Source organism: Leptinotarsa decemlineata, unplaced genomic scaffold (genome assembly GCF_025532065.1).
Source record: "Leptinotarsa decemlineata unplaced genomic scaffold, Ldec_3_MD MMD2_P_RNA_scaffold_4, whole genome shotgun sequence".
Lineage (NCBI taxonomy): Eukaryota > Metazoa > Arthropoda > Insecta > Coleoptera > Chrysomelidae > Leptinotarsa > Leptinotarsa decemlineata.
This window is the reverse complement of record NW_027412531.1, coordinates 804,780-935,416: the sequence shown is the minus strand read 5'-3', so window position 1 is coordinate 935,416 and position 130,637 is coordinate 804,780. Positions and strand designations below refer to the sequence as shown.

General features: G+C 34.1%; 3 protein-coding genes and 1 long non-coding RNA gene across 4 annotated transcripts; 1 reads left to right on the top strand and 3 right to left on the bottom strand.

The window, feature by feature from the left end:
• Positions 1-9,890: 9,890 nt before the first annotated feature.
• Positions 9,891-70,422, top strand: LOC141487538 (partitioning defective 3 homolog). The gene is given in 22 exon segments (XM_074186630.1): positions 9,891-10,044; positions 16,525-17,857; positions 20,421-20,516; positions 20,573-21,489; positions 21,561-21,753; positions 27,753-28,136; positions 30,180-30,383; positions 43,607-43,932; positions 47,646-47,990; positions 53,748-53,908; positions 54,151-54,371; positions 56,106-56,294; positions 56,838-56,999; positions 57,369-57,489; positions 57,492-57,913; positions 60,806-60,951; positions 62,333-62,649; positions 62,924-62,992; positions 63,078-63,163; positions 63,533-63,668; positions 68,164-68,338; positions 69,487-70,422. Coding segments are annotated over 17 exon segments (3,558 nt in total). The 5' UTR covers positions 9,891-10,044; positions 16,525-17,857; positions 20,421-20,516; positions 20,573-21,489; positions 21,561-21,753; positions 27,753-28,121; the 3' UTR covers positions 69,950-70,422.
• Positions 70,423-72,047: 1,625 nt separating this feature from the next.
• LOC141487540 (uncharacterized) lies at positions 72,048-74,882 on the bottom strand. The gene is made up of 6 exons (XM_074186633.1): positions 74,022-74,882; positions 73,570-73,833; positions 73,348-73,419; positions 73,148-73,216; positions 72,402-72,497; positions 72,048-72,337 (listed from the first exon to the last, which is right to left on the bottom strand). The coding sequence occupies exons 1-6, from the start codon at positions 74,160-74,162 to the stop codon at positions 72,050-72,052; spliced, it is 930 nt and encodes a 309-aa protein (XP_074042734.1). The 5' UTR covers positions 74,163-74,882; the 3' UTR covers positions 72,048-72,049.
• Positions 74,883-79,571: 4,689 nt separating this feature from the next.
• LOC141487539 (uncharacterized) lies at positions 79,572-90,878 on the bottom strand. The gene is made up of 2 exons (XM_074186632.1): positions 79,780-90,878; positions 79,572-79,722 (listed from the first exon to the last, which is right to left on the bottom strand). Exon 1 carries the CDS (start codon positions 85,376-85,378, stop codon positions 83,684-83,686), a length of 1,695 nt encoding a protein of 564 aa, XP_074042733.1. The 5' UTR covers positions 85,379-90,878; the 3' UTR covers positions 79,572-79,722; positions 79,780-83,683.
• Positions 90,879-92,105: 1,227 nt separating this feature from the next.
• On the bottom strand, positions 92,106-100,364 carry LOC141487541 (uncharacterized). The gene is made up of 3 exons (XR_012468429.1): positions 100,078-100,364; positions 98,118-98,367; positions 92,106-94,520 (listed from the first exon to the last, which is right to left on the bottom strand). It is a non-coding gene; the product is annotated as an uncharacterized lncRNA (long non-coding RNA).
• Positions 100,365-130,637: the final 30,273 nt, after the last annotated feature.

Sequence of the window (130,637 nt, the reverse complement as noted above, 5' to 3'; positions counted from 1 at the left end):
ATACATACAAAAATCAGATAATCATTCCACTTAGTAAAATCGCCCAAGCGAAATCAAAGTATTACTGATTTGGAAATAATGTATATTTTTATCAATATCTAATAGGACGACATTGATTTCACTGAGGTGATCAATGTCTGATCTTCTATTTAGGCAACTATTTGATTGTAATATGAATGACATTTCTAAAAACAATATTTTAGATGTATTTCTTTCAATTGATAAAATTTCAGTTTAACTATAGTCCATTTTATTACCCTCTTTGGAGATATACTACTAAGAGCACATCTCTCAGGATGTAATCTACGCTCATTTTTATGTGAACTGATTCTGTCTTTGAGTAGTCTTGACGTTTGACCAATATATTCACTACTACAATTTGAACATGAAATGAAATAGATTGATTGAGATTGGAAGTTAATAGGAGTTTTAGGAGTTAATAGGAGGTTTCAAAAATAATTTATTAATGGTTAATATGGTTCTGAAACCTATTTTTACATTCGAATTTTTGAAAATTCTGCATAACTTAGGTAAAGAAGAGAAGAGTATAGGAGCTGGAGGTGGATCAGCCCCAATTGTGACGTTGTCAAAGTGTAAAGGATTTCTATCCAACTGGTTGTTATTGTTGATTTGAACGTCAATGGTTGACGTACTAAATAAGATCTTCTTAAGTAGTGGATCTGAGTAAGAGTTATTGGTAAATAATTGGAAAAGTTCATTTAAATTTTTTTGATGAAAAGAATGATTGGAAATCTGCAGAATGCGGTTCTTCATTTGCTTGACCAAGAACTTACCAAAACTGATAGGCTATTTTACGATACCAATCCATGAGTGGTGTACTATCTGGTGTTCTGATTACCTTAGTGTCAAGGAAAGAGAAGAAAATCAGTTCTAGTAGGTTCCTGAACTATTGGTCATGCCATAAGCAGTCGATGAAAATTAATTTGGTCAAGTAAATGAAGAAAAGCATTCTGCAGATTTTTGATCCCTCTTTTCATATAAAAAATTTAAATATACTTTTCCAATTATTTACCAATAACTCTTACCCAGATCCTCTACTTAAGAAGATCTTTTTTAGTACGTCAACCATTGATGTTCAAATCAACAATAACAACCAGTTGGATAGAAATCCTTTACAGTCTGACAACGTCACAATTAGGGCTGATCCACCTCCAGTTCCTTCAGTACTAGTTATGTTTTCTTCTTCCGTATCTACATTCACACTCTCACTATCTACATTTTCAGTAACTGAACGATTATTATCTAACAAAGTTCCTACTTCTACACGTTTTTTATCATCTACCAAATTTTCACTCAAAACCGATCGTGGAATAAATGAAAGGTCGTCATTTGGTGACACCGATTGTTGTGGCAAACAATTTCTAGGAGCCATATCACTTGTCATTTGGTCGATATGCCTTTTCCGTATTGATCCATCTTCGGTTTTGATCAAGAAAGTTTTCCTGCCCAAATCTTTCGATAATTTTTCCTGGACACCATTTTTCAACATTTGCACGGTAGTCCCTGGCATATACCCTATTGTTTTCGCAAAATTTTGGATTTTTTTGTTTTTCTTAATATTTTCATTGATAACTTTGTTTTCATTCCACCACCATTTCCGTGGAAGCCAACAAAAAATCAAATTTGGTTCTCAAATTTCGTCCTAAAATTAATTTACATGGTTTTTCAGCAGTAGTTGAATGTGGTGTCTTTCTGCATTGAAATAAAAATCTATGAATTATGAGATGTGTATCTGAAGATGGATTTTATAATGGTATTTTTCGGTAATTTAACTGCATTTTCAGCCTGCCTGTTTGTACATGGATAATACGGTGCTCCCGTGAGATGTTTAATGCCGCTTTGCTCAAAAAAATTCTTAAATTCGCCACCTGTAATTGTTTTCGCATTATCCGTACATATCTCTAAAGGTAAACAAAATCTCGAAAATGACTCTCTGAAAATTTTTATTGTGGCTAAAGCTGTAAGGTTGGACATTTCGAAACATTCGATCCATTTGGATGAGGCATCTTCAATGACCAAAAAACATTTATTATAGCAGGTTCCGAATAAATCAACATGCAATCGAGTCCTTGGAGAGTTAGGCCATTTCCAGACTAACAAAGATGACCTTGTTGAGTTCGTAGAAATGGCACAGCAAACTCTTCAAGAGCTTGCTATACTTTCAATTTGACTATTGATTGGAGGCCACCATACATAAATTCATGCAAACTGTTTCGTTTTTACCATACCTATGTATGCGATATGCAATTCATCCAAGATAGAATTCCAATTTTTTTTTGTATTATTATTCTATAACCCCACATGAGACAATCTTGTTCAATTGTGATTTCATTTTTTCGTGTGAAAAATGTTCTGAAAACATGGGATGGACATTGCTTAGGCCATCCATATTGCACATAAAAAAATATTTTACTGAGAATGGGGTCTACTGCGACTTATTTTCTAACCCGTTCAACATCTATCGGTAAATTAGATTCTTCTACATAATTTATATACGAAAATGCCGTTTTCAATTTGAAATCTATTGTTTGATTCTGAATCTGATATTTGTAAGCGTGATGAAAAATCGGAATAATTTTTATCCGAATTAACAAATATGATATCGAAATCAATTGCTGACAAAATGTAGGCCCACCGTTGGAGCCGATTTGCAACAAACATTGGTAAATGTTTAGTAAAAATGCCGTTTTCAATTTGAAATATATTGTTTGATTCTGAATCTGATATTTGTAAGCGCGATGAAAAATCGGAATAATTTTTATCCGAATTGACAAATATGATATCGAAATCAATTGCTGACAAAATGTAGGCCCGCCGTTGGAGCCGATTTGCAACAAACATTGGTAAACCCCATTTATTTCCAACAATGACTTATGATCAGTTACTAATATGAATCTGTGGCAAAATGAATATTGATACATTTTTTTAAGTCCATAGATGATAGCTGTCGCTTCCTTTTGGATTTGAGTGTATTTAATTTCAGACGAATTTAGGAGTCTGGAAGCAAAAGCTATTGGTCTTTCAGTATTTTTTTGCATTTTCAAAACTAACCTTGCATTCATCAAACCCATTTCTATCAATGACGTGTCCTAAATAGGAGACAGATTTTTTTTTAATGAATATATTTCCTTTTTTTCTTAATGACCGGAATTTTGTAAAATTTTTATTACACATGACAAACGCTCTAAATGCTATTGGTCATTTTTGCCAGTGATTAAAATGTAATCAAGAAAGCATACTATGCCAGGCTTATTGAACATCTGTTCCATTATATTTTGGAAAGTAGCAGAAGCACCTTTATGAGTTGTAATGGTAACTAACTTTTGTGATTCAGGCGTTAAAACAATCTGTTGATACGCTTCTGATAAGTCAATTTTCGAAAATATTTCCCCACCCTGTATTTGGCTGAAAATATATTCAAGCCAAGTTTTTTACTCTAGCTTCCAATTCGGAAACACTTTCGAAGAAATTCCGGTGTGCTAAATGAAATTTTAGACGTTCTGCGAAATAGGACTTGATCGTGGAAAAATGATTTTTGAGTAATTTAAGTAGCTCACTATAATGTTTTTCCGGCAGGTCAGGAACACACAAATGTCTCAATAAAATGCAATACGATTCTCTTAAAGTGTTGAGAAGAATAGCTTTTATACGTCCTTCATCGTCTACTGTATTTGCTATGAAAAACTGTGCCAACCTTTCCCTGAACACTGAGAAATCCGATGATTTTGGATCGAAGATGTTTAGTGTTCCCAGCAATCCTGAACTGTTTGTTAAATATCACACTCTATCTATCAACTGACCCTGTTTTCTGCTTATCGCAGGTCGACAGAAAGGTAAAAAAAGGAAACTGTTATTATATGCGAAGGTTAAAAAACAAACAAATATGTGACAGCTTTCTACCAATTGATTCATATTTTTCGTTAATTGAAAAATAAACATAAAGGTGAATCAAAGACTTTATACTAGCAATGATTATATAAACAAAATGAAGCATTGCCGACAAAAAAACCATTGACTGTAACAGAAATGAAGGAAGAAGACTTATTTTTCTGTACACTTGTTAGCAGAAAAGAAGACCAAAACAAACAAAAAGTTAGTTGGCTCAAAACCAGAGTTATAAAAATAATAAAAGGAGAGCATTTCAGTATCTTTTTTAATTAAAACGCTTTCATTAGCTTCACCTGTATGTATGTTTGTTTGTTTGTAACTCTCCGTTGGAATGCTCCGGATCTGTATTTGACATAATTATCGACATTATTGCTTGATCTACTCGCGGGCAGATGGCGCTGTATATAACTTCCTTGATATAATTGGAAGAAGTTTACATTTATTTCTTCATTTGAAAAAAGTATATTTTTTTATTAACACGCGCGCCTGCTGCCTTATTTGTAACCCTCCTTTGCGCGCCTGCTGCCTTCTTTGGGCTTGGTAGCTGATTTCAATTGGAAATATTTTTGCATTAAACCCAATTTTTGTTCAGTTAATAGTTTTGTTTTAGTTAAAATAAGTGTTTTATAACAATTAACTTTTCATTTTCATTTTTAACAACATCTTTCTTAGTGTAAAATGGATTTGAGCTTATTTATTACGAAGGAACTAATCGAAAAAAAGTTTCAAAATTATTTGAAACGTTGTACTTTAAGACCCCTTTTTTCAGAAATTGAATTATTCACCTCAATCATAAATAAATGTTGTCATTTGAAGGTAATTAAGTGTCTGCAACTTTAGAAGGCGTTTTCTCGTAACCACGCAGATGTCGCTTGGTCCCTCTGATGAGCATGACCCATTTAGCGATTCATAACAGAAATGCGAATATTTGGATAAACAAGACAGCTGTCATATCTGACCGTTTGAGTTTGGTCTAACATTTTCGATAGTTGTCCTACTGGATGGTGAACTTTTCTATATAAGAAGAATAGGAATCTATCCTTTGCCACAGAATTTTATTAATCTCAGAGTAACAAAAGACAATAGAGAGGCCTTTTCCATCCTTACATTGAAGGCAGCGTAACTTTGTTTGTTTGGATCATAAAACAGTGGCGGTCGGTTTAATTGATAACCGGAGGGATATTATATCCCACATAGCAATAGATATTCCAGGTATATTTCATGAATATACATTTAAGGATATTGTATTATGCTATGAATATGCCATGGATATATATATCTTCTGGAGAATATTCCCTGGAAGTGCTCCTGGCAAACCTTTGATATATTTCAAGAATATTCCTTGGGAAATTGGGAATATCATAATATTGTTAGAATATGTAAGGTATATTCTATTAAGAATATTCCAGGAATAGAACCCGAGGAACATTCATAAAATATTCAGGATATTCTTAGTTTATTGTAGGAATATACAATAGAGAAACACCAAGAATATTCTTTAAATATATTTTATGAATATTCTAGGAATATTTGGAATATTCCAAGAATGTGACGCTATTAGGCATGTATATATTGCATTTTGATGCAAGATTCACACAAGTAATAAAACACATAATATTCATAAACAAATATATTTTAAAAACAATATACACTGAATTATTTGACGTTTTAACCAATATTAAAAATAAAAAATCTAATTCAAAATATTTATTCACTGAATAGAATATTCCTGAATACTGTCATATTACAAATATTAGAAATGTATTCAAATTAGGATGTTCCTACTCTCAAACAAATGTGTACTAAAAAATATACTAAAATGACAACTCTGTGAATTCATCAGCACTAATTAAAAAATAATAAATATATCATTTCATTGAAAAGGAAAAAATGTATTACATCAATAAATAGGTTAGGTTAGGTTTCTCAATTACAAAAATAAACCCACAAATGAAGTATTTAAAATGAGTAGTATGATGGGTTCTTCAATGAATTTCACTTACTCAAAGTTATCCAAACTTTGCTCACCAGAATAGTTTTTCTTATATTTGTCCAACAATGCATCAGCCAGTGTTTCAATAGTAATACCTGGGACAAAATGTACATTAACGTTCATTATCACTATTTGAAAGTGGCACAATAAAACTGGAATAAAAATCAAATAGATATTTTTCGCATAGGTTACTCATGAACATTTACAACATTTTATGACTTGGAGAGCAACTTGCATTGTCTTGTTGAAAAGTACTCATTACGTTTTCAGTTCCTTGGCGCACCTGCCTGTACCAGGTACCACTCTGTTTCCTTTTGGGCAGATTGAAACTATCTTGAAAACGAGTGATAAAAATTATGAAAACAAATGATACAAAAGAATGTGTCATTCACTTACTTTTCTCTATTGAAGATACACAACTGAAATCACTCTAGTTCAAACATGTTCTTAGTCAAACCAACAAATCCCACACACCAACTCACCTCGAACCTAAAATGAGGTATAGTAGGTTAATCACCATGACTTTACTATCGATACTATTGCATTTTACTTACTTTTCTTAAAGACTGAATATATGCAACTCTCCATTTTGAAGATCCAAAATCAAACTATTCGCTGTCCTGCAAATTGGACAACCCCAAATTATAAATGGTACACTGAACGTGACAGAATTATACTTTGATAATAACACCAACACACCATGCATTACACACGCGAACCTGCCACGTCAACCGCCATGTTGAATCAAATGTCGAATTTAACGCAAATGTACCATGCATTAAGGGACAGCTGCTTTCACAGAGCTTATTCGACTGTCGCGCGCTACACTTCAATTGACCAATGAGAAACGTTTACTCCAATTCTTCACTTCCCCATTTCTCTGTTTCCAGGATTTTTCGCTTTGTAATTAAATAATTTCAAATACAAAAAGACAAATAGGATGAGAATTAACCAATTTATTGATGCAATTGGTTCATTTATTGGCCCATTCAAATTTTTTTGTCGTTTCCAACAGTTGTTGTTGGAGCAATTCATCCAGAATCTTCGCGTTGAGTTCAAAAACTGGTTAACACTATCAGGGTTATATACATTAGGTTATGCATTCGATTAAGATCTTCAAATATTTTTGTGTTTAATAATATTGAATTATTTGAATACGTTATTATAAGATAATTCAAAATTCCATTGTATAGAATATTCCAAAATATACCGTGGGGATATATTCTAAGAATATACCATATGATATATTCGATCGACAATATTCTTAGAATATTCAATGGAGAATAATCCATTTATAGACATTCTATGCACATTCTTTCGGGAATAATCCTGCCATATTCATTCAAACAAATTCTATGAATATTCTAAAGGCATGTATATATTCCAAGAATATTGTATGAATATTTGGAGTATATACGTTCGTTTTATGATATACAGGGAATATTCCATGAATATCTGGTGCTGTGTGGGATATTTATAAAGTAAATCATTTCAGGTGAAAATGTATTCTGTTCAAATAGTTCCTACAAGAAATCTGATTTATTATTGATTATGGAAAGGGGGCCAGTTTTTCTACCACCTATAAGATTTTTATTCATCTATGGCTTTATAATAAATAATAATCTAGTAGGTGGTAGAAAAACTGGCTTCATTTCCATAATCATTAATAAATGATAAATCAAATTTCCTGTAGGAACTATTTGAACAGAAAACGTTTTCACCTGAAATGATTTATTTTATAAATATATAATATCCCTCCGATTATCAAGTAAACCAACCGCCACTGTCTTATGGTTCACCTCACTTCAAATGTGAACAAAGTCTGAAGACTTTGTTATGAATAACCTCTTATTACCCGTCTCCCCCCCCCCGCGCCAATAAGTTGTACAGAAAAGGATAGTACGATACCCGTTTTGAAACACATGTATTGTATTGGTATACGCACCGTCACAGCATAACAATCAGCATGGACACTTGGCCATGCCGCCTTTGATGTGGAATAGTATCTAGACGCCATTTTGGGAAGTGACAATAAGAGGGCAGGACTCGCGAAATGATTTTGGACACTCAAACTTTTTTATATCCAAAATGCCCATATAATTTTGATATACTTTACGGAATGAACCCAAATTCAATTGACATAATAATTCTTCTGCAGACATTCTATCTGGTTACATGATTCTTTTTAAATGTCAAAACAGCCGAATTATTTCTAAAATCACCAGTAGGAATACAATGGTTCAATCAACTGGAATATGGAAGAGAAATTGTCCGGCAATCAACTTTTTGGTATAAACTTTATGATCTATCTATCTTAAAATAAATGTGATTTTGTATGTTACCAATTAACCTTTCAGTTGAATTGCTTGTTCTTTATTATAAGAATTGACGTTCTGCTTGCATTTTAGAATGAACTTTTTTCAACATAAATCTTTTTTTTATAAATATACATAAGTAAGTTCTATTCAAACATCAACTTACTTTTGTTACTCCAATCTTTTTATTCTTTTTCAGTAATACGTTCACAGAACGTTTTTTACCCTCCTGAAATGTCAATATCATATAGGTGACCCACTTAGGATCCTTCTAGGTTTCCAGGGTAGCTGGTGATTATTATATAATAAAAATACTATAATACAAATTGTTCATTTTAAAACATTAATTGGTGTCTCCAAATTATTATTTCATTCTTTCTTTTTTTGGCAATATTTTTCTGAGATTTGAAATTCTTATTTATATATTTTAATGTATGAAATAATCTTACTCTACTATATAACTTCAAAAGGTGGGATATTGGGAAATTTTCACATGGATGGTTACAATTAAATTGTTCAAACAATGATACAAATACTGCAATGACATTTGTTCCTACAATAAGATTCTCAAAACTGCTTTGGAAATTTACTTCTAAGGAGGAAATAAAATAAACAAATTCATTTTTGGGTATCCTTAAGTTACCGAATGTGTCAAGAGTTCCGTTTTGAAATGCTCTGAAATAACAGTACAGAGATTCATTATTAATTCACAATTGGTTCTAGCAAGAGCAAAGCCAAAAGCAGAATGAGAAAGTCTGTCACTTCCCAAAATGGCGGACTTATCAACGCGACGGATATGCGTACCTATTTCCACGATATAGTGGGACAGTAGTGTGATAAAATGTATCGTCACAGAAAAAGAGTCGCAGCAGCAGCTGTTATTATTACAATGTTGCGTTCAAAAAAACAAAGAGAAAAGTCTAGAAAAAGATTATGGGTTGAAAATTGGATAGCCCGGAGAACAACTGTTGGTACTGATATATTGTTATTATCTGAATTGAGAAGTGAAGATTCAAATCAATTAAAAAAATTTCTGCGTATGTCAGAAGCCGATTTTAATTTTTTGCTAGAGTTAGTGTCTAGTAAAATATCAAAAATTGATTTCGTCTGTACCTTGACCACTTTTTCTTTTTTCAATTTTTTATATTCTTGGTTAGTTTGGGTGCGAAGATTGTGAAGTTTCCGCTGAATTTCCGTCTCGTTTGAGTTGAATTTTTCGGCTATGATTTTTAGCGCTCTTTGTTTTTTTACTCTATCCCTATAAATTTTTGATTTCATTTGCCATAATTCTGGAAATTCTTCAAACATTTCTATTAACGCATATGTCTCTTCCTTTGTCCATCCACGCTTATTATCTTCCATATTTCTTTTTTCACTTGCAGTTAAACTTTCAAAAAATTCGAAATAAATGGGTGATTCCTAGAGCACTCTCCTAACTTGTTTACACTGGTACAAGATTCTTACCGCAACCGCTTGCCGTAAATATTTTGGCTTGCTGGGAGACTACTCTCAGAGAGTACTCTCGGACAGTGACTTGTGATAGTTTTACTTGCTCGTGTACACCGCGCATGAGGTACCTATTAATGGTATTCTGTCACAGCATTCTGTGCTCAGAGTAATCTGAGATTCTGTGCTCAGAGTAATCTGAGATTCTGTGCTTTTGCCTAACCCCTAACCCCTTATTTTCAGTTTGTTGATTGAAGCATGTTGTGTTGATGGATAGGTTTTGTTGTAAACCACGTGTTGATATTTTATTTAAAATTTGTTCAGTTATTTACATTTAAAGTAGATTATAATTTTGCTCAAAGTGCTTCATTACAATTATTGGTGAGTATTTCTGTCAGAGAGACTGTGGTGGAAATTATTATTACAATAATTCATTCACCACCTATTGAAAAAATCTTATAGGTCATTTTAATTTCGACTCCATTCAAAAACCAGTCCCTTTTCTTATATTTTTTAATGTATGTTTTTAACCAAATTGCACAAAACTCATATTAGAGATTGTAAATGGAATTTGTATATGTGAAGAACAGAACTCCATTGCCAATATTCTTGAAATAAAATACATGAATCACTATTTTCAGACACTGTAATTTTCTGTATATCACCGGATCTGATCATCTTTGATCTTCTTGAAATATCAAGACAGGTATACCTACTTTCAATTCCGTTTTCAACCAGATCAAAGCTGTCAAGATGAAGGTAGCGATTCACGAGTTATTACAATTTTTTTTAAAATCATTAGATGAAGATTTTTGTTTATTTCAAGTTATATATCTGCGCAGTCTAAAAGATATGTATGCACACATATTCAAACCAAAGGTTTCCTAGCCCACTAAAACGCCCACATATCTTCACAATGTTTATTACTCATTGTTTTTCTTATCATTTCTTTTCTTTCTTCTCATTTCAATGTTTTATGCTCCATTCTCACTTGTCCAAAAATAAAAGATAATTTTAACCTACTCATTATTCCCAAGCGCTTTTTTATTTCACCTGGTTCTTGGATCTGGTTGATATTTTGCACTACATGAAAATGTAATGAATTTAGTTTTCGTGATATTAAGTGTGAACAAGTCATAACTCAAGGTATGTTACCAAATTGACATGCCAACTTTAGTCTTCAATATGGTCTCATCCCAGTTATCCCCATCCACTACATATACAGTGTCATCTGCATAGAATATAGATCACCATCAAGATTTGTATTTAGTAAATCATTAATGTAAATAAAAAAAAAGGACAGGTCCCAAAACCGTGCCTTGAGGAACATCACACTTTGTTATTTGTTGGTTACTCGTATATTCATTTATTTTCATGAATTGTTTTCTGTTTCTTAAGTAACTCCGGAAAAGTTCAAGGCAAACACCTCTTATTCCGTATTGTGTTTTCTCCATTAGTTAAGCATTAGTATTCAGACCATTATATATATTTCGAAATACACTGAAAATTGCATCTTCTGTTGATATTCCTTCCCTAAAACCATATTGTTCAGTTGACAAATTTTTTTCATTTGTGAGAAAGGTAACTACTCTTTTTTTATACATTTTTGAAACACTTTGCTAATATTACTTGTCAATGATAGTGGTCTATAATTATCAATAGATTTTTTTATCTCCATTCTGGTATGACATTACAAATTTTGAGAATTGTTGGAAAAATACCAGATGTTAAACAATAATTGAAAATATGAGTCAAAGGTATCCCTATGAAGTAGGTACTTAACAGATTTGAGAAAAGTGCTATTTAATTCATCAGGGCCTAGAGCAGATTCATTTTTTAAATCATTTATCATTTTAATCACTTCAATGTCTGTGATAGGCAACCAATATAAACTTTTGTTATTTGATTTCAAATCTAGATTTAAATATCCATCAACTTTTTCAATGTTATTAGATAATTCAAATTCAATATCACAAAAATAATTATTGAAAGTGTTAGCTATCTCTTCAGAATCTTTTGTGAGAGCGTGGCAATTATCATATATTTCATTTACATTTTCCTCATTTTCAACTTTTTCAGTTGCTTCATTGACTATTTTTCTTCTTTTTTTTATATCTCGCTCAATCTCTTTCAGTTTATTCTTATAATACTGTTCTTTTGCCTTTTTTATTAGTCTATTCAAGTAATTACCATAAAGTCTGAAGTTATTTATCAGCTTTTCATCATTTCCATGTTTTCTTAAATCTTTTTTCAATTTTCTCTTTGAATAATCGAAATAATCAAACCATTGGTAATCCAAGGCTTCATTTTCCTAGGTTTTTTTTACTAACAAATTTTGGCAGGACTGTTCCAAATATTTTTCAAAAATATTAGAAAATTGATTGTAAGGTACTTCAGGATCATTTTCATTGACGACCTCGTCCCAGTACTCATTTTATTCAAGCAATTCAGTTTTTCAAGATAAATTTTTTTACTTTTTATTTGTGATAGTCGTCCGATTTTTTAACTGTATCTAAATGTAAGTAACAAGTTACAGGAAAGTGGTCAATGATGTAGGATTTATATACATGAAATTCCAATAACTTATCGGTATACTTTTCAATAAGTTTGATAAAAATATGATGTAAGCAACTTTCTGAATCATTTTCCATTATTGTCGGTGTATTAATATGATTTGTGACTGCAACAGGACTTCAAAATATCAAGATAATTATGAAACTGAAAATGAATCTTCAATATTTAATATTGAATTATATTGATATCTACTGCAAAAATTTCAACTGTTTGTTCAAATTATTAAGAACATGATCAAGAGAAATCAAAAAGGACTTCAAGTCACTTGATGGTGGTCTATAAATGGCAGTTATTCCAAAATAGACATCATATTTTTCAAAAAAATATTCTAATAAATTATTTCAACTGATCTGATATATGAATTCAGATTGTGTTTAGTGTATACAATTACACCATCATTCCTACAAGTGTTTGAATCGTTATAGAAAATATCATAATCTGGATTCATGAAGGGGTCCAAATCATAAATTTCCAAATATTCAAAAAGTATAATTACATCATATTCAACCCTCAGTTCACAATGTTTTTCTAAAAATATTAAAAACTCATCAAATTTTTTTTCATACTACGAATATTGAAATGCAACATGTTCAAATAATACAGATTATGAATATATGAATCCCAGTATCAATGAAAAATAGTTTTATTATTTCCATTTTCTTAATCTTCCATTAATTGTCTTCGTAATTGGTATTTCCTGGAGATTTCAATTTTCTTAGCATATATTGGACAAATCTTGCCATCACTTGGGTGATTGATATTTTGCACTTCATTTTATTCTTTGGAATGGAAACAGCTGATAAATTTTGGAACTGCCCTCTCACATTTGAATTCATTGTGATTACCAGCATGGTAGGCACATATCTCTTCAGGATTTTTGCAATCCTTTGTTTTGTGCCCGATGGAACAGCATCGAAAAAATCTCGCCTTGGGGCAAGGCGAAACATCGGTGTATACCAGTGAGGGTGACAGTGTTCCATGTAAGTGCAATTTGTTACCATTCATTTAAAGTAGAACTCATGTGAATGATATCTGATTTTTATTCCACAACGAATGTTTGAAATACAAACTGAGTAGAGAAAACTATCTTCTGTATAATTCAGTGTTCATACAGAAGTATTTGTTTCGAAAGAATTTTTTTTCTTCCGTGTAATTCAATGTTTATATGAAAGTAGCTGTTTCAGGAGGACTTTCTTTCAGTTTGTGTCTGAAAGTTACTTCTTTGCATGATCTACACATCCATGTATAGAGTTACTTCCTTCCTTTCTTTGAAAGACTCCCTCATCCTTCTATTTTTTTGTATCACGATGGAGTAGTAGAAAGCCAAAAACTTTCTTCCCCAAAAAAGTCTTCCACTATTTTACACTGTCCCCAACCAATCTTTAGATATTTATTGGTCAATTTTTCATAAGTTTTTCCAGTAGTCTCAGCACATACTATCCATTTTTTCGAAAATTTCGACTGACGTCTATACTTGATACTGGGGTAATCTATTTCATCGATATTATGGTTAAGATCTCAAAGCTCTTCAAGTAATCTTCATCACTTCATATCTTTTTGCTAATCCTATAATAGCCACACGTTAATTTCTTCGTTTAGTCATCTGAACATCGTATTCGTCCCCCATATTAACTCTCGCAACTTCAAATAAATCTTTGGTGTTCTTTCGGATTTCACTGTCAATGATGATATATCCATTCTTCGTGGTTTTCCAGTTTTTAATAGTGGCTTTTACATACCTTGAAGTGATTTTGGATTTTATTATCATATTAGTTACCTCTGTAGGCCGATTGAATTTGGGCTTGATTATGATGCTGGGAATATTGGTATTCATTGTACTTTTTCTTTTGTTTGAAGGTGGTTGACAATATTTCGTGGTGTATTTCATCAGTTCGGACTTCCATTGTCTAATATAATATAAATTGATTTGAAATTCCTGAAAAAATATTAGGAAGATTAACCGTAAATAACAATTTTATTTGAACAAAAAAACTGAAATTACAAAGAAATAACATAAAACCCAACAACAACCGAAAAATAAAAAATTAAAAGGTTTCAAACCAAATTATGTCACGACGTTTCGATTTTTAGTATCCACAATCGTCTTTGGGTGATAACTGGACTGTACTATAATAATGATAATAATAATATTTATTTTGAGTCGCTAAGAAAATTTACATTTCATAGACCAGTCAGTTAATAAAATACAAACTACATACAATAATACAAACTACAATTAAATATAACAATTTCAAGTTACAAGAAAATACAATTATCAGTTGCTATTTTAGTAAAATCGTCAATACTATGAAGACAATGCTCAGTCAGTATGTTTTTCAATTGGTACTTGAATATTTTAAACGATAAGTTGCGAAAATGGATGGGTAGGGCATTGAAAAGGTAAGTGTCCACTTTTTGCGTCTTTTGCAACCTCAATTGTGGTTTTATCAGATTGTTCTTTGACCTGGTGTCATGGGCGTGAACATCAGAATGAGCTGAATACTCATTAATATGTTTCCTGACATATAGTAATTTTTCATATACAATGACAGCATATAAAGTCATGATCTTCAGAGCTGGGAATATTACTTTACAGCTCGAGGCCCAATTTGCTTTGACAATTTTTTGTACAGCAAATTTTTGTGAGATAAATACTTTCATTAAATGTGATTGAGCTGAGTTTCCCCAGGCTAATATATACCATAGCGAAGAAGAGAATGAAACAGAGAAAAGTAGGTGGAAAGAGCAGCATCTTGATTGACTACTTCTCGAATTTTTTTATTGCAAATACACATTTAGCAAGTTTGTTACAGAGGGTACTTATGTGTTCAGACCAGTTTAAGTGACTATCAATTAGAATACCAAGAAATTTGGTGGAAGTATAAGTACAGCTGTTGTTTAAGGCTCTCGAATCAAAATTAAGAGTTACAGTTTTTGTTTCATTCAGTAAGAGATCATTTGCAGAGAACCATGTTTTGGCTTGATTCATAATTGCCTCGAGGCAATTTCGAGATCCTCCCGTCTATTGGTAATAGCCAATTTGGTTTTCAAGAATCAAGGAGCACCAATGATGCTATATTCTCAGTTCTAGAAAAAATATATCGACTGCGTAAATCACAAAATTCTCTTGAATAAATTGGAAATGTATGGTTTCAGAGATGTAGCGTTGAAATGGTTTCATTCTTATTTTTCAGATCGCACCCAGTCTGTATTAGTTAATAATAAGAGATCTGAACCTCTGTTGGTATCTTGTGGGGTCCCGCAAGGTTCAGTACTCGGTCCACTACTGTTCCTGCTCTTCATAAATGACCTATCTCTTATCAATACGAAAGGAAAAATAACTCTATTTGCTGATGACACTACTATTGTTTGGCACTCAAAAGACAATACTGAACTATATAATAATATATCGGTTGATCTAGACATCGTTAAAAAGTGGTGTGATGCTAACAGACTGGCATTCAATACCACAAAAACCTGCATACTAACCTTTAAATGTATATTAAATAAAATTTTTCTAGGGAATACTTTAATTAGCTCCGTCTCATCAAGTAAATTCTTGGGTTTGCATGTAGATAATAATCTATCCTTTGATATCCACATCTCTAATCTATGTAATAGGATGGCTTCGGGATGCTATGTTTTAAGGGTTATTACCAGAGAACTCAACTTGCAAGTTTCGGTAATAGAATCCCGCCTGAGATATGGAATTTGCTTCTGGGGTAATGCTTCTCAGTTCTTGTTACAGTCTGTGTTTATCTTACAAAAGAGAGCGGTTAGATATATTTGTAAGGCAAAACCGAGAGATTGCTGTAAACCCCTGTTTATTGATCAAAAAATCTTGACTCCGACATGCATTTTTATCCTTGAAATATACTAGAAATACTAGTATTGATATTTTCCATGTATGTATCCTTTTTTAAATATTCCAGCAACCATCTCGTGTTTGATAACACAACACAACAAAGTTTTTGTTTCGGGGTTGAAATTAGATGATTTTAATGTATTTCCACGTGTTAAAACCGAAAGTGACCATAAAAATTATATATTAGCTCTTGTTTTCAAGATATAGATCATTATATTATATATATGTATATTGAGTTTTCAACAAATGAAATATTTCATCACCAACAGTTGGTAAACATGTTTGTTTACATAACACCCCTCTATTAAAGTGTACTATTTTTACATAATAATTAATTTTTCAATTCAGCTAAATTCAAGTAGTACTTTTTTGTTTTTGAGATGGATGAATTCACTGATATCTTTATAATTCATTTCTTTCAGACATTACTGATAAACTTATCAGTCTCTCTGGCAATGTAGTGTCCTGCCGACGGATATTCTGGTCAGCTTCGATGTGGTGTCTTTGTTTACCAATGTCCCACTGAAAGACTCTCTGAGGGGGTTAGCCCACGTGTTCCCGAATGACGTCGTCGAACTCTTTAGAGCATGTTTCACAGGAAGTTACTTTCAATGGGGGGGAAACTTCTATGAGCAACTAGATGGCGTTGCGATGGGGAGTCCACTTAGCCTAGTGATAGCAAATTATTTCATGGAACAGTTTGAAGGGAAGGCGATAGACACTTTTGAATTGAAGCCGACCTTGTGGCTACGTTACGTGGATGACACCTTCGTCATCTGGAAACATGGAAGAGACGCCCTGAACCGTTTCCTAAACCACTTGAACGCCCGATACCCGAGCATAGAATTCACCATGGAGATTGAGCAAGACCAACGGATAACTTTCCTAGATGTACTAGTAGAACGATGTGGTACCAGACTAACCCACAAAGTGTATCGAAAACCCACACACACAAAAATTGATACTTGCACGCACTATCGAACCACCATCCTAGCCAAAAGAGACGAGTCACCTCAACTCTAACGGAACGGGCTCGGAGAATATGTGAACCAGAACATCTGGGGAGGGAACTGAAATACCTTGAAGTGACCTTGAGATCGAATGGATACAGTGCCTCCGAGACCAGAAAAGCCATGAAACCGAAGGGCACCACGGTTCAGAAAGCGAAAAAGGATCAGATGGTTGCACGCGCATATCTACCGTTTATTTCTAGGGTCACGGACAGAATTGGAAAACTATTGGGCAAACACGACATCAAAACAGTCTTCATACCCACGAGGAAGATACAACAAAGCCTCAGGTCGGCTAAATACAAAAGAGACCTATTATCAGCAGCAGGGGTCTATCGCATACCGTTCACTGGTGGAAAGGTATATATCGGAACCACCAAACGATCCATGGGAATAAGACTAAAAGAGCATAAAAGGAACTGCAGGCTAGGCCAAGCGGACAAGTCAGCTGTGGCAGAACACGCACTGAGTGAAGGAGACCACAGAATTTTGTTTGAAAACACAGAACTAATTGCCCCCAACTAAGGATACCATAGCCGACTGGTAGGAGGCAATAGAGATCCACAAAACACACGGATAATTTTAACAGAAAAGAAGAAGCGGTGAACCTTAATCAAATATGGAACCCCATTTTAAGGAATTCGAGAATAACGAACAGGACAACAGGCAGCAAGCTTGTTAATTGACAATTATAGGCAGATTTCGTTGATTTCATCATTTTCAAAACTCTTTGAGAAAATTATAGGTAATAGAATTTTGATGTATATTGAACAAAATGACCTAATCTGCAATAATCAACATGATTTTAGGAAGAGTAAATCAATTGAATCTGCATCTTATCAACTATTGAACTATATTTATGCACAAGTGGATAATAATAACTTGGTTTTTTCACTTTTTTTAGATCTATCAAAAGCATTCGATACTGTTTCTTCCAAATTTCTATTGAAAAAATCACTAGTAATGGGCTTTCCCAATAATGTGTTGTGTTGGATAGAATCATACATGGAAAACCGTAGTTTGGTGGTTAAATGTAATGAAATTACATCAGTTCCTTATGATGTGAAACTAGGTGTTCCACAAGGGTCTGTTCTGGGTCCATTGTTATTCTTTACTTTTATCAATGACTGTTTCTGGAAAAAATGAGAATGAATTATCGATGAAAATTAATTTAGTTATTGAGGAATTCAGTAGTTGGTGTCAACGTAACAAACTGATTTTAAATAAATGTAAGTCAGTGCTGATGAAAACATTTGTTAGGAGGGATTTCTGTTGTAATTTAGTCACTTTGAATGACATAAAAATATCAAAAGAAGTTGATTTTCTTGGAAGTATTTTAGATGAGAATCTCACCTGGAGAAGTCACATACAAAAAGTGTGCAGTAAACTCAATTCCGCTTATTATTCGATCAAACAGTTGAAACATTGTTTAGATAGGTTTGGTTTACTAAATGTTTACTTTGCGAATGCATACTCCCACATTAGTTTCAACATAATGGCTTGAGGATGTGCAAGGAATTTTCTAGAGTTTTCATCTCTCAAAAACGACTGATAAGATTGATATTCAACCTGGGGTACCAAGAAAGTTGTAGACCCGTTTTCAAAAGAGAACGCTTGTTGACTGCACCCGCAATTTATATAATGAAATGTGTCATTTTTGTGCACTGGAACTTCGACTTGTATATAACGAACTTGAGCATTCACGGTCGTGATACTCGATATGCTACTGCTCTGCTACTGCTTCACATAAGAGTGATCATTTCAAAAAATCTCCATTATTTAATGTCATAAATTTTTATAACAGACTGCCACTTTCTATAAAGAGATTGAATTCTTCAACTTTGTTCAGTAAGAAAGTTAAAAAGTTATTACTGGACAAATGTTACTACAGTCATAAGGAATATTTAGAGGATTCTTTCACAGAAGGATAATAAGATATATAATCGTTCTAAATTTTCACTTGCTGTTTTGCTTTAGTTTCAGTGTTCTGACTGGCGATTTTATCTTTTTTTTTTTTTTAATATGTGTGTACATGTTTGTAAATATATGTATATATGTAAATATATACATATGTATATTTATTTGACTACGGCAAGCAAAAGTGCCACATTTTTAATTAGCATTTTATATATCTATATGTACCTATACCTTTGTATATGCAAATATTAATTTTTATTCAAGCTTTGATTCCATAATTTTATTCATAAGTGACGTACTGTTTTTTGTAAATAATCAGTGACCTACCATATATACGCTATGTATCACAAATGGTGAATAAATATTATTATTATTATTATAATGTTCCAGGTTCAAGTGCAGGTACGAATACAGGTACAAATTACTGATTACCTGACAAGGCATAAATATGCTTTACGAAGCCTAAAAGGTAGTCATCGGATAGCAAGCCAAACTCGAAAAGCAATGACACTGACTATGTATACACTTAAAATACTAGAATGAGTTTGTACATTTCCACTAAGAACCAAATATTCTCAGGAAGCTATGAGACATTAACTTGAACTTTGGGGTAATTTCTCGAATTTTCATGATGTTTGTCTCACATGTATGTCGTATACATCCCCCTTGGGGTTTCATTCGATACAAGGCCTGAGCTCGAGCTCAACGTGCCCACTGTGCAAGATGAGACTGTCTAAAGGTATATTATTAGACATATAACGTGTAACAAACAAGATAGGAAATTAACTTTTTATCTTACTATTGACTATAGTTTTGGAGATGTGAACAAGGTTTTTGTACCTGTGACTGAATAAAAATGCTCCTTCTATATGCTACCTGAAGGTCGTTTTTCAGGATTAAATTAGGTTTTAGAAATAACATCAGCAGGCTTCAATTTATTCATCAGATAGGTTAGGTTAGGTTAGGTTTAAATTCTGGAGTAAATTCATTTCTAGTTCTAAGAAAATTGTTTATTTAAGACAATCGCAAAAATCAAGGTCAATTTGAAATTCCAAAATAAAGCTAGTTCAGCCAAATATCTTTAAAAGTTTTCATAATTTGAATATCAAATGAATTAATCCAATCTCTGAGTTCAAATTGTGCAATCTCTCAGTGCAAGTACAGTGTACAGTAGAATGTAGTTTTCAAATAATTTGTAGTATTTTTAAAAAGTTGTAATAACTGTTCTAAGTGTTAAATACTTATTATGCCAATAGAAATAGACTTGAAGAGATTCCAAAAACTACTCTGTAGAAACCAGATGAATTTTGGAAATAAGTCGTTACGACATTATTACATTTCTTGAAATAGTGTTTTCAGGTCTGCCTTATAGATCTCAGTTTGTTTTTCAGGGGTTTTGATAAGATGTGATCGAGGGATGAGAATTTGATTTCTAAATATATATGTTGATGATTCGAACAATTTTCTCCATCAGATATATTCTATATGTTAGTTTTTCATTCACGACAATTTTTTTAAATATTCATAATGACGATATTTCCAGGCAAAAGAAAAATAAGAAGAATCAACAGCCTTAACCAACTTGAGCAACATTTTGTCCTGATAGAGTGTTATTCATTTGTGGAAAATGACTAAACAGAATTCAATTTTGAGATTGTACAGAATACCAGGATGTACTAATGCAAAACAAAATGAAATTTTGAAAAAGTTGAAAGAGAAATGTTCAACAATAATAAATATTGATACAGAAATATGTTTTAATATTGAAGTATCCAATTCACTAGATGAAAGAGAAAAACAGAAACTCAAATGGGTGCTGCAAGACTCGCTTCATCCTGAAAATGTATTCAGTAGTAGTCAACTGGAAGCCAAAGAGTTTGACATTCTCATAGAAGTAGGACCAAGATTTAATTTTTCAACGCCAAATTCTACTAACGCTGTGTCCATATGTCATGGTCTTGGACTGAAACAAATTAAACGATTAGAAGTATCTAGAAGGTATCTTCTGAAATCAACTGAAGGAGTATCTCATGAAACCGAGAATAATATCGCAACCGTGCTTTTTGATCGAATGACTGAATGCCGTTACACTGCTGAAAATATTCCCAAGTTGAGTTTCAATGAAAATCTAATAAAAAAGGAAGATATTAGAGAAATTGATGTACTAAATAAGGGTGTAGAGGCCCTTAAAGAAATCGACAGAGAATTGGGATTGGCTTTTGATGAAGCTGACTTACAATATTATGTGAATCTATTTAAAAATGTCATGAAGAGAAATCCTACGAATGTCGAATGTTTTGATTTGGCTCAGTTCAACAGTGAACATAGCAGACACTGGTTTTTCAAAGGCAAAATGGTTATTGATGGTGTAGAATTTAAAGAATCTCTCATTGACATGATTGTAAATACACAAAAAACATCTAATCCTAATAATGTTATCAAGTTTGCTGATAACAGTAGGTGAGTAAAAACTTAACTTGCTTAATTTTCAATTCATTTTCTTTATATTCTTTAAACTCCCCATATTTTAGTGCCATAAAAGGATATAATCACACAAGCTTAAGACCAGTTTCTTTTGGATCTGTGAGTGTAGGAGTGTAGCTCCTTTCAGTGGTGCTACAACTGGAACTGGTGGGCGTATTAGAGATGTACAGTCGGTTGGCAGGGGTGGCTATTGCATTGCTGGTACCGCTGGATATTCAGTTGGGAATCTTCAAATTCCAGGTAATATATGCTGCATTTTTCAAATACATACCAAACTTCCAATTGCTTCTTGTATTCGGGTAAACTTCTTGTTTCATAATTGTGCAAATAACACAACACAACAAAAAAATATTTTTTGAATGTTTCCTACACTAAATTAGTCAATTTCTACTAATTTTGGGGTGATAAAAACGAAAATAACAATGAAAAATTTTTATTAGCTCTGGTTTTTTAGATACACAGTACTTAATCTTAAAGAGTAGTTATACTATACGTGAAAAGTGAAAGTACATAAAACAATATTGTTATGTTTCTTTTAGAATATTTTAAGTACAAAATTAATTAAAAAAAACATTCTTAGTGTTTTGACAAATAAAAGAAGTTTATACCACCAAATTTCAATTAAGTCCATCCGATTCATTGTAAGATCGCTGTCGTTTAGCTTGTCTTTTATAAAACACTTCTGGAGCATCCCTACACACAGACCAGCAGTAGTCTGCAAGCATTGCTTCATTCCAACGGCCCTGATATCTCTGTTCCATTAAGGCAATGTCTTGATGGAATCTTTCTCCATGTTCGTCACTCACAGCTCCACAGTTATGTGGGAAGAAATTAAGATGAGAGTGAAGAAAATGAATTTTTAAGGACATGTTGCATCCAAGTTGGTGGTAAGCTTGAAGAAGCTCTTTAACCAATGCTGTGAAGTTATCATCTCTTTTGTTACCTAAAAACCCATGTACAACCCCCTTAAAGGCTTCCCAGGCTCTTTTTTCATTTCCTGTTAAAATCATGTCAAAAGCAGGATCATTTACGATTTCACGGATTTGAGGCCCAATAAAGATGCCTTCCTTGACTTTAGCATCACTCAACCTGGGAAACTTTGCTCTCAAGTACTTTAAAGCTTGTCCTTCCTGGTCCATGGCCTTCACAAAGTTTTTCATTAGTCCCAACTTAATATGTAATGTAGGATCTACAAGAGGCTCGTAAACTACATTTTTCTCATTAGGGTTTAGGTCTCGTGTAGGCCAGTTCATTTTTTTATAGTGAGATTTTCTATCCCGACTGTCCCACAGACACATAAAACAACAGTACTTGGTGAACCCTAATTGCATTCCTAGGAGTATAGCAATGACTTTCAGATCACTACAGATGTGCCACTTGTGTTGTTCATATTTGATTGATTGGAGAAGTGTTTTCATATTTATATACGTTTCCTTCATGTGAACTGCATGACCTATAGGAATAGAGGGTAGCTGATTTCCTTTATGCAGAAGTACAGCTTTTAAGCTTAGTTTTGAAGAGTCTATAAACAGTCTCCATTCAGATGGAGTGTGATCCAAATTCAAGCAGTCCATCAAACCATTAACATCAGAACAAACTACGAGGTTTTCTTTTTTCTCAAAAAAAGGAAGCAAATCTTTTTGACGTTGTCTGTACTGAGATATTTTCACATCATGTTTTAGAAGATTCCACTGTTGTAGTCTTGACCCTAACAGCTCAGCCTTTTCCTTAGACAAGCGAAGATCTCTTATAAGGTCACTCAACTCTGCTTGACTAATTCTGTGCGGATCACTAGACCTATCCCTTACCTCAAAATCAGGGTCATACTATGTAGAAGGATGGGTTGCTCCTTCTAAACAGTCTTCATCACCTTCCTCTAAAATTTCATAGTTTTAGGGTGGAGAAGGGACTGGCAAATTGTCTGAGTGTGGTACAGGCCGAAGAGCAGATGGGAGATTAGGGTATTTAACCGTTCCTCTTTTCTTCATAGATAAACCTTGCTTAATGGGAGGAGTTAAGCAGAAATAACAGTCGTCTGTATGATTGGTAGGCTCACGCCAAACCATAGGTACTGCAAAAGCCATTGCCCGGTTTTTATTTTTCAGCCACTCTCGCAATATGACGGAACAAGAATTACAACATATATGAGGAGCCCATGATTTATCTTCGTCCCCAACTTTCATACCAAAATAATGTTCATAGGCTGTCTTAACGATAGGTGTCATTTTACGTTTCTGAGCCTTAAATGTTATTTCACCACATATATAGCAAAAGCTATCGACAGAATTCACACACTTTCGAGGCATTTCAGATCAGCACTTGAATTAATTTAAAAATCAACTTCACACGATAATTTCAATAGCAACCACGTGCGTACAATTGACAAACTCACATAGGTTATGTTTACTACTTAAGAACAGCTGATGAGAGGGGTGTTATGTAAACAAACATGTGTACCAACTGTTGGTGATGAAATATTTCATTTGTTGAAAACTCAATATACATATATATAATATAATGATACTATATCTTGAAAACAAGAGCTAATATATAATTTTTATGGTCACTTTCGGTTTTAACACGTGGAAATACATTAAAATCATCTAATTTCAACCCCGAAACAAAAACTTTGTTGTGTTGTGTAATCATAAGCAATCTTAACCCATTAACGCCCAAATTATTTTTTTTCCAAAAAACCATATTTTGAATAAAATTTTCCATTGCAACTAGTGTTATTGACACCATAAAAATGTTTGAATTTTTTTTTTATTTTGGTTTTTGTAAAAAATGCTGATCTATAAATAGATCGCTGGGTGTTGAAATGATACATCTGCAGTAAATCAAATGAAGTTTTATTGAGGAAAAATGCACATAAGTTCTAGTTTTTGCGATGAAATTTACTTAAACAAGTTACACATAAAGTTACATCACATTTTTTGCAAAAAGTAAGAGGTCGACTTTTGCACATACTAAACTGACATCGACGTTGATTTGATCTCTTTTCAAGGAAATGCCCTTTTTCATCTAATCTCACACTGTCCAAAACATTAGGTCTTGGTGAACATGGGACGCTGAGTGACCTTCCTTTCAGAACACTTTTTCCATGACCGAGTTTCAAATAGGTCACTGCAATCTCTCTCCTAAAATCTTTTATTGAAATCGACTTCTGTCCATGAACCCTTCTATATAATAAAAAAGAGTTAACAACAGCCATATCAATGCATCTTGTGAATAGACACCAGTACCATTTCTTGCCTCTTATAGCTATTGAATGCTTTTCCAAGAGCCAGTCGTGATGATCCACTCCTCCCATATATTTGTTATAATTGTTTATTACCCTTGGCTGAGCAACCTGCACTTTTGACTTTTGTTCTCTGTTCCATCTTTTTACGAACGCTTCTGGTTTTATAGTATAAAAATTTGTGGCCATAGAAACACATTTGTTGTCATTCCATTCTACGAGCAATATTTTATTTTCACTGTCAAATCTATGATCATACGATCCACGAGGTAGCTTTTGTAGTTCCTTGGTTGGTTGCACCGGACATTTTGCAGTTCTATTATCTCTGATAGTACCAGTCGCATGGATATGCATTTCTTTGAGTTTATAAAATAGAGCATGATTGCTAAAAAAATTGTCAACATATAAGCAATAACTCTTAGGATTTTTCACAGTATCAAGTAATTTCAAAACTACTCTAGTACCGAGAGGTTCTGATTGTGCTTCGGTTTCTTTACCAGCATATAAAGAAAAGGAATAGCAGTATCCATCTTCACCACAAAGTGCCTACAGTTTGTAACCGAACCGAATTGGCTTACCTTTTATGAACTGTTTTAGTGAGTGGTGGCCATAATATCTTACAATCATCTCATCTATTGAAAGGTTTTCCTGGAAAATACCAAATTTTTGAAAGTTTACATTCATTTTATCCAACAATGGTCTTATTTTGAATGATTTATCGGCCTTATTTTCATGAGCTTTGGTATTATCCTGACAATGAATGAAAGACTTGATTTCAAGATAGGCATTTCTGCTCAGGGCATTTTTGACGATGGGTAGTCCCAAATCTTCATCGTCTGACCAATAATCGCGCTCAGATGGTAACGTGTGGTAGCCGCTGAATATGAGGAATCCAATAAAAATTTTGATTTCATCTTTTGTTATGAAGAAACCATGTTTATTTTTCTGCGCAGCATATCTCATAGTTTCTTCCACAATCATGTCATAAACACCATCATCAAAAAATTGTTCAAAAATATCCACAACAGTCTTATGTCGTAAGGAAGCTTTCAAATTTTCATCTTTTTCTAGATATTCATGTTCCGGTTCAAAGGGTTCATAATTTGGATCTATTTTAGACCACTTTGGAATCAACTTCTTAGTAGTTTCCCTCTTAGGTTTTTTAGGTGCAAATACTAGATTTGCTAATGGCACATTATCGTCCTCACTACTTTCATCTGAATCTTGTGTTTGAAGCTCAACGAATCCAGCCAGTGTTCTCTTCGTCAAGTAACTCCTCATCTGTTAGTTCATCTACTTCTGGTGGCAAAGCTATCAAGTCCGCTTCTATCTGCTCAGAATACAAATACTCCACGGCGTCGTCTAAATTTTTGAAAACGTCTCTTCTACTCATGCTGGAAAAATGTAAAAAATATTTCTTTCAGTGCACGCACCGTAAAATTCAACATATTCAAAAGCAAGCAAACTACTCTGGCACGTCAACAAATCGGCACTATCAATAGGTATGCATTTCTCTGAAGGGAAGCATTGAAATGATGGTGGGGGTGAACACTATAGACGCCTCAATTTGTCTTTACTACGAGATTTTTGTGCTGATCTTTAAATAGATCGCTGGATGCTAATGGGTTAAGCAAAATGAATGACCTTCAAATAATTGACAAGCAATACCAAAGCACTGCAAAACAAAATTCTGATGGATAATTTTTAGTAGATATTTCTTCAAAAAAAGGTTCAAGGCAGAAACATCAACACAAAATTGAGGATAAACTCAGTTCGGACAAACCTATCAATGATCTGGTGCAAAATGAGCCTGCTATAAAAACTTTTTTATGTCACAATCTGACAAATCGCTTAATGTGATGCTTTTAAACATACAGTCAGTTCGCAATAAAAGTGATGAACTCTATATTCTTCTAGAAAGTCTCAACTTTCCACATATAGTTTTATTAACTGAACATTGGTTGAAGGAAGGAGAGCCATTTTATCTACCAGAGTATACAACGCTGGCTAAATTTTGTAGAACTTATTCTATTCATGGTGGTACAATGATACTGATAAATGAAAGATTTTTCCAAAACTGTTATTTTTCAAATTTCGATAAAACAAACTTCCTAATAGTTGAAAAAGAGTTTGAGTTCTCAATTGTTTATTGTAAAAATTCAAACTTATATTTAATTTGTCTGTATCGTTCGCCACAATCTAACGAAAATATTTTCATTAATAGATTAGAAGAACTATTATCTAAACTTTCGCCTAACGCAAATATTATTCTGGCAGGTGATTTCAACATTGATTTTGGCAATAAGAATAATAAGGTTTGTCTTATTCAGAATTTGTTGGATTCCTTTAATTTTGCAATGCATGTCCCCACAAGATTTTCAAGCTTTTCCGCTACTCTTTTAGATTATGTATGTTCCAATTTTCCTTGTTTGACCTGTGATGTAGTTAACAGTGGTTTATCTGATCATGAAGCGGTGATCTGCTCTTTTAATATAAATCATTGTAATAAAAAACGTGATAAAATCTTCAGACGTAGTTTCAGTAAGACAAATTTCGAAAATTTTGCAAGAATGGCCTCGACTGTTTATTGGGAGAATATTTTAAGAAGTAGTGACCCATTGACCAATTTCCATTCAAGTCTCAAAAGAATTTTTGATATTTCATTTCCCTTGACTCCTTCTAAGACCAAATCGAGAAAGCCATGGATCACTAAGGGTATAAAGATAGATCTAATCATTTCATCCTTCTATTTTTCCTTTCATTTCCTATATTTTATTTGATTAATTCAAAAACTGTTGGTAATTGATTATTAACTTTGACAAGGCTTTGTCAATGATTTATACAAAATATTTATAAAATGTGAAATACTTTATTTGTTTTGAAAACCGCATATCAAATTCAAGTTGCTTATTCAATTGGTGAAGAATGCTAATTAATATGTCTCTGATTTTCAGCTATAAAATCTACTCAAAGTAATTTTAATTTATGAATATTTCAGGATATACTTTCCCTTGGGAGAACGAATCATACATTTATCCTGACAACTTCGCACCACCACTAGAAATTTTAATTGAGGCAAGCAATGGGGCTTCTGATTATGGCAATAAATTTGGTGAACCACTCATTTGTGGATTTGTAAGATCATTTGGGTTGAACGATGCCTCAGGAAATAGAAGAGAGTGAATCAAACCAATCATGTTTAGTGGAGGTATTGGTAGTATGGAGGCAGCTATGACCGAAAAATTGAAGCCTGAAATAGGTCACCATATAATAAAGATTGGGGGACGAGTTTATCGAATTGGTGTGGGAGGAGGATCAGCTAGTTCTGTTGAAGTTCAAGGGGATAATAAGATAGAGTTAGATTTTAATGCTGTTCAGAGAGGTACGTTTGATATATTTTGAACTAGTAATTGATTAATTGAAACATTTTCTGATCGTTCAATTTTTAGAGTTTCTACTAGCAGTACTATTTGAAATTTAATCTTCAAAATTGTTTTTAATACTTGTCATACATACTACAAAGGGGAAACAAATCTTGATAAAAAGTGAAATAATCTATGATTGATTATACAGTGTGACCCATTTAAAATGGAACCACCCCTGTAGAATGTGCATTTTTCAATCAATCTCAATTTTTTTTTATTGAAATATTAAGCATGAAAAACTGTATCTTGACACTAACTTTCACAATTTTAGTTTCATTTCCAAGGCACTCTATGGTTTTTTTTGTTTGTCAAAAACGGCAAAAGTTTATTAGGCAATTTTTGTTTTCAAATTTGACTACACCACTGGATTCGTAGTCGTTATAAATCAAAACTGTCAAATTTTCATTAAAAAATATTTGTTAACAACGAAGTTACAACAACTTCAATTTTGGAAACAAAGTATTTGTTTGTAATTTTTATTCAGATTATAGACATATTTGAGATCTGACAACACTGTCATCACCAAGTAGAACACCAGTGAATTTGTACAGTGAAAATCCGAAGTCAACAGCTCAATGCGTTCTACAGTTATAACTCCTGAAAATATGGTAATGTGAGAGATTTGTGGTGCAAGCGTTTTGTAATAAAAATCTGACTACGCCACTGGATTTGTGGATAATATTCCCTTAAAATAATTCATTTGAGTGTAGGTTACGAGAAGTGTATTCTAATAACAGAAAATTAAAAATTCATTTTCAAGTTATGCAGTACTTGGTACATTCTTCCGCATAGCCGCTAAAATCAAATTGATTTAAAGCATGGAAATCATTTATTCAATAATAAAACAGAGAGCAGGACAAAAATTGTTCCCTGTAAATTCTTCATAACTCAGCTAAAACAATCTTTTAGAGGAGATATCAATAATTTGAGGAAGCTGAACTCATTATGCAAAGGTTTTATAATAAATCAACAGTAGGCTGTGATTTTGACAGTTAATCATATGATGCTGTAATGGACAGCAAAGTGCTGGTTCAGAAAATAGTAAACTTGACTTTATTTTTAAACTCAAAAAAATAAATTAAGTTAAAAATCGGGAAAGACTTCCACCTACCTGATGAAACCGTTCGGAGCGTCTTCGTCAGCTTCTGGAAGGCTTTCAAACTTGCAAAACGTAAATAATAAGCGGGTAATAATAATAAGCGGGTATTCACGAACGAAAAAAACAACTTCGTCCCTTGCGGTGGTCAATTCAAGACTGACTTGGTCTGCTCCATCTCGCGCATGTGTAGAATCGTGGAAGTCATTTCATCAGCGCGAAATATTTGAATACAAGAACAATTGAAAAAAAAAAAAAAATACAAAAGAAATTTGCTTCGACCATAATATTATCAAGGTTTTAACATTTAAGGACATACACAATAAAGAGAACTGTAACATTCTCCCCACTTTTGTTGAATTATATTCAACAAACTAAGCAGTGGTAAGGGGACACAACTTGTTAACAGGTCTCCTATAAATACCACTATCGATTACATAAAATATGTTAAGGAATCGTTCCGGGGTTAAAATCATCATTTAAAATACATTTCATATATTCAAATTTTAGTGGCATACGGGAATCTCATGCATGAGGATCTCTTAAACAGCAAGGAAGTGAAAGTAGTGGTACTTGATACTTGGTATTTTGGTATAGAATACTTAGATTACTGGGTTAAGTTAAGTTAAGTTAGGTTCAAATTAAGTGAGTCTATTCCACCCCCAACTGCTATCCAAATCAATTATTCCTAATGATTCAGTACTTCCGAAAATATGAAGAACTTGATAGTGAATACTTCATAAGTAAGAGTTCGTCATTGGAAAAATGTAGAGTATTTGGTAGTGATACCTAGTACCTTTGAAATGTACTCACTCATACTGAATACATATGTAGGAACTTTGATACTGGTTATACAGCTCTGCTAGTTGTACAATGGAAAAGTAACTCTTTCTTTCTTTTTCAGGGCGCCGACTCGTGGGTATCTGTCCATAATTTGCAATCTCAAGGAGGAGGTATTTTGGATCCCGATGACAGGTTGAGCGACGTTGTCGATGATAGGGAACAAATCTTGGCGAGTTTTGAAGATGGGGATGGTGCTCATCTTCACGGAGGGGGAGACGGTGCAAGCGGCAGCTCTGTTGGTACGGGGAGCCCGGATATTTTTCACGTGAGTTATTTTTTGTGTAAATTTGGGGTAACGTGTAATTGAATATTCTTTAATTGCTTACTGGTTAATAATAATAATAACTTCATTATGCTGAAGCCTTTTCACTCACAAAGATAATAGTGTGAGCCATCTGAGTTATTTACCTTCCTTACCTCCTGCCTTCGGTAGTTTCCCACATTTTTATTATGAAGATAGAGAAGTAGAAAACCAAAATCTTTCTTAACCATATAAATATTATGAAATATTTAAATATTTAGGAAACAAATATATGGTACTAATTACGCTACCTATAATAAATTATTCGTTTGAATATAAACATGAGATGCGTCTGTGCAGGACCCAACATAAAAAATGTTAAGCTAATGAAGTATACAAAAGAAATAATTTTGAGGTTCGCTGGGTGTATATCAGACTGCTGAGAATAAAGAAGAACACACAGAACTGTATTCTTGGGGACCTCTGCCGCAAAGTGGCGCTGCAAAACTAAAGGATAACAAATAAAATGTTATTTTGCTTTGAGAAAACTGCAAGATTTTCCGTTTTTCATTTATAATAATCATTCCATTGTTCCTGAAATGGATGACTCGTTTGTTCAATCGTACCAACTTCTCATCAATTGTATCTAGATACCACTGATAACTCGACCTTCCACTACTCGCTCTCAAATGCTTGACATCACTGCTCACACGGGGTCTAACAGATCCTTCCCTGAATGGGATATTGTAGAAATTAATCGAAAAACTTGTAAGAGACATAATATGTACATCGAATATTTTCATGTATATTCTACAATTTAATAAATAAGCCCTTGTTGCTTTTTTCAATAAAAAAGATAAAACACATGTCATCTGGAGAACTGAATCGTTATTTGAAATTTTTAAACAAAAATTAACTGGTAAAAATAACTTTGATGTAATTTCAGAGAAATCAAATGCAAAATTTGATACAGCAATTGGGATGCAGCATTTGGGCATGAGTGGGACATACGAATTTTGCATATTTTTGAAAGTGATATTTGAATTTATAATCATTCTTGTGTAAGAAACATTGTTTTGTTACTTTAGTTGTGTTTTGCAACGATTGTGATTAAGTTTGCTGCTTCTTTCCTGGAACTCCTCTTGTTAAATTTGTTAGTTGTGCTCAGCGCTTTTTTGCTGTTGAACGTATACATTTTCAGCTATTGCTTCTATCCATATTCATCAAACTGAAGAAAATCACCATTGGTCAAACCCAAATGTTTGTTACATCGTATGTAGTAGAAAGTTTGTCATAATCCATATCTCACCATACTTCCAAATAGATGATGAAAATCAAATGTGTTGTGAGTGATCGAAAGTTCCATCATCATTCATGTCTCAATCTTGATCCGAGTCACATTACATTCTGTATCTGTAGAGTAGGGAGGGTGAGTGTAAGCCCACGCACTTAGGCCACATGTGACCCATTGTACATCCTCCCAAGGAGTTGTCCTCCTAGGTCGTCGTCCATCCTGTCCTTTCCAGGAAGGTGGACAGGTCGCTGGGAGACATCTCCTTTATATCGGCAGGTGTAGGCCAAGACTCGCCGAACACACACTCTCTTATTGACGATAACTCCGGGCACTCACACAGGACATGCCTGACAGTCTCATCTTCCTGTTCACACATCCTGCATAGAGGTGTGTCCACTAGCCCCATATTATGTAGGTGTTTCCTTAGCTGACAGTGGCCAGTCAGAAATCCTACTGTAAGGCGTAGATTTTTCCTGGTCATCGCCAGATATTTCTTCGGCGCCAGCTTCCCAGGATCGCCCAAGGTGATCCTGGCAAGATTACATCCTTTGATTTCATCCCATCTCTTTAAAGATTGAGCATGGGTGTAACATTTGACTAGTTCCGCAATTGTCGAAGTCATCACGCCGTGGGTGCCACTTGGTCCTAAAATTCTTAGTCCAGCCGCTTCCTTGGCTAAAGAGTCGGCAAGATTACCTTTACTCCTTTCGTGCCCTTTAATCCACCTCAGGATAATGTTATTATCTACCGAGGCTTTGGCTAAATCTTGGTGGCACTCTAGTGCTAGCCCTGAAGTAACACGGTGTCTGTTCAAGGCTAATAGTGCTTGTCTGCTATCAGTGCAGATTGTTATGTTTTTGCCCGAAATTCTTTTCTTGGTTATTTCTTTTGTGGCGATTGAGATACCAGCCAGTTCTGTTTGGACCACGCTGGTATTTCTTCCCATTCCCCATTTGATCCTTAGGCTTAGTGATCTGGAGTACACTCCACATCCTGAACCTTCTTTGGTTTTTGAGCCATCTGTATAAATCCGTATTGCATTTGTAGCATCTGACTCTGTGTTCTGCTTAATTTGTATTTTGTAGGGTTTATTAAACACAAACCTGGGTTCAATTGCATCACTTGTTGCCTGCAGCAGAGGTTGCGCAGTAAGCGCTTCCCGCCACAGGCCCAGCCTCAATCGACCCATTCCTACTTCTAGGTTTACACCAGCCGTGTGCAATCGTAACATGGCCATTAACGCAACCTCCTTAACGAACAGATCCAGAGGGGTCAGACCCGTGATTACTTCCATTGCCGCGGTTGGTGTTGTTCTCATGGCTCCTGTGATGTTTAAACAAGCCAGTCGCTGTATTTGATATAATTTTTGGATGGCCGTTGCTTGTAGAACTTTCGGTCCCCATGCAATGGCTCCATACGTTAACATAGGTCTTATTATTGCAGTGTAGATCCAGGCGACTACACGGGGTGAAAGACCCCATGCGCGTCCCACTGTCCTCCGACATTGCTCATAAGCCACGTATGCTCTTTTTGCTCTACTCTGTAGATGAGAGTTCCATGTTAGCTTCTTGTCGAGGATAATACCAAGGTATTTCACCTCTTCAGAGAAGTTTAGTTGGCTTTTGAAGATTTCGGGAGGTTTTAAGCCCGTTAAACTTCTTTTCCTGGTGAAAAGGACCATCTCAGTCTTCTTGGGATTGATCGACAGTGAGTGTTCCTTACACCATGTTTCTATCAATTTGAGCCCATCCTGCGCTCTATCGCACAGTGTGTTTACAAATTTGCCGGTCTGCAAGATAACTATGTCATCTGCGTATGCAATTGTGTAGAATCCATTTTTGTTAAGGTGATTAATTAGGGTATCCAGAACTATGTTCCAGAGGAGGGGTGATAAGACCCCTCCTTGTGGACATCCCCTCATGACCAGTCCTTTAACTGTGATGTCTTCTACATTAATACTTATTGCTCTGCTAGAGAGCATCTGGAGTATCCATTCTCCTACTACCAGGGGTACATTCCTGGAGTGTAGTTGCTGGGTAATTGTTGGAAAGGTTGTTTTATCAAACGCTCCCTCAATATCTATGAATATACCTAGGGTGGATTCTTTGTTGTCCAATGATCTCTCGATTCTGCCAACCACATGGTGAAGGGCCGAATCAGTAGACCCTCCCGGAGTATATGCATGCTGATTTGGATGAAGTGGGTTGTTAACAAGTACTTCATCTCTTATGTACCGCTCACATAGCCTCTCCATGGTTTTTAAGAAAAACGATGTGAGACTAATTGGTCGGAATGCTTTTGGTAGGGTGTAGTCCATCCTACCTGGTTTGGGTATAAATACTACTCTTACTTCTCTCCACTTACTGGGAATATACCTCAGAGCTAGAGAGGCTCTGAATATTCCAACCAGGTGTGGCATAAGAGTGTCCAGTCCCCACTGAAGTAGGACTGAAGCAGCAATGTAATGGTCACATTACATTGCTGCTTCTTACTAAAATTTCTCCTCTAAATCTGATTAGTCGATAGGAGCATCATCAAAAAGACGCTGAAGATTTTTTGGTTCTTTCTCAAAATACATCTAACATTTATTGAAATAAACAATTCCCCTTTATATTAACTAATAATGCCTTTAAAATTTATGGATATCGGCAAAAAAGTACAAGTCAAAAAACAAAACAAAAGTAGGTACTCGCAGTGTACTGTGAAAACATACTTTATTTCAATTATTGAACACCGATATCTGACAATTTGAATGTCCCAGCCTGCGGAGCATCAAACGGAGCGTTTACAAATTTGAGGTTAATATTTTCAATTGTGTTATAGAATTTTGTTACAGAGAAGTATGAAGTGCTTACAGTTCATTAGTTATGAAAACAATTCTCAATGTAGTATAAAAGAATTAAAATCGTAGAAACTTTTCAATCAATAAAATGTAAGTAATATAAACTGTCAAACGATCTGCAAATCAAAGAAATTGTTCGACTTGTGTACTGAGTGCAATGTGTGATCTAAATGAGAGCTCTATGATCTATGATCAAACACAAACTTTAACTGTTTTGTTTTTCTTTCTCAATTGTAGAAGACTATATAGAATTATGTATTTTAGCGCGTATTTTGTTGATGACTCATGTGCATTCTTTAATCGTCCTACATTTGCTAATAGGTTTACCTATTAATTCAGAGAGTTTTTTGAATTCATTTTTATTTTCAATATTTTGGAAAGTTGGACAGAAACAACGATTTGAATATTTGTAATTACGTTTTCTCATGTTGTCGCCCACTTTGTTCTAGAAAAAAATACCTCAGGAGCGGTTAGTGCACTAAGTGTACGCCGTCTGTTCAAAAAATAAGGTGAATTTTCAGTTTTTCAAAAAATAATAGTTAATCATCAATTTCTATTTTGTCTCCTACAAAGTAGTCCCCCTCAGATGTAAAACACTTGTGACCGCATTTTTTTTCAACCCTCGAAGCAGTTCTGATATACACTTTTTGGTATGTCCTTGAGCTTTTTCAGCGATTCGGTTTTTATCCCCTCAATCGTCGTAAATCGCCGTTCTTTTATGGGTCTCTTCAATCTTGGGAACAGAAAAGAGTCGCAGGGGGCCAAATCTGGTGAATTCGGTGGCTGAGTGATGATTACGGTGTTGTTTTTGGACAAAAAATTACGAACAAGCAATATATAGTGAGCAGGTGCAAAAGCCATGAATTGTTTTTCCACCACAATACCGGACGTTTTCTTTGTATTGTTTCTCACAAGAGGCGCATAACTTCAAAATAATACCCCTTATTTACCGTACGAGCATGTGGCAAGAGCTCCTGATGCACTTCGCCACGGTAATCGAAGAAAACCGTGAGCAAAACCTTGCGTGCTTTTTTGTTCTTGGCTCTCCTGGGCTCTTCCATTGGGACGATTGGACTTTGGTGGCATGAGCCAACCAATATGCCAATATTCTCAGCAACTTCTCTCCATAACAATTTTCTTTACTTTCTTTCTACGGTTGTTAATGTGTTTGGGCGTCCAGGACGAGCATCGTCATTCACATCTTCTCGACCATCTGTGAAAGGCCTGTACCACTTATAAACATTTTTCTGACTCAGAGTACAATCACCGTATGCCACTGAAAACATTTCAAGTGTTTTGAGCACTTAATTCCATTCTTTTACACGCTTTCTATTAGCTTCACTTGTATGAATGTTTGTTTGCTTGTAACTCCCAAGCTCTGGGTCTGTATTGACAGAATTATCGACATTATTATTTCTTGATCTATTCGCGGGCAGATGGCGCTGTATGTAACCTCCTTGATATTTCTTGATCTATTCGCGGGAAGAAGGCGCTGTACGCAACCTCCTTGATGGGTTGTTCAAAAGAAAATCAAAATAAAAAATGGATTTTAAGAATTATAAGTGTTAGCGAAATTTTTTAATACAGTTGAAATATTTAGATATTTAAATATTTTCAATTACCCGTGATATGGATTTCAACAATGAAAACGTTATCGTAAATTGTACACCTAAAAAATTCAGTTATTTAAATATTTCAAAAAATCAAAAATTATTATTAAGGTGCTTGAAATACATATCAAATCAAAAGATCAATTCGAAAAATAAAATTATTCAATGAAAAAATATTCTAAGTCCATTAATTTTGAATGAAACTTCAAATCAAAACATCAAGACTGGATTGTTTTTTGAAATTATCTCTTTACTTCGAAACAAATATTACAACCTGCATCTCAGTATTACTATAGAATTCAAGACCTCAAGCTTTATTATGTTGTTAAAGATTTATATTACTAGTGACTAGAACTTGAAAAAAAATTATTTTTGACAATAAATTGGACTAAAAAGTGAAAAATAAATAATATAGTTTGAAAAACTAAGAAACACGCTTTTATAGCATATGAAACCAAAAAGTAAAATTAATAAAGTTTCAAAAAACTAAAAAAACACACTTTTAAAGAACATTGAGCTAAATTTTTTTTTGATAAGCTCAAAACAATAACAATCGAAAAATACTAGTATTATTGTGAAAAAAGCATGGGCGCTAGATATACAAAAAATATGGCACAAAGCGTCCACGCTTTTTTACAATAATACTAGTATTTTTCGATCGTTATTTACATAAAATTTGATGCACATTCTTTAGTCCATTTTTTTCAGTAGCAAAAAATTACAGAACACGTAAAACACTTTCTTACTTTTATGCCTTTCACCAACAAACTAAAGTCGCGAAATCGCTGATACATATGTTCGAGACCAGTATACCAAAAAAAAAAAAATGATGTGGCTTTTTTCATTATTTATTGATTACAAAGTTACCTCTATATTTTTGCCAAAGCTCTTTAGGAACTCATGAATTTCCTCATGGGGTATTTCTAAAGCATTTTAATTGAAACAATAATGAAAACAAGACGACTTATGTCGTGTTAAAATCTCTCATGTAACATTTTGATAATTGGTCATAATAACTTCTCTGACACGTATCTGCCATTATAATTGACACTTACATGTAAGATTTCTCCAAAATAATCTACATTTCGTGATGAAATCCATTATTCTAATATTATCTTGTATGTATTATGCAAGATATATTATGGTAATTTTACTGGTACATTGTGAAAACATGCCGAATTGTAATTATCGATAGGTGGACAGCTGAATAAAGGTTCGATAGGTATGAACACTATTTCATTGTAGTGTTCGTGAAAATAAAAAATTCACATTACTCATTTTATTGAATGCATCTTTCTATGTTTGTTGAATAAACAATAGATATCCTCATACACCCAATGCCAATGTTAATTTTCATTAAAAAATTATAATAAAAATACTTTGCTTTACTCTGAACTCATCACCTTTGCTGAACACGCGGTATTCTGTGTTCGTAGTAGTTTTTTCAACGAATAAGTTATGAAAAAACTATTCATTACAACATGATCCTGTGATAATTATCTTTTGAAACAAGTACAACTGCGATAGTGAATTGCATTTCCTATGTGTATATTCGTTTTCACACGAGGGTGTTTCTAAAAAAAATTATAGTTCCTGTACATCGTTCCTTAAGTGCTAAAGCACAGTAGAATAATATAACGAGTTGCCGGGGATCTTCAACCGCTCTTAGGATGAGATTCTCATCCAACGCGTTCAGTGCTGTAGTATCGAAGGATTCGACGATTCCACGAACATCGGATTAGTTATAATAAACGGTCGAATATTGATATTGTGTTCAGTTTATTCCCTGTTGTTATTATTGTTTTTAGTTTTTGTAGTTAGTTATTGTTATTTGTTTTATTATTAAGTGATTAGAAAATGGGAGATATCAAAAAGACATTATTATATGAGCGCACGCCAATGGTAAAAAAACGAAATTGGCCCCGCACTTCGTTTCGAGATCACCACAAACTTTGTGCATTTATGAATGAAAGTAGTGGGAGTGGACTTACTGGTTGATTTTACTGTGGCTGAAGCATGTAGATTTTCCAACTGTAGACTTTCAAAGTGACAAAGTGAAAATTATATTTTTATAAAGCGTGACAATTTTCATCATAAAAATTTAAAGCCTTCTCTAGACCTCCTAGGTCATATTATGCCACCAGTTTCTTAGACATTTTCTTGCATTGTGACTTCAACCGAAGAAAATGTTGAGGAAGTGAAAAAAATCATTGTGGAAAATTGTCGAATCACAACTAGAGAAATTGCTGAGCCCTATCGAAATCAGAATCAGAATGGAAAATCATCAACAAAATAGTCCGAACTGTTCGGTTGATATTTTTATTTTTTCTTTAAGTTTCCTAATTTTGCTAGCTTGAAACAGATTTTTTTTCTCGAATGAAAAGAGCTGTGAGTTTTTTGCCAAATTGATAGTACTTATAGATATACATGATGAACCAACATCAAAAGAATCAGCCGATCAAGGCCAACTATTTTGTTGCTGGTTCTCGTAGTGTATTTGAGTATCCCCTGATGAGCAACAAATTTAAAACACTTTTCCTTTCCAGGAAAACCAGTTTCAAGATAGCAAGAACGAGGAAAATGAAAAAAAAATATCGAAATCGGCCAATCGGTTTCAACTATTTTGTTGCTGATACTCAAGGTGTATTTAAGTTTACTCTTGGTGAGCAACAAATTTAGAACATCTTTAATTCCAGGAAAAACCAGTTTCAAGATAGCAAGATCAGAAAAAATAAAAAAAAATTTAAAATGTTTCGCTATATCTAAGGTTTAGCGACTAACCAATAGCTAAATCTTCTGTAAAGATCAAAGGAAAAGTATATAATTTATTGAGTTACCTTGCTACCTTTATATCACAATACCATTATTTGCGATTTCTAGGGATCGGCACAAGCAACAAAATCATTGTTTTGGCAACTAATTAGCAACTACATATTTAGCTACAAATTGATGTATTTTTTTTTGTAATTTTGCTGGATTCGCCATGCTAGCCTGATAGGGCTAAGTTGCTGGGGATGTCTGGATATCGGTTGGCTTATTACATGCAGTTTTTCGGAAATTTAGGTCATGCATCGTGTGACAGCAAAGTTCGTTCCAAAATTGCTGAATTTTTACTAAAAATACCTTCGTATGAGCATCGCTTGGGAATTGTTGAAAGACGTCAACGGCGATACAGATTTGCTTTAAAAAGGGTCATAACTGGTGACGAATCATGAATATGTAGTTATGACATCGAAATCAAAGTTCAATCGTCCCAAGAACCAAGAACATAAAAAGCATCCCAAGTCCGATCAAATGTCAAGGTTTTGCTCACTATTTTTTTCGATTACCGTGGCGCAATGTACCAGGAATTCTTGCTACGTGGTCGTACGGTCAATAAGGAGTACTTGTATTATATTGAAAATTTGCGCCGCTTGCGAGAAGCAATACGAAGAAAATGTCCGGTATTGTGGAAAAACAGTTCATGACTTTTACATCAAGATATATGCATCTGCTCACTCGTAATTGCTTGCTCGTAATTTTTTGACCAAAAATATTATATTCACCAGATTCACCAGATTTGGTCCCTTGTTCCCAAAATTGAAGAGACACATGAAAGGACGGACATACTTAAAGTGCATTATCAGAATGATTCGAGGATTGAAAAAAATGCTGGCACAAATAGATTATGAATGTGGGGGATTGCTTTGAAGCAGACAAAATAGAAATTGATGAAAATTTTTTGAGACATCGTATAAAGCTTTCGACAACCAAGTGTTGTCCATCTTCATACCTGGCTACACCGCAGTGATGAAGCCTATAGCCAGAAACACGTGTCTGCGGTTCAGCCCTTTTTTGAGTGTTATGTCCGCGAGTTTTTTTTTTTTTGTTTTAGATCAAACACACTCGTTAACATTTTTCAGTATACTGTTATAAATACTCTTACCACTGTCTAGTATTGGAAAATGTCTGCAACGTTTCTGGTTTCATGTATCAACTACTAATCAAAATTATATACTTCATGAATTACTCCTGAAATTTGAGTATTCTTCCTTTTCTGATACATACATTTAGTGACACATTGAAAAAGCATTTCTTTCGTCACCTCGCACTTGTCGAAACACCTAACTTGTTTCGTTAACGTTGGTAAGGAACGATTTGAAAATTGTTCTCGTTTGAGGCCCCTAGCCTGCCTCACTATTTAGATATAATCAATCTTGTAGACAAAAAGTGTAAACGATCTCCTGTCATCCAAGAATTCTTCATATTTATTAGAAGGTATGCGGAACACTTCAAGAACCATGTTATCCATTACAAGTAATCCACAAGAAGCAAAATTAAGTCTAATTTTCCAAGACTTCTCTCGGTTATAAATTACTTTCAACTCAACATAGTGGAAATAGAAAAACAGAAAAATGCGAAGTGAAAGGAATGGGTTATGGGATCGTCACTGTGTGAACTATATTATAATACAAACATATTTCCCAATAATGACAAATTTAATGAGTTTTCCTACGTTTCCGGGTTTATTATTAGCCGAGGCCTGCCGATTTTTATACCTGACGTTTCATCTAATACTGCGGCAGGTACTATCAAAGCTATTTTAGTATTAAAATTCAAAATTTTATGATGAATGATGAATAAGGTTTGGACAAGTAAAACAAGTAACTCATCGTTACATGTTAAAATTGGGAAAGCAGGATTTGACACGACCAAAATATGTTGATGAAAGTTCAACAAAAGCTTACAAACTATTCATTCATTTCATTCTGTCCAGTGAATCAACTTAGCCTTTAATAATTTGCTGCCGATAAATTGAACATTGCGTTACCTGATACTTCAATGTGTTGCCAAGCAACTTTTTTTTAAGCAATGACGGTTTTTTTCGACTTCTGAGCATTTCTCACTCCTCATGATATTTTGCCATACATATACTCAACTATTCAAATCATCTGAAGGAACAATTCGTTCAGGCCAGCCTCAACTCCCTACACTGTAGGTTACTGGACTGACACCTATCAGACAACTACTCCCCTGGCTAATACCACGAAGGGCGTTGGATTATATCCGACAAGTGTCAGTGCAGTATTATTCACTGAATTTTTTCCTGCTGTTGTTGTCGATACGATACAACTGCCGCAATATATTTTCAATTATTGGAACACACTTACATTACAGACCGGTTTCGGACTGTTTGGCCACTCATCAATGCAAGATGCTATCTATCATCAACATGAAGTCGATGATTTCCGATATTTGAAATCCAATTCCTTCAGAGTATCATGCCTCGAACTGAGCTGAAGCTTACAACAAACAATAGGTTTGTCGTCGACCCATCTGCCTGTGAACGAGGTAACCAACTGCATATCCGAAATTTGCCCAATTTCTCGTATAAGGAAAGAAAACTTTTCACATATAGTCAGTGGGCATATGTGAAACTTAACTTTTCTTCAACCAAACCTAGTAAATAAAGAGTATCATGTTATTTCTCAAAATTAGTTTTTCATACTATTCAAAACCTAGCTCGTTCAATATTCTGAGACAGCTGAATCCAAGTCGTGATTTGTTATCTACTAAAATGAAACTTGATTTGTGCGAATCGTTGGTGATTTCTAAATTATACTATTATGATAGTATATATGGTCCAGCATTTCTACAGGCTGATGCAGCTAGATTATAATTAATTCAAAATTCCTGCTTACGTTTTACTCATGAAATACGGAAATTTGATCAAATTAGTATGAAATTTGAAGAAACAGGATGGCTCAAATTAAAAGGAGAACACAAGAAAATATAATATGCTAGTTATTCCCAAACACTCAAGTCTTCTTTAGCGTATTCAGCACCTAAATTTTATAACAATCTTCCCAAGAAGTTCTGGAACATCTTTTTTCAATAAGAAATTGAAAATTCTATTTCAGTCACTGTAGATTTGCTTTTAAGACGGACCTGTATATGATAATTATTTACGCTATAGTTACAAATATGGTGAAAAATATATTTGAGAAATTCAGGCACCAATTTAATTTAATTTTTATACTTTATAATTACACTAGTATAAATTGTTCTGAAATAAGTATATTGAGTATTTTCAAGTATTTTTCATTTTATATACCCTGATTCTCAAATAGTACTCCTATAGTTGTCTCTGATTTATTATTTATTTTTTTCCAACGTTAAATTGAAAAGCAGCCTAGGCTGATACTTCACCTTTTCGTCGACACTCAATTATTGTTCTGAAACTTGGTATTTTATAATTTTTTTTCATACCGAAGTATGCGCTGGTCAGGTCCTATCCCCCGAAGCCCCGATACATTCGGGGGGTGCGCCAGCATTATCAACCAACGATCACTCCTCACACCGTGGGGTAAGTGATCATTGGGTCCGAGAATCATGTGCCTTGAGCAATCGCAGTGAGCCAAGAATGACAGCCTTCAGCATCTGTCCGGCTAAGATTTCTGCCTTAGTGCGGCAAGCCGGTATGATTTTAAGATTCAAGAGTAGAGAGTGTATCATTCTACATAGGACTCCTATAATCAGAAGAGTGATCTGGATAGAGTCTGCGTAATTCGAAGAGAAAATCTTGATATTTTATCCTCCTCTTTTCTGACTATATTCGTTTCGCCAGGAGTTGAAAACTCCACGACAAATATCATTTTGCTCTTGTGGTCAAGAAGGACTACATCAGGCTTATTCGCTTGTATGAGCCTGAGGGCGGGGAACGAATAGTTCCAGTAAATTCGGCACTTCTCGTTCCCACAACGGATGCAATATCCCCCGGAGCGTAGGGCAACACCGGTGTCTCGTCAAAACCGTAAGAGTGCCGTAGATGGTAATATAGCACTCTTAGGGCCGCGTTATGTCGATGGATATAGGCCGAAACCGCGTATGCTGGACATGCTGATAGCAAGTGCATTAGGGTCTCGGGCGCCTCGCGGCAGTATCTGCACCTTGTGTCAGAAATCTCTATACCCAACACGCGACTGCGGTAGACTAAGGTGTTGAAGACACCATCCTGGCAAGCCATGATGAACCCCTCAGTTTCCGAAATCAGTCCACTCGACCTGAGAAAAGCGAACGTCAGGCGCTTTGATAAGCCAAGGTCTCCAATGTTATTGAAGAAGATCCATGCATTGGTTTATCCTTGTGTTTTCGCAGAAGTAAGGTGATCTCTGCGGCTTTTATCTGAGCTTTTGCTGAACGGGTTCCAACTCGGTGAGGTGACAGAGTTGTGAACAGTTAGCTTAAGTTTTTTTTAAATTTCATCTTAACCTACAGTTTAGTCACTTTCATTTTAAACTGTCAAATGGAATTTGTATTTCTCAATAGTTCAGTAAGAATCTTTACTGGTTCCTTTGTGTTGAGCAGATGTTCTTTTTGTTACTGCCATATATAATTATTTATAGTTTGACGAAATATGAATCATTATAATTGAACTATTAGGTTCATTTGTGTAATTACACAATATGGATCATTGTTAATTCTGAAGCATCTAGACCTAACAAAAACGTCTTGCACTCAGGATGGAGAGCACAAGTATGGCCCAAACTACCTCCGAACGGACATCGAAGTCACCGGAGAACAGATAGCGTCGGGCGTTCCTCTGCTCCAGGTCCGCCGAGGGAGCGAACCCAGTCTCAACCAACTTCCTGCTGGCCCTCCTGCTCCTGCGGAACACACGAAGCGATGGAGCGCTGCCCCTTTGATACTGGAACCTCCTAGTTCAGGGTACATCAGTCCGGACTGGATGGATGACTCCAAAGAAGAAGAAGAACCATGTTTCAGGAGAATCGCTAGGGATGGGAGCAATAGGCTGTCGATGCAGTTTTTGGGCGCCGACAGTGCAGGGTAAGTGAATTAAAAAAAACATCTTTGCAACTTCAATTGTAATATGTGTTCAGAAAATAACAAGAATTTTAATTTTTTTTATATATTTTCGTCTACATTAATTTTGTTGCCTTCAAAATAGTACCCACTAGATATTATGCACTTGTGCCGATGCTTCTTCCAATCCTCGAAACACGTCTCAAACTCGATCTGCAGCATTTTCAGCGAGGCATTTTAAATATCGTCCATGCTTGTGACGGCAGAGAGATTCTCTCTATTTTTGGAAATAGGAAAAAGTCACCCGGAGCCATGTCTGGCGAATAGGGGGGCTGGAGCATCATTACAATATTGTTTTTGGTCAAAAGTTCACGAACAACAATGTGAGCGGTGCATTATCATGATACAAAACCCACGAATTGTTTTTACCTCAAACCTGGCTATTTCGAATTCCAAAGGCAACGGATAGCAATATTTTCCAGTATGAAATGTATGTGTATGAGTATGTACTGTCGTGTACTGTTTTTAGTAAATAAGTAGGTAAGTAGGTAGTTTATTTCTACCCGTGATGTGAGTTACATTTATGGCAGGTAACAAAAACATATTGATACTATAATCATAGTCTAAAGACACGCATAAAAGTGAGTGAAAAAATTAACTCAATTCGTGCACAGATTTACATACACAAAGAATAAAATTAGAATAGTTATATGAAAATCAAGACAAGTAACATTAAAAAAAACATATCTAAGAACATCATGAACATATGATGAGGAAATATGCACATATCTCAAACTATCCAGGAGTTTGCAATATCAACATAATCATTTACATAATAAAAGAGTTGTGAAACAGGAAGTGTTTCTTATAAAACTAAAAATATACAATGTTGATAATGGCATCATACCAAGTTTGACAAAATTTTCACGAAACTGATCTCTATAACCTATGTCTGCCAGAATTGTAATAGCCTTTTTCTGACATCTAAAGAGCAAATTTCCATAAGAAAGCCTCGAATGGAATGAGTAGTAGGCCATTTTCATAGCATGCAGATTCGTGAGATAATAGTTGTCTAAATAATGCACTGAATAATTTATATGCTGCTTGATTTACACGACTGGACAAATTTAATCTGTCATCTATAGTGATCAAAAACAAATTCAAAATTCATTTATTGGTCTTCAGGTCAAGTTATTGACAATAGACAAGACAGATAATTAAGTATACTTAGATGCTAGGGTAAGTCGAATGATAAAATAACTGTATAATAGTTAGTAACAAGATGTAGAACTAATAATAATAATGAATATTTGATGTGGAGATGGTGTTCTGATTGAAAAAAGATTTGGGCAGTTGCTAACAAGTTAACATTATTATGTACTACATTGTATGATGTGCACAGTTCATTAAAATTATCAAAAGAACTGTCATTTAAGAATTCCTTCAATAGTTTCTTGAAATTGTTGAGTAATGTAACTACTGCGGTAATTTTTCATAGAATCTGCTTCGATGTCTGGGAACCACTAATTAATTTCTGGTTCTTGTTCTGTAATCGTGAAACATCCTATTTTGTGTATATATATATATATATATATATATATATATATATATATATATATATATATATATATATATAGATATATATATATATATAGATATATATATATATATATATATATATATATATATATATATATATATATATATATATATATATATATATATATATATATTATATGGAATTATTTTCCAGCAGCTTGACTGCAAAATGAATTAATATTTTGTAAGCTTTTGTTGAACTTTCATCAACATATTTTGGTCAAGTGTCAAATCCTGCTGTTCCAGTTTATAGATCGATGTTAATGTGAGGACCTTTTCTTTAGAAGCATATCTGCATATTTCCTGTGACTTTATTCCAAATATGAGACTTTTTATGGTATAAACTCTGTTACTTCCACTGTCTGTCCCCATAATATGATATTATAGCAGATATGTGGGTATACAAGGGCGTAGTAAGATGTTATAAAATGTTGTAGTGCTTTAGTTTTAGTAGGGAAAGAATGATCTGTCAGTAATTTGCATATGTGGTCCAGTTGAGGTTCCAAGAAATTTTGAAGTCTATATGCGTTCCCAGAAATTTTGTCGATTTTGTGAAAGTATGTATCTATGTTTAGGTTGGGTTTGTTTTTTCTTTATTTAATATTAGACGATTAGCAAAACACCATTTTTTCATATGTTTATATACCTCTGAAATTTTCATTATGGCCTCTTCTTCGTTTTTACCGGATATTGCTGCCGACGTATCGTCATCTAATTTTATCGTTGTTCTTAGTAGATTTAGGTCGTTGATGAATAGTAAGAATATTAGTGGTGCCAATACCATAATGATTTTATTCTGTGTAAAAATTGAATGTTTTTCCACGTGTCATCTAAATAAACATAAAGTTTACGCGTAAAAAAACTCCGTGAATTGGAAATTTCGAAGAATGATACTTTTTACCAGTTTCATTGAATGTTTTTTTTTGGTTTAAGTATTTTATTTCATCTAAAATTCCAATTTGGTTATATTAATAAAGTAGAATGCTTATTATTATTATTAAGGAAGTGAGAACTGCATGTGCATGTGAGATTATTTGTTTTCAATAACTCTACAGGAAAGACTTACGTCACTAACAAGTTACCATCAATCTTCGATACGGTTTTGCCATTCAAGTATAATATAAATAAAAAAGAGGTCCCAAAACTGTACTCTTCGAAACACCTGGAGTTCCTTTTATTTAAAAAAATAATTGGTACATTTTAACCTATTTAATAAGTATCTTGAACCATTTTATCGTTGTCAACTTTTGAGTAATGAGTTTGTTTCATTTATTTGTAAAGGCAACTGCTGTTTGTTTATATCATCCTGAACTAACTTCCAGTTGAATATTGTTGATTGTAAAGCGCCCTATATACATGGGAATTGGGTTCGCCAAACTTGGTTCGCACGAACCATTTGTTCCCCTGTGGTTGGTGTTTGACGAACCAAGATCGCCACAATTTCTCACGAAATTGGCCTTCCATCGGGTTGGAAAACATTTGTTCGGTTCACCGGCAGGGCGCACCAAGTTCCTCTGTGTGTGGAGGAGGGGAACCGTTTTTCGCCATTCTTCCCAGTGTTTGTGGTAATATGGCGCACAAAAACTTCAAGTCCTCCAAGTTTCTTCCACTAGCTGGGTAGCAAAGTGTAGAAACGAGGCTATTTTCGGCCAATATCGACTTTCTCATGTGAGTTGTTTTGATATGTAGGGTGTCAAAAGTTCCAATAAATAATTGAATTCTGTTTTGGTCATTGTTGAATAATTTGTGTAATCTTTCGCACTGTTCTCCCTAAGATGATAATAGAGATTGAGTTGAGACCACTTCTCTCTCACAGTGCTTGGTCCATTGCGATCTTTTTTTCTTTTTTCTTGTAAACCTTCAAACTCACATAATTCAACAATAAGAGCTGCCATCTTCGAAGAACTCATCCCAACTGCTGGAATGAAACTGGTGAAGTAGCGAACCGTTGTTCACATTCCCCCAATGTGTATAGGAAGTGACGAACCAAGAACTTAGTTCTTGTTCAGCGAACAAGGAACCTTTGTTCAGCGAACAAAGGTTCCTATGTGTGTAGGCTGCTTAATACTGTTTCTCAGGAACGCATTGAAAAGTGAAACACCTCATTTGTGCACTATCTCAAGATTTTTTGTTTTCAGCTATCGATAGGCCGAAGCTGCTGAACGGGCGGTCACCTCCAGAAACCATTTAACCACCTCATTGCCAAGAGAAGCGAGACGGAAGGAACCCCTTGGACAAGCCAACAACTCGACGAGTCCTCTTCCATCTGCCGTTGATGTAGGGGAAGTTATCGTGATAAGGAATGAGACCGGACCTCTTGGCATCCACGTAATTCCCGATTATGATACCTTGGGGAGGGAAAGGGGGCTACTTGTTAAAGGTATCGAGCCCGGAGGGAGGATCGACAGAGATGGAAGATTGGCGATTTACGATAGGGTCGTCGAAATCAATGGAGAGAATTTGATCAATATGCCCTTTCAAAGGTGAGATATTTTGATTGTTTCGTCATATGCAAACCATTGAACAAAAGTATTTTTTTTGTAGAGGAATTCTTCTACTGACCTTTCTGGTGATTTTCACCTGAATCTGAAAAAAAGACTGTAATGGAGAACTCCTCTGCCAATAATTTCATATACTTCATTGCTAGATTATAAATCATCAAAAATTGCCTTCTGCTCACAATATTTTTCAATGTTTCAAATCTGAAAAAAATTATCTCAACCTTTTCCATCAAATGAGTTGCATAATAATGATAATTGAAGATATTCGTTGTTATCTACCCTTGGTATGTTATTAGCACAAATACATGAAAACAATGAAGCTATTCAATTCATTTCCCAGATATATCTGTTTATGAATGATCAGTTATTTTCTGTTCTGTCTGTTTGAAATCTGTTTTTCCGTTAATCAGCTGTCGCCCCCCATACGAAAGACAACTCTCAGAAGTTGAGAAACTTGTGCGAGCTAAGGACTAACGAGGTCTTACCTTTCAACGTGTGATTCCTAACATTCCTAAATTGAAAATTAAATATGGTTTCTTGAAATGTTCCCCATTGTGAAAATGTTAAATAATTTCCGCTTTATATACTAAACAAAATTTTAGATAATTATGATTAGTACTAAATTAAGATGTTGTGACAATATTAATCGAATACAAAAGAAGATGTATGCATCTCCACTCACAAGCAATTTTGGTGAAATTGGTTACACGTGTGAATCATAGTATTCGTGCCACGTGCCATTATAAGGATGTCTGCAGAATGCTGTATAATGTCCGCTGTAGATAGATCCACTGTGACTCGAAAGTGCATCTAGATTATAACGACAAGGAGTCACATTGTTCAATCCACCTAGAAGAAATTCGATGGCAACATTTAACTTGCCTCTAAATCTTTTAAATTATCTGCTTAGTTACTCATTTGAGGAATAAGTGATGAAATCAGATTCGTCGAAGTTGAGAGTGAACTTTAGTACTCATTGAGTCATTTGTGTGCCTAGATACTATTTCTTGTGTAACTCCACATTTAATAATATTTTTAAAACCTAAATGACTCGATTTCAACAAGTTATTTCCGTATCACTTTTTCGTATATAGGAGTTATAATGGGACATTTTGGAAAATAATCCACCCCTGACACTCAAATTACAAATATAGTAATAATACTATTTAAAATAGCATTCAACCATTAGATGCAAGATACATACAAACTACTTTTGAAGGTAAAGAAATAACTTTCGTTGTATCATGGACAATTTATATCACTACATAGTATAAAACAAAGTCGAGATAGATTAAAAAATGTACTTCAATATTGTACACCTTAAAAATGTACACAAAAAACTCTCAGCGATAGGGATGACCCACAATAACCATTTCTCATCCTTGAGAAATAATGGATTATTTATGAAGCGTTTTTAAGCAATACAGTAATGATCCTTATCCAATTGAGTACCTTAAAGAGATTGTTCATTTAATATCATTTTGCATCAATATGGCCCTTCACAGCATGTAATTTAAATGAATATTTTCGAAGATATTACAGATTTAAAATGCAGAGACGTTGCGGTGGTATCGACAGGGGGGGGAAACGGCGCGTGCCTATAAATAGAGCATCGAAGGCCCTGCTTAGTTCTATAGCACTTTATGATCAGCAGCGATCGCACGTGTTTATATGTATCTTTAGTATCAGCATTGCACCCGCGCGGAGCCGGGGCGGTTCGCTAATTCTTTATAAATTAAGAGTTCCGTTGATAATATTTTAAGTTTTTCCAATATACTTGTTATGCACTGTTTGGAACCTTTGGTGTAGTAATGAATATTACTGGAGTTTTTTCCCAGCATCAAATCGTTATTTTTTAACACCTCGACACAAACTCCAGTAATATTCATTTTTTCCAATATTTCCATTCGCGGTTGTTGAGTATAGCTGAGCCAGATAAATATGAGAATGAACCTACTAAACTGTTTTTTTTTTAATTTTATCTCATGTTAGTTCACTCAGCGACATAATTATTATTTTGGTAGATTTACTTTTGACATACATTAGTCTGAAGATAACTGTTTCATTATCACTTTGTATGCTAGCTTTACTGGGATTTTTATCATCTGCGTCATAGAGAGAATTCAAATAAAAATTTAATTTGCAAGTTTATGGTATGATATCGTAAATGATAAATAACTGAATAAAAGTTACGTTGGAACAGCAAAACACAATTGTAAATCAGGCTGATTGGTACCAACAATTTTTATTGTAATTTACTAGGTGTTAACTTATTCATAACTTTCAGTAGAGCAAATAATCATTTTACAATTAAATAAAACCTCCGATGCAGAATAAATTCAAAGCAAGCACCTTTTCAATCGCCAGAAATGCAATACTCTTCTCGATGTGCGTTACTCCAACCAAGTTGGCCCTTCGGGAGATAAAGAAAACTGGTAATTGAAAAAACTGTTAGTTTCGGATTTGTATTTTTGCAAATCTTCGCCAATTCTAACATTTTTTATCAGGATTTCAGGTGAATTCAGAATTGTCTTGGTTCTGCAATTATATTATACATTCACTCAACTCCATGCACTCAACTTCGTAACAATTTTAAAAACTATTTATAGATGTAGATTATAATATTGAGAAATGACATATATGTGAATACTGTTTTGGGTGAGTCCCGTTTGTATTCCTTCTATATAAATAAATAAAAAAAGGAATTATTCATTGCTCAAACTCATGTCATTTCATATTCTACTCATTGATAAAAAATAGTGATTGTCCTAGAAAGTTGAGTTTTTTTGGGATTATTTCGAACCTCATAAATATTCACGCACGACAGACTCTTTGCCATTTCTGATTGGTTAAGAATTTTTGTATTCTTCAAAACAAGGAATTTTTTGAGATTATTTCGAACAATCTCATGAATACTCTTTGCCATTTCTGATTGGTTACTCTGAAAAAATCTTAGTTGAATGAACAACTTTATTATTGAAAATCATATTTTACAAATAACAACGAATTCATTTATTGTATATTTTAAATCACAGAAATGAAAAAATTAAGAAAAATTGTTTTCACCACAACAAGGTAGAATTTGATAAGTATGAGAACTTGTAGATTTAGTGAAATATGGTATCTGGGCATGGGATGCCATGGGGTGCTTTCCTCACTGCAAGTGAAGTATTCATTATCCAAAAAAAAGATAATGAGAGCTTAGAAAAAGTTGATTCCAGAAACCATGCCAAACCAATCTTTATAAAATGGGTCATACTTACATTACCTTCCATGTATATTCTAGAAGCAATATTGTTTGTACATGAAAATAAAAATAAATATAATATTGGCTCCAGGATTCACAATTATGATACAAAACACCAAGATATCGTCATGCTACCGAAGATGCATTATCAAAACACAGCCAAACAACGGAGTTTCTTCCCATAAAAATATATAACACTGCCTAGTCAGTGGAAAGACCTTCATATAAAAGAATTGAAATTCAAAGTAAAGAATTCACTTGTCACCCAAGCTTTCCATAAGATTGATGAGGTATTCAGTTGTCAGTGGTCCTAATATATGTATATGTGTGTGTATTTATGTGTATTTATATTGTGAGTCATAACTATTGTATTGTGAGATTTTTCCTTATGTACTGTATGTATATATTTTTATATTTTTAGTATGACGTACCTAAGCAAATTTTGTTATTGCAGATATTTTGGAATGTAACAGAAATTGTAATTTGAGGTCAATGAAATTTCTTTCTTTCTATGATCACCTATGAAGTATCAAGGTAATGCATATTTAAAGTATACCTATGCAAATAAGCATTCAGTACTACCAAATAGTTCTATTGATATATTTGAAATATTTCTGAATTTTTGACTATTGTTCATTTTGAGACTACAAGTTAATTGACTTCTTCTTCGTCTCCTGAAGATAAGTGCTTGTTTTAGTTTGGTTTTCAAGTTATCGATAAATTTAATGGGATGCCCCTGTAGATTCTGACAAATAGTCAGTTACTTTATAAGTGAAATAATCTGAAAGTTGTTCTGACAAGTCATGACTTAGTTTACTTACCTTCTAGAATGACCCTTACAAACTTTGTACTTATCTAACTATATATTCCTTAGAATGTGAAATTGGTTGTCAAAATTCAGTCTATTGTATTCCTTATCAATGGGAAAATTATTTCACTGGAAAAATTATTCCTATCAAGAAATGGATAAAATAAATTGTATGACATCCTGCATCTACTACATTGTCTGTAAAATCATTTTCTGGATATCCTGGATATCCTACTATCGCCGATGCATTTTAAGATTCACCAAGAAGGCGGGCCCGTTTTTAATTTTTCTTGTTTGGTTATCACGATTTTGTTTTTGACACAGCTGAAAAAAACCTACTTCTCGTCTATTTTCTGGTCTTTCAGATCATTGACATTTATCCTTCCATACTTGAATTGGTTCGAGTTCTATAATGAAGTGTAGTTGCATTGGACCTGGCACTGTTCCGTAATCAGTATCAGCCTTTGTGTGTGTTTTCTTTTTTTTTGGTTGCCTGCAATTGGTTGCTAAGTTGTAATATAACGGAATCAGATTAGATTCTTGAAACCTTAAGGACACCTTATTTCAATTATCTATTTGAGTGTGAGAGTTGTATTCAAAGAAAAAATCGTCAAATTTTCAAAAGTTTGAATTATCTCAATATTTAACTGAAATATGGACACTGTTTTAATTACTTGTGATGCACTGTTTGGAACCTTTGTCGTAGTAATGAATATCACTGGAGTTTTATCCCAACAACTGTTATTTTAACACCTTGACATATGATCTTCCTCTTGAAGATGATCATTTGGTGATCGAAACACGTGTCGAGGTGTTGAAATAACGGTTTGAAAGATCAGTTCCTCTCGAGGAAGATCAAACTGATCTTTCTCTTGAAGATGATCACTTGGTGATCGAAACATGTGTCGAGGTGTTAAAATAATGGTATGGTGTTGGGAAAAACTCCAGTAATATTCTTTACAGTTTTAATTATCAAGAAAAACTCACCTGCGTGCAGGTAGGAGTTCGATGATCAACCAGAAAAACAAAAAAACTCTCAGTTTAATAAGATATTGGTAGTCACCACATGTCAAGAAATTATTATCTTTCAGTAAAGGAGACATATTTTGGCCTGCAAAACGGTAAGATTAAGTATACATGCAATGCTTAGCTTATGTAACTGAGTTTCAGTAAGGATATGTTCCAGATATGTAGGTATTATCCTGTACAACCAAGACAAAATAAACGTAATAAGAGAAGTATTATTTTTTACGTTTCAGTTGTTGAGTTTCATTTTCGATTCCTAGACAGATAAGGTGTGGTGCTTTTTGCTAATTCTTTTAAGCTGATAATTGGTATATTTTTGGCTACCGTATTAGTGAATCATAGATAACAAAGATCACTTGGAAAAAACGAGTAGTTCATTTTTTGCCAAAAAACTCAATTTTGTCCCCGTTTATATTGAGCAACCACCAAATGAAGCGATGGCGAGATCACTGCCATTATATTTAGTAGTAAAGTAATAACTTTACTCTTAAGTGTTTGACAAATAATAACTGTATGTAAGGAGACAATGAAACCGCTTCTTGAAAACAAAATAACTGATGGATGGACTATAAAATGAAGGAATTTATGTTGAAAAATTGCAATTGAAAATTTTCATAAAATGGAGTTGATTGAATCTATATCAGTAAATTCATTTCAGGGTTCAAGAGTTGTTCAAACTTTCTCTTACTTCACCAGAATTAAGACTGAAAGTTATCAAAACCTCAGGACTAGAAGGACTTCGAAAACCTCCAGCTCCTATTTATCTTTCTTATCCCGAAGATAAGGAAAACGTGTCCATGGTCGAGTGTGAACAGAAACGTAAGTTCGATTCATTACATTTTTCTTTTTTCTTGTTCATTCTAATATACAAAAAAAATGTATTTATGTCTTGTTCCTCTCTTCATGTAACCCAGAAAATACAGATAATTGAACCTAATTCATCAATTTTGACTTATTATTCATTTCATTTCTTGTTAAATTAACTATGTGTGATAAGGATTGAGAAATTCCTATTAGCAATCTTCATGGTTTGTAACACTGTTTTATTTTATTTCTGACAGAAAGTACAAACACTAAGGTAGCTACAGTATCTCCAACCAAAAAAGTTCCAGCAGTTTCAAAAAATCTGAAGGGTTTGCTCACAGCCAACACAAGAAAAATAGGACGCAAAATTGAAATAGAGCTCACAAAAGGACCCCACGGGCTCGGATTCAGTATAACAACCAGAGATAATCCAGCTGGCGGAAAATGCCCCATTTATATTAAAAACATAAATGCAATGGTGAGTGAAGATAATCAAAACCTGAATGAAAAGTATTACATTCTATTTTTTAAGAAGTCTAGGTGACTTGACTAATTCAGCATACTTCCAATATGATTGCATTATTCTCATTCAAGTAAAATAATGAAGCACGTTTACATTGGTGGCATCATTTAAATTGTCTTGGAGTTCCAATCTCAATATATTTTTTATGACAGATAATTTGAATAGTGAAGTCTAAGTGAGGTGCTTCAAGTTATTCCCAAAACTCTTTCTCCTCTTCCTGAAAGTGACTTGTCACTTAATCTTTTCATCATTATTCTTTTTGGTTTTAATGATGTGGTCTACGATATATTATTATTAATAAACAAATAATAATACAAATAAACACCAACAGAGAACATCGCGAAAGCAGAGCTTGTATGCGGTGAAACTGCCAAAATTTTCGATTAAAAAAATATACGTATTCTATGAAATAAACTATAGCAACAAACAAAAAAGAAATACAGAAGAAATAATCTAGACAGTAAATAAAACTTTTTTATGTAGTAGTTAATAAAAATAATAATAAACAAAAAGAACTACAAACCATTGCAAACAACAGGATTTGCCAATACAAAAAAAGAATGACATACTATGTTACTAGGACGTCAGGCTCTTAGTAACAAATTAATTTGATGTCGTTCGTCCAAAACGAATTTTTTAATTAATTTTTTAAATTTTTTAAAATGTTCTGCCTGTCGAATGGACTCCGATAGTATATTATAGGCTCGACTAGCTGAATGCAAATGACTTCGATGACCAATTGTTTTGAGTGTCAGTTCTGTTTTGATCAATTTTTTTACTTTGTTTCTAGTGTTATGTACGTGGTCTATATAATCGTGACGTTTATGTTTATATTGAAAATACACTAACTGTATGTAGTACAACTGACTAATATCAAATATTTTAGCCTCTTGATAAAGAAGGTTTGTAGGATACAACATGTCTCTTTTAAATATTATTTTTAGGAATCTTTTTTGTAGAGTCTCAAGTTTGGACAAATGACAGTTTGCGGCTCCACCCCATCCCAATATTCCGTAATTTAGCCTAGATTCAACCAGAGAGTAATATACAATCTTTATCACAGGTAAGTCTAAGTATCGGTTCAGAAATTTTATTTTATATAGCATAGGCCTTAATGTTTTAATTACATTTTGTATATGTATATTCCATTTCATAGTATCGTCAATTGTTATACCTAAATATTTTATATATCTAACTCTATTTATTTCTATTATTTTATTGTTGACATGTAACTGTACAACATTAAAATCTGGTAAACCATTTTCATAACAACTAAATGGAACAAAGCACGTTTTTGAGTAATTAACAGTTAATAAATTATAATCAAACCAGTCTATAATGTGAATAAAATCTTGATTAATTTTTTGTTGTAGGTCAGCCCATGACTCACTCTGATAAAAAACAGCCGTGTCATCTGCAAAACTAATAATGGAACCTTCAGTATTCAAGGTAAGTAAATGATTAATATAAATGGTGAACAGAGTAGGCCCTAGAACCGTACCTTGCGGCACACCATATGTTATTAAATTTTCTTCACTTAATTTATCATTTATTTTGACTTTTTGCTTTCTTTATATATTATATTTACTTTCAAAATATTTTTACCTCCAAAACATCAATTAATGTGGGTCAATTGTTTGGCTTCCATACTTGAGATTGAAGAGTAATATTATCCACATTATATTTTAGGGTCCTGCTATAGAAGATGGGCGACTCAAAATAGGCGACAGACTTTTAGAAGTAAATAATGTTGAGATGACTGGTAAAACGCAGAGTGAGGCAGTCGCGTTACTCAAAAGTTTGCCCTTGGGAAGTAAAGTAAAAATAGTTGTATCAAGGCAAGAAGACGTTATTGATCCTCCACTTCCTAGGATAATTGTAAGTATTGCATTTGTTATGATTGCTTTATATATTTTGTCTCGTTTTCTTATTGTTAGAGCATGTGACATAGTTTCAAGCACAAAACAGCCGAAAAAGATCACAGATTATTGGAATCAACAATGTTATTTCCATTACTAAATATATTGCCGTTGCAATATATTCAGTAATGTTGTAATATTGTGATATTGCAGAAAAATGTTTTCAATGTTATAGTCGGAAGAAAATGTTTAAATTGTTGAAAAATACTGTTTTATGAAGTTTGCTTCTGAAGCATTTCTCAGTGCTTGATGGTACAACCTACTATCAAACCAATCAAGTTTTTCTTCACATTTTGGTTTGGCACAATCAGTTTACGAAATTGAGTTTCTTTTTTTCTGTGATCTCTTCTGATTATTGTTAAAACTGTTTCGTAATTTTGTCACAGAATTTATGCACCTCTTAAATGTCATTTATACCTTATTTATGTGCCTCTCCTCCTAGCTTTAGCTTATAACTGCTAGTGTAGTTATGTGTCACAACAGTGTGTTGTTTCTTGTGCAGGATGTTGATCTGAAAAACGATAGGGAAGAACGAAACGAAGACATACCCCCCAACTTACCACCGTTACCTCAGAGTCATCTCCAAGCTCTTCACAACCGAACACCTGACAAAGGTTCGGTGGCTAAAATCATTTCTCAATTTCAAGAAGCAGCAAATAGCAGTGTAAATATAATTTTATTCTAGAGATTCATAAAATATGTAGGAGCTTTTATATTACTTATATTACTTATTACTTATTTAGTTCACACCTTTTTTTTTTTCGTAGTACCAAATAGTGATCTGTAGTGTAGAAATTATTTTAATTTTTCTTGATTCTCCTATAAGAAAGTTTTTCAAGATCAATTGCTTCCAAATGTTACAACGTAATATATATTTTCTGTATATAGGGTGTTCCAAAATTACTGCTTGAGTATGAAAATTTGTTGTGAAATTTAAAGAATTTCAGCTCTTAAAAATATTTCTCAAGCAGGTGATACATCCTGTATATTCAACCCTGTAATCTGATATACAATATATGTTTATAATTCACAGCCTTCCGATCAAATAGACGAAAGTATGGTATTTCCTTGGAAACATCGTGAAATTTTAACCTTCAACATACCCGTTCATGATTCTGAAAAAGCTGGCTTGGGAATAAGCGTGAAAGGAAAAACTGAAATGATCAACTTCTCAATGTTAATGGAATTTCCTTACTTCAGCAAACCAACAGCGATGCCATGGAGACTTTAAAAAATGCCATACCACATACTGAAGGGCCTGTACCTGGACACATAACGCTCACAATAGCTAGAAGGGTTTCTTCGCCTGGAGTCACCAGTAAAAACCGTTCCAAGGATAGTGTTTTCAGTAATTCCAGCCAAGATTCACAAGAAAAAAATGATTCAGTGGATAATTCTGGAGCTAGTAGTGGGTCTGCGAATACTGTAATTTTTAATCCACAAGGCGGCATTTCAAATATTTCCGAGAAATCTTCAGATAATAGTCAATTAAGTCCAATGCAGACGTGGAATCCAGTATTAGAAAGGCTGACTGGCAGTAATAAACAGCAACAATTGAGAAATGAGAGCTACTACAAGGTGAGTTACAATGTAAAAATCAGTAATTTATCAAGGTAAAGAAATGGTGCGACGCCAATCTGTTGTCCTTCAATGTAAATAAAACCCACATTCTCACCTTTAAATGTTTGTTAAACCCAATTTCAATAGGTGATAAATGTCTACAAGAATCCTCTTTGGCTAAATTCCTTGGGGTATTTATTGATAGTAGGTTGACGTTCAAGGAACATGTCGCAAGTTTATGTACCAAACTTGCCAAAGGCTATTATGCTCTTAGAGTCATATCCAAGGACCTCGACCCAACCATGGCAAGATCAACATATTTTGCATTTATAGAGTCACACCTGAGATATGGGATCTGCTACTGGGGCAATTCCGACAAAGCATCTTTCAATATGATATTTAAGCTACAAAAAAGAGCTGTCCGGTATGTTTGTAGGGCTGGCTTTAGAGATTCATGTCGTCCACTATTCAAATCACATAGAATAATGACCCTTACCTGCATATTTATACTAGAGACGGTGTGTTTGATGTTTAAAAAACATAAGTTAAATAGAAACACCATAAAAAACCCTAGTTACCTGACTAGACAGATGGGTAATTTGGATCTTCCTAAGCCCAACACTACACAAGTTAAAAATTCCCTGATTTATAACTCAAAAAAAATTTTCAATCATTTACCCCAGAATATCAAAGATCTAAATTCAGAGAGAAAAATTAGGAAAAGTGTCAAAGAGTTACTGTTTGATAAGGCCTACTACACTTTGGATGAGTTTTTTAACGATTCGCTTTAAATGTAAAACTGATGATTTGTCTTTGTTGTCTTGTATTTTACCTTATAGTTTTGTATAGTAGACTGATGAGCGCCTTGGGCGCATGTTTTTACTTTTGTTAGACTTGTTTTACTTTTTTGCGACTTATTTGTTTATACACATTAATCTCATCTTATTCGTCTCGACTAATTTTATAATTTTTATACTTCCACTTTTATGCTTACTTGTATTTTGTACCTTCATTACTTTAATGATTACTTATGACACTTTGTCAATAAGAAGTTATTCTTAGACAATAAAGTATCAGTATCTATCTATCTATCTATTATATCAAGAGAGAGAGGCAACGAGATATGTTTATCCTCCAAAGAGAAAAGTCCTTTTAACAAAAGTTTTTAGTCTTGAGTTAAAATAATATAAGAGTAAACATTAAAACCTTATCTATACAAGGAATACTATATATTACAGCGAAACACAAGTAATATAACAAATCATAACTTTTTAAAAATTTGTCACATTCTAGAGATTACTACAAGTATATCTAGAGTGCACCAGGTATAAGTTGCCATCTTATTGGTCTTCAGCTGAGAGTTCAACTCTCTCTAAGTAATTTATTATCAAATCCATTCAGTCGAGGAATCGGCGAGTTTTTGAAGGTGCGGAAACTCACGAAAATCCGTTAGTTAGTTAGGGAAGCTAACTGCTGTTGCTGTTGACGACCCCTACCGATACAGAAGGCCCTGACACTCTGTCGAATTAGGCCATCATGTCCCCCGTTAACGGACGAATAGCTTTTTCATCCATCCCACGCCAGCCAGGTAGGGGTATCCCGTGAAGGGCGGTACTCATATCTGAGGACTTCATACCGCCATCCCCTCAGTCATTAACCCATTTGTACTTCTTTGACAAAAATCAGCCGATAGGGTAAGGGAGCTGGGCTTCAACCTGAACAAAACCAAGACGACATGCAAAAACAAATCATAAATATTTTCAGTCGTTGCTCCATTTTTTTTCAATATACATGCAAATTTGCGATCTCAAAGACTAACTTCTTTTAAGTTTCCAGTAGAAGGATATTGCCTTGCAATAAACAGCGAGCTCAATTGATTAAAAAGTATGCACACTTGATTATTATTCATGTTTGTATCCCTTTTCAAACCATATTGAAGAGTAAGTCCTGAGTAAGTATTGTGAGTTCAGAAACTGATTAGTCTTGAAAACAACTGCTACAGTTGTATCTGTTTTGAGAAAAAAAATTTGTATGCACTCATTTGCTAGAGTTATAATACAGAGATACTTGATCCTTGGAGTACATCAACAGACAAAGAACCAGAAAAAAATCCATCACATTTGACTTATTGACAAGCAGTAATGAACACAATGATTCAAAACCTTTAAGAGCATGTCCATACCTATGTGGATTATTTAGGAGGATTTCATGATTATTACTGTCGAACGTCTTGGAAAAGTCGATAAATGACTCCAAAGCTGTTTTTCTATTATCCAGTGCTCTTGTAATCTCTTCAACGAGATCACACAATATTCTGTGATTTCATGTGCTGTGTGGTTTCATTTTTTACCTCTATTTAAAAAAAAACTATGCTGACAGTGTAAGAGTTGTCAATTATCCCTAAAAAATTTCAGCAGTTTTTTTTTCTGGACGATTGATTCAAATATCTTACCAGAGCTTGAACACAAAGTAATAGCTCTGTAACTGTATATTTGTTCGGCATCAACTTTTTGTAATAATAATAATAATAGAAAAAATAATTAAGGATATGTTCAAATTCATCTCATTATGCCATAGTTTTTACTCTTCTTCATTCACATCATACTTTATTTTTTCCTCAAATGTCAGTCTTGTAAACAATATACTTACAGGAAAAAAATAATCATACCCTCAGAATGTATACTTCTAATCTCGAAAACATGGAGGGCATTAAGATAATGACTACATTTTTAAACTCTATGGATTATCGAGATTCATATTTATTAAATGAATTGGTTCTATTTACTGTGACAACCGTTATTCAATATTCTCCTATAGTTAATGAATGAGGCTTTCCATTTGTCAGGTTATTTAAAATTTCAATATGATTTAATGTTGATTAATGGGCAATTTCATTCTCATTCTATTTAGGCTACCCATGATACGTGGACTAGCAGTATGTTAGGCAATAGTTCTTTTGGAAATATGACGAGCACTACTGTAAATATGGCAACAGCTGAACCAATTCTTATAGAAGACGAGTATGGGTCTAGAGTTATGACACATCCTAATCAACAGTAAGTACAATGGTGGATTCAGGCACCCAATCTTAGGTCGTATGTCACAAGTTTCAAATCTTACGAACTTAAATATTTATGTCTGTACGAGATCTGTTCAAAAGATAAGATGAAGGTTCAAATTTCGCGGGCTGCGTACATTCGTTTAGCGATTTTTTATGTTGGTATATTTGTCTCGAACATATGTTTCAGCTATTTAGCGTGTTTAGTTTGTTAGTGAAAGGCATAAAAGTAAGAAAGTGTTTTGCTTGTTCTGCAATTTTCTGCTAGTGAAAAAAATGGACCAAAGAATGTGCATCAAATTTTATGTAAAAAACGGAATTAAGTGCTCAAAAATACTTGAAATCTTGACAGTGACATACGGTGCTTGTACTCTGAGTCAGAAAAATGTTTACAACTGGTACAAGCTTTTTACAGAAAGTCAAGAAAATGTGAATGACAACGCTTGCCCAACAACCAATGAAAATGTTAAGAAAGTGAAGAAATATGTTATAAAGAGTCAATATTAGAGAGAGGATGTCGGAATATCGGTTGGCTCATGCAATATGCATGCATACAGTGATTGTAACTGTTGCGTATTGCATCAGGAGTTCTCGTTACATGGTCGTACGGTCAATTAGGGGTATTTTCATGAAGTTATGCGCCGATTGCGAGAAGGAATACACGTCCGGTATTGTGAAAAAGCAATTAAGGGCTTATGCATCACGATAATGCACCTGCTCACTCATCATTGCTTGTTCGCTATTTTTAGCAACACCGCAATCATGCCTCAGCCCCCATATTTACCAGATTTGCCCCGGTGTGACTTTTTCTATTCCTAAGATTGAAGATACCCATGAAAGGACACTGTTTTACGACCATTTTGGAGATAAAAACTGAATCGCTCAGAGAGCTCAAGAACATAACAAAAAGTGCATATCAGAACTGCTTCGAAGGTTGAAAAAAAAAGCTGTCACGAGTTTATTATACCTGAATGGGACTACTTTGAAAGGGACAAAATAGAAATTGATGAATAAATAAATAGTTTGTTAGAAAAATGAAAGTTCATCTTATTTTTTGAACAGTCTGCGTATGTTTTTATGTTACTACTAAAAACTTTGAACTAGTGGACACAGCTATCATAAGTAAGTATATAAAAATAATATCGATGCTCGTGCATGAATGTTTCTACTGAAATTTAATGATTTACTGCTCATAATTTCTTATGACTTACTTCCCAAGACTGGGTCCATGAATCTAATTTGAGTAAAATAGAATAATAGATGTTGGTTTTTCCATTATATATATATATATATATATTAAATTATAGATCTGACACTCAAATGCAAAAAAAAAACAAATGACTAGAGTGCCAAGTTTCTAAACGATGATATATTTTCAGAATTAATGTACATATCACTAACAAAATGAGCAACAGTTTACCAGAAAACAGGAATGACCATGAACCCGATGGAAAAGCAAGCATATCTGGCAGTAATGGTGACAAAAGCACTGATACATCATCGTCACAAACTACCATACAGGGTATTGATGCCACTTATGCCAGCCAATTGTCTCTCGAAAATCCCAAAGGTTTTAGTAGAGATGCTTTTGGTAGGCAGAGTATGTCAGAAAAGCGACATGCTACTTTAGACGCCAAGAATACAAATACCTATCAGCGTTCCAAAAAATTGAGAGAAGAGAGGATGGGCAAAGATAGTAAGTCTAGATTCAGCTAAATGCTTTTGTGTAGTGTTTCATATTATATTGCAGCAAGTCTTATGAATATACTAATAGGCATTCTTGGAGAATCAACTGAATAGTTTTACAGATTCTTCTAAAAAATTATCTAGTTGACATTTATTTGGCTTTACACATAGATTCATTCATTATATTTTTTTGTTTCGTTAGTTTTGCTGTTTTATAATTTTGTCAATAACAATTCTAGTGTGCTAGTATGTGCTAATGTTTATGTTTTCACCTCATCCAACAGCTAGCTTAGTACGAGTTGGTTCAGTGGAATCGGTCATTAGCGTTAATAGATCGTCGGAACATCCTGAGTGTAAGCATTTCTTGTCTTTCATTACCCCATTATTTCAACTTAAAATATTTTCTCTGAAATAAATTTCTCTTATTTTTTGTTGTAGATGCAGATAAACTGGGCCAATTAGGCCCTAGTCTAGGCATGAAGAAGTCTTCTAGTTTGGAATCTTTACAGACGATGGTTCAGGAGGTAAGATTTGAAAAAGTAGTTTATTCTATTTCAGATAGTTATGATGTACTGTTTGGAACCTTTGGTGTAGTAATGAATATTACTGGAGTTTTTATCTATAAGATAAGGCTAACTGTAAAATTAATTTAGGGTGGTATACCTGTATGGGTGGTATACCTGTATGGTTTACCTGTATGATACATCTGTATAGTATAAATAGCTTTAGTTTCGTGAAGTTTCCAGTTTTATCTTCCTCTTGAAGATGATCACTTGGTGATCGAAACACGTGTCGAGGTGTTAAAAATAACGATTTGGTGTTGGGAAAAAAACTCCAGTAATATTCTATTTCAGATAGTATAAATATCTTAATTATCAAACTCTTAATTTCAGATTCAGATGCAGGAAGAAGGTGATCCAGCTTACAGCTATAGAGGACCTTCTGGAGCACTCAAAGTTATAAGAGGAAGGGGCTGTGAAGAAAGTTTTAGAGCTGCTGTCGTAGATCCTAATCACAGAAGTGAAATTGGTGAGTATAAAAATTGAACTGTCCCTGTCAATACTGAGTAAATTTTGGAAAAGTTCATCAACTGGAGATCTTAAATTAGTTTTATTGGTGGCATAGAGAATCTTGATTTGAATTTTTCGGAAAGTTAGTGTTTCCGAAATGTTTCCATTCCTATTTATAAAAATATATGAATAGTGAATTGTTATGGAGTCATATATGTTATTTTTGTTCAAATTTTGCAACTGAATTTTAAAGCAGTTATCCTCAACTGGTTGTGCTGAAATTTTGTATACACATTTGAATTAGTTGAGTAATGAACAATCAACATGGCGGACCGTACAAGATAGTGGATTTTTTTTCAATTCCAATAAAAAGGTTTGCTGATGAGAGTACGGACCGCCCAAGATTGCGGACTAGTTTTTATGTACTCCCATGATATGGTTATCATTAGAAATTGAGTTTTAATTCGGCAAAGGTTCGGGATAATTTGATGGTTCTCAAAAAATGTTGTTAGAGACATATTGAATGAGAAAATCTAAAGAAAACTGGGCCATAGTCAATGAGCTAAGGGGAAAGACAAACATACTCCCAGTTCAATTGGAGATTGATCCAAATTCTCTCAACAATTTTTATTGCACAATAGCAGAAAAACTTACATCCACTATAACAGCACAAAATAACCCCTTAGATTACCTAAAAATATCAATATACCCGAGGAATTCATATTAGATCATACAAATGTTGAGGAAATTAGAGAAACTTTAAAATATATCAAAAATAAAAAAACACACGGGATTGATGAAGTATCCATTAAACTTTTTGAAAATCTTTCCAATCAGGTTCTTCATATTCTGGCGGATTCAATTAATGTGTCTTTCACAACTGGAACATTTCCTGGCGTCCTGAAAACTGCTTTAGTTATTCCTACTCACAAGGGGGGTGCAGCGAACGAGCCGTCAAACCTTCGACCAATTTCTCTTATACCATCTCTATCGAAACTTATAGAGAAACTTGTCAAGAAAAGAATGATATTCTTCTTTACAAAACATAATATAATAAACAATGCCCAATTTGGCTTTCAATCATGTAAGAATACTAGCGATGCTATCTTTGACTTCTTGGAAGAGCTATTTAACCTCTCAGAAGATTGTAAGTGGAATCATCACATTCATGAAATGTGCAAAAAAATATCACCAATGTGCTATTGCCTGTATCAACTTAATAAAATTGTGGACAAATCTGTATTACTTATGTTTTATCATGCACATGTTCACTCTTTAATCTCATATAGCATATCAGCTTGGGGTTTATCTAGTGAAGCGCAAAGGGTGTTTATTTTACAAAAGAGAGCTGTCAGAAATATTCAAAGAGTAAGTAGACGCACGAGCTGTAAAGAACTATTCAAAATCCTAAAAATTTTAACCTTACCTTGCATTTATATTTACCAGATACTGATGTTTGTAAAATCAGACAGACAATTGTTTGCTCCATTGAATAGAAACAAATACAGTACAAGAAATTCAACTTTATTGGAAATACCAATTCACAGACTGGCCAGGACCGAATCAAGTCCTTTTTATATGGGTATCAAATTATTTAATAAATTGTCACCTCATGTTAGAGAAATGTCGCTGAGAGAATTCAAACAGTATGTGAAACAACTTTTAATTGACAAAGCCTATTACTCTGTTGATGAGTATTTGAAAGATCCTATGTAATGTATAATTGGTTAATGCCTTCATGGGTTGATTAGAATGCCAACACAATTACCAAATGTGGCTCAGTTCATAATTATATTTAATTTTGATGTACCTACGGTTTCAATCATATAATCGACTGTTTCAATCAACGGGGTTTTCTGTCTATGTATTTAGATTTTATTTTATTTTATCTATCATATTTATTTTTTATTTTTATTATTGACTTGTTCTATGTCATCATGTTATGATCGTTATGAACGAATAAATATTATTATTATTATTATTATATTTAGGCCTAAATCAAGGCGAGGCGGCCGCTGCAGTATTCTGTGATTTTTCTAAGGCCTTTGACTGTGTAGATCACAGAATATTGCTGAAGAAATTATTTCTTTATGGTTTCAGAGGGCCAACCCTCGAATGGTTCAGCTCTTTTCTCTCTGACAGAAATCAAATTGTCAAGGTAGGAAATAAAACATCCAGTCTCTCCAAAATATGCCGTGGAGTTCCTCAAGGATCTGTTCTAGGTCCTATCTTATTTCTCCTATATGTGAATGATCTTCCTAACATCAATATTGCTGGGAAAATTACACTATTTGCAGATGACACCACTTTATTGTGGCGCGGAAAGGATTTGGTTTCCTTGAAGAGTACCATTAAAGCTGATCTAGAAAAAATTAAGTATTGGTGTGACTCAAACTCACTATGTTTTAACTTCAGCAAAACTAACATTCTATCATTTAAATTTGTGCATGGAAATTTCTGCCTTCAAACTCATATGATAGAAAATAAACAATCTGCTAAATTCTTGGGAATTTAGATTGATAACTTTCTGAAATTTGAAGATCATATAAAATATCTGAACAAAAAACTTTCATCTAGCTGTTATGCCATTAGAGTTATCACTAAAAAACTGGGAGCAACTGCTGGTAAAACTGCGTACTACGCTTTAATCGAATCTCACTTGAGATAGCAAACAGTTACTGCAGTCTGTTTTCGTTTTGCAAAAAAAAAGCAGTGAAATTCATCTACAAAGCCAATATTAGGGACCATTGCAAACCCCTATTTATCAATAATAAATTACTGACTGTACACTGCATTTTTATCTTGGAAACAGTAAGTCTCATATTTAAAAGAAGAGAATGCTATAGATCAGAAAATACCTACTTTACCCGTCAAATTCACGACATACCTCTGCTATTCCAATAACAACGTTAACAAAACATTCTGTTTTGTTTGAGAGTCGGAAGATTTTCAACCATTTACCTACCGAAATGAAAAGTATAGTGAACTACAAGGTATTCCGTAACCGTGTAAAAGAACTTTTGCTCTTAAAAGCGTATTACAGCTTGGTCGAGTATTTTGAAGACAGGCTTTGAGACCAGCTTCTGATTTAGGTTTTATTTTTTGAACTTTTTACAGTTCTGGAAATTTTACATAACTTCGACTATCATATTTTATTATATTTTTATTTTGTCTGCACCTGTTATTTTTATTTTTCTTTATAATTACTTGATAACTTGTATTTCATATATATATATGTGTGTGTATATATGTGCATATATGTGTTATATATGTTATTTTGTGTAATAGTATTGTTTTCATATGCTTTGTCAATAAGATTTTTTTCTTAGACAATAAAGTACAGTGATTGATTGATTGATTGATATGAACAGTCTAAGGAATATGTCCAGCGATAACTGAAAAGTAAAAAATAATTCAATAGTTGAAAACCATTTTCGAGTAAAAGCTTTTATTCGCCAGCTCTGAAAACCACCTATGTCACATTTATGAATTTTATATAAATCATCAATTCTCATTTAGGTTTAACAATTATTTCAAATAATAGTTTCAATCGTTTAATATTCTAATTTTTGTTTGGTAAGAACTGAAGTAACCCGGCTGTTGATCACAGTTCAAAATAAAACCAATTCAGTTGAGATACTAAAAGAAAAAAATTGGTTGTGGTTCTTTGTGACCCCGGTAATAAATATCTTACTTGTTCAGATCCGAAGACCTGAGGCAACATTTCATTTCACATTGTGGCAAGCAGTTGGACATTCGCCTTTAAATTTTTCGTTTTGTTAAATATTATTTCATGCTATTTATAATAGAAATATCTTCTATCTAGAGCAGAACAGTTAGTGTTATATTATTTTAAAAACGTTATTGAATTAACAACTTTTTGAAATAATTCACCAGGTTGGTTTAGTACATCTTTCATTTTTAATAATAGAAGCTCAAAGTTAATCAACAAAAATTAATTTGTTAATCACGGAAAAACCTCCAACAACAAATTGGTTTCACATGGAAAGTAGAATTTGGAACCTCTGGCGTAAAAGAATATATTGAAAGGAGGGAAAAGTGTTTTCAATAGACATTGGTTTCATTTTGAGTTAGAGTAATTGAAAGCTTATAATATCAAAAATGGGTTTTGGAATCACATGTTTATTTCAACTTAGTGGTTATTGAGATAAGCAGTTTTCAAACCATTTCAAAGCTAAAACCCTGATTTAAATTTTTGCAAATGATAACCAGTAAATCAACAAATCAACAAAAAGTATTTTTTCTGTTACAAATTGATTTTTATCAGTGGTAGTAGTAGTAGTAGTAGAAAAGAGACTCTGGTGGTTCGAAATCCCTTCCGTTTTACTTCCATATATGATGTCAACTCATGTTTTCTAAGGGTATTTCCTGGATAATGCAGCTAGACATTGATTACGTAACTTGAAAAACTATATAGGTGCCCATAAATAAATTAAATCGCAAATGAATATTAATGTCGATCATTCCTTCAACCAAAATTTTGACTTTTGTAGGTGCCAAAAAGCATTGGCTCTTAGATGGACCAATGGAAAATGAAAGAGAAATAGATGGCTTTAATAATGTGAGAGGAGCACCAAGACAATCTTCTTTGAATGCAGCTATTGACAATAAAAGTAAATCGGCTAAGAAGAAACAAGGGATCTTCAAAGGAATTGGCTCCATGTTCAGGTACAGACTAATAAAAATGTGTTATAATTATGTGGAAAAGTAAACAAATCAGTTGAAATAAGGGAGATATTCCATGGAATTATAGATGTATATTACAGATTTTTCAAAGATTGAAAAGACCGAGAAGCTTTTTTATCTTCACAGCACTACGAAAGATTTTTCTACTCAACTTTAAAACTTTCAAGGCCCGGGAGCTGTAGGCTTAAAGGCTAATATCTAGATATCATATGGCAATATTTTTGTTCTTTTTGTAAAAAGGGCACAAACCCACAAAAAAGATGTTCTGAAATTTTTGCATATATCTATTCTAAGATTCCACATTAGAGTAACATCATCGATGTCACAGATATTGAATTTAATCGAGTTCTCTTTGGAACATGTGTTTAGGAAAGAATTTATGGAATTGAAGTCTCTAGGGTTTCAGTGTCATGTTCTCTATTCAATAGTGAAATAGTTCATCTGTGTAGTAGGTACTTGTTTGAATATTATTCTGTTATAGATGTATTTTGTAACATGATTCATATCTACAGAGGAGTAACTATTTTGAGCAAAACAAGATAGTTCTAGCTTTGTTAACTACATGGTAATCGATGAAATACCATAGAATCCACATTATGGAAATATGATTCTAGTGAACACAAAAAAATGTATCCTCACTATTTATTGATCACCATCAGATGATTCTGATATCTTTATCGATGTGATGATGAAAGTGCTAGAACAAATATTAAAAACAAAATATAATACTTTACTGGCCTCATATGGGCTCAATAGTACAATATAACCGAACACTAAGATAAGTTCATGTAATACCGAGGGAGCTATAGTGTTGGAGACCAGAAACTTGAAAGATATAGAATGTGATTTGAAGACAATAGAGCACTTCTTCTGTCGCCTCTTTACTTTTGATGAGGTCTAACGTAATTGCAGGCAAAACTTCAGACAATTACCCAAGCAGGTTTGAAAAACTGGAAGAATTATTTGAATAATATCGATTGAGACATCATTAATGATCCTGGGATGACAATAAATCAAAAATTTCTTCCTTGCCTTTTAGTTGAAATAATACATTACTGGTGGATTCACTTTCGTAACTTTCCACAACAATATAGATTATAAGGAATATAATTTGAAGTTTTTCTTGGCAGGTTTGGAAAACATAGGAAAATAGAATTCCAAAATACGGAGCCTGTACAGCACTATCATCACACAAACGAGTTCGACTCAAATGCTAACATATTACAGCAGCAGCAGCAGCAGCAGCAACAAAATCAAGATCCTGACAATCGAAGCCACAGTAGCCATTCAGATAGATTACAAGATCCACATCATTCATCACAAAAACAGCCGTCCACTTCCAGTTCACAGAACTCCCATCAAAAGCAACCTTTGCCGCATTCCGTCCAAAATTCCCACACATCAAATCAAAATTCTCACACGCAAAATCAGTCCTCCCAGCCAAATTCTCATCAGGCTTCCCAAGTTTATTCCAGTCAAAACTCACATCATTCCAATCAAGGATCTCATCATTCCAGTCAGAGTTCTCATCATTCCAGTCAAGGTTCACATCATTCCAGTCAAGGCTCTCAGGTTCAGCTCTTTTCTCTCTGACAGAAATCAAATTGTCAAGGTAGGAAATAAAACATCCAGTCTCTCCAAAATATGCCGTGGAGTTCCTCAAGGATCTGTTCTAGGTCCTATCTTATTTCTCCTATATGTGAATGATCTTCCTAACATCAATATTGCTGGGAAAATTACACTATTTGCAGATGACACCACTTTATTGTGGCGTGGAAAGGATTTGGTTTCCTTGAAGAGTACCATTAAAGCTGATTTAGAAAAAATTAAGTATTGGTGTGACTCAAACTCACTATGTTTTAACTTCAGCAAAACTAACATTCTATCATTTAAATTTGTGCACGGAAATTTCTGCCTTCAAACTCATATGATAGAAAATAAACAATCTGCTAAATTCTTGGGAATTTGGATTGATAACTTTCTGAAATTTGAAGATCATATAAAATATCTGAACAAAAAACTTTCATCTAGCTGTTATGCCATTAGAGTTATCACTAAAGAACTGGGAGCAACTGCTGGTAAAACTGCGTACTACGCTTTAATCGAATCTCACTTGAGATATGGTGTCGCCTTCTGGGGGTTTTGTAGCAAACAGTTGCTACAATCTGTTTTCGTTTTGCAAAAAAGAGCAGTGAAATTCATCTACAAAGCCAATATTAGGGACCATTGTAAACCCCTATTTATCAATAATAAATTACTGACTGTACACTGCATTTTTATCTTGGAAACAGTAACGGCCGATTTCATAAAGAAACATAAAGGTTACTTTAACTTTAAATGATACTTTAATAAATATTTTTGATTTCATAACCAAGTTAAAGTGTCCTTTAAGCCAAAAACGTCCTTCAAAGTTAAAGTGTCGATTTCTCTACTTCAACTCGCTAAAGTGTCATTTAACTACAACATAACCTCAATTTTAATAATTGTTATTTGTTGTGCTACTCGCTACGTTTGCTAGTTTTGTGTTCGTTTAGCCATAATAATCATAAAAATATGAATAATTTTGAAACGTCTAGCTCAAGTTCATCTGATGAAGAATTTATTTATACTAGAAGACCAAAAGTGTATAGGAAAAGAACAGACTGCTTCGAAAAATATGATGAGCTTGACTTTTACCAACGTTTTCGCTTAAAAAAACAAACTGTTTTGTATCTACTAGATGAAATAAAAGAACAAATTCAGTTACCTACTAATAAGTAAGTTGTAAAATTTGTATTATTAACAGAATTATAAAAAAATTTATTTATTTTTTAGAGGTGGGTGCATTACACCATTACAACAATTATTGTTGACTTTAAGATTCTACGCATCAGGAAATATGCAAATAATCGTATCAGATTTTATGGGAGTGTCTAGAAGTTCAGCTAGCAGGATTATCAAAAAGGTGTCTATTGCTATTGCCTCACTAGCCCGACAACACATTCGCATGTATGAAAATAAAAGGGAATTGGAAGAAGCAGTTGAAAAATTTTATGAAATAGCTTCATTTCCCAAGACCATTGGAGCAATTGATTGCACATTAGTTAAAATTGATTCTCCCGGTGGAAATGATGCAGAAATATTCAGATGTAGAAAATCTTATTTTGCATTAAATGTTCAGACAGTAAGCGATGCTAAATTGAAAATAAGAGATATTGTTGTGAGATGGCCAGGATCGGTGCATGACCAAACAATTTTTAATAATAGCAGTTTAAAGCAAAAATTTGAAAATGGTGTATTTGGTCAGTATATGCTAATTGGTGACAGTGGATATTCTCTAAAGCCATATCTTATGACTAAGTTACAACAAACTAGAACACCTGCTGAAAATTTATACAATGAGTCTATAATAAGGACTCGAAATGTAGTAGAGCGTCAATACGGTTTATGGAAAAGACGATTTCCCGTTTTGAGGTTTGGCATGAGACTAAAACTAGAGACCACAATGGCAGTAATAGTCGCAACTGCAGTTCTTCATAACATTGCCATTGATATGAATGATAACTTTACTGAAGAAGATGAAATAGAGGAAGACGATGAGGATGTATTACCCCCCATGGAAAATAATCCAAATATAGCAGAAAATATAAGGAATTTGATAATTAATGAACATTTTGCTAGATTGTAAATACTAATAATAATTAAAAATCAGTTTTATGAAACATTTAATTTATTTAATTGTTTTTCTTTTAATTTGATTTCTAAATCCAATAAAGTCATTTTTTTTAAATGTTCTTCTTCTTCTCTCTCCCTTCTCCTTGATCTCTCCTTCTCCTCTGCTTCTACCGTTTTTTCAAGAAGCTCCTTTTTCTTTTTATAATAATCTTCTTTTGCATTATATAACGGGTTTATTTTGGTTGGGTGTAGTTTTCCGTTGGCTTTTCTTTTTAAATTATTAGGTGCATAACTACTCCAATCGATTTTTTTCTTAATATGCGTTTGCTGGGAACAGACAAGAGTTATATAATAAAAATTACAACTGTACCACACACAATTCAAAACTCACTTTTTTACTAGACATGCTCCCTGAGGGTGTCACTGATGTAGGAGGTGATATCTGGTTCTCCTCCAATACAATTTCTTCAGTAAATTCAGGTACTATCTAAAAGCAAATGTACTATTACATTTTTTGAGGTCCTAACTTAAATATTAGCTTTAATCAGCATAACAAATTAAAAGGTTTGGGAAAAAAAGTTTTTGGCTTTCTACTTCTCCATCTTGATACAAAAAAAAATGTAGGTATCTTCGAAAGAAAGGAAGGAAGTAATCAATTTGAAAATAAGTAACTCTATACATAGATGTGTAGATCATGCGAAGAAACAATTTTCAGACACATACTGGAAGGAAGCCCTCCTGAAACAGCTACTTTCATATGAACATTGAATTACACGACAGAAAAAAATTCTTTCGAAACAATACTGAATACTGAATTATACAGAAGATACTTTGTAATGTAATTCAATGTTTATATGAAAATAGCTGTTTCAGGAGGACTTCCTTCCAGTTATTATCTGAAAGATGTTTCTTTGCATGATGTACACATCCATGTATAGAGTTACTTATTTTCAAATTGATTACTTCTTTCCTTTCTTTGGAAGATTCCCACATAATTTTTGTATCAAGAAGAAGTAGTAGAAAGCCAAAAAATTTCTTTCCCAAAAATTAATCACTCCTAAAAATATAAACCCTTCAATTCAAAATAAAAGGTCTTTCCGAACTATGGATTAGTAGTGAAAAAAATCTATAACTTACTGATTGCGTAGAAATCTCTGACATTTCATCTTTGGCTTCTCCTGCTGCAATTATTGTCATTTCTGAATCCTGTAACAATATATTCAGAATAATTAATATTATACAAGTATGTTCCCAAGACAAAAAATAACAAATTTATCTTGACAACTATTAACAGGTTGCTAATATATTATCATTTAAAAAACGGTTTATTTACTTACAACAAATTGTTGAGGATATTCTTTTAGAAGTTCTTCCTTTAAAACTGAAGATGATGCATCCATTCCAAGATCCTATAATACCACATACAATTAATATTTAATTTTATTGCCCTAACCAATACAGATAAAATCATGAAAGAAATAATGTTTTTAACCATTAACCAAATTTTAGTTTGGTAACTGTTAAAACAAAATGATTTGGTTATAAAAAAATGTAATTACATTTATGAAATCGCTATCCAAGCTGTTATTCAAACCCACCACCGTTTTCATATTTATTATATTTAGGGTTGCTTCTGTTACAGGATCTAAATCAATTTTTATTGCGGGACCACCCCCTGTTCCCGTCATATATGATTTTTGTTTCGCCACATCCTTTCTAGCTTTTGTTTTCAGATTATCAAATTTTGCTTTAATCTGAGATATACTTCTCACTTGTATATTTCTGGAGTTGAAGCTGGAAAGTACTTTGCGCCATGCCTCTTCCTAAAATCATATTTAAATTTATTAATATTGAGGTATCTAACTACATAGATATATATAGTTTTAATTTATTATTTCAAGCTCACACCCTTCACCCTTGATGAAGTAAAATTAGGGTTATGATTACATTAACATGTATTCTACAATAAATAAAATACACACAAAAAATTGCTTGTACTTGTAATACATACCTTTTCTGCATTCGTTACTTTATTAGTAGTTTTGCATTCTAAAATATGCTTGAATTTTTCAATTTCTTGTATTAAATTCATTTCTTCCTCCCGAGAAAAATTTGACGAGCGAACTTTCTTATTATTATTTACCATTTCCATTTCAGTCCAAATCAATCGTCCTCACAAATACAAATAACAAAAACATCAAACACCACAACTCTTAACCTTACTTATTCAAACACTGAACTTAAATACTCGTCAAATATGACAAATCTTGTCAAAATCCATGAATTCCAGGTTGACCAACATCTTAAAAATTACTTAAAAGATACTTTATGGAAAGGGCACTTTAATATTAATTATGAAACCAAATGACGGCAACAGCTACTTTAAAGGGGACTTTAGTGTAAAGTCTCCTTTCGGTAAAGTGGACTTTAGATATTGATTATGAAATCGGCCGTAAGTCTCATATTTAAAAGAAGAGAATGCTATAGATCAGAAAATACCTACTTTACCCGTCAAATTCACGACATACCTCTGCCTATTCCAATAACAACGTTAACAAAACATTCTGTTTTGTTTGAGAGTCGGAAGATTTTCAACCATTCACCTACCGAAATGAAAAGTATAGTGACTACAAGGTATTCCGTAACCGTGTAAAAGAACTTTTGCTCTTAAAAGCGTTTTACAGCTTGTTCAAATATTTTGAAGACAGGCTTTGAGACCAGCTTCTGATTTAGGTTTTATTTTTTGAACTTTTTACAGTTCTGGAAATTTTACATAACTTCGACTATTATATTTTATTATATTTTTATTTTGTCTGCACCTGTTATTTTTATTTTTCTTTATAATTACTTGATAGCTTATATTTCATATATATATATATATATATATATATATATATATATATATATATATATATATATATATATATATATATATACAAATATGATAGTTATTGAGTGTCTTGATATAGAAACAGAAGTTAATATCGGACATAGCACTCATGAAAGTGGCAAACCATAGACACGTGTTTCGGGCTTTTGGCCCATCATCAGTATGGTGCAGCCAAGTGTAAGGATGGGCAACACTTGGTTACCAAAAGATAGAAATACAAATGCACGGAGCCACCAACAGGAGCCAACCGCACATTTGTGGTTTCAGTTGATAGATCTCGTGTTCACAAATGTGCGGTTGGCTCCTGTTGGTGGCTCCGTGCATTTGTATTTCTATCTTTTGGTAACCAAGTGTTGCCCATCCTTACACTTGGCTGCACCATACTGATGATGGGCCAAAAGCCCGAAACACGTGTCTATGGTTTGCCACTTTCATGAGTGCTATGTCCGATATTAACTTCTGTTTATATATATTATGTGTGTGTGTGTGTGTGTGTGTGTGTGTATGTGTTATATATGTGTATGTATATATATATATATATATATATATATATATATATATATATATATATATATATATATATATATATATATATATATATATATATATATATATATATGTGTGTGTATGTTATTTTGTGTAATAGTATTGTTTTCATATGCTTTGTCAATAAGATTTTTTTCTTAGACAATAAAGTACAGTGATTGATTGATTGAGAATTTAGACTATTAATATGCTAAGGATCCATATTTTGACTAATGGTTTTCAATTGTTCACGCTTGGCTGAACAATAAACTGAGCATCGGACCAAAATATCAATTTCATCATTCAGATCAAAGGTGAAAGGTGAATACTCCTCTCACAGCAACTGTGAACATGTCGAGCAACTTTGTTCCCAAAGAAGGTCGATTAAAAAATGAAATGTAATTATTATTCTGAATGTAGGGCTTCTGATTAACGGAAAAACAGATTTTAAAACAGATAATTTTAGCATAATCTTACTCAAGTTGTTTTAATTGAAAATATTCCTACATTTTTCAGAGCTAATCAGTGTTTTTTTCAATTTTTTTCCAGAACCATAATGTACCCGTGTTTAAAATAGGCAAAAGTGTTGGTTATGGCATTAAATCGAAAATAGGTATTACAGTTAATAATGATTGCCTGGAAAGTACAGTACTTCCTCTTATGAAGATGTGGGAAGAAACAAATTATAAACTAGAGCTGCTACAGACAATAGAATCTTGTGCTGACTCAGAATTTTTCTCTCTTTCCGATAGAAAAGGTCCTAAATATGTTCTGACATTTGATCCTGATGAAGACACTGGTATTGAAAGTGGATTGTTTTCTGTAGCTGTGATAAGAGAGGAAGGAACAAATGGAGACCGAGAAATGGCAGCTGCATTTGTAAGAGCAGGTTTCAGAGTTTGGGACATTACGATGCAAGATTTAATAACTGGTGCCGCTAGTCTAGACTCTTTTCGAGGTGTCATTTTCCCAGGCGGATTTAGTTATGCAGGTAAATTTCATTCCAATCATTCACTCAAAAGGGAAACATTTTTCATATTATAACTATCAACACTATTTTGTAAAAAGTCGTTTCTTTTGACAATAATGTATGTGTTAGTGACAAATAAATTCCAAAAGACAAAGTCGAGAATTCGGAAAAGTCGGGAATTTACGAAATTGAATGTAAGGAGTGCGATGCAAAATATTATGGACAGACAAAAAGATCTATCAAAGTAAGATATAAGGAACACATAGCACACTTAAAATATGGAAGACCTGAAAAATCAGCAGTCGCCCATCATATTTTGCAACAAAACCATTCCATAGACTTCAGTTCTTTAAGATTATAATAATAATAATAATATTTATTTATCCTTTGAGACGTTAACAACGTATAGGACATGTCAGTACAACACGTTAAAATAGAAAATAAACATACATTAAGATAAAATATCTCAGTAGTTTTAAAGTATAAAATGTATAAAATATAAAGAAAAAAAAACAAAATTAGTCAAAATTGGATGTATAATAAAATAATAAAATCTGGATGAAAGTCTGGACCGCAATCAGCTAAAGTCGTCTAAAAGGAATTCACTGACACTGTAATAAGCCTTAGACAGGAGCAAATTTTTAACTTCTCTTTTAAATGACATCAAACTCATGGTTTTAAAGTGATCAGGTAGGTGATTGAATAATTTTATTCCCATATATTTGGGTGACTGTTCAAATTTAGAGGATCTGTGTCTAGGAATACTTAACAATTTTCCATTTCTGGTTGAGTAACTGTGGTAAGAAGAATTTGTGTTATATTTTGTTAAATTATCGTGGATGTATAATAAGCATTTAAATATACAAGGGAATAGCAGGATTTGATATGATATGAAGTGCTGTTTGCACGATTCTCTCCAGGGGATATCAAATAATTTTCTGATAATTTTTTTTTGGGAAATAAAAACCCTATCTTTGTTGGTGGCATATCCCCAAAGAACCACATTGTAGCTTAAATGGCCTTAGACCAAGCTATAATATACGTCCAGCAAGGCATGCAAGGGCATAAAATGTTTTATTCTGGAGAGAGCATAGTACGCTTGGTTAACTTTTTTACAAGTGACTGTAATGTGTTCAGACCATCTTAAGCAATCATCCACATAGACACCTAGAAATTTTGTAAAATTCGTTGATACCAATTCCACCCCTCTAATATCAAAGACAGTAGGCTGTTTATCAAGAACTAAAATGGATACATTTTGTTTTATTCAAGTTAACAATCAGATTGTTTAACTTGCACCAATCTAAGAAGTGTGTTATAAACCTGACCATTGATGACTAATTCCTCTAGACTGTGTGCTGATACCGCTAAGGAGGTATCGTCAGCAAAGAGAGTGAGACTATTGTTGTTGATGTTGAAGTATTTGGGTAGATCATTGACGAATAATAGAAAGATAAGCGGTCCCAGGACAGAGCCTTGAGGAACTCCTGAACTGATTGGTTGAGGACCAACATTGTACGGTCTGAAAGAAAATGTTTGAGCCATTGCAAAAATACACCCCTAAATCCTAGATTAAAAAGTTTGGTTTCAATAAAGTCATAAAGTCATTAGTTAGACAAGTTAATAACAACAGGCAACTAGATGCCTATGAGAGTGTGGAAATAAGTAAACATAATAATATTATGAATAACGATAACGGACCAATACCAAATAGCATACTATATAGCTTGTTGAAATAATATTGTTGGGTTTACTGGTTACTACAAAAAGACACATTGTATAGATAGGCAATAGTATGAAACTAATTTTATATAGCTGAAAATTGTTCTATATACAGGGTGTCCCTGGACTTCCTCTTTTCCTCTCGGGTATGTATAGAAAATGAAAAATGTTTTTCTTTGATAACTTTTCAAGTGAATATTCGAAATCATCCAAATTTTGGTAATTGACTAAACAAATGAATTCCTTCGATGAGCTTTCATGCAGGAGTCAGTTGTTTTGCTACAAAGTCAGGAACGGACTACCCCCGATGGTCCACACCCCAAAACTTTGAAATGACAGATATTTTTCAATATTTTTCAACAAATTAAGGTTACTTGGACAATTTTATGAATAAAAGTACTCGTGTGGAAAGTCGATCGGAGCAACGAGTCTTGATAAAAATTTAGTTTCACTCGACGACATCAAACCCGCTCGTCCACCATTATTTGAAATGAATAATTATCAAAGCAGAAATAATAATGATAACGTTAATTCAACAACATTTATCCTGAGATGTCTACCATTATTCGAAAATATTAGTTTTTAAGGAAAATGGAAATGATAGGTAAAATGTTCATAACGAATTTTTATAATGCAAACACGTTTAACTAACGAAACTCAAGAGCCTCAAGAGCAAACAGAAATGAAAAATCCGCTACAGAAACTGCTCGATATGACCACCTTCTCTCTCTATACATTTTCTTAGTCTGCGAAGACACCCTCTCTGTACTTGAAATAGCATTCCAGGGTCGTTTCGTATGGCTTCACAATGTAATGTTATTCTATTCAACAATGCATCTCTTGTGTGAATAGGTGTAGCGTAAACAAGGCTTTTTAGATGCCCCCACAGAAAGAAATCCAATGGATTTAAATCCGTAGACCGCGATGGCCATGAATATGGCCCACCTCTACCAATCCATCTATTGTGGAAAATATGGTTCAGATGGTCACGCACAATCAAACTAAAATGAGGAGGAGCGCCATCATGCATAAACCACATATCTCTTCGGGTTTGCAATGGAACATGTTCCAAAAGTCCATTCAAATCGTTCTGAATGAACTCCAAATAACGTTCTCCATTCAATCGGTCCTGTAGAACGAATGGTCCTATAAGATGGTTTCCTATGATACCAGCCCAAACATTCACGTTGAATTTCCGTTGGTGTTTGGTTTGCAATATCCCATGGGGATTTTCTTCGGCCCATATATGGAGATTATGAGAGTTGATAACTCCATCTCTACTGAAACCTGCTTCATCAGTGAATAAAACTCGATTAATAAAAGTCATATCCTCTCTTTGCCTATCCATGAACCAATTGGCATATTCCAGTCGTGCTGGAAAATCTTGAGGTGTCATGGCATGTACCTTCTGGATGTGAAATGGGTGGAGCAGTTGTTCCCTAATTATTCTATAAATAGTGGACTTGGATATATGGAACTGTTCTGATAGATTTCTGATGCTCATTGAAGGATCATCAGCGACGGCTTCCAAAATATTTTCCTCCAATACAACGGTACGTACAGTCCTAGGAGCGCCCTCACCACCTCGTTTTGGCAAAACTGTACCTACAATAATATCGAAATAAAACAACGTGCTCAAATTAATTATCAATTATTACATACCTGTCTCCCTCAAGCTGCGATCGACACGCTCGAATGTTTCTCTTGACGGTACCGTTCGATTGGGAAAATGCTCGGAATACAGACGACGAGCTTCTGCAGCAATACAAAATGCTCGTCCATAAAATACATGCATATCTGCATATTCATTGAATGTAAACTGTTCCATATCAAAAAAATTCAAAATATCCTATAGAATATTGACAATACAATGATAGTCATATGACAACGCACCACTCAACAAAACAAAATCGCATTCCAATTTCTCATTTTTTATCAAAACTTTCTAAAAGGTTTTTTTGTCAACATCTGTGAAAGAAATGGAACATAATTATTCCCTGGATATTTTTCACCTGATCATGTGCAGCCGTTTTTGTAGTTCATTCGTTTGCTTTTTATTAGTATAGTAAATATTTTTTCCGATGTGCGTTTTTTCAGCTAAATTTAGATTCGTGTTAAAGAATTTCTCCCATAAAATTATAATTATCAGTGAAACTCCTCAACAGTTTAGCTGTGAAGAAGAATTTGAAACATTCGAATGTTGAGTTTCATGAGATTCAGATAACTGATCAACACGAAACGTGATTATTCCACACGTATTATGTACATACAAAATATGGAATGAATTCGATATTTCATAGTAGAGTAGCTTGTTAGTTTAAAAACACCACGAATCTACAAAACTTGATATTTCTTTTGAAAAAATATCTGCTATCACAATTGTGACTTAAACTTCCATATAGGTACTGTACTTTTTGTTTACGACTTCATTTTAGCATACTTTGTATTATTCCTGTTATAAATGTTGTTGAATTAACGTTATCATTATTATTTCTGCTTTGATAATTATTCATTTCAAATAATGGTGGACGAGCGGGTTTGATGTCGTCGAGTAGAACTACATTTTTATCAAGACTCGTTGCTCCGATCGACTTTCCACACGAGTACTTTTATTCATAAAATTGTCCAAGTAACCTTATTTTGTTGAAAAATATTGAAAAATATTTGTCATTTCAAAGTTTTGGGGTGTGGACCATCGAGGGTAGTCCGTTCCTGACTTTGTAGCAAAACAACTGATTCCTGCATGAAAGCTCATCGACGGAATTCATTTGTTTAGTCAATTACCAAAATTTGGATGATTTTGAATATTCACTTGAAAAGTTATCAAAGAAAAACATTTTTCATTTTGTAACTTCGAGGGCCCGTAACTTGGTTACGAAGACTTTTAGGAAAAAAAGTTATATGAAGTACTGGTGATATTTTGACCCCATCTATATATTCCCGAGAGGAAAAGAGGAAGTCCAGGGACACCCTGTATAGCTGTAACATTCAAACATACATAAGGACATATTGTAAAATAATAGAAAGGCCAATTGTAAAATTAATTTAGGGTGGTACACTTGTATGGGTGGTATTACTGATTACCTACCTGTATGATATACCTGAATAACATAAATAGCTTTAGTTTTGAGTAGTTCCTAGTTTTATCTTCCTCTTGAAGATGATCACTTGGTGATCGAAACACGTGTCGAGGTGTAAAAATAACGATTTGGTGTTGGAAAAATACTCCAGTAATATTCATTACTACTCCAAAGGTTCCAAACAGTACATAGGTCTTATTATTGCAGTGTAGATCCAGGTAACCACACGGAATGAAACACCCCATGCGCGTCCCACTGTCCTCCGACATTGCTCATAAGCCACGTATGCTCTTTTTGCTCTACTCTGTAGATGAGAGTTCCATGTTAGCTTCCTGTCGAGGATAGTACCAAGGCATTTTACCTCTTCAGAGAAGTTGAGTTTGCTTTTGAAGATTTCGGGAGGTTTTAAGCCCGTTAAGCGTCTTTTCCTGGTGAAAAGGACCATCTCAGTCTTCTTGGGATTGATCGACAGTGAGTGTTCCTTACCCCAGGTTTCTATTAATTTGAGCCCCTCCTGCGCTCTATCGCAGAGTGTGTTTCAAATTTGCCAGTCTGCAAGATAACTATGTCATCTGCGTATGCAATTGTGTAGAATCTATTTTTGTTAAGGTGATTAACCAGGGTATCCAGAACTATGTTCCAGAGACGGGGTGATAAGACCCTTCCCTGTGGACATCCCCTTCAATAATAGATATTAACAGGTTGAAATAGCAGATATTCAGATCAAATAGTTGAGGTGGGACAACTTTTTAGTGATGGTGAATAACAAAATTCTACTGCAGGATTCCTAGGATGGGTTTGGTTGGTAACTTAGTTAGTCAATCAAATAACATTTATGAAAATATTGATTGTATGAATAGATCTCCTAAACATATTGACAGGTTGTATTTATGAATATAAAAGAATCTTGTAGGCTTAGGTGTGGTCTATAATAACTGGTTTATTGTTTCACTTCGTATATAGTTTTTTTTTTTTTTGGGTAGACATTGCAATTATTTCAGGTGTGTTCGTGTTCTGGATAGCTTCCGCGTTAGCTACTATCATGGCTACTCACGTTTCTGTCAGTCATGTTCACAACTTTATAACTATCTGAAATAAACTTAATGTACAACAATTGCAGTGAAATTTACTGTTATTTAGGTATCTACTGTGAATTTATTTCTTTGTATTACTAATTTTTGGCACTATGTTTTGAGTCTATGGGAGGATGGTACTTATTTCCATTGTTACAAAACTAATTGAAAGTGTATATTGTTTTATATCAATCTTTATTTATTGCCATTATACTCACTTGTTACACTCACGTCAGAGTTTTTTTTAGTTTGCAAAAATATTAAATTTTGACCTTGAAATTTTAATTACTCATTACCAATTTGATTACCCTTTCACAGGGTACCCCTACCTGGCTGGGGTGGGATGGATGAAAAATCTGTTCGTCCTCTAACGGGAGGGGTCGTCTACAGTATAATCTACAGCTTCTTCCCTAACTAACGGATTTTCGTGAGTTTCCGCACCTTCGAAAACTCACCGATTCCTCGTCTGAATGGACTGCCGAATGGAAGGCAGCTTCAAATCTCTGCGGATAGCTTCATTCCGCACGAACCAAGGAGCATTCACAATCATCCTCATCAACTTATTTTGCAATACCTCCAGAATGGAGATTTATATTTCGCCGCTTGTCCCCAGACGCCTGAAGCATACATGATGACAGGCTTGAACATCGTATTGTAGATGATGATCTTGTTCTTCAAGCTCATTTTAGATTTTCTGTTGATCAGAGGGTACAGACTTGCAATCCGACCTTTGATCTTTGATTTGAGGCACATAATGTGCGGGTTCCAAGTGAGCCTACGGTCTATTGGAAGGCCGAGGTACTTTACCCGTGCTTGCCAGTCAATCTCTCTTCCAGAGATTCTCACTTTTCTGGCCGGAGAAGATAGCAATCTTTCCATGGTTATCGCCTGAGTCTTGTCCGGATTTACTCGGATCTTCCAATCGCCTATTTTGATTTTGAGTTTCTACTAGTGAAGACCATGCCACCACAAGTCATAATTTATTATGATAAAATTATTCAATAATTATTCACTTTATTTTCGAATTGTATAATAAGGGTATATTGATAACTAACCTCTCAATTAGCTCACTTTGTTTCCGTTTCACGAATATCTACGACCCTCTAGCAACCTTTTTGATTGTTCACAACACAACAAAAAAATATTTTTTGAATGTTTCCTACACTAAATTAGTCAATTTCTACTAATTTTGGGGTGATAAAAACAAAAATAACAATGAAAAATTTTTATTAGCTCTGGTTTTTGAGATACACAGTACTTAATCTTAAAGAGTAGTTATACTATACGTGAAAAGTGAAAGTACATAAAACAATATTGTTATGTTTCTTTTAGAATATTTTAAGTACAAAATTAATAAAAAAAAACATTATTCTTAGTGTTTTGACAAATAAAAGAAGTTTGTACCACCAAATTTCAATCAAGTCCATCCGATTCATTGTAAGATCGCTGTCGTTTAGCTTGTCTTTTATAAAACACTTCTGGAGCATCCCTACACACAGACCAGCAGTAGTCTGCAAGCATTGCTTCATTCCAACGGCCCTGATATCTCTGTTCCATTGAGGCAATGTCTTGATGGAATCTTTCTCCATGTTCGTCACTCACAGCTCCACAGTTTTGTGGGAAGAAATTGAGATGAGAGTGAAGAAAATGAATTTTTAAGGACATGTTGCATCCAAGTTGGTGGTAAGCTTGAAGAAGCTCTTTAACCAATGCTGTGAAGTTATCATCTCTTTTGTTACCTAAAAACCCATGTACAACCCCCTTAAAGGCTTCCCAGGCTCTTTTTTCATTTCCTGTTAAAATCATGTCAAAAGCAGGATCATTTACGATTTCACGGATTTGAGGCCCAATAAAGATGCCTTCCTTGACTTTAGCATCACTCAACCTGGGAAACTTTGCTCTCAAGTACTTGAAAACTTGTCCTTCCTGGTCCATGGCCTTCACAAAGTTTTTCATTAGTCCCAACTCAATATGTAATGGGGGAAGGAGAACATCCTTAGGATCGTAAACTACATTTTTCTCATTAGGGTTTAGGTCTCGTGTAGACCAGTTCATTTTTTTATAGTGAGATTTTCTATCCCGACTGTCCCACAGACACAAAAAACAACAGTACTTGGTGAACCCTAATTGCATTCCTAGGAGTATAGCAATGACTTTCAGATCACCACAGATGTGCCAATTGTGTTGTTCATATTTGATTGATTGGAGAAGTGTTTTCATATTTATATACGTTTCCTTCATGTGAACTGCATGACCTATAGGAATAGAGGGTAGCTGATTTCCATTATGCAGAAATACAGCTTTTAAGCTTAGTTTTGAAGAGTCTATAAACAGTCTCCATTCAGATGGAGTGTGATCCAAATTCAAGCAGTCCATCAAACCATTAACATCAGAACAAACTACGAGGTTTTCTTTTTTCTCAAAAAAAGGAAGCAAATCTTTTTGACGCTGTCTGTACTGAGATATTTTCACATCATGTTTTAGAAGATTCCACTGTTGTAGTCTTGACCCTAACAGCTCAGCCTTTTCCTTAGACAAGCGAAGATCTCTTATAAGGTCACTCAACTCTGCTTGACTAATTCTGTGCGGATCACTAGACCTATCGCTCACCTCAAAATCAGGGTCATAGGATGTAGAAGGATGGGTTGCTCCTTCTAAACAGTCTTCATCACCTTCCTCTAAAATTTCATAGTTTTGGGGTGGAGAAGGGACTGGCAAATTGTCTGAGTGTGGTACAGGCCGAAGAGCAGATGGGAGATTAGGGTATTTAACCGTTCCTCTTTTCTTCATAGATAAACCTTGCTTAATGGGAGGAGTTAAGCAGAAATAACAGTCGTCTGTATGATTGGTAGGCTCACGCCAAACCATAGGTACTGCAAAAGCCATTGCCCGGTTTTTATTTTTCAGCCACTCTCGCAATATGACGGAACAAGAATTACAACATATATGAGGAGCCCATGATTTATCTTGGTCCCCAACTTTCACACCAAAATAATGTTCATAGGCTGTCTTAACGATAGGTGTCATTTTACGTTTCTGAGCCTTAAATGTTATTTCACCACATATATAGCAAAAGCTATCGACAGAATTCACACACTTTCGAGGCATTTCAGATCAGCACTTAAATTAATTTAAACATCAACTTCACACGATAATTTCAATAGCAACCACGTGCGTACAATTGACAAACTCACATAGGTTATGTTTACTACTTAAGAACAGCTGATGAGAGGGGTGTTATGTAAACAAACATGTGTACCAACTGTTGATGATGAAATATTTCATTTGTTAAAAACTCAATATACATATATATAATATAATGATACTATATCTTGAAAACAAGAGCTAATATATAATTTTTATGGTCACTTTCGGTTTTAACACGTGGAAATACATTAAAATCATCTAATTTCAACCCCGAAACAAAAACTTTGTTGTGTTGTGTAATTATATGTTTCGATTGAACTATGGAGGAATATGACACCATTAATAATTTGTTGTAATCATTAATTGATTTTTGGAAATTACACTGTTTTACCAGCATATATTGGATAAAACTGTACAAAACTTTCCAACCACATATTGACTCGCTTACATTTGTCACATGATGAAGAGGCCTATTCATGATTCTAGTAAAAATCATATAATTCTTGGTGTATGGTAACAGATCACTTTATTTCAATCTATCTTGGATTGTTATGAATTTAATTGAAATGTCAATTTATTGTTTCAGATGTTCTAGGCTCAGCAAAAGGTTGGGCAGGAAATTTATTATACAATGAAAAAGTGCGAGAGCAATTCGCCAGATTTTATAGAAGAACAGACACATTCAGTTTGGGTGTGTGCAACGGATGTCAGTTGATGGCTCTTATTGGTTGGGTGGGAACACCTATAACAGGAGAGATGAAACCAGACATTTCTTTAACAAATAACAGATCTGAACGTTTTGAATGTAGGTTCAGTACTGTAAAAATTGAGAAATCCAAATCCATTATGCTCAAAGACATGGAAGGATCTTCATTTGGAGTTTGGGTAGCACATGGTGAAGGAAGATTCGAATTCAGTGGAGAGGAAATATACAAGCAACTGAAGCAACAAAATCTTGTCGCTTTGAGATATGTCGATGATAATGATGTACCAACAGAAGCTTACCCAATGAATCCCAATGGAAGCATTGAAGGCTTAGCCGGAGTATGTTCTCGTGACGGAAGGCATTTGGCAATGATGCCTCATCCTGAAAGATGTGTTCAACCTTTCCAATGGCCTTATATGCCAGTGAGCTGGAAACAATTCAGAAAGAGTCCATGGGAAAGGATGTTTAGGAATGCATATGATTGGTGTCACAAAACCAGTTTACATTAAAATTAATAGGGGTGTAGGGGTATATTTTAAGGAGAGAATCATTTTTGGGAAAGAAGTTTTGAAGATTGCCATTTTTATGAGATTGTGGAAAAATGAAAAGTCGTGCAGTATCTGTTGAGAGGATCAGACCTCATATTAATCTGCTCTATTTTTGGTGTTTGATGATATGTCTATCAAGTACAGGCAATATTCCATTCGTTTATTTGTTTGAAGACCTATCGTGGTTTGAAATCCCTCTGGAGTCAAGAGGTATGTAAAAAAAAACTGTTTAAAGAAACCGATCTATATCGGAATGACAATTTCAAATTCATTCCGTTCATGTAAAATAATAAACATGAAATGGGTAATAAAATGTACCTATTTCACAGGGTCTTTGTTTTGGAACGTACTTTTGGAGCTTCCTGGTTCTCAAGTTTCCATTTTTTTTTTCAATGCGAAAGGCAGCAGATTTTGATGGATCATCGTTTTGCTGAACACCCCTCAATCGCTGAGATGCTCAGTTGCTGAGACCATTTGGTTTTGAGCCCATATGTTGACGAGTCCAGTTCATTTTGATCATTCCTGATTCTATATTTTCGTCTGAGTTTCCATTCAGATGAACGAAAAACATTATATCCAATTGAATGTCACCACTACCTTGAGGTCAGTTTCACCTAGTTTTAAGTATGTTCTTAAGTTATTTTACATATGAGTATCATCTGATTGAAAATTATCATTTTCCAATTTTCATTACATTACATTAATAATATAAGGTGGTATCATCAAACCGGTTGAAGATCGAACAATTTAAAGACTGATCAGTATAAAAAATTCATAGTTACTTCGTTATTCATTGTATATACTCATCTAATTATATATCATGTATTTATTAAAATTTATTTGGGTATTTTAAACTTTTATTTCATTACTCTCTGTCAATATTCAAAAGGTTTCGCTCCGTGGCAATTGACCATTAAAAAAAAAAAAAAAAAAATTAAGTTTTGTGTGGTTTGAACCCATGGCAACCAGTGCCGCCAGACGAAGAGCTGCAGCTTGTGCAGTTGCATAAAATTAAAAAAAAAATTATACGCTGCAACAACTACTTTTATATGAACATTGAATTATACAAAAAAAAAATTTTTCCCTTTCAGTTTGTGATCCAGTTTATACAGAATATATTATATGAAAGACCAAAAATTTCACCTTCATGGAATGCTATCATCTCAATGGAGACACTTAGATTGTTGCTTCAGCACCAATCTGGATAATATTACAAGAAGAATCACTCCATTCATGAAATTATGACTTAATGTCTTGAATGAGTTGAATGTACTCATGCCCTCAATGACAGTACATAATGAAATTCATTTGCTTATTTGATTTAATTCCAGCCACAAGAATCCGGCTTTGGGAAAGAAAGGATTTGCAGATCATGCAGAGAAGTAACTTTCAGACACAAACTGAAAGAAAGTCCTCCTGAAACAGCTACTTTCACATAAACATTGAATTACACGAAATAAATAATTCTTTCGAAACAAATACTTTTAATTTTTATTTTATGTTATTCAATTTTTATAGTAGTAGTAGTATTTATTGGTCATATTTACATGAAGCAGTGGTCGCCAACCTCTTCAAGGCGTTGAGCTACTTTGTTAATTTTGGAATAAACAGCGAGCTACCCACACGGAAGCCACGTAACGCAACGTAAATGAAATAATACACAGTTAATTTATCATTATATGTATTTATTTCACTATTTAACTGGTAATACATAATACATAGGTACTAATAATAAACTAATAACAAAATAACTAATATTACTAGTACGTACTTGTTCATAGCTACATTCCTACCTATCAAACGAAGGTGTTTGAAAAATAAACACAAACTTTTATCCAGCCACAACGGCATGTCACGTATGATTTAAAAATAGTTAATAATAACAACAAAAAAGTAACGCACTATCATGAACATAAACATTGAAAAATAAAAAAGCACGTTCAATGAGAAGGCTGACACTCAGACTCATCGATAATTTTTTAATGTTTGCAGTATAATTTGATGCAGCCATTCGAATACAATTATCCAAATGTTCATCTGTGAGTCGATTGCGATATTTGTTCTTAAAAAACTTCATAATAATCTTCATCAGTTGTCAAGCCTACCATGTTCGATATTGGAATTTTCTCGGAAGAAATAATATTTTTTAAATGAGAAAACAACTCATGTCCAGTAGTGTGTCCTTTCAGTGGAATGAACTTCAAAAGATCTTCTTTAATCGTAAAATCACTAAATACCATCCTGACGAACACGGCCATCTGGGCAGTGTCAACGACATCTGTTGATTCATCCAGTTGAAGTGAAAAATAAACACAGTTATCTAAGTCAGTTCTTAACTGTAAAAAAATATCATTGCTCATTACTTCTACATGTCTCATCACTGTATTAGCAAAAAGTTGCATAGATTTTATAGCTGAAACTATCTCGTCTTTATTTCTAAAGTTGGCAAATAACGAATCAGCAGCTTCTAAAAACGCCTGTTTTATCATTTCCCGTCTTCATAAGGTTTCTTTTTTTGTGCAATTATCTGGGACACACAGTACGATGCTTCAGTTGCAGCCTTATTTTTGTCGACTGTTCTTAAAAATATTGATTGTTGTCCAATTAACTGCTTTTTTAACTGTTTCATTTTCTCCTTTCTGGCGGCAGAATGTAGTGGGAATGATTTTTCAAAATTAGAATGTACAGTTTTATGATGTCTCTCAATATTTCCTTTTTTAGCAACGGAGACCGAAGTATTAATAACAAACACACATTTTTATCTTTAACTTCTGTAAAAAAGTATTGTTCTTCCCATTCCGAATGAAAGTGGTATGTCTTTACCTTCTTACAACTGCTTGCCATAATATTATTTTTGTTGTTCTCTACTAACCCAACCGCTGCACGTTGGTTACGCGTTCAGTTTTAAACTAAGCGCAATGTCGCCGCGCCGTGCGTAATTATCCCGTTCAAAGCAATCCAGATCGTTCTCGAACAATAACCGCGCTGGTCCGTCTGGTCGGTTCTAGCCGATTCTAGCTTGATGGCGTCAGCGGCAGATCGCTCACCGCAACGTTGCCGCTCTTTATGTCTAATATTATGACAATCAGATTTTTTTGTGGAATTTTCGAAAGCTTCTCTGATTTTTGCAGTTTGTATTTTTTAAATTAAAATCGTTGTGAGAGCTAACAGAATTGCCTCCGCGAGCTACCGGTAGCTCGCGATCGACAGGTTGGCGACCACTGACATAAAGAGTACAATTGGCAGGTTAAAAAAGTCGCTGACAGTCATGAGAATATAAAAATCTTATGTTACATAGATAAAAATTCAAAAAATTGAGAATATAGGTAAGAAAGAGGAAACTATATTATACTTAATCAGACGTTAGAAAACTTACTAAATGAACATTCAGTGTTTGGATTCCAATGCCAGAAATTCCTCTCTTGAATAGAAGCTATTTTCCAGCTGTTATAGCTATTTATATCCTTTATATATTTTGGCAAGCTGTTATAAAGAAATATGCAATTATAAAATGTAGACTTTTTAAATGTTGCAGTTTTATGTTTTGGTGTTTCCAATATAGAACTTCTTGATGGATAGTTATGACGACTTAAGACGTTGAAGTCAGAAATGTTGCTTTTCAAAAAAGGTACACGTTTTAAAATGAAAATAGAATGGAAGGGCAGAATAGAGTGTTGTTTGAAGACAGTCTTACATGACTCCCTATATTCCAAATAAAATATAGTCTAATTATAACTATAACTATAATAATAGTCTAATTATTCTTTTTTGAGAAGTGAAAACTTTTTTACATTCAGGAGCCAGTCCCTATGTTGCAATATTATTTGATATATGGCTATATGCAAACGCATAGCATAAATTCAACAGTCCCTGTCACTAAATATTAGATTTTTATAGAAGGTTGTTGTAACTGGCTTTCTCCTATGGAAATGTATGCAGGTTGGCACTATTGTTTCATTTCATTGAGAGCTTTTTCTATATTACTGTGCAATTCTTCAAGGGTTTATCCACAGGCTGTAACTGTTGTGTCATCGACAAACATTGTTACTTGTCCCGCGGTAATATGATTGGGAATATCTTTCACAAAAAAAAAAATAATAATAATAAGGGTCCCAAGACAGATCCTTGGAAAACACCAAGAGAAGCAGTGCATTCAATTGATAGTTGTTGTTCTACTTCGATGAGAATAATTCTGTGGGAGAGATAAGACTCGTATTGACGTGAACCGTCCGCAAATAGTAAAGGAATACAATACCTCTATGGGAGGCGTCGACAAAGCTGACGCACTCATATCATTATATAGAACAAAAATAAGGTCCAAGAAATGGACACTGAGGATGATATTTCATGCTGTAGATATATCACTCATAAATTCATGGACAGAGTACAGAAAAGATTCTCAGCTGCTTGAACGGCCAGCAAATAAAACTCTAGATTTATTACACTTCAGAATGGAAATAGGAGAGGTCCTCATCAAACAGGGAAATGAAATTTCACGAAAGAAGGTTGGGAGGCCATCAAAAGATGATGCCCCAGTCCAGCCAAGTCGAAAAAGAACCGAAGTGAGGCCTCTAGCAGATGTACAAATGGACAATGTGAATCATATGCCAGAGCACACCTGGACGTTGTAAAAATGTTGGGTGCAAGGGCAAGTCACGATGGATTTGCACTAAATGTAAGGTACATTTGTGCCTTCAGAAAAATCGCAACTGTTTTGAGAACTTCCACAATAATTGATTTAGAATGAACAATCTTTTTTATATTTGATTTTACACAACGAATGTTCTTTGCTTTTTCAAGGTACCATTGACTACTGATGTCTACAATTGTAGACAATTTTTTTGTCGTACTACCAGGGGTGTGAATTCTAAACAAATGTTTGAAGTGTTTACAAATATCATATTTTGACAATATACAGGGTGTCCCTGGACTTCCTCTTTTCCTCTCGGGAATGTATAGATGGGGTCAAAATATCACCAGTACTTCATATAACTTTTTTTCCTAAAATCCTTCGTTACCAAGTAACGGGCCCTCGAAGTTACAAAATGAAAAATGTTTTTCTTTGATAACTGTTCAAGTGAATATTCAAAATCATCCAAATTTTGGTAATTGACTAAACAAATGAATTCCTTCGATGAGCTTTCATGCAGGAGTCAGTTGTTTTGCTACAAAGTCAGGAACGGACTACCCCCGATGGTCCACACCCCAAAACTTTGAAATGACAGATATTTTTCAATATTTTTCAACAAATTAAGGTTACTTGGACAATTTTATGAATAAAAGTACTCGTGTGGAAAGTCGATCGGAGCAACGAGTCTTGATAAAAATGTAGTTTCACTCGACGACATCAAACCCGCTCGTCCACCATTATTTGAAATGAATAATTATCAAAGCAGAAATAATAATGATAACGTTGATTCAACAACAACAGGGACACCCTGTATTACCAGAAAATAATTTTTATCTTTTGAAACCAAAACTCGTGAGTCAAAGGGTTAAAAACCGGAGAGTAAATTAAATCGATTTGATCATTTAACAGGTTGCACCCGCAATGTTTATGCTTGTAAATTTCCAAGGATTTTGAATAATTGAGTTTGCAACCGTTCAGACTTCCACAATGTGGAAGTAGCATTCAGACCACATGCCAGGTTATCTCATTTCCTTTCCAATGCCAAAGATAAGGTCGACAAGTTGGAAAAATCTGGAGTTTATAAGCTTAAGTGTCCGGAGTGTAATAAATAGTGTTTATGTGGGACAATGCGGACGAAATTTCCAAAAACGGTATGCTGAACATGAAAGGTCCTTCAAACTAGGAAAAATTATTCGACGTTTTCGAACCATTCCTTGGCATGCAACCACAAGTTTCCGAATCTAAACGATACGGAATGGCGAATGTAATGAATCATTGTTAGTTTATTGTATTTGTTTGAGAATGTCCATATAGGACGAAACTGCAGTAACGTTAGTTACAATTAAATGTGGTAAAAATCATAGAAATTTTCATTTCTCTCTTCTTTGTAGCCTACTCCAAAAAAAGAGGAATTAGAAATATGTATAGAGTTGGATTCAGGGATTCCTGTCGACCTTTATTCAGAAAGCATAAAAACTTGACCTTGCTTTCCATACTTATATTGGAAATGTTATGTCTGGTGCAAAAAAATACAGGACAAAAATGTTCATTTCACCACGACGAAATACCAGAACTAAGCTCAATATAGGTTTACCGATTCCAATATCATCAACAATTGAGAGGTCTTTCATATATAATGGAAAAAAAATGTTTAACAATTTGCCAATTGAGATCAAAGGCATAACGTGTACCACTAAATTTGGAAAGTCTGTAAAACAGCTTCTGATTTCAAAGGCTTTTTATTCTTTAGACGAATTTTATCCAGACAGAAATTCAAATTATATAAACAATGAATTTTAATTATTGTGTTTCAGTACCTACTATGTGACTTTTTTAACTTTTTGTTTGATGTTTACATTCAGCTCTGAACTATATAGTTCAAAATGTTTACGAAGTTGATACTGTTATTTTCTATGCATACACTTTTATATTTTTATGCTTTAAAGTTTTTATATTCTCATACTTACATTTATGTGTTGCATGAGAATATTCATTATTATTATTTATTTCAATATGTAGCATATATAATAACTTTCTGACTACTCTTTCACCCCAAAATGCTGAAACAACCAAATGTTCAAATATTACTTTCAATTTGTATAACTTATATTCTTCAAAATAATAACACTTGACAATAATATTTCATCTTCAACAATATCTTTTAAGTTGTGTATCTTATATTTCTTGGAATAGTAACACTTTGTCAATGAGATTTCATCTTCGACAATGAAGTACATTTTGATTGGATTTGATAATCTTCCTCTTTTTACAAAATTGATAGGTCATTAATTGAACGCGGTCATATATTTATTAATCTTTAAAAGCAGTATAAAATATGTTACAACACTTGGTAATACACAGATGTACCTATTTCATTAGACTGGTCATACATACAGATCCAAATAAGTAACAGGCACCAAACATACATTTACATTGTTCAACACATTGAACTAAATATTTTGAAATTTATCAACCTTTAAAATGAAAATATGGAGAATCTCTCCACAGGGAAAACAAAACCTGGCTACCTGTCCTTAATTGTACACAAATTCATTAAAACCAATAGAAACCACACCCGTGGAATAAAACTTGAGACAAATTTCCAAGATGTAATATCTGAAAAACAGAACCCGGAAAAAAGTTTTTATCCCCGGCCGTAACAGTTTACTTTTCGTATATAATTTGTTTGCTTTACACTTTCAAATAATATCTTTAAATAAACTTGCATACTTCCACACCTGGAAGTTTCTTTAGGTGTGTGCTCTTCTGGAATATATTCTTTTGATGAAATTCGAATTTTCCCAATAGAAAGAAGAAAATAAACTTCAATACTATGATCAAACAACATGACACCTAATAAAAAGTTTTATAACGCAATTCTTCCAAGATTGGTTTTGAGTAACAAGCAGTTGCTACATAAAATGACATTGTCGCAGAAACTTTATGAATTAGCAATAAAAACGATCCGTTCTCGCAGATTACTACCCGAAAGTTAACGTTTCGCAGAAGTTATGCCGCTTTTTCATTCATCAGTTTTGATCTTGGGATTAACTTTATGAAGTTTCAGTTGAAATTTAGAGTCCCCTGGTAGATTGGATGGAATTTTAGGGAGCAAGATTTCCATTATTAGTTCTATTCTAAATTCATCTGGTTTTTGAATTCCATTAGTTCGTACTTTCATTGTCTGATATTATATAAAATGATTTGAAATTGAAAAAACTGAAAAAGAAGAATCGAAAACTAAAGAAATAGAAATAAAAATGAATAGCTAAAAATAATAATTATATGAAGCAAAAAAACCTGAAATGAAATAATAGTGAAATAAAATACAAGTAAGAATAGAAGAATTGAACAAAAAATGAAAATAAGTTGAGAGATTCCAAGCGAAGTCCTTCACGACGTTTCGATTGTTAGTAATTGTTTCATTTTTTACTTGTATTTTGTTTAATTTCAGGGTTTTTTTTGCTCAAAAATATAAAATGATCGAATTAGACTTCAAAATGTATCTTCCATTTCGTTCAAAACTTTTTTCTGTACTGAATCACGGGTAATTCTAAATATCTGAATATTTCATCTGTAGTACAAAATTTCGCTAACACTTATAATTCTTGAAATATGTTTTTTATTTTGATTTTCTTTTGAACAGCCTATCAAGAAGGTTACGTATAGCGGCATCTGCCCGCGAATAGCTCAAGCAATAATTGATAGTTACGTACAGCGCCATCTGCCCGCGAATAGATCAAGCAATAATGCCAATAATTCTGTCAATACAGATCCCGAGCTTGAGAGTTACAAACAATCATACCTACATACATACAATCATTCATACATACATACATGCATACATACATACATGCATACATGCATGCATGCATGTATGTATGCAAGTGATGAAACTGGACATGTATAAGTAATTTTTCATATCAATTTTTCTGTAACTTGCCACTAGATGGCGTTGTAGAACAATTTTTTTGAAAGCACTGTTCTATAACGCTGCGCACGCCTAAATTCGTTGATTCTGATTCTGCCAAAACATTGGAACAGCAGCGATACAGCAACATATAGTAAAACCAATAATGATTGAGAGTAAAGCGCGTTGTCATATCTAAATTTTACGTTACCAGTTTATAGCAGAATCAAAATATAGTAAGCAGTAGAGTTGTAGGTTGTGGCAAATTATAGATAATACCCAATACTAGTACGATTAAAAGGTATTATTTATGACAAAAATCAGTAATGAGCTTGTATTGAGTAATACTTATACATTTCCTGATTACTGATCAGTTAAAATTCATTATTTTCTGTATAGTGTTAGATATTTATTACAACTAGTGGCAACGCTGTACGCAACGATATTTCTGTCTTTGTCACTTTACCGTAACTTCCATCTCATCGTTGCAGTCCTTACTAATGTACTTGCAGCCATGAGCGTATCATTGGTTTGTGAATTATACAGCGAGAATTGTACGTTTTACAGTTAAGTTACTCAGCAATCGACGTGTTGTGATAACAATTGGTGAAAATAATAGTGCTAATAAGTGTTTAAGCGTTACATAATTATATTTCTACACCGTTCTCAAACTACTCAAAAAATGGGAGACATGGTCGGGCCTTCCACGTCGAAAAAGGTAAAACGGTCGGAGTCTCGGTCAGTAAGAGAAAAACAAATTGTACTGCGAGTATTTCACTGTCTTGAAAGAGATCATCAGCCACCAAAAGATGACTTTGTGCATATGTGCTGTAATTGTACATGTGTACCTCCGAATAACCAACCGGGCATTTCTACATCATTAAGTTCCACAATTACAAAAGATAAATTAGTTGATATGTGCTCTGATTATACCGGTGTACCAAAATCATCGATTTATAAAATACTAAGAGAAGCAGAAATTCATGGGGACGTACAAACGCCAAAAACTAGTAGCGGACGAAAAAAAATCACAGTTGATGAAGAAGCCAAAACCAGTATACGCAGAACTATTCACAGTTTCTTTTTCAGAAATGAGCTGCCCATACTACAAACAGTTCTGGAGGCACTTAGCGATCATGAATTGGTCCCAAAAAAGGGTAAAGAAACTTTTAGGAAACTTGTACACGAAATGAAATTTACGTACGAAAAAGTTGACAGGAAAAGCATTCTCATTGAACGTCAAGAAATAATAGCATGGAGAAGTAACTATCTAAGAAAAATTGACGAATTTCGGAAGCTCAAAAAAAATTGTACTTCATGGACGAGACATGGGTTAACCAAGGACATACGGTCAAGAAAGTATGGCAGGATGGTAATATAACAAGTGCACGACAAGCCTTTAAGGAAGGTTTGTCAGTTGGGTTGAAACAGCCATCTGGAAAAGGTAGTCGTTTGATAGTTACGCATATAGGAAGCGACAGTGGATTTTTACCAAATGGTGAATTAATATTTAAATAAAAAAAGGCGACTATCATGAAGAGATGAGTGCGGAGGTGTTTGAAAAATGGTTTGAAGGCATCATTCAACTTGTGGAACCTGGGTCTGTCATCGTCATGGACAATGTCCCATACCATAGTCGACATTTAGAACCATTACCGAAACAATCATGGAAAAAAGCAGCAATTCAAGAATGTTTAATTAATAAGAACATCCAATATAACAAAGATAGTTTAAAGGCAGAACTACTTCAGCTAACAAAATTACACACAGACAAATATAAAAAATTCGCAGTGGATGAAATGGCGTTAAGTCGTGGAATTACAATTTTGAGGTTACCTCCATACCACTGCGAATTAAACACAATAGAATTAATCTGGGCGCAAGTAAAAGGATATGTGGCACGAGAAAACAGAACATTCAAATTAGTGGACGTGCAATTCGAACTGTTTCTGCAGAAGACTGGAAGAAATGCATGCAGCAAGTTTTAAAAGAGGAGCAAAAAATGTGGGACGTAGACAACCGTATTGAACACAATATTGAACCAATCATAATTCACTTTGATGATAGCGGTAGCAACAGTGACGAATCTGAGGTTGAAGATTAGACGAAAATTTGTACATTTACATTTATATTCTATTATCAAAAATTTGTAATTGGTATTTTCTAGTACCCCTGACGATGAGTTTAAGTTACTCGGAAGCTTGAGAATAGTTATAAAGAGTTCTCTTATCAATTGCTGCAACTCAATAGTGAAAAAAAGTTATATATATATATATTGTGTTTTTTATTATTATTGTTAATTTATCTGGTACCTACTATAATTACCACGATTATTAATCCGTTTTCATAAGGCCCACCTAATGACTACAACGATTAGGTAAATTACGATATTGCGAAGTTTTAATGAAATAAATAAAAAATGTGTATGAATATTTTAACTAATTGTACTAAGAATTTTTCTTTCATTCTTAACCCTCTCAAAAATTAATAAGCACGCCCCCCATTTGCTGTCGACTGGGCTTACTTCTACTCTCAATCATTATTGGTTTTAGTATAGTACTAGTATTCTTATGAAGTATTTGAAAGTAATGGTAAATTATGATTGTACAAAGGATTATTCTAAAAATTGAGTTTGATGTAATAAAGATAGGAATATTGTCAAATGATTATCACAATTTGAATGGAATTGATTTCAGAAATGATCTAGATATAAATTAATATTTTCTCTACTATCCAAATCATCTTGTGAACAGTATATTAATAGCAAAAACCAACATTATCATGTTACATATGAAGGATGCAGATTGGTCAAAAGTTCAAATTAAATATTATTTCAAGGAGTGATCATAACTGAAATATAAAAAAAATCAAATAAAAGATATGGATGAAAGAATATTTCGACTCACCTTTCCGTCACTTTTTCTGTATGCATCATGGATTTTCCAAACTAACTCTGGTCCAGCACTAGCAACTTGTTTACCAATTTCAAAAATTTGACAAATTGGATTCGTTTCTACGGGACATTGCGTTGCTCCACTGCTTTTGAATTTTGAAAACATAGCAGTGGCAGGCATTGATTCTATTTGCACACACTCAGTCTTTGACACACATCATACCAGATTCACATGATGCTTGTATTGAAGAGGTAAGTTGAGTCTGAAACAAAAAAAATGGAGGATTATATTTTCCGCGATTAGAAATGAGTCGGTACACATACGAATAATATTGTTGAGTATGGAAAATTGTGTTCAATTTTCACTAGTAATACCACTAGAGGTCAAATTACTTCCGGAAATTTGACCTCGCGTGGTATTCGGTAAGAAAATTCCACACCGAATTGTGGTGGACAATCAAATAGTTTTGAAATGTATTTTTCCATTCTCAACAATGCAAATTATTTTCTTCATCAAGTCACCAGCGAAATAAAATGTGTGGTCGACTTGATTGTTGAGTTGCCATGGTAACTAAGTGAGACCCTAACCTCGAAATTATTATTTCAGTTTTGAAGCAGTCAAGCGGCACGACGTAAAAAATGTTTGGCTTCGGTCAAGAAAATAAAGAGAATATTCGCCAGGTGATTGAGAGTTGAAACCCGCGAATACCAGGGAATCGAAGTCGAGCGTATGGCGGCAGTTTACAAACTTCTGCGCAGAAAAATCATATAATTTTGATAGAGCGGATATATCTGTGGAAGAACTGGCGCTTATTCTTGAAAACTATGGTTCAACATGCGAAAAACGAACTACGAAGACTACAAGGGGAGTGTTATCAAAGTTTTATGGAATTCCACAGCCAAGCAGTTGCAGAAATATTTTTTTGAAAAGTATAATCGTGAATTTAATCCATTCTCTGACATAGAATACTTGGACGCAAGGGCTTCAAAAATGCTAAGCGCCGGAAGTTACAAATGGATCCAACCAAGAGAAAGGAAAGTCCATCTACACTATCGGCAGACGAACTAGGAATAATTATTGAGTTTTGGGACGAAAACACTCCGGAAAGACTGCAGAAAAAGTTTTTCCACAATGCTGGTCATGAATTGGCCTGGAGAGGAAATGAAGGAGTGGCAGCACAACTCGAATATTTTGTAGGGGAAATTGACAATGGAAGGGAACCAACAGGCCGCATTGAGTTTTACCCGGTTTTCTCCAAAACCACCCAAGGTGGTTCAAAGAAAATGGCTGAGAGCAAGTGGCTAGTACCGAATACTCAACGAAGAAATATGCCCAGTGAGACTGTTCAACAAACTAACAAGCAAGCAGGGCTCCATCAAACCGAAGCCTTTATTTTTGACACCAAATCCAAACTAAAAGGCTGGTACAAGAACAGACCAGTTGGACAGAATACAATATCTTCCTGGTTCACCAGGAACGCCACCGAGTAAGTGCCAAGCATGGACCAGTGAAATAATTTTCAAATGTTTGAATATAAAAAGTTTTTTGTATTTTTCCTCTGTAACTTCAAAATTGAATGTGTGACACTTTTCTACATCTGACTTTTCACTATAACCTCAAGTTAATGTCTTGATAAAGGGAATAAACAGCAATTTTGACTGCATATGTATATATATATATATATATATATATATATATATATATATATATATATTATATATATTATATATATACGCTGAAGTGGTTTTTCCGGGTATCTGATCCGTGTATGTGATATTGTCTTTAATTTCACCGACGTTTCGACAAAATCTCATTTGTCATTATCTAGGTGTGCTGTTACGTGTTCAGAAGTTAGTTGACCCTGCTCGACTCACTTCTTACTATACTGGTAAAATGATATTCGTTACGTGTTCAGAGATAGAGTGTCCATAAACGCTTCACTACCTACTACTTGAATGTTGTTGAGTTTTACCTGAGTTCTTCTTCTTCTTAGTTGACCTCATCTCCCCGTTAAGGTATCGAATGTTGAATCTGAAGTTTTCACGGATAGGACTATGCTGAACTGGTTGTTCCGGGTATTTGATCCGTGTATGTGATATTATCTTTAATTTCACCGACGTTTCGACAAAATCTCATTTGTCATCATCTAGGTGTGCTGTTACGTGTTCAGAAGTTACTTGACCCTGCTCGACTCACTTCTTACTATACTGATAAACGTGTTCAGAGATAGAGTGTCCATAAACGCTCTACTACCTACTACTTAAACTTATATATATATATATATATATATATATATATATATATGATGTGTTGTTTTTCCGGGTGTTCATCCGTTGTAACGAAGCAGTAACTCGTCTTGATAATGCCATCTGAGATGATGGCGAAACGTCGACTATCGAATAGTACACAACGGATGAACACCCGGAAAAACAACACATCATATTCTACCATCCGTGAAAACCTACATTTTAATATATATATATATATATATATATATATATATATATATATATATATATATATATATATATATATATATATATATACAACACGCAGTTTGCCTTCATATTTTGAGTGTTCTGTCCACAAATGTTCCCTTTTTTGACTTATATCATACACACTCAATAACATCTTTATCTCTGTATTTATATCCTGAACCCGGAAGTCACGCAGGTTGTTATAGCTGCCTACGTGGTGATGTTAGATGATGCATGGGAGCGCTAGGTCTTCTAATTGAAACCAAAAATATGCGGTGAACTTCTGTTGGTGACACCGTGCATATGTGAAGTTTTTCATTTTTGGTAATCAGTTGTTGTCCATCCTTGCAATTGGCTGCACCGCGCTGATGAGGCCAATAGCCAGAAACACGTTTCCGCGGTTTGCCTCAATTTTTTGAGTGTTCTGTCCACAAATTTTTCCCTTTTTGACTTATATATGTATATATTATGTATATATATATATATATATATATATATATATATATATATATATATATATATATATATATATATATATATATATATATATATCTGTTTAAAATCTGTTTTTCCGTTAATCTGTTTCCGTTGATTTTTTATGTTCCTCAATTTATGTAAGGATTACTGTCAGAATCACTTAATGTTGGACTAGTAACCGAACACAATTTGAAGTCAGGTGCTCCTGAAAAATTGATCCCTATGTTTATCCCGACCCCACAGCAAGTAGAAAATAATCGCATTAGAACTTCCAGGAAAAAAGTGTACTAGTCTAAGAAAATGTTATTCGTAGTGTGTCCATGAACTCAGAATTCAGAACAAATATTGGAAATGAAAGAAAAAGAAAATAAATCCTCTCTCATTAAAGCGACAAGAATTGGAACGACCAGAATTGAAAATACGATATTTTCAAGCCTCATTCATCGCCTCTTAGTTTTCTATTTTTCTTTAGGTTATCGAAGCCTGACTTTTTAGACAGTATGTTTTTGATAAGCATTCTGAAGAAAAAATATCTCAGTTTACGCTCGAAGAAGCTATTGTATAGCGAAACACGTGTCGCTGTTTTTGTAAAACCCTTATAGTGAAAATCATACAAATAAACTGTATTGATTAGTTGTTCGATATGGATTTACATCAAGTATCGGCCAGTTCTATTCAATTATCTCAGGGTATGTCTGATTTAATCAGATATGCCCTGCAGGTATATGATGTGTATGTGCAGGTACGGACAGTGTTTTCGAAAAAAGTTTCGAAAATTTCAAATGAAATTGAAAAATAAAAACAATTTTGAGTTTATTATTACAAAAATCAATCAATTATCGCCACTATGAATTCTATGGTTTTCACTTTTCACCCGACTCAGTCATGTACGCCTATGGAACGGCGAATCGAAATTTTTTTTTATTACTTCACTCCTTGAGCCCTGAATATTCATATCACTGTACAACGCTGGTAGAATTAGGTGGAATTATATTTTCCCTTAAGAAATCGGTATTAGAATAGAATATAAATTTATTTATTCCGAACAACAAACAGAATAGTTCCCACTTACATGATGCACAGTTTTTTTTAAAGTTCTTTACATATAGTATTCATTGAGTACCATTGATACAGTTAAAATCAATATAAAATATAACAATATAAAACAACAAATAATAAAATGACCGTAAAACAAATTCAGACATTTGAGCATTCGAAGGCGTTGTCAATCTGTAATACAGAATATATCCTGTTCACAGTATTTCATATGATATTTATCTAGTTTTGATATCATTACAATTTGTTTCCCTTTTCCCATTTATTTGTTCATTCATAAAAAGCCCCGCTCGGGTTGTTCAATTACTACATCGCTTTGTGAGTCAGACATGCAACATGTTTTACCCGAGCCCCGACGAGATAGAAATATTGACTTTCTATTCAACAGGCTGGGAAGTCGTAGACGCGTCTGGGAGAATATTTCTTTCATGTCGTAGTCGGCATGTAGCTCTGGTGAATTTACTATTTCTTGAAAATGATTCGCTCAGCCAGCTTTCAATTATCAATAATTGTTTCCACTTATCAAATGAAATAATGTTAACGAAATATCTAACTGATTTTCGGGTTTTAGCGATGGATTTTAGATCAAACTGAAACAAACTTGTTAACGTAAACACTGCTGGCTTATCGACATCAGAAAGAGCAGAAGGTATACACAATTAACCTTCAACCAGGTATATGGTCAACGGCTTCAGGAACCTAGGCCATATTAACTGCATGTGACAGTTGTGCCAGTTTGACAGAGTTCTGTTCGAGACAACTGATATATGAGCAGATCACTGTTCTCTGTCAATGTCTTAGTTGATTCTGAATATACCACTTTTTGAATCGTCTTGTAATAATAATAGTGTACAACGAAAGTCAGTTCACTGACGATCCACAAATACGTGGCAGAGACAGTGAAACGGTAAGAAAAATTCATATGGCATCCCAGAAGACAACAAAATGGTGGACATTGACAGCGACGGAGAACAAACTGTTCAATAGAAATGCAACTTGCAAAAATTGAAATTCAAATACGGTAAGTGTCTAATAACTTTTGGAATCGCTGATACCAAGAAAGAAGAGTGTCAAGCTTCGATTTTGGCACCAACCCGAGAGCTGGCTCACCAGATCCAGAGAGTTGTGAATAGGAGACTTTATGTCTATACGACGAAAATTATAGCGAATGTAAAAGCTCATTTTCTTGGTATTAACTGAGGAATGTCATATCGGAACCAACCTAATGATTCAACTATCTTCATTTGTATTCACAATGTCGTCAGAAAAAGTTTAAAAGCACTAGCGCTGCATTTTCAGCAGTTGCTAGCCATAGTTTACTTTGTAGTCAAGAGTACTCCCAGAGAAATTTTTACTCGTTGATAGACATTAAAATAGATATGAATATTACCAAAATTCAGTAGAGAAAGACCGATGATTGAAACAATTCAGCTGTCATAAGGTTGTACTTCTCAGGACTTCCGCCCACATATTTCAATGAAAAATAGCTCCAAATATTAGTTGTAGCTAGTTCTGCAATATGTTCAATATTCGTAACGTATCAGTTTTTTGCATTAATAATGGAGATGATACGGAGGAGCTGCAGCTGTTAGAGGACCTGCATGGAACCTGATGGAGTCATACGGACAAACTAGCATACTGTCGTCGATAACTTTGACGACATAAACCTGAAAGATGATCTTCTTGGACGTATTTACGTCTATGGTTTTCAAAACCGTGTGAGATTCAACAAAGAGCGATCATTCATTGCATAAGAGGGTATATTGTCACCCAAGCCCAATCAGGTACTGGTAAAACAGCAACAATCTCTATTTTAATCCTGCAGAATATAAATACCAAGAAAGAAGAGTGCCAAGCTTCAATTTTGGCTCCAACCCGAGAGCTGGCTCACCACATCCAAATAGTTGTGATTGCCTTAGGAAACTTTATGTCTATACAACGAAAATTATAGCGAATGTAATATCGGAAGCAACCTAATGATTCAACTATCTTCATTTGTATTCAAAATGCCGTCAGAAAAAGTTTAAAGGCACTAGCGCTGCATTTTCAGCAGTTGCTAGTCATAGTTTACTTTGTAGTCAAGAGTACTCCCAGAGAAATTTCTACTCGTTGATAGACATTAAAATAGATATGAATATTACCAAAATTTAGTAGAGAAAGACCCATGATTGAAATAATTCAGCTGTAATAGTTTATATTCCTCAGCATTTCCGCAATTGTAGGCAGATAAAAAATAACCACACATTTCAATGAAAAATTGCTCCAAATTCTAGTTGTAGCTGGTTCTGCAATATGTTCAAAATTCGTAACGTATCATTTTTTTGTAAGAATAATGGAGATGATAGGAAAGAAGCTACAGCTCCTTGCGGACCTACATGCAACCTGACAGAATCACACAGACAAACTAACATACTGTCGTCGATAACTTTGACGACATGAACCTGAAAGATGATATTCTTGGACGTATTTACGTCTATGGTTTTGAAAAACCGTGTACGATTTAACAAAGAGCGATCATTCAATTCTAATAAAGTTTCCGATTTAAGACCAACAAATATGCTAAGTTCGATTGAAAAAATCTTAGAAAAGATAGTGTTCGAACAATTGGTAAGATATATTGAAGATAACAATATAGTTAATAGTGTTCAATCTGGTTTTCGAAGCAAGCATAGTTGTGAAAGGCATTTCAATGTGTTTTAGATGATTGGAAAAAAGTATGGAAAAAAATAAACTAGTAGGTGCAGTATTAATTGATCTACGGGCTTTTGAGACTGTGGATAGAAATAGATTGAAGCTAAATATGGAAAGTATCGGTATTGTGGGTAAAGCATTGAAATGGTTTGCAAATTATCTAGATAATAGAAAATAAAAGATGCTTCTGAATATCATATAATCCGACGAAATAGAAAATGAATTTGGGGTGCCACAAGGTAGTATTCTCGTCCCTTTGCTCTTCCTTATTTATATAGATTATATAGTAGGAGAAGCTGGAATGTGTAAAATCCACGTATTTTCAGACGACACCCTCATCTATTTTTTTTTCCACAGACCATGGAATTTTGACGGAAACGATAAACTCTACAATGAATTGTATTCATAAATGGTGTTGCAGTAAGAAATAAATGAAAATAAAACAAAATGTATGCTCACTGCAAGAGAAAACCAGATTAAAACACTGCTCCAAATACTTCTTGTAGCTGGTTCTGCAATATGTTCAAAATCCGTAACGTATCATTTTTTTGCATGAATAATGGAGATGATACGGAAGGATCTGCAGCTCTTGGCGGACCTGCATGCAACCTGATGGAGTCATACGGACAAACTAGCATACTGTCGTCGATAACTTCGACGACATGAACCTGAAAGATGATTTTCTCAGACGCATTTACGTCTATGGTTTTCAAAACCGTGTGAGATTCAACAAAGAGCGATCATTCATTGCATAAAAGGGTATATTATCACCCAAGCCCAATCAGGTACTGATAAAACAGCAACAATCTCTATTTTAATCCTGCAGAATATAATTACCAAGAAAGAAGAGTGCCAAGCTTCCATTTCAGCTCCAATCCGAGAGCTGGCTCACCATATCCAGAAAGTTGTGATTGCGTTAGGAGACTTTATGTCTATACGACGAAAATTATAGCGAATATAAAAGCTCGTTTTCTTGGTATTAATTAAAGCAGTGGTCGCCAACCTGTCGATCGCGAGCTACCGGTAGCTCGCGGAGGCAATTCTGGTAGTTCTCAAAACGATTTCAATTCAAAAAATACAAACTGCAAAATACAGAGAAGCTTCCGAAAATTCCATAAAAAAATCTAATTGTCATAATATTAAACATAAAGAACGGCAACGTTGCGGTGAGCGATCTGCCGCTGACGCCATCAAACTAGAATCGGCTAGAACCGACCAGCCGGACCAGCGCGTTAGTGTTCGAGAACGATCTCGATTGCTTTGAAAGGGATAAATACGCACGGCGCGGCGACATTGCGCTTAGTTTAAAACTGAACGCGTAACCAACGTCCAGCGGTTGGGTTAGTAGAGAACAACAAGAATAATATTATGGCAAACAGTTGTAAGAAGGTAAAGACATACCACTTTCATTCGGAATGGGAGGAACAATATATTTTTACAGAAGTTAAAGATAAAAATGTGTGTTTGTTATGTAATACTTCGGTCTCCGTTGCTAAAAAAGGAAATATTGAGAGACATCATAAAACTGTACATTCTAATTCTGAAAAATCATTCCCACTACATTCTGCCGCCAGAAAGGAGAAACTGAAACAGTTAAAAAAGCAGTTAATTGGACAACAATCAATATTTTTGAATACAGTCGACAAAAATAAGGCTACAACTGAAGCATCGTACCGTGTGTCCCAGATAATTGCACAAAAAAAGAAACCTTATGAAGACGGGGAAATGATAAACCAGGCGTTTTTAGAAGCTGCTGATTCATTATTTACCAACTTTAGAAATAAAGACGAGATAGTTTCAGCTATAAAGTCTATGCATCTTTCTGTTAATACAGTGATGAGACGTGTAAAAGTAATGAGCAATGATATTTTTCTACAGTTAAGAACTGACTTAGATAACTGTGTTTATTTTTCACTTCAACTGGATGAATCAACAGATGTCGTTGACACTGCCCAGATGGCCGTGTTCGTCAGGATGGTTTTTAGTGATTTTACGATTAAAGAAGATCTTTTGAAGTTCATTCCACTGAAAGGACACACTACTGGACATGAGTTGTTTTCTCATTTAAAAAATATTATTTCTTCCGAGAAACTTCCAATATCGAAAATGGTAGGCTTGACAACCGATGGCGCTCCAGCTATGGTGGGTTGTGATAAGGGTCTGGTGGCGTTATGTCGTAAAGATGAAACTTTTCCGCAATTTCTCTGTTACCACTGCATTATTCATCAGCAAGCATTATGTGGACATTTCCTGAAACTAAACAACGTTATGGTGGTAAAAATTGTGAACAAGATTAGAGCTCAAGCGTTACAAAGAAGATTATTCAGAACCTTAGCCGATGAAGTTGACTGTCAATACGGGGATCTACTCCTTCACTCTGAAGTCCGATGGTTAAGTAGAGGACGGGTGCTGAAACGTTTTGATGATGTCCTATCTGGCATAGTTCAATTATTCAAACAACACGATGAACCGACTCCGGAACAAGAAAATTCAATCTGACTGGTTTTCTCGTGGACATTACAGAGAAATTAAACGAACTTAATTTGCAGCTTCAGGGAGGAGACAAAGAACTAGCGGAAATTATTTCTGATATAAAAGCATTCATCAAAAAGCTGAAGTTTTGGGAACAAAACCTAATTAATAGCGATGCCGAGCATTTTCCTATTCTTTCAGAAAAAATATCTCAAAATCCATTAGAATCCTATGACAACAAATATCATGTAAAAATAATTTCTACCCTGAAGAATAACTTCAAAAATCGTTTTAAGGATTTCAATGAAATGGCTTCAGTAGCGCAGTTTGTTGTTTCACCTTTTATGGAAATTGATATCCAACAGTTTGCAACTTGTGTTATGCAGAACTTTGGCAAAGACATCGCTGCAACAGAAATGGAAGTCATTGAGTTTCAAAATGATTTAGCCTTAAAATCGTTAGTCTCTAGTACTGAATGTATCTGGCCTATTGTAAGTATAGACAAATATTCAGTTCTTTGCCGTGTTGCCTTGAAAGTGAAAGCATTATTCAGTTCAACCTATTTGTGTGAATCTTCTTTTTCCAATATGAAGTTTATTAAGAACAAATATCGCAATCGACTTACAGATGAACATTTGAATAATTGTATTCGAATGGCTACATCAAATTATACTGCAAACATTAAAAAAATTATCGATGAGTCTGAGTGTCAGCCTTCTCATTGAACGTGCTTTTTTGTTTTTCAATGTTTATGTTCATGATAGTGCGTTACTTTTTTGTTGTTATTATTAACTATTTTTAAATCATACGTGACATGCCGTTGTGGCTGGATGAAAGTTCGTGTTTATATTTCAAACACCTTCGTTTAATAGGTAGGAATGTAGCTATAAACAAGTACGTACTAGTAATATTAGTTATTTTGTTATTAGTTTATTATTAGTACCTATGTATTATGTATTACCAGTTAAATAGTAAAATAAATACATATAATGATGAATTAACTATGGATTATTTCATTTACATTGCGTTACCTGGCTTCCTTGTGGGTAGCTCGCTGTTTATTCCAAAATTAACAAAGTAGCTCAACACATTGAAGAGGTTGGCGACCACTGAATTGAAGAATGTCATATCGGAACCAACCTAATGATTTTACTATCTTCATTTGTATTGACAATACCACCAGAAAATAGTGTAAAAGCACTAGCGCTGCATTTTCAGCAGTTGCTAACCATAGTTTACATTGTGGTCAACAGTACCTCCAGAGAAAGTTCTAAACAGTTACTCGTTGATAGACATTAAAATTATAAATATGAAGATTCTAAAAATTTGTTAGAAGACCAATGATGGAAATAATTCAGCTATAATAATTAATACTCCTCGGCACTTCCGGTGTCCCGATAAGATTTTCTTTTTCATTTTGAAAGAAACACCGTACACTCCATTATAGATTTATAATATACGTCAAATTTTAGATGATTCGTATGACCTATAATAAAAGCATTGGTAAAAAAACCAACCCGAAATGAATTCAATTAGTACAAATTCAATAAAATGTAAACGCTGGAGACAGAATATAAGTTGAAATTGAAATACCAATGTATTATTATAATCAAGGTAAATGTTGCAAAATGCACAAAAATGTAAAACAGGAATGAATAGAATAGGAAATAAAGATTTCAAACCAAGTAACTTCATGATATTTCGTTTGTTAGTATCTACAATCTTTTTCGGGTGATGATTGGACTATTCCTGATATTCGGGACTTTAGCTTTCGCTGCTCCTTGTTCTTTCCTTCTTCGTTACTTTGTTTTTCAGTAACATTCCAAAAACATTCATGCAGGGTGTCTTCAAAAATTATTGAACGTAAAAGTCAGCCAAATATATCTTGTATATTTAACTAATTTATCGCGATCAAGATTATACTTAGACTGCATGAGTATTATGCCAGTTTAATGAAATATATCTAAAATCTAAAGTGTTGAAAGTGTAATGAAATATTAGGTGTTTAGGCTAACGAAGTTTGAGCCTATTTCTGTGGTTATATCTCACCAGTCGATACAGTTTTCAGAGAGTCATCCTTGAGGAATGATCTTGATGGTATATTTATAACTGCAGGCAGATGCAACCTAACGGAGTCATAAGGACGAACTATGATACTGCCGTCGATAACTATGACGACATGAACCTGAAAGATGATCTTCTTGAACGTATTTACGTCTATGCGATTCAAGGAAGAGCATACAAGGGTATGACGTTATCGCTCAAGCGTAATCGGGTAGCGGTAAAACAGCAACCTTCTCGGTTTTAATCCTGCAGAGAATATAGATACCAAGAAAAAAGAGTGCCAAGCTTTGATTTTGGCTCAGCAGATCCAGAAAGTTGTGATTGTGTTAGGAGCTTTATGTCTAGAAAATGTCAAGCTTGCATTGGTAGTATAAATGTTAGAGAAGATAAAATTAGCCAAACATGATTTGATCAGTATAAAAAACTGATTTTTTCTACACCCGTACTATAATGATACAATTCTATGCTCAAAAACCGTTTCATAATGAGATCTATTATGAAACAGATTTCATATTTCGACCTACATTGTACAAGTATTACCAGTTTCGAAACAACAGAGCCAAAAAATTAAATTATTTACAAGGAATTACATTTGGAGTGGACACCTATATAGGGTGGGTAGAGAGCAAGTACACTCACCAATTAAACATGGAGGTCTGAACCTAACTGGTAGCAAAATCGCTGTTTGTCAACACTTTACAAAATTCGTGGACAAGATGTGGACTCAAAATCTCATATAAGTCATCATTAACCGTTATGTTTCAAAATGACACAAATATTGAACTACAAAACTTTCTTAAAAATATCATGAATTTATTCAAGAAGCTAACTGATTATGGGACAAAATTATTATTTTCAATAGAAAAGAAATTTACGAATATAAATTGGAGTATGGTATGAAAACTCATTGGAAACCGTAATATGTCGTCAAAATGGAGATCCGTTACATACAAAGCAATAAACGAAATATATGCTTTGGGTTCAAAAACTGTGAGACATGAAAACAGTGACTCTAATTCATGTTTGAAATGCAATGAAATAGATCGGTTGCGAGATTGCGGAATTTCGAAAGATACATGAAAATGGTGTAAGGAAAAGATGAATGAGAAATTCAGCCAGTGTAACAATAGTGGTGATCCAGAAGAGATTTTTCAAACAGTATTCAAAAATGAAAATGACGCAAATGTTAGGCAATGGATTTATTGTGGTTTATTGTATAACAACCTGGAGCAGCACAAAGTTTTAACAGGGTTCGTTAACACACTCAGAAGAAGTAGGTGGTTTATGATACAGTCTAATTGTTTATGTGGATTTCCAAAAGAAAATGTCTTTTAGATATAGGATATAGTTATTATATAAATGAATAAAGAGATTCTTTGAAAAAGAAACATAACCATTGTCAAAATATCGGAATTATAATGTGTAAAGTAGTAGCTTTCGCTAGTATCCCAAATAACTTCAAAGCTTTGTTCTCAAACAACTTGTATATCAATGAGTTTGACTCGAATGGTCAGATTTCATCATTTGTTGATGATACAGTTACTCAGTATATTGAATGAATGAAACTTAAGGAGTTAGCCAAACATGTTTTTCTTCTACACATGTACTATAGTGATACAATTATATGCTTGAAAACCGTTCAATAATGAGATCCATTATGATACAGATTTTTCATAACGATACAAATTTTTAATCTATAGAAACCTATAATTTTCCAATCGAGCATGTCCTATAGATTCCTACAGCTGAACTTCGATAATTATATTATCAAAATGTCTGATATCAGCGATATAGGAGAATTACCATCGACTCCTCTACACATATCGTAGAAATCAAAGAATTAAATGTACATTAACGGTTAACGGACTGGAAAAATACAAATAATATATCGATTTTCACCGAAAATATTTTGATTGCTTATTTTGGAGACATTATTCAATATAATAAATGAATTGGTGAATGTCAATCATATAATATTCATTCAGAAATGAAAGGAGCTAAAAGTTTCAATGAAGCGAAATTCCGAAGAAAATGTTGGAAAATTTTCAACTCATTTTTTCTTTTCTTTATTTTTTATTGTATTTTTTTATTTATTTTTGAAGTGAAACTTCTTTAAGAGCACTTGACTTGGGGAGTGAGCTGTACTATTTTAGTTTATTTGTATGTGAAAAAAAATGTCTCAGTTGATAACTATTACTTAAGTTCTATCCCAACACCAATATTTAATACCTCGACACGATTTTCAGTCACCAAGGGATCATGTTCAAGAGGAAGATCAAACTATTAGTTGATAAGTACATGTAACGATAGAGGATGTTTTGAAATATTCCTTTTTGGTAGGTATTTTTGTATTGAATTTTTAACTTCAAGACGGAACGCGGAATTTTGTTGAATCATGACAGCCAGAATTATCGCAGAACTTCAGCTCACCAAAAATATTTGCTTTAGTGACGAGTACACTCTCTATTTAAATGGCACGCAAATAAACTATCGTTATTGTAGTGACGAGAACCCACAACTATTCAGAGAAGGACACACGCAATACCACAGAAAAGTTAGTGTTTGGACTGGTATATTGGGAGATGCAATTATTGCTCCATTATTTATAGAACGAAATTTGAATAGCGAAATGTATGCTCACATGTTACAAAGATCTATCGAACCTCGGATAGTTCAATCAAATTGGTCATTAGCTGTCAAAGTTTCCATTAATTCACTGATTTATTTGAAAGTTTCTTATTTAAATTGCTTGCAATTCAAGATGTATTTATTCTACCTAGCGTATCGCTCAGTTGAAGGAGGAGTTGCAGAGGAGAGGTGCAACCCTAGGAGGGAAGAAAGCTGATCTAGTGGAAAGGTTCATAATTTTGCATATTTGAACAACTCGCCTTTTGATGTGGATATTTTATGCTTCTGATAAAAAAGTGAATCATACTAAAAACTTACCTACACAACAAATACAACCTGCTGATTTCCTTGAATGCTGATGACACAAAAATGTTTAAAATACTGTTTTAAGGTTAATAAATCCCAATAATTGTTTTCAAAGCACACACAAAAAAAGTAACATCTAATAAGGGTAACTCACATAGGAAATTTAGAGTAAATGTTCAAAATGTGCGCCATTTTGCTCCATGCAACAATAAAGATTTTGTTCGAATTTTGCTCTTACATTATTCAACATCTCAGGAGTTATAGCTCGGCATTCATCAATAATTCTACGACGTAATTCATCCAAATTGGCTGGCTGTGTAGCATAAACTTCAGTTGAATATCCCCATAAAAAGTAGTCCAGTGGTGTTAAATCTGGTGATCGTGCTGGCCATTCGAGTGGACCTCTTCTGCCAATCCATTGTCCTTCAAAATGATTATTCAAAAAATTTCGAACCTGCTGGGCATAATGGGGTGGTGCACCGTCTTGTTGAAAATGGATAAACTAATCTTGACATCTTGGATCCTGTTCAATTATTTCAACTATACGAGGTTGTATTGCCTCTTTAAGAAGTTGTAAATGAGAATCACCGCTTGAATTTCCATCAATGAAAAATGGACCTATAATATGATTGCCTAATATTCCGGCCCAGACATTCAACTTTTGGGGATGATGGGTATGTATTTTTGCGTATTGTCTTGGGTTTTCATCCGACCAATAACGGCAATTGTGACGGTTCACGCAACCATTTAAATAAAATGAGCTTTCGTCCGAAAAACAGATGTTATAAAGCAGCTCGGGATTTTGCATTAATCTCTCACTCATGCCCTCACAAAACTCCTGTCTTCGGTTAAAATCATCCTCATTGAGTTCATGAACAAGTTTAATTTTGTAAGGATGGAATTTGTGGTTTTTAAGGATTCTCCATGCGCTCATATGGCTTATTCCGGCCATTGCTGATAAACCTCTGGTACTTAGCCTGGGATTGGCGATGACTTGACCAATCACTCCAATCGCATTATCGTCATTCACCACCCTTTTCTGAACATTTCTTTTCTTATTTAAAACCGAACCTTCTCTCTGAATTTTGTGACCAAATCCAAAACATGATTTCTGCTTAGGTGTTTACCAGGGTTTTGCTCGTTAAATAAAATTGATGTTCTATTAGCATTTTGGTCGTTGCCAAAAAATAAAGCAATAACTGAAACCCTTTCAGCAGTAGTGTAAGGCATTTTTGAACAAATAACAATACACGACCCGTTTAAACAAAACAAACGAACGATGTACTAATGAAAACTGTAAGAAAAGGAGTGAGTATTAATTTCAAAAAAGAGACTTTATTTAACAAAAAGCTGATAAGAAAAACTGCTCAAAATTTTTTTTATTTAGGCATACAAGTTACCGAGTGGTCTGTCTAATGTATTATTAACATGACAATTTCAACTTCAAATTATCTCGAAAACTAATCGTTACAAAAATTTTCTTTCAGCAGAGTTGTAAAGGTATTCGACAGACCTTTAAAACAAGGTGCCACTCGACCTATTTTCTCTATCTAAATAAGGGTCGTCGGACGCACCCCTCCGAGGGGGTACGTACTACAAAAAAATCTGATTAGTCTGAAAGGTGTCTCCTTCAATTAGAAATCGACGTGTCCGAGCTTTTTTCAAAAATCTTACTTTTTATATTCAAAAACGGCTCTGTTAAGTTTTCGTTGTTACACACTGTATTTAATTCCAAATACGTTACAATTAAACGTTTGAATGACTATGTGAGAGAAGTTTTTGAAAATATATTCTATCAATAAACATCGAAAAACGAAATCGAAATTTTTATTCTTCTGTATATCTTTTCAAAAATAGGAAAAGCTCAAATTTTTCAGATTCATGAAAATGGGTTCTCTCTATGTCTACCACCATTTTTGAAATTTCCACGCAAATTTCACTAATAAATTGTAGAAAGTAATCAGATTATTTCAAATTATCCTTTTGTAATGAAGTGATTCAGTCCTTAGTTTTCAATTTATGGACTTGCTCTCTCATTTCACAATTAATTGTAACAGGAAACATGTATCTTGGGAAGCTTGGGAAGATTAAATATTCATTTTACGTTAGAGTGGTAGACGAATATAGACGATTTCATTTCAATCTAAGTAAATTATTTCATTAAAATGTGCGACGAAACTTGAATTCCAATTTCATATCGAAATATTCTATTTCAGTTGAACTCAAAACTCATCGCCTAGTTATTGAAGAATTTGTGTTTTTATACGGGCGAAACTTATGTAATTTCAACACCTTTCTAACCGACTCATGTGGATGTCCTGTCATTGCAGATACTTTAAGTATTGATGCAATAGGCTCCATTGCAAAATTTCCAAGGACCTCAATTTGGGTTGCTTCATTGAGTGATCTTGGGGTATTCCTTTTTTTATTTTGCACGCATCCCCTTCCTCTAAACTTTTCAACTAAATCGCGGACGTACACGTCACAAAAGATCGGACCGAACAGAAATTTTGGAATAAGTGGAGGAGCACATATTGAACATGTGCACGAGCCACATGACACCGAAGTACACCCTTAACACAAACTTCACGACCAAAATCATAAGCCGTGAAGAGTGGAAAATCATTAGTCATTCCGAAAACATGTTTGGAAAAAACACCTGGTATACAGATGGATCGAAGACCAAACATGGAACGCGAGCTGGAATATACCGAGCGGAAAGAAATTCTAACTACAGCTATCCGCTAGGACTATACACATCCGTCTTCCAGGAGGAATTGTATGCTATCTTGCATTGTGCAAAGCTTAATAAATTGAGACCTCAAAGAAATGAGCGGATTAATATTTTAACACACAGCACTAGGGGCTCTGACAAACCCGAAGGTGACATCAAAACTGGTCTGGAAGTGCCATAAAGAACTGAATGAACTTTTAAACAGGAACAAATTAACTTGTACTGGGTGCAAGGGCATTCAAGAATCACAGTGTTAGATATTCAGTGTATTTGTAACACACCTGTTCTCTGAACGCACCTTGTCACTTGTCAGAAAGCAAGCGTGGACACTTGTCACATTGTGTCGATGAGTTGGCTGGTGCTTCCGTTTATTGTATGACACGTTGTCACGTCGGTGTTACAGAAATAAAGTAAAAACTGTAAAAGTCGTTTATTTCAAAGTCCAACCTAGTCAAGGATTTAACATTAATTGGCGACGAGCCGGAGATCGAATCTATACACATATATAAAAGTGTAAAAGTCTAGTTGAAACCGAAATGTCCTTAATCGGCAACATAGAACAGTTCAATGCAAGGGAAGGTGAAATATCTTCATACCTAGAAAGGTTGGAGCAACTATTTAATTGTAATGAAATCGCCAATGCAGAGAAAAAAGTTGCACTATTATTAACATTAATAGGAGGTGAAGCCTATGGAGTTCTCAGGGATTTGTTAGCACCAACCTTACCTAGTCAAAAGTCATATGATGAATTAGTAGCAGAGTTAAAAAAACATTATAGTCCTAAAAGGTTGGTTATAGCTGAAAGGTATAAGTTCCACAGTGCTCATCAAGAACAGCAAGAAGACATAAAAGGTTTTGTTGCCAGGCTTAAAAATCTTGCTAAATTCTGTGAGTTTGGTGAATTTCTAAACGATTCGCTCAGAGACAGACTAGTTTGTGGCCTTAAGTCAGAAAATATCAAAAGGAGGCTTTTAACCGAAGAAAACCTCACACTGGAAAAAGCATATACCACTGCCACTGGAATGGAATTAGCAGAAGGACAGTTAAAAGTCATGGGCCCTGAAAGTGAACAGATTAATAAGGTAGTCAACAAGTCACACCAAAAAAAATCCATGTTTGTTAAGTCCAAAGTAAGTTTAAACCCAACACATCAACGAAATCGTCAAGCAAATGGACCACTGTACAACAACAAACAAAAATGTAGAAGATGTAACCGCACACACTATGACAATAGTAAATGTCCTGCAGTAACCTGGAAATGTTTTGCTTGTGAGCAGGTAGGCCATACAGCAAAATCTGCTATGTGCAAAGGGAAAATTAATGATTTAGAAGAGGTAAATCATTATCAAGAAAGTGAAGAGTCCGATGACAGCTTCGAATTGGGTTTGTTAGGTGAAAGTGTGGGTGAGTGTACCATTAAGTCTTTAAAAAAAAGTCTTAGTCAAATGTTGAAAGTAAAGCTTCGTATAGATAACCAACATGTAGTTATGGAAGTAGATTCAGGTGCAGTACGCTCTGTAATTCATGATCATGATTTTCGAAAATTATTCCCTAATTTAGTATTAGAGTCTGTTGATTACAAATTACGAGTTCTTACAGGACAAAAAGTGAACATTTTAGGTCAGATAGATGTAAATGTTGGTTATTTAAATAAAATGTATACCTTGCCATTAGTTGTCTTAGAATCTAATTCATATTTCACACCCTTATTAGGGCGTAACTGGTTAAATGTATTAAATATCAAATGGAAGGAAAATGTTTTAGATAGTAGTGTTATTGTTTGTAATGATAGTTCTTTGAATTCAGTTTCTAGTATAGTTCCTAATATTGTAAATGATGTATGTAATGATGTCAGACTTGAACTCATTTCCAATATAAAAAGAAACTTCTCAGACTTGTTTGAGTATAAGAAAAATTCATTTATCAAACATTTTAAAGCAGAGTTCAAAGTGAAAGAGGGAGCTAAACCTATATTTCACAGGGCATATGAAATGCCTTTTGCCCTCAAACCAAAAGTAGAAAAAGAACTTAAAGATATGGTAAACTCAGGGGTTTTAGTGAAAGTATCACATAGTAATTGGGCGAGTCCTATAGTTGTAGTCCCCAAGAAAAGTTCAGGTGAAATCCGCATATGTGTAGATTTTAAAAAGACAGTTAACCAAGCAGTAGATGCTGATCATTGTGTGTTACCATTGCCTTCTGATATTTTTGCTAGCCTTAGTGGTAGCAAGTATTTTACAGTATTAGACTTGAAAGGAGCTTATCAACAACTCCAAATAAGTGAACCCTCTAAGGATCTTTTCACAATAAATACCCATATTGGGTTATATAGGTACAATTGCTTGACATATGGAATAAGTTCAGCACCAGGAATATTTCAGTGTATCATGGATGCTATTTTGTCAGGCCTGACAAAAACAAAATGTTACCTTGATGACATTTTGGTACATGGCCAGACTATACAAGAGTGTTACCAAAACGTACAGAATGTTTTAAGTCGCTTGAGAAAATTTAACGTTAAAGTCAATCAAAGTAAATGCAAATTTTTTGAACGGTCAGTTGAGTTTTTAGGGTACACCATAGATTCAGTAGGTATCCACCCGAGTGGTGAAAAAATTGAATGTATAAAAGGAGCACCATCACCTAAAAATATAACACAATTGAAATCCTATTTAGGTTTAGTTAACTTCTATGGAAAATTTGTGCACATGCTATCTACTAAACTTAAGCCATTGTATGATCTATGTAAAACCAATTCCAATTTTATTTGGTCTGATGTATGTGAGGAAACATTTCAAAAAAGCAAAAAACTCATCACGTCAGATGATGTCTTAACGCATTTTGACCCAAGTAAACCCATTTTTATGACATGTGATGCAAGCGGGTATGGAGTAGGTGCTGTTTTGAGTCATAAAATAAATGGCGACGATAAACCTATTTTATTTGCTTCGAGTACATTATCGGTCTCAGAGCAAAAATACTCCAACTTGGAAAAAGAAAGTTTAGCAATTATGTTTGGAGTAAAAAAATTCCACAAATATATTTTTGGACGTAAGTTCACAATTGTTAGTGACCATCAACCATTACAGTTTATATTTGGAAAAAATAAAAATATTCCTGTAACGGCTGCTGCAAGAATCACCAGATGGGCAATAACCTTATCAGGGTACCAGTATGATATTATTCATAAAAAGGGAAGTCAAATTCCAAATGCAGATGGTTTGTCCAGGTTACCCATGAAGAGTGGAACTGAGATATCAGATTCTCTATTTTCATTTCATTTGTGTAATAACATTCCTTTAAATTCAAATGTTATTGCAGCAGAAACAAGAAAAGACGTTGTATTATCTAAGGCAATGGATTTAACTCTTAGCGGTTGGCCAAATTCTCTTGAAGATGATAGTTTAAAACCATTTTTTAAGAGAAAATTAGAATTAACTGTAGAAAAGGGATGTTTGTTAGTAGGGAACAAAGTTGTTATACCCAAACAACTCCATAATGATGTACTAAATCTTTTTCATGAGCAACATATTGGCATAGTCAAGACTAAGATGCTCATGAGATCCTATTGCTGGTGGCCCAAAATAAATGACGCTATTGAAAAATATATCAGTTGTTGCGATATATGTCAAGCAACCCAAAACTTTTCAGATAATAGTGTGTTGCTACCCTGGCCAAGTGCACCTAATAACTTTTACCGAGTAAACATTGACTTTTTCCACAAATATAATCATACATTTTTAATATTGGTTGACAATAGGTCAAAATGGTTGGAAGTCAAACTAATGAATGAGGGCACGAATGCCAAAGAAACAATCTTGAAGCTAAAACAGATTTTTTCAGTGTTTGGTTTACCAGTGGAGATAGTATCGGATAATGGTCCACCATTTAATTCATCAGAATTTAATGCATTCTGCCAATGCAACAGTATTAAATTAGTCAAAGCTCCACCCTACCATCCACAAAGTAATGGCATCGCTGAGAGATCGGTGCAAACAGTAAAAAAAGGACTGGAAAAAGCTTTTTTTAATGAAAAAGGAAAAGAATTGAGTAAAAACTCTATATTAAACCGTCTTGAAGACTTTCTATTTATACACAGAATTACTCCTTCACGTGCTACTGGGATATCACCTGCAGAATGTTTATTCAAAACCCGCCCGCGAACAAGATTTGATTTACTGAAACCTTGTTTTAACAAACCAACTGAGTTCAAGTCTGATATCCAAAAGCTCAAAATCTATAATACCAATGATCTTGTATTTGTTAAAAACAAACAAAGTAAACTGTGGCAAAAAGGAAAAATTGTAAGGGTCATGAGCCCCTCTACTTACCTAGTGCAAATAGATGATAGTATTAAACTCACTCATGTAAATGATATTCGAAGGACCCATGAAATTGCGGAAAATGAGAATTTCAATAATACTAGTTTCGCACATTCTCCTTCGAATACATCAAATCTTGCTAGCCCTTACAATATAGCAGGGCACAGTCAAAATTCAAATACACCCTGTCAACGGGAAGTCTTGGAAGTACCTTTTCCTGTAGAAACTTCCAAACCACCACAAAATCAGTTAGAGTATAAAGAAGATAAACCTACAGAAGCTATTATTACTAGTGCTCCCAATACTTCTCGATCAGGAAGAGTTATAAAACCTCCCACAAGATTAAATTTGTAAACTTTAAAGTAGGAGAGGAAATGTTAGATATTCAGTGTATTTGTAACACACCTGTTCTCTGAACGCACCTTGTCACTTGTCAGAAAGCAAGCGTGGACACTTGTCACATTGTGTCGATGAGTTGGCTGGTGCTTCCGTTTATTGTATGACACGTTGTCACGTCGGTGTTACAGAAATAAAGTAAAAACTGTAAAAGTCGTTTATTTCAAAGTCCAACCTAGTCAAGGATATAACACACAGGTAATGATAAAGCTAGACTCACAGGTAACTCACAGGTAAATACGATAGACGCGGATCATCAACTTCATATATAGGTCCTGAACCAGCTCTGGGGGTACCGAAATCATTGGTGCGAAACCAGATTAGGGCATGGACCAATAGGAAGTACACAAAGTACTGGACAAAAGTACCTGGCAACACACAATAGAACCTTCATTAGGATCCGTCCGAGAAAAGAACCGAAGAACTACTTCAATATAGTAGGGATCGGCTCAGAATAATTACAGGGTTACTAACCGGTCATTGTCCGGTCAGAGAACACCTGAATAAAATGGGGCTGTACAACGGAGACCTCAGCTGCAGAATGAGCGAAGAAGGAGTTGAAACAGCGCTACACATCTTATGCGAATGTGAGGCACTGAATCACAGGAGGCAGGCAATATATGGGCGTACGAAATTACGTCCAGAAGAATATGACGAACATCCAATGAACTGTACAAACTAGTACAGGGAACGAGACTGATGGAATGGGTGTCATGAGAAGATGGAAGAATAAACGCAAACACCCCAAGAAGCTGCAGTGTTTCCTGGAGACTTGGACTAAATGGACAATTCAGATATTCTCCCAAGGTACCAAAAAAAAAGCATACTGACCAAAACCCCAACATATCTGCTTGGAAAAATTACTCATCGGACAGATGTTGACAACCTCAATGTTAGAAATGAAGGTTCACTAACACCTCCTATTGAACTTTTCAGAGGCAGTTTCAGTTATCAAGTTTGCGCAATCTATAATAATATTCCTGAAATAATCAAAAAGAGTGGGCTTCAGCGATTTGAAAAATATTTATTTGAACTCGGTGATCTATTTCATTAGTATTCTCATTATATCATGCCTTGATTACAAGTAGAATGGATTATTTTATAATAATGCTCTTATAATACCGCAGCGACTTTTTGAGGTTGAGTGGAAGAGCAATTAATAACAATTTATCGTTATGAATATTGAACTTCGCCTTTTGTTTAAAACTTATTCATATTTCTGTCCATACTGTTCATTAACTGTTGAACCTTATTAGTTGCCGTTGCCGTTGCACCAATGGAGATGATGGAGATCTCAGAATTAGACCTATGCAGGTACAAGAATTGGCTTGGCCAATCTCTTACCGAATCGGAGGGAAGAAATCCCAACCTTGTGGTTTGGAAGATTGAACGGCAGGTACACATGTTGGAGGATAAAATCACGTTGGCAAGACATCCCTCGTCTCTCAACAATTGTGTGATGGATCACAGGGCATCCAATAGACTTTTCACGCCCGTAGTGCAGCGAATAGCCGCCAAATTACGACGTATCCATCAAACTTCTAGTTAAGGCGTGCCACTGACCACCAAACAGCACTGCCTTGATAGGATACGAACCATAAAATAGCACTGCCTCAACAGAATAAGACTTCTAGTGGCAGCTAAGAAGTCATTATTGAGGCAAGCGGAAAGTAACGCAAAAAATTGTATGTTCCGCGATAAACCTTCTCGTTCATTTCCCAATCATCTGTGTGTTGTAGATAATCCACCGAACGCTGATCGTATGGAATCCTTCTGGAAGGACATCTATGATCTCTCGCAGGTACTCACTTAGATACCACAGCCCTCGCAAATGTTCAAAAAGTTCCCCTTCAACTTTCTGATAGTAATACAATCTATTTTTGAACTCATCTCTAACCTTTCGAAATTTGTTTGGGTAATGTTAACAAAATAGGGCTGAAAAGTCGAAAGACTATACAATTTTCTCCTCACACATGACAGGTTCACAAAAAAAATGTATAATACAGGAAATAGCAGCTACTAACGGTTTCTCGAGGGGTATTGCAGACGATATGATAAATAAGAAAAAGTTTAGGTTGAGAATGAACGAAATCTCAACTTTTAAAAACGACGAAAAACAATATAAATATATCTCAGTTCCATGCCACCAATACACGAAGAATTTTGGAAAGATTTTCAAGGAACTGGATATGAAGTTGGTTTTTAAAACAAGTCATGGAATTTACGAAATTGAATGTAAGGACTGCGATGCAAAATATTATGGACAGCCAAAAAATCATTCAAAATAAGATATGAGAAACCCTTATCACACCTAAAGTGAGGAAGACCAGAAAAATCAGCAGCAGCAGCACTTACCAAAACTTGAATAGCAAATTTGTTTGTCTGGATGCCGCTCGTTGAAAATATTTGTAGCTTCGCGCATTGTTTTATAATCATCACCACAGATTAAAAGTAATTCTGCCTTTTCAGTTAACGTTAATAATACTGAGCGACGCATTTTTTTAAGGAATAATATGAAAACGTTTTACAGGAAAGTTTTAAGAAGCCACACTATCAAACTACAGTATTGTTTTAGGGCGTATGTGTTTTTTGTTCATGGCTATCCGCGATAGATTTTGGATTGTTTTTTAATATCTGTTCTAGTCGAGGCATTGTTGTCAGATCAAAAGAAATTTTATACTTTCATTGACAGTTTATTCATATGAACATTTAGTTAGTAAAGTATTTGCCTCTTTGAAAAGAGTATTTGTTTTATTCTAGAGTTCTGTTAAATATCGTTGCAACAAACATGAAGTTGACGGTCACCTGAAAAAATACAAATATCCAAGTAAATTTTACAAATACACTTCAATTTGATAAAAACCACTCCAAACTGATTTGATTGTGGCTACTTCAAATATATATTAAATCAAAATAGTAAAAATATGTATCATACGGGGGTAATTCGAAATTATCCAAAAAAAAATTCGAATAGCAGGCCATGACTTCGTATCTGAACATAACTTTTAATTCTAAGCAACTTTTCTCTTCAACATATTTCTATATTTTTTGAAATAAGGGTACTTTACTCTTGAACGAACTTTATATTTTTTGGCCTATCCTGTATGGTGTTTGTCATAATGCCATTTCAGGTACACTTGTTATAGTTTTGGAACATGCACCAACTTTTGTCAAGAATAAAATATTCTGAGAAATCGATAATAAAAAAGTTTCCTACTTGTTGCACATTTAGTGGACCACACTGTATACATATATAACCTTTTTTTTTCATTTCCTATTACAAATTAACTGTTACATCCAATCAACCTATGTATTTCCGATTTTTTTTGTGTTCAGTAAGTATTTTTTAGATTTCCCATAAATTTACTAAATATTTTTATTGTTTTTATTTCATGCAGCGGATGAGTACATGAAAGATATCAATACTCATATTTCTAATACGAAGGATGCTTAAATCAGAACTTTCGCAGAAGTTATCAAGGAATTGTGGTCAGAAGATTCATCTGATAGAGCAGTGAACACAGTCTCCTTAAAGAGTCAAATTCAGAGTTTTGCCCCTCGATTCATGGGTCATGCGCATCAAGACGCCCATGAGTTCCTTCGTTATCTTTTAGAAGGTTTACATGATGACGTTAATGGAATTATTGAGAAACCTAAACCGACCTTATCGGAGATCACCGAAAAATTGAGCGACAGCGAACAAGCGCAAGAGTCATGGCTGATTTATTCGAGTACATATAACTCTAACGCTAGTTGCACACACACCGATTTTGGACGGCCAGTATAAAATCGGCCGATATTTTATTGGTAGCGGGTGCTTGCACACTCACCGGATTTTTATCGGTCAAACAATCAGTTGCTTTGTTGTCGTAATTAGCACGTACTACCAAAACGAAGTTAATGCGTAGTAACTACAATTTCACCGAGCATTCGAGACTGGAATGATCGGTAAAAACCGGTGAGTATGCAAGAGTGTATTTAGTCATCTACGCCACTACTTCCCGGTACTGCCAGCGATACAGTGGCATTGGACGGCTGCTCAACGGTATTTTACCGGCGACGATCACTGGTCGGCGTGTGTGCCAGGTCCTGTTTCCACATGTGGTTCACTATTGGAATTTGGACGACCGGTACAAAGTCGGCCGTCCAAAATCGGTGTGTGTGCAACTAGCGTAAGATTGTAGATAATTTCGTTGGTCAATTAAAATCCACGATAAAGTGCACATATTGTGGACACTCATCAGTGACTTTTGATCCTTTCTGGGATTTATCTCTTCCCATACCACAAAGAACTGGTCAATTGAATTTATCACAGTGCTTGGATTTCTTCACAAGAGAGAAAACTTTGGATGGACATGAAAAACCGACGTGTTCCAGTTGCAAGGAAAGAAGAAAATGTACAAAGTCTCTATCGATCCATAAGTTCCCCATATTTTAGTCATTCATTTTAAGATTTTCTGAAACAGAAAGATTTAGAGACAATTTAGATTATAACGACTCCTTGTCGTTATAACGACTCCTTGTCGTTATAATCTATATGCACTTTCGAATAACAGTGGGTCTATCTACAGCGGACATTATACAGCATTCTACATACATCCTTATACTGGCACGTGGCACGAATAAAATGATTCACACATGTCACCAGTTTCACCAAAATCGCTTGTGAGTGGAGATGCATACATCCTCTTTTATGAAAAGGAGGAAACAAATTCGCACCTTTGAGCGTTATGAAATGTTATTTTTGTACTGTTGTTTTTAATGCTATAATGAATTAGGTAAAAAAATTCATTACTACACCATAGGTTCCAAACAGTGCATCACAAGTCTCTCATTTATTTTTCAAATATCTATTTCAGTTCGACTCTGGAATTTCGCCTTGTTCGAAAGTCTTCATATAGTTGTGAATTGAATATTTTTTTGTTATTCGGCTGTTTGTTTTGCATATTCAAACGACCCGAATATTAGACTTTAATTCACCGACATTCACCTCCTTCGAAATCACTTTCTTCTCGAGTTCCACAATAATGAAAAATTGTCATTTCATTCTCACTTCTTCTCACCATCTCAAAAATTATTTTCAGTGGCGATTGAGCATCCACAGCATCCTTATTCAAAGAATAAGGTTATCTTGGTAAACAGATTGTGAAGACGCGCTTTTGTTAGCGAGAACTTAATGAAACTGCGACGGCAGAGAATCAAATTACTTGAAAGCAAAGGTAGCGTTTCACAGACAAACGCTTTAAAATGCACGAGCGTAACGAGGCCTATTCATCAGTTGATACCAACTCAATCCTGGCCTGTTCAACGTATGGAATTATCAATTGATTCAAAGAGGCTATCGTTATAAAGCTCATATACATTCAACGATTTAATGCATTTAAGTAATTTAATGTAGACGACATTGAATTGAACATTAGCATTTAGGCGTACATTTTAAATTGTGTAAGCATAAGCCGAAAGAAACCACTCCGAAAGTCATAAATATTGTTGAAAATCATTCATCATAATCGTTTGATTAGGAAGAAATCAACCTTTTGAACAACGGTTTGAAATTTGACATCCCGCCTTCCGAGAAAGTTCTTGAGGATATCTTTGCTAGTGTTGAAAGTTCGATTCAATATATGCTCGATTCCTCGAAGGGACTAGTTCGAGAAAAGGTCAGGAATCAAATCTCCAAGAAAAAGATAACAGATAAACGGAAGCATTCAATAAACAACGATAAAAACCAAAAGAAACTTATGAAACGATTGAAAGACAAGGACATTTTTTATTTGAAAGCCGACAAAAAGTAAAAGACGTCCTCAAGAAATGCGACAACATACTTACCCCTCAACTGAAACCGAAGTTACAAGTTTCCGACCCAACGGTGTCGAAACTATATTGCCTACCAAAACTCCACAAACCACAGTTATTGGAGCTCCTACCTACCAAATAGCAAAGTGGCTCACTAAGGAATTTGAAACCTAGTCTATTGCGGAACTAAGTTTTAGTATAAAAAACTCTTTAGAGTTCATACAACACACAAAAAACATGGTTCTGCAAGAAGGTGAGATTTTGGTTTCTTTTGATGTTAGTTCCATATTCACTAGCGTCCCAATTTCACATACCATGCAATTCCTCAGGGAAGTACTAGAGAAAAATAATTTCAATAATAACGAAATCGATGAATTCGTTCCCCTTACCAATTTTTGTATGAATCAAAATCGGTTCCAGGTAGAAGGTCGCTTCTATGAACAGGAAGGAACGGCCATGGAAAACCTCTTGTCCCTACCTGGCAGACCTGTTCATGAGCAAATTCGAAATGGAAATCAAAGAAAAGTAGAAGTATTTTCCTAGGATTTGGCTAAGGTATGTGGATAATACTTTTGCGGTATTCGATACCAAAAAATCGAATATTGAGGACTTTGTTTCCATTTTAAATAATAGATGTTCATCAATAAAATTCACGTATGAGTTAGAAAATAAGGGACTACTACCATTTCTTGACGTTTTGGTAATGAGGAGCCAATATGGAGGGTTAGAATATGATATATTTAGAAAAGAAACAAGCACGTTCAGGTATAATCCTGACAGTTCACATCACTGTGGACAGCATAAACGTGCTGGGTTGAATTTTTTAGTGCATCGTCTTTTGACTTTCCCTCTAACACATGAGAGGTTCACAAAAGAAAGACGTACAATACAGGAAATAGCAGCCACTAACGGTTTCTCGAGGGGTATCGTAGAAGACATAATAAGGAAGAAGAAGCTTAGGTTGAGAATGAACAAAATCTCGACTCTCATAAAGGACAAAAACCAAGATGGATACATCTCAGTTCTATACCACCAATATACGAAGAACTTTGGAAAAATTTTCAAGGAACTGGGTATGAAGGTGGTTTTAAAACAAGTCTTACACTACAGAGCCTTTTGGGAAGTCCAAAAGACAAAGTCGAGAATTCGGAGAAGCCTGGAATTTATGAAATTGAATGTAAGGACTGCGATGCAAAATATTATGGACAGACAAAAAGATCTATTGAAGTAAGATATAAGGAACACATAGCACACTTAAAATATGGAAGACCTGAAAAATCAGCAGTCGCCCATCATATTTTGCAACAAAACCATTCCATAGACTTCAGATCATTAAGATTAGTTAGACAAGTTAACAACAACAAGCAACTAGATGCCTATGAGGGTATAGAAATAAGTAAATACAATAACATTATGAATAACGATGACGAACCTATACCAAAGAGCATACTATATAGCTTGTTAAAATAATGTTGTTGGGTTACTGATTACTACATAAGGAAAGATTGCAAAAATAAATTCAGATAGGCAATATTGTGAAATTAAGTTTTATATAGCTGAAAATTGTTTAATATACAGCTATAACAAAAACATATATTGCAAAATAATAGATGAGGCAAAATTGTAAAATTAATTTAGGTTGGTATACCTGTATGGGTGGTACACCTGGATGGTTTACCTGTATGAAATATCTATATAGCATAAATAGCGTTAGCTTCGCGTTAGTTTCCAGTTTAATCTTCGTCTTTGAAGATGATCACTTGGTGATCGAAACACGTGTCGAGGTGTTGAAAATAACGATTTGGTGTTGGGGAAAAAAAACTCCAGTAATATTCACATGAAATAAAAAAATTTAAAAATCATTCCGTTATTCTCTCTATAGATCAATCTATAGAGAATAGGTAATTTAATATTGATTCTGGTTTGGTCTGTGATAGTCGGAGAGAATGTGATATATTTTGTTTTGCCGATATATTGTATAAGCTGAGTAAATTAAAATCCAACCCTATTTTAATTTTTTGCAAATTTGTCTCTGTTTTTTTGCGGACTTCTTCCCAAATTTCTCTAGTAATGACGAAAGCTGCATCACTAGCATAGCAGATCCATTGACCTTCCAAATTACGTATTCTGGAGATACTATTTAAATATATTTTTAACAATATAGGCCTGAGTACAGTTCCTTGGGGAACTCACATCTTGTCTGTAGACTCAGAACTCAATTCATTTCCAATTTTAGTTCTTTGTGTTCTATTTGCCAGATAATCTTTGAAGAAGTCTAGAGTCAAATCAATGAAGGTGTACACGAAAATTCATCTCAGTAGGAACTTTTTGCAACTAAAACTTAAAATGACTGGATTATATCTACAATCCTGTTTTTACAACGAAGTTCATCAAATCGATTTCTTTGCTCACTAAAACAACAGCACGTTCACTTTGTCTGCTAAAAATAACCACACGAACGATTTGTGTCTGCTTCTATTTATGCCTGAGGCAACTTTAGCAGGCGTCCCTTCGTTTTCTGAATGTTATTTTCATTGAAAATGGAAAGAAACTCTTTGTAATTTTATTTAGGGTGTTCGATAAGTTTGTTCGAAGGGGAAGAAAATGAATTAACGAACGAATAAACCATTGAATAGTAATGAGAAAGAGTACGGAGTATATTGATTTTTTATAAGTTGCATTTCTGATATTGAAAATTGAAACAAGTATTTTGTTCTTCAACGAAAACTACAATGGATCGACTTCACTACTAATTTCATGAAATACATCAATGTGCAAGTTTTACCTACAGTTTTTCAGACACCCCTTCAGGAATACTATATTATTGTTTGGGAAAGAAAGTTTTTGGCTTTCTACTACTCCATCTTGATACAAAAAAAGAGATGAGGAAATCTTCCAAAGAAAGAAAGGAAGTAATCAATTTGAAAATATGGAAAATATTCATGGATGTGTAGATCATGCCAAGAAGTAACTTTCAGACACAAACTGAAAGAAAGTCCTACTGAAACAGCTACTTTCATATGAACATTGAATTACACGAAAGAAAAAAATTATTTCGAAACAAATACTTCTATATGAACACTGAATTACACAGAAGATATTTTTCTCTACTCAGTTTGTATTTCAAACACTCGTTGTGGAATAAAAATCAGATATCCGTCACAGGAGTTCTACTTTGAATGAATGGTAACAAATTGCACTTACATGGAACACTGTCATCCTCACTGGTATACATCGATGTTTAGCCTTAAGACACTTGCCCCAAGGCTCTTCAGTACCAAATTGGATAACATTATAGAAAATACACACAATGCATTATTGAATTACGATTTTCAATGTCACGAAATAAGCTTGATCTGCTTATGTCATCGATGACATCGTAATGACATTCATTAACCTATATGATTCAATCCCAGCCAAGAGGAATCTTATTTGAATTGAAGGGGTTATATTTTTAGGAGTGAATAATTTTTGGAAAAGAAAGTTTTTGGCTTTCTACTACTCCATCTTGATTATTTTATTCAATAGAAAAAAATATGAACTGAAATGTCAATAAATTAAATAAAATACTGAAAAATCTACATGTTCTATTTCACAGTCAAAAAAAGAATATACATTTCAAATGTAATGAACTTGGTTGATTATCACAAAAACAAGCCATGAAGAAACGAATACTCACAAAAAACTTTTGAAACGCTTCTCTAAAAATGTTTCCGCGAATGCCAAACTTATTAATTATTTGTGTAACTCTTACATTTTGGCTTGGAACACTGTAGACATACTGGCTTTCTACAGTTCACACATAAATATTATGTCATTCGGTGGGTAGTTTTGTGACATAAAAAACACACTTTTTGATTCTCCAAAGCAAAATTTTGATTTCCCGCAAATAAATTTTCAATAGGTAAGCTTATTTTTCAACAAGATACCTGCTAATTCTACAGACGAAAACCAGTTATCTGCAGTGATTTTGCGGCCATGCCGCCATGCCTACACTTGTTTTACAATTTTCATATTAACCGTACTGAGCCGTCTGAGAGACTGATTGAAAAGAACTATCATCGATAGCTCAGTAGTACATTGCCGTTAGGGCAATACATACAGTTTGACTAGCTCAAGGATTAGATGGATTCATTGATTTTGAAAATTTACCATTTTGCAATTATCCTTTACCAGTTGAGGGTTAAGATACTGATCAATTAGGTATTTTTCAGAATCATTCAAAAAGGCTGTAAAAAGAATGTAATTGATTGGTTTATTTTTGCCCTTTTTTTATATATTTTTTCCTTACATCTAGCTGATAGTTTAGAGGGAGTTAGTCGTTTTCCGCTTGATTAGAGGTTTCCATATGTTACGTATCTCTACGCTAGCTTGACTAAATGCGTTGTTGGACAACATATATACGCGGCTTCCTTGAATTTTCTCCTGAACCAATGTTCCTCTTTGTGGATGATTTCAGCTTGAGCCTACTTGATATTATGTTGATGAGTCCAAACATGCTCTGCTATTCCGGATTTGCTGGTTTCTCCTCGCTATGTGTGTTTCTTGTGGTTAGCAATGCGAACATTCAATGGCCTCTTAGTTTCACCGATATATGATTCTCCGTAGTCGTAGGGTATTCGGTAAATGCAATTGTTGGAATCGCAGTCCGCGTTGGTGGCCTGATTTTTGTGAGGCTGCTACGAATATTGTTCCCAGATCATGTTATAGTTGGACCCAATCCTTCTTATCCTTTCCGATAATCCTCTGATATAGGGAAGTATATCTTGTCCAACAACGCATTTAGTCAAGCTAGCTTAGAGATACGTAACATATGGAAAGCTCTAATCAAGGGAAAAACGACCAACTCCCGCCAAACGGTCATCTCCCGCTAAAACCAATGAAGCGGAGAGAGGGAAAAGGGGATAGGTGAAAGCACTCGAATGACCTTTAAATAGTCAGTTATCACCCAAACACGATTGTGGATACTAACAACCGAAACGTCGTGACATAACTTGGTTTGAATTCTTTCAATTTTAATTTCTCTTTTTTTATAATTTCCAGCTCTCATTAATACTTCAATTTTTAATTTTTTTATTGTTGCTTGTATGTTATTTTTTTGTAATTTTAGTTT

What these genes read in the sequence shown, in the direction of transcription:
- LOC141487539 (XM_074186632.1), bottom strand. Translation starts at nt 85,378, where the DNA reads ATGCCTCGAAAGTGTGTGAATTCTGTCGATAGCTTTTGCTATATATGT.
- LOC141487540 (XM_074186633.1), bottom strand. Translation starts at nt 74,162, where the DNA reads ATGGAAATGGTAAATAATAATAAGAAAGTTCGCTCGTCAAATTTTTCT. An exon ending in TGGATAGCGATTTCATAAAT is followed by an intron (nt 73,420 to 73,569) that starts GTAATTACATTT and finishes GTGGTATTATAG; the next exon opens with GATCTTGGAATGGATGCATC. An exon ending in CAGAGATTTCTACGCAATCA is followed by an intron (nt 72,498 to 73,147) that starts GTAAGTTATAGA and finishes ATTTGCTTTTAG; the next exon opens with ATAGTACCTGAATTTACTGA.